The sequence below is a fragment of the Oncorhynchus keta genome, chromosome 1 (genome assembly GCF_023373465.1).
Source record: "Oncorhynchus keta strain PuntledgeMale-10-30-2019 chromosome 1, Oket_V2, whole genome shotgun sequence".
Taxonomy (NCBI): domain Eukaryota; kingdom Metazoa; phylum Chordata; class Actinopteri; order Salmoniformes; family Salmonidae; genus Oncorhynchus; species Oncorhynchus keta.
In genome coordinates, this window is record NC_068421.1 from 8731742 (window position 1) to 8874186 (window position 142445).

At 44.8% G+C, this 142445-nt stretch overlaps 5 protein-coding genes and 2 long non-coding RNA genes across 10 annotated transcripts in view; 4 read left to right on the plus strand and 3 right to left on the minus strand.

The window, feature by feature from the left end:
- The window catches only part of LOC127906145 (homeobox protein cut-like 1), a 133372-nt gene extending 131978 nt beyond the window's left edge, over nucleotides 1-1394 (minus strand). Inside the window, 1 exon segment of the mRNA XM_052519889.1 lies at nucleotides 1124-1394. Coding sequence (XP_052375849.1) covers nucleotides 1124-1186 — 63 coding nt within the window. The 5' untranslated portion in view covers nucleotides 1187-1394.
- Nucleotides 1395-9971: 8577 nt separating this feature from the next.
- LOC118382060 (alpha-(1,3)-fucosyltransferase 4-like) lies at nucleotides 9972-11757 on the plus strand. 3 transcript variants are annotated; one of them, XM_052521780.1, is made up of 3 exons: nucleotides 9972-10276; nucleotides 10320-10362; nucleotides 10406-11757. In XM_052521780.1, the coding sequence occupies exon 3, from the start codon at nucleotides 10616-10618 to the stop codon at nucleotides 11753-11755; it is 1140 nt and encodes a 379-aa protein (XP_052377740.1). In that variant the 5' UTR covers nucleotides 9972-10276; nucleotides 10320-10362; nucleotides 10406-10615; the 3' UTR covers nucleotides 11756-11757. The 3 variants fall into 3 exon arrangements, with proteins under 3 accessions (XP_052377740.1, XP_052378018.1, XP_052378485.1); XM_052522058.1 differs by having other exon boundaries at nucleotides 10449-11757; XM_052522525.1 differs by lacking the exon at nucleotides 10320-10362 and having other exon boundaries at nucleotides 10449-11757.
- A 25108-nt stretch (nucleotides 11758-36865) lies between these two features.
- Nucleotides 36866-37309, plus strand: LOC127931183 (uncharacterized). Its single transcript, XR_008140537.1, has 3 exons — nucleotides 36866-36926; nucleotides 37010-37090; nucleotides 37143-37309. It is a non-coding gene; the product is annotated as an uncharacterized LOC127931183 (long non-coding RNA).
- A 7671-nt stretch (nucleotides 37310-44980) lies between these two features.
- On the minus strand, nucleotides 44981-115476 carry LOC118394768 (collagen alpha-1(XXVI) chain-like). 2 transcript variants are annotated; one of them, XM_052493484.1, is made up of 14 exons: nucleotides 115045-115476; nucleotides 114600-114722; nucleotides 114389-114486; nucleotides 80396-80457; nucleotides 80119-80242; nucleotides 76779-76868; nucleotides 76448-76576; nucleotides 73650-73727; nucleotides 73042-73094; nucleotides 59028-59090; nucleotides 50792-50827; nucleotides 49394-49439; nucleotides 45990-46079; nucleotides 44981-45367 (listed from the first exon to the last, which is right to left on the minus strand). In XM_052493484.1, the coding sequence occupies exons 1-14, from the start codon at nucleotides 115215-115217 to the stop codon at nucleotides 45183-45185; spliced, it is 1350 nt and encodes a 449-aa protein (XP_052349444.1). In that variant the 5' UTR covers nucleotides 115218-115476; the 3' UTR covers nucleotides 44981-45182. The 2 variants fall into 2 exon arrangements, with proteins under 2 accessions (XP_052349444.1, XP_052349400.1); XM_052493440.1 differs by having other exon boundaries at nucleotides 114389-114492; nucleotides 115045-115475.
- Nucleotides 115477-124343: 8867 nt separating this feature from the next.
- Nucleotides 124344-129199, plus strand: LOC118387637 (signal recognition particle receptor subunit beta-like). The gene is made up of 7 exons (XM_035776248.2): nucleotides 124344-124579; nucleotides 124961-125055; nucleotides 125150-125227; nucleotides 125372-125454; nucleotides 127037-127173; nucleotides 127296-127350; nucleotides 128309-129199. Exons 1-7 carry the CDS (start codon nucleotides 124420-124422, stop codon nucleotides 128517-128519), a joined length of 819 nt encoding a protein of 272 aa, XP_035632141.1. The 5' UTR covers nucleotides 124344-124419; the 3' UTR covers nucleotides 128520-129199.
- A 2142-nt stretch (nucleotides 129200-131341) lies between these two features.
- LOC127915092 (uncharacterized) lies at nucleotides 131342-132067 on the plus strand. Its single transcript, XR_008090174.1, has 4 exons — nucleotides 131342-131421; nucleotides 131640-131711; nucleotides 131752-131862; nucleotides 131901-132067. It is a non-coding gene; the product is annotated as an uncharacterized LOC127915092 (long non-coding RNA).
- On the minus strand, nucleotides 131735-134215 carry wdr53 (WD repeat domain 53). Its single transcript, XM_035776379.2, has 3 exons — nucleotides 134129-134215; nucleotides 132714-133221; nucleotides 131735-132616 (listed from the first exon to the last, which is right to left on the minus strand). Exons 2-3 carry the CDS (start codon nucleotides 133203-133205, stop codon nucleotides 131945-131947), a joined length of 1164 nt encoding a protein of 387 aa, XP_035632272.1. The 5' UTR covers nucleotides 133206-133221; nucleotides 134129-134215; the 3' UTR covers nucleotides 131735-131944.
- Nucleotides 134216-142445: the final 8230 nt, after the last annotated feature.

Below are 142445 nucleotides of genomic sequence, written 5' to 3' on the forward strand. Positions count from 1 at the left end.
TCGTGTTGGTTAAAAGTGTAATATAATACAAGATGAGAAGAGGGGTTAAAGGGGTTAGCCAGCTGCTGTGCTGTTGCCACTCATGCTTCCACTTCTGGGATTCGACAACAACACAGGCGATCTTTAGCTGTTAACTAACCTAACTAACTCGTTGTGTTTGCTATCAAATCAAATCGTTCACATACACGTGGTTAGCAGATGTTATTGCGAGTGTAGTGAAATGCTTGTGCTTCTAGTTCCCGACAGTGCAGTAATATCTTACAATTCCACAACAACTACCTAATAGACACACAACTCTAAAGGGATGGAATAAGAATATATAAATATATGAATGAGCGATGACCGAGCGGCATAGGCGAGATGCAATAGATGGTATAAAATACAGTATATACATATGAGATGAGTAATGTAAACATGATTAAAGTGGCATTATTAAAGTGACTAGTGATCCATTTATTAAAGTGGCCAATGATTTAAAGTCTGTATGTAGGCAGCAGTCTCTCTGTGTGTTAGTAGTGATGACTGTTTTAACACGTTCAGCACTAAAAATGCACCGAATGTGTTCAAATCCATTGGGCTCGAAAGTTACTGTCAAACTCAAACGTGTCTGATCTGACAGCCGGGGAGGTCATCACTGATCTCATCACTGATCTCAGCGTTATCGCATCATAGACGCACTTCGTGGGGTTTTATTTCTCTCTCCAAAGACCAACAAACGCAAGCTACAGACCAAGTAAACAAGCAGTTAGCTGGCTGGCTACTTCATGCAACAACAACAACACAAAAAAAAAGTTGACATGGAGACATGTGTGTGTATTTGTGGGGGATATTATGGTCTGTTCCGGAACTCAGCATTGTGGTTTTATGCGGTAACGACGTGACCCCCACGCCGTCACCAGGGCGCCAGCCGATCGATGGGAATTGAACAAAGAGGATCAATTTCCGATCAGCGAGAAAACCACTTTGATCAATACGAGAAGAGGTCTGTCTCACTACGAGCGGATCGAAATACCGACAGAAAAGCAATTTCGAAACTAAAACATATCCAATGCAGCGATCTTAGCAAAATAAATATTGAAATGTTACAAAGCAACTCAAATGAGGGAAGAAAAAAAAAACTGACCTGCAGTCGTTGTAAATCAAAGCGCTTCCAATATTGAAACATTGATCCCGCATTGGCCGCCATCTTGAGGCATATTGAGACGGAATGAGAAGCTGACAGAGAGAGCCAGGGTTGGAGTTCAGGGGATACCGAGAAAACACGGAGCGGAGTTTTCAAACAGTCCCTTCGCTTAATGTGGTGAGGAATGGACTTTATTGAACGGGAACTTACTGTTTTGAATACTGCCAAAGAGTAGAGTGGGTGCTGACAATTTTCGAGATGGTAAAATATGGACTGGAGTTCTATATGGTATATATATATATATATATATATATATATATATATATATATATATATTGTTTGGTTTTTACTCAGAAAACACACGCTTCCATGTCTTACTTACATACATCATTGTTTTTTATATATTTTAATGACAACTTTTAACCATTTATCCAAAGATTTTTACGTTTGTCGTCGTAATCATTCACACTTGAAGCATTGCATTGTTAACTTAAAAGTCCAGTCCCCCCTCTCCTATGTTTTGTATTATATTGTACAACAGCTGATGAAACTAACACTGTAAAAGTGTGAGAATAAAAATGGATCAGTCTTATTTCCTGATAGTTGCTGCTTGAACACACAATCTACACAGGACCTTCTATTCGGCAACTTTTGCATGGGTGGAGTTGGTGACATCACCAGGCGGTAAATTAGTTAATAGACCAATTACAAAGGGAAATAAACCTCTCTGCCAATAACAGCTAGTTTTCAGTTGCCCACACGGACCACTCCCAGACAGTCCGAACAAAATTATTGCAGTGAGAAATATGTTGCTTTCAATTACAACTGCAAACTCGGGGGGGACTAGGTCAAATTATAATGCCAGTGATCCTCTAGTCGGAAAGTCTGAAATCTAGAGAGATTCCAGAGTTTCCGATTTGGAATGTCGATTTAGCTAAAAATAGAAACAACAAAACTATTTTTGTTTCTTTTTGACCATTTTAATGTACAACTATTACAGTAAGGTACTTAATTGTTTTTTATTTATTTTTTATTTAACCTTTATTTAACCAGGTAGGCTAGTTGAGAACACCTTTATTTAACCAGGTAGGCTAGTTGAGAACACCTTTATTTAACCAGGTAGGCTAGTTGAGAACACCTTTATTTAACCAGGTAGGCTAGTTGAGAACACCTTTATTTAACCAGGTAGGAACACCTTTATTTAACCAGGTAGGTTGAGAACACCTTTATTTAACCAGGTAGGCTTTATTTAGTTGAGAACACCTTTATTTAACCAGGTAGGCTAGTTGAGAACACCTTTATTTAACCAGGTAGGCTATTTAACCAGGTTGAGAACACCTTTATTTAACCAGGTAGGCTAGTTGAGAACACCTTTATTTAACCAGGCTAGGAACACCTTTATTTAACCAGGTAGGCTAGTTGAGAACACCTTTATTTAACCAGGTAGGCTAGTTGAGAACACCTTTATTTAACCAGGGAGTAGTTGAGAACACCTAACCAGGTAGGCTAGTTGAGAACACCTTTATTTAACCAGGTAGGCTAGTTGAGAACACCTTTATTTAACCAGGTAGGCTAGTTGAGAACACCTTTATTTAACCAGGTAGGCTAGTTGAGAACACCTTTATTTAACCAGGTAGGCTAGTTGAGAACACCTTTATTTAACCAGGTAGGCTAGTTGAGAACAAGTTCTCATTTACAACTGCGACATGGCCAAGATAAAGCATAGCAGTGTGAACAGACAACAACACAGAGTTACACATGGAGTAAACAATAAACAAGTCAATAACACAGTAGAAAAAAGAAAAAGAGTCTATATACATTGTGTGCAAAAGGCATGAGGAGGTAGGCGAATAATTACAATTTAGCAGATTAACACTGGAGTGATAAATGATCAGATGGTCATGTACAGGTAGAGATATTGGTGTGCAAAAGAGCAGGAAAGTAAATAAATAAAAACAGTTTAGGGATGAGGTAGGTAAATTGGGTGGGGTATTTACCGATGGACTATGTACAGCTGCAGCTGCTCAGATAGCAGATGTTGTTATCAAATCAAATTTTATTTGTCACATACACATGGTTAGCAGATGTTAATGCGAGTGTAGCGAAATGCTTGTACGTACTGATGGTGAGTTGACGCTGATCTTATATTCAGTAGTTCTTCTCGACTGTATGTAATGAAACCTAAGATGACCTGGGGTACTAATGTAAGAAATAACACGTAAAAAAACAAAAAACTGCATAGTTTCCTAGGAACGCGAAGCGAGGCGGCCATCTCTGTCGGCGCCGGAAGTAATGATTTGATATTGAGATAAAAACAGCTGCATTGGGCCTTTAAAGTGTTGCATTGTTTTGAATTTATTTAACTTTTTATCAACCAGAGCCCTGATTGCATTTTCCAATGGAGTTATTTGTGTTTAATCCACCCGACTGACTGCCCTTTAGGTTAATGACACTTTTAATGGCCTCTTAGCTTTTAGGCTGTCAAATTACATTTCATAGCTTTTTTTGTATTCTAATCATAGACATTTTATTATTTCACAGCCAAGATATAGTGCCCCTTCAATTACATTTGGAGCTGATTAAAAAAAAAAGTAATAATTACTTCACTTCATCATTGATTACACGGTTAAAGCTATTTTGAATATAGTTTGTGTTATATTCTAAGTGAGGGCTGATATGTAATTTCATACTTGACTTAATTCAGGGAGAAGAGCTCTTCCTTCATGTGGTGTTGTTCTGTCTGTCGACTTAGACTTGTCCTAGTTAGGGTATGAAGCTCCCCAATCCAACCAGAAAGACCGGTTTGAGAGAACACCTTGTGAATTTCTGTTGTTATTCTTGACTTCCCATCAACAGAGTCACAGGAATGGGGAACTCTGGTGGTTTGTCTAGCGAGGTCAGATGATACGAAGAATATGGTATTTTTTTTTTTTCGTTTTAGCTTTTGGATTACGCGTGATCTGATGATGTGTCATTTAGAATTGTACTTTTAACAAGCAGTTTATGTACATCTGATCTGAACTCCGAGGCTGAAAGGGGCCATCAGACATATCTCTCTTCATATCTCTCTTTTAACAAGCAGTTTATGTACATCTGATCTGAACTCCGAGGCTGAAAGGGGCCATCAGACATATCTCTCTTCATATCTCTCTTTTAACAAGCAGTTTATGTACATCTGATCTGAACTCCGAGGCTGAAAGGGGCCATCAGACATATCTCCTTTCCAGAGTGTGCTGTTGAAACAAACAGATATTCTGGCTCTCACCCACAACCTCTCGCCGCTGTGTCTCACTTTCTCTCCTCATTAACTAAGCCTGTGAGGGCGGATGCTCTTAGCGGCCCGGGCCATGGATGTGGGGGAGAGGCAGACATGGATGTGTGGCCCTGGGTGGGTCTGAGGTTGAGATCCCCACGGCCGTTGCATTTTTAGTCATTTAGCAGACAGGAGCGACTTACAGGAGCAATTCTGGTTAAGTGCCTAGTCGGCGCAGGGATTCGAACCAGCAACCTTTCAGTTACTGGCCCAACGCTCTTAACTTGCTGGGCTATCTGCCGCCCCACTAATCACGTCAGACATGTAGGGAAGGCTGGCCAAGATCATCATCACCTGGCGGGGTCGAGGTGATTCGCCGGAAACGGCACTTTCACATGACCTTTGACCCCAGGGGGTCACCTCTAATGTCAAGATTAAGGTCAGTGGTCAGCGAGGGCCTCAGTGACCAGCGCACTCTCAGAGTCCCCCCCTTTGCATTATCTCTCTCTCTCTCTCTCTGGGGCCTCAGTAACCAGCGCACTCTCAGAGCCCCCCCCTTTGCATTATCTCTCTCTCGCTCTCTCTGGGGCCTCAGTGACCAGCGCACTCTCAGAGCCCCCCCTTTGCATTATCTCTCTCTGGGGCCTCAGTGACCAGCGCACTCTCAGAGCCCCCCCTTTGCATTATCTCTCTCTCTCTCTCTCTGGGGCCTCAGTGACCAGCGCACTCTCAGAGCCCCCCCTTTGCATTATCTCTCTCTGGGGCCTCAGTGACCAGTCTCTCTGCATTATCTCTCTCTCTGGGGCCTCTGACCAGCGCACTCTCTGGGGCCTCAGTGACCAGCGCACTCTCAGAGCCCCCCCTTGCATTATCTCTCTCTCGCTCTCTCTGGGGCCTCAGTGACCAGTGCACTCTCAGAGCCCCCCCCTTTGCATTATCTCTCTCTCGCATCTCTCTCTGGGGCCTCAGTTGACCAGCGCACTCTCAGAGCCCCCCTACCTCTTGCATTATCTCTAACATACTCATCTCTACCTCTGGGGCCTCAGTGACCAGTCTCCTGTAACACTCTCAGAGCCCCCTTTGCATTATCTCTAACATACTGCTCTCTCTGGGGCCTCAGTGACCAGCGCAGTCTCTAACAGAGCCCCCCTTTGCATTAGTCTCCTCATACTCTCTGGGGCCTCAGTGACCATACTGCACTCTCAGAGTAACATACTGCCCCCTGTTGCATTATCATACTGCATCTCTCTCTCTGGGGGCCTCAGTTGACCAGCGCACTCTCAGAGCCCCCCTGTTGCATTAGTCTCCTCTCTCTCATCTCTCTGGGGCCTCAGTGACCAGCGCACTCTGTAACAGAGCCCCCTCTTGCATTATCTCCTGTAACTCTCTGCAACCTGTAGGGCCTCCCTGGAAACTGCAACCTTGAGACATCCCATCTCCTGGGAGAGAAAAAAAAGAGAACAGAATAGAAAAGAGGAAATCGATAAAGATGAGTTAAAGAGCCTGGGGCACATCCTGAGGAGTGTGTGTTATCACAGGGAGAAATAGGCCTAAACACACACGAACTGACAGACAGACACATTGACATGACATGTCTTCTTATCTTCATCTGTAGGACAGGCAGACGAGCAAAAATAAACAAGGGCACAGCAGAGTCACTGTAACATACTGCATCGCTACCTGTAGTGTCTAGTTGGTTAGTCTCCTGTAACATACTGCATCTCTACCTGTAGTGTCTAGTTGGTTAGTCTCCTGTAACATACTGCATCTCTACCTGTAGTGTCTAGTTGGTTAGTCTCCTGTAACATACTGCATCTCTACCTGTAGTGTCTAGTTGGTTAGTCTCCTGTAACATACTGCATCTCTACCTGTAGTGTCTAGTTGGTTAGTCTCCTGTAACATACTGCATCTCTACCTGTAGTGTCTAGTTGGTTAGTCTCCTGTAACATACTGCATCTCTACCTGTAGTGTCTAGTTGGTTAGTCTCCTGTAACATACTGCATACTGCATCTAGTTGGTTACCTGTAACATACTGTGTCTAGTTGGTCTTAGTCTCCTGTAACATACTGCATCTCTACCTGTAGTGTCTAGTTGGTTAGTCTCCTGTAACATACTACCTGTAGTGTCATCTCCTAACATACTGTAGTGTCTAGTTGGTTAGTCTCCTGTAACATACTGCATCTCTACCTCTAGTGTCTAGTTGGTTAGTCTCCTGTAACATACTGCATCTCTACCTGTAGTGTCTAGTTGGTTAGTCTCCTGTAACATACTGCATCTCTACCTCTAGTGTCTAGTTGGTTAGTCTCCTGTAACATACTGCATCTCTACCTGTAGTGTCTAGTTGGTTAGTCTCCTGTAACATACTGCATCTCTACCTGTAGTGTCTAGTTGGTTAGTCTCCTGTAACATACTGCATCTCTACCTGTAGTGTCTAGTTGGTTAGTCTCCTGTAACATACTGCATCGCAACCTGTAGTGTCTAGTTGGTTAGTCTCCTGTAACATACTGCATCTCTACCTGTAGTGTCTAGTTGGTTAGTCTCCTGTAACATACTGCATCTCTACCTGTAGTGTCTAGTTGGTTAGTCTCCTGTAACATACTGCATCTCTACCTGTAGTGTCTAGTTGGTTAGTCTCCTGTAACATACTGCATCTCTACCTGTAGTGTCTAGTTGGTTAGTCTCCTGTAACATACTGCATCTCTACTCTACCTAGTGTCTAGTTGGTTAGTCTCCTGTAACATACTGCATCTCTACCTGTAGTGTCTAGTTGGTTAGTCTCCTGTAACATACTGCATCTCTACCTGTAGTGTCTAGTTGGTTAGTCTCCTGTAACATACTGCATCGCTACCTGTAGTGTCTAGTTGGTTAGTCTCCTGTAACATACTGCATCGCTACCTGTAGTGTCTAGTTGGTTAGTCTCCTGTAACATACTGCATCGCAACCTGTAGTGTCTAGTTGGTTAGTCTCCTGTAACATACTGCATCTCTACCTGTAGTGTCTAGTTGGTTAGTCTCCTGTAACATTCTGCATCTCTACCTGTAGTGTCTAGTTGGTTAGTCTCCTGTAACATACTGCATCTCTACCTGTAGTGTCTAGTTGGTTAGTCTCCTGTCACTGCATACTTTAAAAAATAATTGTCTAGTTGGTTAGTCTCCTGTAACATACTGCATCTCTACCTGTAGTGTCTAGTTGGTTTTCTGTAACATACTGCATCTCTAAGTGAGTTGGTTAGTCTCCTTAAATAATTTAGAAGAGGAAGTACAAGGCTCGTTCTGGGACATGAAAGAATAGTTAAATAATGCAGAGAGGAAGTAGCATCTCGTTCTGGGACATGGGACGTACCACAGACTGGGCTTGCTAGCTGTCTCTCTCAGAGGGGGAGGAACGTAGGGACTAGATGTCGGGAATAGATTGGGGAGTCCACTGGAGACATTCTGCATCTGGCTTCCTCCTCTCATTGTGTGTGTGTGTGTGTGTGTGTGTGTGTGTGTGTGTGTGTGTGTGTGTGTGTGTGTGTGTGTGTGTGTGTGTGTGTGTGTGTGTGTGTGTGTGTGTGTGTCTTCTCACACAACGGGACAGAACAGTGAGACTGTCTGTACACCCTGACAGGTCTATGGAGAGAGTTAGTCTCGCTGGTAGCTTGTTTTTCTAGCACAGACCTCTACGAGAACACAAGGCTCACATCTCAAATCTCACACCGTTTTCAATCTCTCTCTCTCTCTCTCTCTCTCTCTCTCTCTCTCTCTCTCTCTCTCTCTCTCTTTTAATTTATTCATTCATTTAAATGAAACATGGCTTCTCTGTAGGCCAGACAATTTTAAGAAGACTGAAGTGCATTATGAGTGTGCCTGTGTCTTATTAAACAAGGACCCGGATAAAAGCCTTGAGACATTTGATTGGTTTTAATAACACGTTATTCACCTTGATGTGTGTTAATATGTGTTCTGTTTGAGTGTATATTCATTCTCCTGTTCACAAATACCTCGGAAATACCAAAAGCAATCGATGAGGCCGAGAAGTAAACGACAGCAATACTGGGCGAATAGAGCCCCCTGGTGGACTGTATGGAAAATCAGCATCTCAAGAGGAAAGTGGCCTGCCCTACTCTTGCCATACAGAACATGCAAACTTCAGGCCATCGTGCGCATGTTGATTTCTCCCCACGCTGCAAACTGCTGTATCAGTCCGCTAATACAGGAGTAGTAAAGGCTTAATGCACTACTTTTGTGAGAGAAAAACAATGTTTTCCGTGCTGCAGAGGGCTATATCGATCAGCTAATACAGGTAAAGCTCGGCTGCTCATTCGGCAGCCGCCAATGGCGCAAATTGAAGAGGGTGGCATTTTCTGAGCTAAACTGACCAAGACAGCACATAAAACCTCACAATTCTGCCCTTAAAACAATGACAATTTCTCTCAACCAGTGTGCATGTGGGTTTTTTAAGCTGTGCCTACTTTGTCAAAGGCAGGGACGAAAACTACCTGCCCTCCAGGACACCTACACCATCGTCTGTAGGACACCTACACCACCGTCTCTGTAGGTTGATTTGGCCCAAACATAGACATCTATAAATGACTTATTTTCAACTTTCATTCAGAACCGAAAATTAACCTGATTTCAACTTCCGGAAAATACCGTAACGACCGTTCGAGAATGCTTTTGCGGCACAGTCGATAGCGCGCTGGACTTCGGGCTAGAAGGTCGATGGTTCGCGACCTGCTCCCTGCTGTTTTCATTACTATAACGTCCAGAAAAGACGCCTTTTCAACGTCCTGAAAAAGATGTATTTTAAACTTACAGAAAATAACTTTAGGTTCTGAATGAAAGATTTAACTTCAACGTCTGGAAAATAAGTATTTTAGACGTATTTTCAACTTAATTTAGCTTACTGAGACGTCTAGTTTTGTTTCTCCTTGGGCAGCATAATGGCTGGGACCAGCCCTGAATACAGCACTAGTAAAGGTCCAGTGCACTGCTTTTGTGAAGATTATTTAATAAAAAAATAAAAAAACGTATTTAGATTTTTCAGGGGGTGCTGCAGCACCCTACAGCACCCCTACTTCCACAGCTATGCTTGGGTTTGTGTTAAACCAAATCTTGTGCCCTATACTTGTCTGTCCAATGCATGTAAACAACTAGCTACTATCCATAGCATGCCCATGCCATAGCAACCATCGATCTCAGAGGTTTCAAAAGAACAGAAAGGAACGATATAAACCATAGATTTTTTTGTCGTTGTACCGAACCAGTTCAGAACTTTATTTTGTTAGTCGGAAACAGTGGAAAGGAACGGGGAAATAAATTATGTTTATTTTCAGAACGAAGCGACTGGAAAATAACCCCTGGTCCAAGCACAGTATAGGCCATTTTCTTCTCCTAAATTATGTCTATCTATGTTGTTCACTCTGAAACGTACAGTTTCACTGAGCCTGAGCCTGTGCCTCCCTGTTCTATAGATTCTATCAAGAGGTCTGGCTTGTAACCATGGTTGTTGATCCAAGAAGGACCTTTGGGCTACATAGCAGCCCTCACCCTGCAGGACAGCATGTTTACCCTCTCAGGGCTACAAAGACCCCATTCACAGGTAACAGGAAGTAACACGCTGCCTGCCACGTCAAGTATTCTGCGCAGAACGGTGTATCCATTTGCTCATGCATTCAAAACGAGTCTACACATTACCCAGTGGCAGAGATCCTTATCTCTCCTGACAGAGCAGAGACAAAGGAACTTGATGTTTACCTGAGAACGGGCAGACTGGTTTTTCTCACAGCCAAGGGACAAAGGAGGAGGACCGTAACTTTTCTCCTTGGAATCCCAGGTGAAAGACATCCGTTATTCTGAGTTCTAGACTACACCAGGTGAATGGAGAGATCAGTTATTCTGAGTTCTAGACTACACCAGGTGAATGGAGAGATCAGTTATTCTTAGTTCTAGACTACACCAGGTGAATGGAGAGATCAGTTATTCTGAGTTCTAGACTACACCAGGTGAATGGAGAGATCAGTTATCCTGAGTTCTAGACTACACCAGGTGAATGGAGAGATCAGTTATCCTGAGTTCTAGACTACACCAGGTGAATGGAGAGATCAGTTATTCTGAGTTCTAGACTACACCAGGTGAATGGAGAGGAGAATGTGACAGGGAAGTGGACGTTACGTTTCTAGAACGTTTCTGGAGTTAATGTAAGAGGGGTGCTGGATAACTTAATGGAAATAAGGACTGGAAGTCTGACTGGATTTCATGGAGATAACTCAGTGGCTCACCCAGTGGGTAACAGGGGGTCGTTCTACCTCTCCCAGAGCTGCTGAGCGCCCCGGACTGCGCCGAAGCAAAACGCGTAGAGTGACTGTTCTGAGAACGTCATGTTTCGCTGCTCTCGGCGGTGCGCTCTTTTTCCTCCTTGGAGTGTGTTTGCTCAATCTCCCGGACCCGCGTCAGCAACCCTTCCCTCTGACTGAAGGTGAACCCAGAGATGTCACCCTTCTGCTGTGGACGCACCCCTTCGGCCGTTACCGTAGACTGCCGGACTGTGAGGTGCGCTTTGGAATCCGTGGGTGTGTACTGACCGACGACCGGCGCATGTACCCTGGGGCTGACGCCATCATCATGCACCACCGTGAGATAACGACCAACGCCACGGCGCTCCCGTCTGACCCACGACCCCGTGGCCAGAAGTGGATCTGGATGAATTTTGAGTCCCCGTCTCACACTCGTGGCCTGCGGCGGTTCGAGGGCGTGTTCAATCTCACCATGACCTACCGTGCAGATTCAGACATATTCCTTCCTTACGGCTACCTGGTGCCCCGCCTTCGCCCTCACGCCAACGCCCCTACACACACACGACCCAGACGGCCCCACCTACTGGCCTGGGTCATCAGTAACTGGTCGGAGTCGCAGGCCCGCGTGGCGTATTACCGTCGGCTGGTTAACTACGTTGACGTGGATGTGTTCGGGCGCGCAGGCATGCCACTGCCAGAGGACAGCACTGTGGTGCGCACGGTGAGGCGTTACCTGTTTTATCTGGCGTTGGAGAACTCCCAGCACCCCGACTACATCACCGAGAAGCTCTGGAACTCCTTACTGGCCGGGGCCGTTCCTGTAGTTTTCGGGCCGCCGCGGGAAAACTATGAACGCTTCCTCCCACCTGAGGCCTTTATCCATGTGGACGACTTCCCCTCTCCCCGCCTGCTCGCCCAATACCTGTTGCTGCTACGCCGGAGCCCTGCCCTCCTGCAGAGACACCTGGTCTGGAGGAGGAGCTACAGCGTACACCTGACTGCCTTTTGGGCGGAGCATTACTGCACAGCGTGTCGCGTCGTGCGGAACCACAGACTCCGGACGAACACCATCACCAACCTTCAGCGCTGGTTTGAGTCCTGACCTCAGTGCGGAACCACAGACTCCGGACGAACACCATCACCAACCTTCAGCGCTGGTTTGAGTCCTGACCTCAGTGCGGAACCACAGACTCCGGAACGAACACCATCATTGAACCTTCAGCGCTGGTTTGAGTTATTTGACCTTTGACTGGTTTCTGACCTGCCTGATATGTGAACTGTAGCAGGGACCCCATAGACATTTTGTCTTTGTGTGTGTGAGATGTTTTGACCGTTTGACGGGAATGCTTTTGTAACATCATTAAAACCGTGATTCACTGGGTGGGTTAGTTATTTGGATTAGACAGGGTTCAGTGGTGCCATAACTGACGGGGCAGTGGGAAGTCAGTTGTGTCAGACTGTATAAGGGCAGTGGGATGGGTTAGACATTTTGCCTTGGCAGTGGGATGTTGTTTTGACGTTTGACAGCTGCTTTTGGAAGCATTCCTAAAACTAACGGAGGGGGCAGTGGGATGGGTTAACGGAGGGGGCAGTGGGATGGGTTAACGGACGGGGCAGTGGGATGGGTTAACGGAGGGGGCAGTGGGATGGGTTACGGAGGGGGCAGTGGGATGGGACGGGGGCAGTGGGATGGGTTAACGGAGGGGGCAGTGGGATGGGTTAACGGAGGGGGCAGTGGGATGGGTTAACGGAGGGGGCAGTGGGATGGGTTAACGGACGGGGCAGTGGGATGGGTTAACGGAGGGGGCAGTGGGATGGGTTAACGGATGGGGCAGTGGGATGGGTTAACAGTGGGATGGGACGGGGCAGTGGGATGGGTTAACGGACGGGGCAGTGGGATGGGTTAACGGAGGGGGCAGTGGGATGGGTTAACGGACGGGGCAGTGGGATGGGTTAACGGACGGGGCAGTGGGATGGGTTAACGGACGGGGCAGTGGGATGGGTTAACGGACGGGGCAGTGGGATGGGTTAACGGACGGGGCAGTGGGATGGGTTAACGGACGGGGCAGTGGGATGGGTTAACGGACGGGGCAGTGGGATGGGTTAAGCTCCCCCAGCTAACTCTCATGGCCATGCTAACCCCAGTAGCCTTGATACTGCCCTGACATGATCAGCTGACCAGCTGCTACTTCTCCCGTCCCACTAGACATGGGCCAATAAAATTAGATTCCTGACACAAACACACCAGCAGCTACTTCCAGCACAATAATGTCCTCATACATATTGCCTAGGCTACTATATATTTACATGTATTTCTTTCCTTACTTGTCTGGTGTCTGATTTGATTCAGTTGTTTCAGTCCAAGATATTTCAGTTTTAAAAGTTTTAGAGTTTAAAAAAATATATATATATTTTTTTCACTACATGTGACAATACTAATGTATACAATTGTAATAAATTAAACTTGATCTTGAATTGATCTCGAAGCAAGTCGCTCTTATATAACGACAGGCATAATGGTGGTGGTACCTTGTCTTCAAACACAGGCCTGTAGTTGATTAAGGCTGGCTCCTGAACCCTGCTGTGTCCCACGGTCTGGACTGTGGAACACTGGCTCTGGCAATCCCCTCTGTGTGATGAGTCTCTTTTATCATCTGTCTTTATGTTTCCGAAGGAGGCTAGGAAGAGTCTGAAGGAGGATAGGAAGAGTCTGGAGGCTAGGAAGAGTCTGGAGGCTAGGAAGAGTCTGAAGGAGGGTAGGAAGAGTCTGAAGGAGGCTAGGAAGAGTCTGAAGGAGGCTAGGAAGAGTCTGAAGGAGGCTAGGAAGAGTCTGAAGGAGGCTAGGAAGAGTCTGGAGGATAGGAAGAGTCTGAAGGAGGCTAGGAAGAGTCTGGAGGATAGGAAGAGTCTGAAGGAGGATAGGAAGAGTCTGAAGGAGGCTAGGAAGAGTCTGGAGGATAGGAAGGGTCTGAAGGAGGCTAGGAAGAGTCTGGAGGCTAGGAAGAGTCTGAAGGAGGCTAGGAAGAGTCTGAAGGACGCTAGGAAGTGTCTGAAGGAGGCTAGGAACAGTCTAAAGGAGGATAGGAAGAGTCTGAAGGAGGCTAGGAAGAGTCTGGAGGCTAGGAAGTGTCTGGAGGCTAGGAAGAGTCTGAAGGAGGCTAGGAAGAGTCTGAAGGAGGCTAGGAAGTGTCTGAAGGAGGCTAGGAAGAGTCTGAAGGAGGCTAGGAAAAGTCTGAAGGAGGCTAGGAAGAGTCTGGAGGCTAGGAAGAGTCTGAAGGAGGCTAGGAAGAGTCTGAAGGAGGCTAGGAAGTGTCTGAAGGAGGCTAGAAAGAGTCTGAAGGAGGCTAGGAAGAGTCTGAAGGAGGCTAGGAAGAGTCTAAAGGAGGCTAGGAAGAGTCTGAAGGAGGATAGGAAGAGTCTGAAGGAGGCTAGGAAGAGTCTGAAGGAGGCTAGGAGGTGTCTGAAGGAGGCTAGGAAGAGTCTGAAGGAGGCTAGGAAGAGACTAAAGGATGCTAGGAAGAGTCTGAAGGAGGCTAGGAAGAGTCTGAAGGAGGCTAGGAAGAGTCTGAAGGAGGCTAGGAAGACTCTGAAGGAGGCTCGGAAGAGTCTGAAGGAGTTATGACAAGTTGGGATATTTTGCAAAGTCCCCATAAGAAAAAATGCTATTTTAGGTGTCGGGTTACAGTTAGGTTTAGGATTAGGTGTTAGGGTTAGGGTTACAATTAGGGTTAGGAGTTAGGTTTAGGGGTTAGGAGATAGGGCTAGGAGTTAGGTTTTAGGATTTAGGTTTAGGAGTTAGGTTTAGGGTTAGGATTTAGGTTTAGGGGTTAGGAGATAGGGCTAGGAGTTAGGTTTTAGGGGTTGGAAGTTAGAGTTAGGTTTAGATTTAGGATTTAGGTTTAGGGGTTAGGAGATAGGGTTAGGATTTAGATTTAGGTTTTAGGATTTAGGGTTTACGGTTAGGAGTTAGGTTTAGGGTTAGGATTTAGGTTTAGGGGTTAGGAGATAGGGCTAGGAGTTAGGTTTTAGGGGTTGGAAGTTAGGGTTAGGATTTAGGTTTAGGGGTTAGGAGATAGGGTTAGGATTTAGGATTTAGATTTAGAATTTAGGTTTAGGAGTTAGGGTCAGGTTTAGGATTTAGGATATAGGTTTAGGGTTAGGATTTAGGATATAGGTTTAGGGTTAGGAGTTAGGTTTAGGATTTAGGGTTAGGAGTTAGAGTTAGGTTTAGGATATAGGGTTAGGAGTTAGGTTTAGGATATAGGTTTAGGGTTAGGAGTTAGGTTTAGGATTTAGGGTTAGGAGTTAGAGTTAGGTTTAGGATTTAGGGTTAGGTTTAGGATAGCAAAACAAACGTGTATGTACATGTGTTCTCAAGTCAATTGTCTCATTCTGACCTGTGTTCCAACCCCATGCCTTCACCATTATGGACCAGAACAGAGTGACCTGAGGGAGGCTGCAGTCGTTAGAGGAGATTCCTTCTCACCGGATCCTCTAACTCAGGTATTACACCAGGGGTACGCGCAATGCCTTCGGAGGTACGCCAAATAAAAATGTGATTCCAATTTATTTTTTTAACATAAAAAGTGTATACAAATCTTAACGTTTAAGAAAAAAAGTACATTTATATTTTCCAATGGGGCTATACATTTGGGTGCGGTTTTTTTCTCGCCTGAGTAGCCTCGTTTTACTGCCAAAAATCAAATGAAACCATCTAGTGTTCAGCTAAATAACAACACAATGTCAAATACAGGTAGCCTTGTCAAATAATTAACATCCAATCACATTAAGCGTTACTCATCCAATCACATTAAGCGTTACTCATCCAATCACATTTACCATTACTCATCCAATCACATTAAGCGTTACTCTCTCGCAGGAAACCTTCACTCTTGCGCAGACATTTAGAAACAAAATGTGACAATTTGAAAAATAAGCCACAGGAGTTGTTTGAGTGAGAACTTCTGAGTAGTAAGACATGTAGTAAAAGCAACAGATACCGTTAAGAAGAAGTGGCTAGAAGCATCTTATATGGTGAGCTACCGAGTGGCTGGGACAGACAAACCCCATACTATTGTGGAGGACTTCATTCTTCCTGCTGCCGTGGATATGACTGGGACAATGTTGGGGGAAAAGGACAAAGAAACTACACAGACTGTGTCTTCATCAAACAACACTGTTTCACGACGCATCAATGACATGGCAGGAGGTGTTTTGAAACAATTACTGCTTCAAATACAAGCCAGTGAATTACATGCCTTAAAGCTGGATGAGTCAACAGATGTGGCAGGTCTGACACAGCTCCTGGTATATGTCTGTTACAGCTGGATGAGTCAACAGACGTGGCAGGTCTGACACAGCTCCTGATATATGTCTGTTACAGCTGGATGAGTCAACAGACGTGGCAGGTCTGACACAGCTCCTGATATATGTCTGTTACAGCTGGATGAGTCAACAGACGTGGCAGGTCTGACACAGCTCCTGGTATATGTCTGTTACAGCTGGATGAGTCAACAGACGTGGCAGGTCTGACACAGCTCCTGATATATGTCTGTTACAGCTGGATGAGTCAACAGACGTGGCAGGTCTGACACAGCTCCTGATATATGTCCGTTATCTTTATGGGGGGTCAATTAAGAAAGACGACTTCTTCTGCAAACCACTGGAAACCAGGACAACAGGTGGCGATATTTTTAAGCTTTGGGACATCAAATGGTCTTTGGCATCAAGATGTGTTGGTATCTGTACTGATGGGGCAAAAGCCATGACAGGAAGACATAGTGGAGTGGTAACGCGCCTGCAAGCAGTTGCTCCCGACGCCACTTGGGTCACTGCAGCATCCACCTGGAGGCTCTTGGGTACACTACAGCATCCACCTAGAGGCTCTTGGGTACACTGCAGCATCCACCTAGAGGCTCTTGGGTAGACTGCAGCATCCACCTAGAGGCTCTTGGGTAAACTGCAGCATCCACCGAGAGGCTCTTGGGTAAACTGCAGCATCCACCTAGAGGCTCTTGGGTAGACTGCAGCATCCACCTAGAGGCTCTTGGGTACACTGCAGCATCCACCGAGAGGCTCTTGGGTACACTGCAGCATCCACCGAGAGGCTCTTGGGTAAACTGCAGCATCCACCTAGAGGCTCTTGGGTAAACTGCAGCATCCACCTAGAGGCTCTTGGGTAAACTGCAGCATCCACCGAGAGGCTCTTACTGCCAAGGGAATGCCTGACAGCTTGAAATACATTCTGGACACTACAGTGAAACTGGTTGAATCATTGTTAAACCTTGTTAAAGCCTTTTTAAACCTTGTTAAAGCCTTTTTAAACCTTGTTAAAGCAAGGCCCCTGAGCTCTCGTGTATTTTCTGCGTTATGTAATGATATGGGCAGCGACCATGTAACTATTTTCAACCCAGTGTGTGTGTGTGTGTGTGTGTGTGTGTGTGTGTGTGTGTGTGTGTGTGTGTGTGTGTGTGTGTGTGTGTGTGTGTGTGTGTGTGTGTGTGTGTGTGTGTGTGTGGCAGGCTTACAATGTTTTTTTTGCAAAAACAAAACAACAATTGAATGTTTTGAAAGGGTACGGGACTATAAAATACAGGTCATGTTTGATAAAGTTTGGTCAAGTTTGCCACTGCTCTAATGGGATGGTATTCCACAGGGCCTCTTCCTCACTGCTGATTTCACTAGTGTTGTTCATGCAACAGGGCCCTTCCTCACTGCTGATTTCACTAGTGTTGTTCATGCAACAGGGCCCTTCCTCACTGCTGATTTCACTAGTGTTTTCCTTGCAACAGGGCCCTTCCTCACTGCTGATTTCACTAGTGTTTTCCTTGCAACAGGGCCCTTCCTCACTGCTGATTTCACTAGTGTTTTCCTTGCAACAGGGCCCTTCCTCGCTGCTGATTTCACTAGTGTTGTTCATGCAACAGGGCCCTTCCTCACTGCTGATTTCACTAGTGTTTTCCTTGCAACGGGGCCCTTCCTCACTGCTGATTTCACTAGTGTTGTTCATGCAACAGGGCCCTTCCTCGCTGCTGATTTCACTAGTGTTGTTCATGCAACAGGGCCCTTCCTCACTGCTGATTTCACTAGTGTTTTCCTTGCAACGGGGCCCTTCCTCACTGCTGATTTCACTAGTGTTTTCCTTGCAACAGGGCCCTTCATCACTGATGCCCCGTGGCTAAATACTGTACATAGTCACCTAATTATAGTAGCACCAGATGTTTATCTTTATCCCACAGCAGAGTGGAGGGTAAAAAAGTATTTCTACTGATCAATCAAGAGATGACAGACGTTAACACAATCACTGTGAGAACCACAAACATAAAATTAATTTACAAAGCCCTTTCTTATATCAGCCGATGTGCTGTACAGAAACCCAGCCTAAAACCCCAAACAGCAAGCAATGCAGGTGTAGAAGCACGGTGGCTAGGAAAAACTCTTCTGGCTGTGCCGGGTGGAGATTATAAACCTAGAAAGGAACCAGGCTCTGAGGGGTGGACAGTCCTCTTCTAGCTGTGCCGGGTGGAGATTATAAACTTTGAGAGGAACCAGGCTCTGAGGGGTGGCCAGTCCTCTTCTGGCTGTGTCAGGTGGAGATTATAAACCTAGAGAGGAACTAGGCTCTGAGGGGTGGCCAGTCCTCTTCTGGCTGTACCGGGTGGAGATTATAAACCTAGAGAGGAACCAGGCTCTGAGGGGTGGCCAGTCTTCTTCTGGCTGTGCCGGGTGGAGATTATAAACCTAGAAAGGAACCAGGCTCTGAGGGGTGGCCAGTCCTCTTCTGGCTGTGCCGGGTGGAGATTATAAACCTAGAAAGGAACCAGGCTCTGAGGGGTGGCCAGTCCTCTTCTGGCTGTGTCAGGTGGAGATTATAAACCTAGAGAGGAACTAGGCGCTGAGGGGTGGCCAGTCCTCTTCTGGCTGTACCGGGTGGAGATTATAAACCTAGAGAGGAACCAGGCTCTGAGGGGTGGCCAGTCCTCTTCTAGCTGTGCCGGGTGGAGATTATAAACCTTGAGAGGAACCAGGCTCTGAGGGGTGGCCAGTCCTCTTCTGGCTGTGTCAGGTGGAGATTATAAACATAGAGAGGAACCAGGCTCTGAGGGGTGGCCAGTCCTCTTCTGGCTGTGCCGGGTGGAGATTATAAACCTAGAGAGGAACCAGGCTCTGAGGGGTGGACAGTCCTCTTATGGCTGTGCCGGGTGGAGATTATAAACCTAGAGAGGAACCAGGCTCTGAGGGGTGGCCAGTCCTCTTCTGGCTGTGCCGGGTGGAGATTATAAACCTAGAAAGGAACCAGGCTCTGAGGGGTGGCCAGTCCTCTTCTAGCTGTACCGGGTGGAGATTATAAACCTAGAGAGGAACCAGGCTCTGAGGGGTGGCCAGTCCTGTTCTGGCTGTACCGGGTGGAGATTATAAACCTACTGAGGAACCAGGCTCTGAGGGTGGCCAGTCCTCTTCTGGCTGAATCGGGTGGAGATTATAAAAGAGAGGAACCAGGCTCTGAGGGGTGGCCAGTCCTCTTCTGGCTGTGCCGGGTGGAGATTATAAACCTAGAGAGGAACCAGGCTCTGAGGGGTGGCCAGCCCTCTTCTGGCTGTGTCGGGTGGAGATTATAAACCTTGAGAGGAACCAGGCTCTGAGGGGTGGCCAGTCCTCTTCTGGCTGTGTCGGGTGGAGATTATAAACCTAGAGAGGAACCAGGCTCTGAGGGGTGGCCAGTCCTCTTCTGGCTGTGTCGGGTGGAGACTATAAACCTAGAGAGGAACCAGGCTCTGAGGGGTGGCCAGTCCTCTTATGGCTGTGCCGGGTGGAGATTATAAACCTAGAGAGGAACCAGGCTCTGAGGGATGGCCAGTCCTCTTCTAGCTGTGCCAGAGTGGAGATTATAAACCTAAACAGCAGAGGAACCAGGCTCTGAGGGGTGGCCAGTCCTCTTCTGGCTGTGCCGGGTGGAGATTATAAACCTTGAGAGGAACCAGGCTCTGAGGGGTGGCCAGTCCTCTTCTGGCTGTGTCGGGTGGAGATTATAAACCTAGAGAGGAACCAGGCTCTGAGGGGTGGCCAGTCCTCTTCTGGCTGTGTCGGGTGGAGACTATAAACCTAGAGAGGAACCAGGCTCTGAGGGGTGGCCAGTCCTCTTATGGCTGTGCCGGGTGGAGATTATAAACCTAGAGAGGAACCAGGCTCTGAGGGATGGCCAGTCCTCTTCTAGCTGTGCCGAGTGGAGATTATAAACCTAGAGAGGAACCAGGCTCTGAGGGGTGGCCAGTCCTCTTCTGGCTGTGCCGGGTGGAGATTATAAACCTAGAGAGGAACCAGGCTATGAGGGGTGGCCAGTCCTCTTCTGGCTGTGCCGGGTGGAGATTATAACAGAACATGTCCAAGATGTTCAAACGTTCATAGATGACCAGTAAAGTCAAATTATTATCACATTGGTTGTAGAGTATCAGGTATCAAGGTCAGACCCAAGTGCAGACTGTGTGAAGTGACAATGTTTATTGTAACAACGGGCAGGCAAACGACAGGTCAAGGCAGGCAGGGGTCGATGGTGGAGGTGGAGCTAAGGTACAGGATGGCAGGCAGGCTCAGGGTGAGGCAGAGTGGTCAGGACAGGCAGGGTGGTCAGGACAGGCAGGGTGGTCAGGACAGGCAGGCTCAGGGTGAGGCAGGGTGGTCAGGACAGGCAGGGTGGTCAGGACAGGCAGGGTGGTCAGGACAGGCAGAGTGGTCAGGACAGGCAGGATGGTCAGGACAGGCAGGCTCAGGGACAGGCAGGGTGATCAGGATAGGCAGGGTGGTCAGGACAGGCAGGCTCAGGGACAGGCAGAGTGGTCAGGACAGGCAGGGTGGTCAGGACAGGCAGGCTCAGGGACAGGCAGGGTGATCAGGATAGGCAGGGTGGTCAGGACAGGCAGGCTCAGGGACAGGCAGAGTGGTCAGGACAGGCAGGGTGGTCAGGACAGGCAGTCTCAGGGACAGGCAGGGTGGTCAGGACAGGCAGGGTGGTCAGGACAGGCAGGGTGGTCAGGACAGGCAGGCACAGGGTGAGGCAAGGTGGTCAGAACAGGCAGGGTGGTCAGGACAGGCAGGGTGGTCAGGACAGGCAGGCTCAGGGACAGGCAGGGTGGTCAGGACAGGCAGGCTCAGGGACAGGCAGGGTGGTCAGGACAGGCAGGGTGGTCAGGACAGGCAGAGTGGTCAGGACAGGCAGGGTGGCTTTTCGTAGCCAATCATTCAGAGTTAGAGACAGCATGTGCGGTACTATATAACACTATACACAAAAATCTTCCTGTATTTTATGCTCTCTTTAGTTGTCTCCCTCTCTTATCTCCTTTAGTTATCTCCCTCTCTCCTTCTTTAGTCGTCTCCCTCTCTCCTTCTTTAGTTGTCTCCCTCTCTTCTTCTTTAGTTATCTCCCTATCTTCTTCTTTAGTTGTCTCCCTCTCTTCTTCTCTAGTTGCCTCCCTCTATCCGTCTTTAGTTATCTCCCTCTATCCTTCTCTAGTTGTCTCCCTCTTTCCTTCTTTAGTTGTCTCCCTGTCTTATCTCCTTTAGTCATCTCCCTCTCTCCTTATTTAGTCGTCTCCCTCTCTTCTTCTTTAGTTGTCTCCCTCTCTCCTTCTTTAGTCGTCTCCCTCTCTCCTTCTTTAGTCGTCTCCCTCTCTCCTTCTTTAGTTGTCTCCCTCTCTCCTTCTTTAGTTGTCTCCCTCTCTCCTTCTTTTAGTTATCTCCCTCTCTCCTTCTTTAGTTGTCTCCCTCTCTCCTTCTTTTAGTTATCTCCCTCTCTCCTTCTTTAGTCGTCTCCCTCTCTCCTTCTTTAGTTGTCTCCCTCTCTCCTTCTTTAGTCGTCTCCCTCTCTCCTTCTTTAGTTGTCTCCCTCTCTTCTTCTTTAGTTATCTTCTTCTTTAGTTGTCTCCCTCTCTTCTTCTCTAGTTGCCTCCCTCTATCCGTCTTTAGTTATCTCCCTCTATCCTTCTCTAGTTGTCTCCCTCTTTCCTTCTTTAGTTGTCTCCCTGTCTTATCTCCTTTAGTCATCTCCCTCTCTCCTTATTTAGTCGTCTCCCTCTCTTCTTCTTTAGTTGTCTCCCTCTCTCCTTCTTTAGTTGTCTCCCTCTCTTATCTCCTTTAGTTATCTCCCTCTCTCCTTTTCTAGTTATCTCCCTCTCTCCTTCTTTAGTTATCTCCCTCTCTCCTTCTTTAGTTATCTCTCTCTCTCCTTCCTTAGTTATCTCCCTCTCTCCTTCTTTAGTTCTCTCTCTCTCCTTCGTTAGTTATCTCCCTCTCTCCTTCGTTAGTTATCTCCCTCTCTCCTTCTTTAGTTATCTCCCTCTCTCCTTCTCTAGTTCTCTCCCTCTCTCCTTTTTAGTTATCTCTCTCTCTCCTTCCTTAGTTATCTCCCTCTCTCCTTCTTTAGTTATCTCTCTCTCCTTCTTTAGTTATCTCCCTCTCTCCTTCTCTAGTTGTCTCCCTCTCTCCTTTTTAGTTATCTCTCTCTCTCCTTCCTTAGTTATCTCCTTCTCTCCTTCTTTAGTTATCTCTCTCTCTCCTTCTTTAGTTATCTCTCTCTCCTTCTTTAGTTATCCCCCTCTCTCCTTCTCTAGTTGTCTCCCTCTCTCCTTCTTTAGTTGTCTCCCTCTCTCCTTCTTTTAGTTATCTCCCTCTCTCCTTCTTTAGTTGTCTCCCTCTCTCCTTCTTTTAGTTATCTCCCTCTCTCCTTCTTTAGTCGTCTCCCTCTCTCCTTCTTTAGTTGTCTCCCTCTCTCCTTCTTTAGTCGTCTCCCTCTCTCCTTCTTTAGTTGTCTCCCTCTCTTCTTCTTTAGTTATCTCCCTATCTTCTTCTTTAGTTGTCTCCCTCTCTTCTTCTCTAGTTGCCTCCCTCTATCCGTCTTTAGTTATCTCCCTCTATCCTTCTCTAGTTGTCTCCCTCTTTCCTTCTTTAGTTGTCTCCCTGTCTTATCTCCTTTAGTCATCTCCCTCTCTCCTTATTTAGTCGTCTCCCTCTCTTCTTCTTTAGTTGTCTCCCTCTCTCCTTCTTTAGTTGTCTCCCTCTCTTATCTCCTTTAGTTATCTCCCTCTCTCCTTTTCTAGTTATCTCCCTCTCTCCTTCTTTAGTTATCTCCCTCTCTCCTTCTTTAGTTATCTCTCTCTTCTTCTTAGTTATCTCCCTCTCTCCTTCTTTAGTTTCTCTCTCTCCTTCTTTAGTTATCTCCCTCTCTCTTCGTTAGTTATCTCCCTCTCTCCTTCTTTAGTTATCTCCCTCTCTCCTTCTCTAGTTGTCTCCCTCTCTCCTTTTTAGTTGTCTCTCTCTTCTCTTCCTTTAGTTATCTCCCTCTCTCCTTCTTTAGTTATCTCTCTCTCCTTCTTTAGTTATCTCCCTCTCTCCTTCTCTAGTTGTCTCCCTCTCTCCTTTTTAGTTATCTCTCTCTCTCCTTCCTTAGTTATCTCCTTCTCTCCTTCTTTAGTTATCTCTCTCTCTCCTTCTTTAGTTATCTCTCTCTCCTTCTTTAGTTATCCCCCTCTCTCCTTCTCTAGTTGTCTCCCTCTCTCCTTCTCTAGTTGTCTCCCTCTCTCCTTCTTTAGTTATCTCCCTCTCTCCTTCTTTAGTTATCTCTCTCTCCTTCTTTAGTTATCTCCCTCTCTCCTTCTTTAGTTATCTCTCTCTCCTTCCTTAGTTATCTCCCTCTCTCCTTCTTTAGTTATCTCCCTCTCTCCTTCTTTAGTTGTCTCCCTCTCTCCTTCTTTAGTTGTCTCCCTCTCTCCTTCTTTAGTTATCTCCCTCTCTCCTTCTTTAGTTATCTCTCTCTCCTTCTTTAGTTGTCTCCCTCTCTCCTTCTTTAGTTATCTCTCTCTCCTTCTTTAGTTGTCTCCCTCTCTCCTTCTTTAGTTATCTCTCTCTCCTTCTTTAGTTATCTCTCTCTCTCCTTCTTTAGTTATCTCTCTCTCCTTCTTTAGTTATCTCCCTCTCTCCTTCTCTAGTTATCTCCCTCTCTCCTTCTCTAGTTATCTCCCTCTCTCCTTCTCTAGTTATCTCCCTCTCTCCTTCATTTCCTCTGTTGAACACAATGCCTACATACATGTCTATAGGGAAACGTTCATACTCCATACACCAAAGGCATGAGAAAATATATGAAACAACAGAACCACAAGACAAAATAAACGTAGCTGGGTTGCCATGGCAGCGGGCGGGGAGAGGTAATCTGACGGCTGGTTTCTCATGGCTGTGTCCCGCTGCCCTATGGACCTCTACTCCGGACCTCTGATGGCTCCTGTGTTTGCAATAATCCGTCTTCCTGTCAGATTTGAAGAAAAAAAAAATGAAAGAAAGAGAATATCACCCACTGTCTGCCTCCCTCACTCCCATGTGTCCACCAAACAAGCTATCATGCTGTGTACTGAGCCAACACATGGACCACAGGCCCACTGTGTCTGTGTGTGGCTCTGTGTGTGTGTGTGTGTGTGTGTGTGTGTGTGTGTGTGTGTGTGTGTGTGTGTGTGTGTGTGTGTGTGTGTGTGTGTGTGTGTGTGTGTGTGTGTGTGTGTGTGTGCATGTTGTGTCACTGTGTGTGTGCAGTGCATGTTCAGTCACTGTGGTGTCGACACGTCTGATCTCATTAGTGATCAAAGGGACTGCAGCTGTTTCCCCCAGTAGCCTGCTAGTCTCTTATCAACATGCCTCAGTTCAATAGTCTCTTATCAACGTGTCTCAGTTCACTAGTCTCTTATAGACGTGCCTCAGTTCACTAGTCTCTTATAGACGTGCCTCAGTTCACTAGTCTCTTATAGACGTGTCTCAGTTCACTAGTCTCTTATCAACATGCCTCAGTTCACTAGTCTCTTATAGACGTGCCTCAGTTCACTAGTCTCAGTTCACTAGTCTCAGTTCACTAGTCTCAGTTCACTAGTCTCAGTTCACTAGTCTCAGTTCACTAGTCTCAGTTCACTAGTCTCAGTTCACTAGTCTCTTATAGACGTGCCTCAGTTCACTAGTCTCTTATCAACATGCCTCAGTTCACTAGTCTCTTATCAACGTGTCTCAGTTCACTAGTCTCTTATCAACATGCCTCAGTTCACTAGTCTCTTATAGACGTGCCTCAGTTCACTAGTCTCTTATAGACGTGCCTCAGTTCACTAGTCTCTTATCAACGTGCCTCAGTTCACTAGTCTCTTATCAACGTGCCTCAGTTCACTAGTCTCTTATAGACGTGCCTCAGTTCACTAGTCTCTTATAGACGTGCCTCAGTTCACTAGTCTCTTATAGACGTGCCTCAGTTCACTAGTCTCTTATCAACGTGTCTCAGTTCACTAGTTTCTTATCAACATGCCTCAGTTCACTAGTCTCTTATAGACGTGCCTCAGTTCACTAGTCTCTTATAGACGTGCCTCAGTTCACTAGTCTCTTATAGACGTGCCTCAGTTCACTAGTCTCTTATAGACGTGCCTCAGTTCACTAGTCTCTTATAGACGTGCCTCAGTTCACTAGTCTCTTATCAATGTGCCTCAGTTCACTAGTCTCTTATCAACATGCCTCAGTTCACTAGTCTCTTATCAACGTGCCTCAGTTCACTAGTCTCTTATCAACGTGTCTCAGTTCACTAGTCTCTTATCAACATGCCTCAGTTCACTAGTCTCTTATAGACGTGCCTCAGTTCACTAGTCTCTTATCAACGTGCCTCAGTTCACTAGTCTCTTATCAACGTGCCTCAGTTCACTAGTCTCTTATAGACGTGCCTCAGTTCACTAGTCTCTTATAGACGTGCCTCAGTTCACTAGTCTCTTATAGACGTGCCTCAGTTCACTAGTCTCTTATCAACGTGCCTCAGTTCACTAGTCTCTTATCAACGTGCCTCAGTTCACTAGTCTCTTATAGACGTGCCTCAGTTCACTAGTCTCTTATCAACGTGCCTCAGTTCACTAGTCTCTTATCAACGTGCCTCAGTTCACTAGTCTCTTATCAACATGCCTCAGTTCACTAGTCTCTTATAAACGTGCCTCAGTTCACTAGTCTCTTATAGACGTGCCTCAGTTCACTAGTCTCTTATCAACGTGCCTCAGTTCACTAGTCTCTTATCAACGTGCCTCAGTTCACTAGTCTCTTATCAACGTGCCTCAGTTCACTAGTTTCTTATCAACGTGCCTCAGTTCACTAGTCTCTTATCAACGTGCCTCAGTTCACTAGTCTCTTATAGACGTGCCTCAGTTCACTTGTCTCTTATCAACGTGCCTCAGTTCACTAGTCTCTTATAGACGTGCCTCAGTTCAGTAGTCTCTTATAGACGTGCCTCAGTTCACTAGTCTCTTATCAACGTGCCTCAGTTCACTAGTCTCTTATAGACGTGCCTCAGTTCACTTGTCTCTTATCAACGTGTCTCAGTTCACTAGTCTCATATCAACGTGCCTCAGTTCACTAGTCTCAGTTCACTAGTCTCAGTTCACTAGTCTCTTATAGACGTGCCTCAGTTCACTAGTCTCTTATCAACGTGCCTCAGTTCACTAGTCTCTTATCAACGTGCCTCAGTTCACTAGTCTCAGTTCACTAGTCTCAGTTCACTAGTCTCTTATAGACGTGCCTCAGTTCACTAGTCTCTTATAGACGTGCCTCAGTTCACTAGTCTCAGTTCACTAGTCTCATATCAACGTGCCTCAGTTCACTAGTCTCTTATAGACGTGTCTCAGTTCACTAGTCTCTTATCAACATGCCTCAGTTCACTAGTCTCTTATAGACGTGCCTCAGTTCACTAGTCTCAGTTCACTAGTCTCAGTTCACTAGTCTCAGTTCACTAGTCTCAGTTCACTAGTCTCAGTTCACTAGTCTCAGTTCACTAGTCTCAGTTCACTAGTCTCTTATAGACGTGCCTCAGTTCACTAGTCTCTTATCAACGTGCCTCAGTTCACTAGTCTCTTATAGACGTGCCTCAGTTCACTAGTCTCTTATCAACGTGCCTCAGTTCACTAGTCTCTTATAGACGTGCCTCAGTTCACTAGTCTCTTATAGACGTGCCTCAGTTCACTAGTCTCTTATCAACGTGCCTCAGTTCACTAGTCTCTTATCAACGTGCCTCAGTTCACTAGTCTCTTATAGACGTGCCTCAGTTCACTAGTCTCTTATAGACGTGCCTCAGTTCACTAGTCTCTTATAGACGTGCCTCAGTTCACTAGTCTCTTATCAACGTGTCTCAGTTCACTAGTTTCTTATCAACATGCCTCAGTTCACTAGTCTCTTATAGACGTGCCTCAGTTCACTAGTCTCTTATAGACGTGCCTCAGTTCACTAGTCTCTTATAGACGTGCCTCAGTTCACTAGTCTCTTATAGACGTGCCTCAGTTCACTAGTCTCTTATAGACGTGCCTCAGTTCACTAGTCTCTTATAGACGTGCCTCAGTTCACTAGTCTCTTATAGACGTGCCTCAGTTCACTAGTCTCTTATCAACGTGCCTCAGTTCACTAGTCTCAGTTCACTAGTCTCTTATCAACATGCCTCAGTTCACTAGTCTCTTATCAACATGCCTCAGTTCACTAGTCTCTTATAGACGTGCCTCAGTTCACTAGTCTCTTATAGACGTGCCTCAGTTCACTAGTCTCTTATCAACGTGCCTCAGTTCACTAGTCTCTTATCAACGTGCCTCAGTTCACTAGTCTCTTATAGACGTGCCTCAGTTCACTAGTCTCTTATCAACGTGCCTCAGTTCACTAGTCTCTTATCAACGTGCCTCAGTTCACTAGTCTCTTATCAACGTGCCTCAGTTCACTAGTCTCTTATCAACGTGCCTCAGTTCACTAGTCTCTTATAGACGTGCCTCAGTTCACTAGTCTCTTATCAACGTGCCTCAGTTCACTAGTCTCTTATCAACGTGCCTCAGTTCACTAGTCTCTTATCAACGTGCCTCAGTTCACTAGTTTCTTATCAACGTGCCTCAGTTCAGTAGTCTCTTATCAACGTGCCTCAGTTCACTAGTCTCTTATAGACGTGCCTCAGTTCACTTGTCTCTTATCAACGTGCCTCAGTTCACTAGTCTCTTATAGACGTGCCTCAGTTCACTAGTCTCTTATAGACGTGCCTCAGTTCACTAGTCTCTTATCAACGTGCCTCAGTTCACTAGTCTCTTATAGACGTGCCTCAGTTCACTTGTCTCTTATCAACGTGTCTCAGTTCACTAGTCTCATATCAACGTGCCTCAGTTCACTAGTCTCAGTTCACTAGTCTCAGTTCACTAGTCTCTTATAGACGTGCCTCAGTTCACTAGTCTCTTATCAACGTGCCTCAGTTCACTAGTCTCTTATCAACGTGCCTCAGTTCACTAGTCTCAGTTCACTAGTCTCTTATAGACGTGCCTCAGTTCACTAGTCTCTTATAGACGTGCCTCAGTTCACTAGTCTCTTATAGACGTGCCTCAGTTCACTAGTCTCTTATCAACGTGCCTCAGTTCACTAGTCTCTTATCAACGTGCCTCAGTTCACTAGTCTCTTATCAACGTGCCTCAGTTCACTAGTCTCTTATCAACGTGCCTCAGTTCACTAGTCTCTTATAGACGTGCCTCAGTTCACTAGTCTCTTATAGACGTGCCTCAGTTCACTAGTCTCTTATAGACGTGCCTCAGTTCACTAGTCTCAGTTCACTAGTCTCTTATAGACGTGTCTCAGTTCACTAGTCTCTTATCAACGTGCCTCAGTTCACTAGTCTCAGTTCACTAGTCTCTTATAGACGTGCCTCAGTTCACTAGTCTCTTATCAACGTGCCTCAGTTCACTAGTCTCTTATAGACGTGGCTCAGTTCACTAGTCTCTTATAAACGTGCCTCAGTTCACTAGTCTCTTATCAACGTGCCTCAGTTCACTAGTCTCTTATAGACGTGCCTCAGTTCACCAGTCTCTTATAGACGTGCCTCAGTTCACTAGTCTCTTATAGACGTGCCTCAGTTCACTAGTCTCTTATCAACGTGCCTCAGTTCACTAGTCTCTTATCAACGTGCCTCAGTTCACTAGTCTCAGTTCACTAGTCTCAGTTCACTAGTCTCTTATAGACGTGCCTCAGTTCACTAGTCTCTTATCAACGTGCCTCAGTTCACTAGTCTCTTATAGACGTGCCTCAGTTCACTAGTCTCTTATCAATGTGCCTCAGTTCACTAGTCTTTTATCAACATGCCTCAGTTCACTAGTCTCTTATAGACGTGCCTCAGTTCACTAGTCTCTTATAGACGTGCCTCAGTTCACTAGTCTCATATCAACGTGTCTCAGTTCAGTAGTCTCAGTTCACTAGTCTCTTATAGACGTGCCTCAGTTCACTAGTCTCTTATCAACGTGCCTCAGTTCACTAGTCTCTTATCAACGTGCCTCAGATCACTAGTCTCTTATAGACGTGCCTCAGTTCACTAGTCTCTTATCAACGTGCCTCAGTTCACACGTCTCTTGTTAACGTGCCTCAGATCACTAGTCTCTTATCAACGTGCCTCAGTTCACTAGTCTCTTATAGACGTGCCTCAGTTCACTAGTCTCTTATAGACGTGCCTCAGATCACTAGTCTCTTATCAACGTGTCTCAGTTCACTAGTCTCTTATCAACGTGCCTCAGTTCACACGTCTCTTGTTAACGTGCCTCAGATCACTAGTCTCTTATAGACGTGCCTCAGTTCACTAGTCTCTTATCAACGTGCCTCAGTTCACTAGTCTCTTATCAACGTGCCTCAGTTCACTAGTCTCTTATAGACGTGCCTCAGTTCACTAGTCTCTTATAGACGTGCCTCAGTTCACTAGTCTCTTATAGACCTGCCTCAGTTCACTTGTCTCTTATCAACGTGTCTCAGTTCACTAGTCTCATATCAACGTGCCTCAGTTCACTAGTCTCTTATCAACGTGCCTCAGTTCACTAGTCTCTTATAGACGTGCCTCAGTTCACTAGTCTCTTATCAATGTGCCTCAGTTCACTAGTCTCAGTTCACTAGTCTCTTATAGACGTGCCTCAGTTCACTAGTCTCAGTTCACTAGTCTCAGTTCACTAGTCTCAGTTCACTAGTCTCTTATAGACGTGCCTCAGTTCACTAGTCTCTTATCAACGTGCCTCAGTTCACTAGTCTCAGTTCACTAGTCTCTTATCAACGTGCCTCAGTTCACTAGTCTCTTATCAACGTGCCTCAGTTCACTAGTCTCAGTTCACTAGTCTCTTATCAACGTGCCTCAGTTCACTAGTCTCTTATCAACGTGCCTCAGTTCACTAGTCTCTTATAGACGTGCCTCAGTTCACTAGTCTCTTATCAACGTGCCTCGGTTCACTAGTCTCAGTTCACTAGTCTCTTATCAACGTGCCTCGGTTCACTAGTCTCAGTTCACTAGTCTCAGTTCACTAGTCTCTTATCAACGTGCCTCAGTTCACTAGTCTCTTATCAACGTGCCTCAGTTCACTAGTCTCAGTTCACTAGTCTCTTATCAACGTGCCTCAGTTCACTAGTCTCTTATCAACGTGCCTCAGTTCACTAGTCTCTTATAGACGTGCCTCAGTTCACTAGTCTCTTATCAACGTGCCTCAGTTCACTAGTCTCAGTTCACTAGTCTCTTATCAACGTGCCTCAGTTCACTAGTCTCTTATAGACGTGCCTCAGTTCACTAGTCTCTTATCAACGTGCCTCGGTTCACTAGTCTCAGTTCACTAGTCTCTTATCAACGTGCCTCAGTTCACAGTCTCTTGTTAACGTGCCCCAGATCACTAGAGAGGAACAACCAAAGTGAGAGAGAGAGGGAAAGAGAGACGGGACATGAAGGGAGATGAAGAAAACTAGGTCTTTAAGCAGTGCCTTCAGAAACTATTCACACCCCTTGACATGTTGTTGTGTTACAAAGTGTGATTCAAATGTACCCATAACATGATGCAGCCACCAACCACCATGCTTGAACATATTGAGAGTGGTACTTTTGCACCAAACTTTTGTATTTCGGACTAAAATGTCATTTCTTTGCCACATTATTTGCAGTATTACTTTAGTGTCTTGTTGCAAACAGGATGAAGGTTTTGTACGTTTTTTTAATTCTGTACAGGCTTCCTTCTTGTCAATTAGGTTAGTATTGTGGAGTTAATACAGTATTGTTTATCCATCCTCAGACTTCTCCTATCACAGCCATTAAACTCTTAACTTTTTTGAAATGACCAATGGCCTCGTAGTGAAATCCCTGAGCGGTTTCTTTCATCTCCGGCAACTGAGTTAGGAAGGACGAAATTCAAAGTGTAATTAATAACTTCACCATGCTCAAAGGCATATTCAATATCTGCTTTAAAAATAAAAATAATTATACCCATCTACCATTAAGTGCCATTAAGTGTGAGGCAGTGGTTGAATCTTTGCTTGAAATGTCCTGCTCGACTGAGGGACCTTACAGATCTGTATGTGTGGGCCACAGAGATGAGGAAGTCATTCAACACTACTACTATTGTTATCAGAGTCCATGCAACTTTCTTTGTGATTTGTAAAGCACATTTTTACTCCTGAACGTATTTTAGCTAAAATAACAAACGGACTGAATACTTATTGACTCAATACATTTTGAGCTTTTTTGGGGGTAAATTGTTTTTTTAAAAATCCACTTTGACATTATCAGCACACAGAGATGATTAATACACATAGGCCTGGTGTCGTACAGAGAGATGATCAACATAGACCTGGTGTCATACAGAGAGATGATCACACATAGACCTGGTGTCATATAGAGAGATGATCAACACATAGACCTGGTGTCATATAGAGAGATGATCAACACATAGACCTGGTGTCGTATAGAGAGATGATCAACATAGACCTGGTGTCGTACAGAGAGATGATCAACATAGACCTGGTGTCATATAGAGAGATGATCAACACATAGACCTGGTGTCATACAGAGAGATGATCAACATAGACCTAGTGTCATATAGAGAGATGATCAACACATAGACCTGGTGTCGTATAGAGAGATGATCAACATAGACCTAGTGTCATATAGAGAGATGATCAACATATAGACCTGGTGTCGTATAGAGAGATGATCAACACATAGACCTGGTGTCGTATAGAGAGATGATCAACATAGACCTGGTGTCATACAGAGAGATGATCAACATAGACCTAGTGTCATACAGAGAGATGATCAACATAGACCTGGTGTCATATAGAGAGATGATCAACATATAGACCTGGTGTCGTATAGAGAGATGATCAACACATAGACCTGGTGTCATATAGAGAGATGATCAACATAGACCTGGTGTCATACAGAGAGATGATCAACATAGACCTGGTGTCATACAGAGAGATGATCAACATAGACCTAGTGTCATATAGAGAGATGATCAACATATAGACCTGGTGTCGTATAGAGAGATGATCAACACATAGACCTGGTGTCATATAGAGAGATGATCAACACACAGACCTGGTGTCATATAGAGAGATGATCAACACATAGACCTGGTGTCGTACAGAGAGATGATCAACACATAGACCTGGTGTCATATAGAGAGATGATCAACACATAGACCTGGTGTCATAGAGAGAGATGATCAACACATAGACCTGGTGTCATATAGAGAGATGATCAACACATAGACCTGGTGTCGTATAGAGAGATGATCAACATAGACCTGGTGTCGTATAGAGAGATGATCAACACATAGACCTGGTGTCATACAGAGAGATGATCAACATAGACCTGGTGTCATATAGAGAGATGATCAACACATAGACCTGGTGTCGTACTGAGAGATGATCAACACATAGACCTGGTGTCATATAGAGAGATGATCAACACATAGACCTGGTGTCATATAGAGAGATGATCAACACATAGACCTGGTGTCATATAGAGAGATGATCAACACATAGACCTGGTGTCATATAGAGAGATGATCAACACATAGACCTGGTGTCATATAGAGAGATGATCAACATAGACCTGGTGTCATATAGAGAGAGATGATCAACACATAGACCTGGTGTCATATAGAGAGATGATCAACACATAGACCTGGTGTCATATAGAGAGATGATCAACACATAGACCTGGTGTCATATAGAGAGATGATCAACACATAGACCTGGTGTCATATAGAGAGATGATCAACACATAGACCTGGTGTCATATAGAGAGATGATCAACACATAGACCTGGTGTCATATAGAGAGATGATCAACATAGACCTGGTGTCATATAGAGAGATGATCAACACATAGACCTGGTGTCATATAGAGAGATGATCAACATAGACCTGGTGTCATATAGAGAGATGATCAACACATAGACCTGGTGTCGTACTGAGAGATGATAAACACATAGACCTGGTGTCATATAGAGAGATGATCAACACATAGACCTGGTGTCATATAGAGAGATGATCAACACATAGACCTGGTGTCATATAGAGAGATGATCAACACATAGGCCTGGTGTCATATAGAGAGATGATCAACACATAGACCTGGTGTCATACAGAGAGATGATCAACATAGACCTGGTGTCATATAGAGAGATGATCAACACATAGACCTGGTGTCGTATAGAGAGATGATCAACATAGACCTGGTGTCATATAGAGAGAGATGATCAACACATAGACCTGGTGTCATATAGAGAGATGATCAACATAGACCTGGTGTCATATAGAGAGATGATCAACACATAGACCTGGTGTCATATAGAGAGATGATCAACACATAGACCTGGTGTCATATAGAGAGATGATCAACATAGACCTGGTGTCATATAGAGAGATGATCAACACATAGACCTGGTGTCATATAGAGAGATGATCAACACATAGACCTGGTGTCATATAGAGAGATGATCAACACATAGACCTGGTGTCATATAGAGAGATGATCAACACATAGACCTGGTGTCGTATAGAGAGATGATCAACATAGACCTGGTGTCATATAGAGAGATGATCAACACATAGACCTGGTGTCGTATAGAGAGATGATCAACATAGACCTGGTGTCATATAGAGAGATGATCAACACATAGACCTGGTGTCGTATAGAGAGATGATCAACACATAGACCTGGTGTCATATAGAGAGATGATCAACACATAGACCTGGTGTCGTATAGAGAGATGATCAACACATAGACCTGGTGTCATATAGAGAGATGATCAACATAGACCTGGTGTCATATAGAGAGATGATCAACACATAGACCTGGTGTCGTATAGAGAGATGATCAACACATAGACCTGGTGTCATATAGAGAGATGATCAACACATAGACCTGGTGTCATATAGAGAGATGATCAACACATAGACCTGGTGTCATATAGAGAGATGATCAACATAGACCTGGTGTCATATAGAGAGATGATCAACACATAGACCTGGTGTCATATAGAGAGATGATCAACACATAGACCTGGTGTCATATAGAGAGATGATCAACACATAGACCTGGTGTCATATAGAGAGATGATCAACACATAGACCTGGTGTCATATAGAGAGATGATCAACATAGACCTGGTGTCATATAGAGAGATGATCAACACATAGACCTGGTGTCGTATAGAGAGATGATCAACACATAGACCTGGTGTCATATAGAGAGATGATCAACATAGACCTGGTGTCATATAGAGAGATGATCAACACATAGACCTGGTGTCATATAGAGAGAGATGATCAACACATAGACCTGGTGTCATACAGAGAGATGATCAACACATAGACCTGGTGTCATATAGAGAGATGATCAACACATAGACCTGGTGTCATATAGAGAGATGATCAACACATAGACCTGGTGTCATATAGAGAGATGATCAACACATAGACCTGGTGTCATATAGAGAGATGATCAACACATAGACCTGGTGTCATATAGAGAGAGATGATCAACATAGACCTGGTGTCGTATAGAGAGATGATCAACATAGACCTGGTGTCATATAGAGAGATGATCAACACATAGACCTGGTGTCATATAGAGAGATGATCAACATAGACCTGGTGTCATATAGAGAGATGATAAACACATAGACCTGGTGTCATACAGAGAGATGATCAACACATAGACCTGGTGTCATATAGAGAGATGATCAACATAGACCTGGTGTCATATAGAGAGATGATCAACACATAGACCTGGTGTCATATAGAGAGATGATCAACACATAGACCTGGTGTCATACAGAGAGATGATCAACACATAGACCTGGTGTCGTATAGAGAGATGATCAACACATAGACCTGGTGTCATATAGAGAGATGATCAACACATAGACCTGGTGTCATATAGAGAGATGATCAACATAGACCTGGTGTCATATAGAGAGATGATCAACACATAGACCTGGTGTCATATAGAGAGATGATCAACACATAGACCTGGTGTCATATAGAGAGATGATCAACACATAGACCTGGTGTCATATAGAGAGATGATCAACACATAGACCTGGTGTCATATAGAGAGATGATCAACACATAGACCTGGTGTCATATAGAGAGATGATCAACACATAGACCTGGTGTCATACAGAGAGATGATCAACACATAGACCTGGTGTCATATAGAGAGATGATCAACACATAGACCTGGTGTCATATAGAGAGATGATCAACACATAGACCTGGTGTCATATAGAGAGATGATCAACACATAGACCTGGTGTCATATAGAGAGATGATCAACATATAGACCTGGTGTCATATAGAGAGATGATCAACACATAGACCTGGTGTCATACAGAGAGATGATCAACATATAGACCTGGTGTCATATAGAGAGATGATCAACACATAGACCTGGTGTCATATAGAGAGATGATCAACACATAATAGACCTGGTGTCGTATAGAGAGATGATCAACACATAGACCTGGTGTCATATAGAGAGAGATGATCAACATAGACCTGGTGTCATATAGAGAGATGATCAACACATAGACCTGGTGTCATATAGAGAGATGATCAACATAGACCTGGTGTCATATAGAGAGAGATGATCAACATAGACCTGGTGTCATATAGAGAGATGATCAACACATAGACCTGGTGTCATATAGAGAGAGATGATCAACATAGACCTGGTGTCATATAGAGAGATGATCAACATAGACCTGGTGTCATATAGAGAGATGATCAACACATAGACCTGGTGTCATATAGAGAGATGATCAACACATAGACCTGGTGTCATATAGAGAGATGATCAACACACAGACCTGGTGTCATATAGAGAGATGATCAACACACAGACCTGGTGTCATACAGAGAGATGATCAACACACAGACCTGGTGTCATATAGAGAGATGATCAACACATAGACCTGGTGTCATATAGAGAGATGATCAACACATAGACCTGGTGTCATATAGAGAGATGATCAACACATAGACCTTGTATATAGAGAGATGATCAACACATAGGCCTATAACAACAGGTAGTGACTAGGGCTTTATAACAACAGGTAGTGGCTAGGGCTTTATAACAACAGGTAGTGACTAGGGCTTTTAACAACAGAGGTGGTAACTAGGGCTTTATAACAACAGGTAGTGACTAGGGCTTTATAACAACAGAGGTAGTGACTAGGGCTTTATAACAACAGGTAGTGGCTAGGGCTTTATAACAACAGGTAGTGACTAGGGCTTTATAACAACAGAGGTGGTAACTAGGGCTTTATAACAACAGGTAGTGGCTAGGGCTTTATAACAACAGGTAGTGACTAGGGGTTATAACAACAGGTAGTGACTAGGGCTTTATAACAACACAGGTAGTGACTAGGGCTTTATAACAACAGAGGTAGTGACTAGGGCTTTATAACAACAGGTAGTGACTAGGGCTTTATAACAACAGAGGTAGTGACTAGGGCTTTATAACAACAGGTAGTGGCTAGGGGTTTATAACAACAGGTAGTGGCTAGGGGTTTATAACAACAGAGGTGGTAACTAGGGCTTTATAACAACAGGTAGTGACTAGGGCTTTATAACAACAGAGGTAGTGACTAGGGCTTTATAACAACAGGTAGTGCTAGGGCTTTATAACAACAGGTAGTGACTAGGGCTTTATAACAACAGAGGTGGTAACTAGGGCTTTATAACAACAGGTAGTGGCTAGGGCTTTATAACAACAGGTAGTGACTAGGGGGTTATAACAACAGGTAGTGACTAGGGCTTTATAACAACAGGTAGTGACTAGGGCTTTATAACAACAGAGGTAGTGACTAGGGCTTTATAACAACAGGTAGTGGCTAGGGCTTTATAACAACAGGTAGTGACTAGGGCTTTATAACAACAGGTAGTGACTAGGGCTTTATAACAACAGGTAGTGACTAGGGCGTTATAACAACAGGTAGTGACTAGGGCGTTATAACAACAGGTAGTGACTAGGGGGTTATAACAACAGAGGTAGTGACTAGGGCTTTATAACAACAGGTAGTGACTAGGGCTTTATAACAACAGGTAGTGACTAGGGCTTTATAACAACAGGTAGTGACTAGGGGTTATAACAGGTAGTGACTAGGGCTTTATAACAACAGAGGTAGTGACTAGGGCTTTATAACAACAGGTAGTGACTAGGGCTTTATAACAACAGGTAGTGACTAGGGCTTTATAACAACAGGTAGTGACTAGGGCGTTATAACAACAGGTAGTGACTAGGGCTTTATAACAACAGGTAGTGACTAGGGCTTTATAACAACAGGTAGTGACTAGGGCGTTATAACAACAGGTAGTGACTAGGGCTTTATAACAACAGGTAGTGACTAGGGCTTTATAACAACAGAGGTAGTGACTAGGGCTTTATAACAACAGGTAGTGACCATGTCTCTATTTTGGTTTGGTCAAAAGCCCTAGTCACTAGTCACTACCTCTTTATAACAACAGGTAGTGACTAGGGGTTTATAACAACAGAGGTAGTGACTAGGGGTTTATAACAACAGGTAGTGACTAGGGGTTATAATAACAGGTAGTGACTAGGGCTTTATAACAACAGAGGTGGTAACTAGGGCTTTATGACAACAGGTAGTGACTGGGTTTTATCTCAACAGAGGTAGTGACTAGGGGTTTATAACAACAGGCAGTGACTAGGGGTTTATAACAACAGGTAGTGACTAGGGGTTTATAACAACAAGTAGTGACTAGGGGTTTTAACAACAGAGGTAGTGACTAGGGCTTTATAACAACAGGTAGTGACTAGGGCTTTATAACAACAGGTATTTGACTAGGGGTTTATAACAACAGGTAGTGACTAGGGCTTTATAACAACAGAGGTAGTGACTAGGGCTTTATAACAACAGGTAGTGACTAGGGCTTTATAACAACAGAGGTAGTGACTTGGGGTTTATAACCACAGGTAGTGACTAGGGGTTTATAACCACAGGTAGTGACTAGGAGTTTATAACAACAGGTAGTGACTAGGGGTTTATAACAACAGGTAGTGACTAGGGCTTTATAACAACAGGTAGTGACTAGGGGTTATAACAACAGAGGTAGTGACTAGGGCTTTATAACAACAAGTAGTGACTAGGGGTTTATAACAACAGGTAGTGAATAGGGCTTTATAACAACAGGTAGTGACTAGGGGTTATAACAACAGGTAGTGACTAGGGCTTTATAACAACAGGTAGTGACTAGGGCTTTATAACAACAGGTAGTGACTGTGGGGGTTATTGAAGAGGTGGTGACTAGGGCTTTATAACAACAGGTAGTGACTAGGGGTTTATAACAACAGGTAGTGACTGGGGTTATAACAACAGGTAGTGACTAGGGCTTTATAACAACAGGTAGTGACTAGGGCTTTATAACAACAGGTAGTGACTAGGGGTTATAACAACAGGTAGTGACTAGGGCTTAAAACAACAGAGGTAGTAACTAGGGCTTTATAACAACATGTAGTGACTTGGGGTTTATAGGAACAGGTAGTGACTAGGGCTTTATAACAACAGGTAGTGACTAGGGGTTATAACAACAGGTAGTGGCTAGGGGTTTATAACAACAGGTAGTGACTAGGGCTTTATAACAACAAGTAGTGACTAGGGGTTTATAACAACAGAGGTAGTGACTAGGGGTTTATAAAACAGGTAGTGACTAGGGCTTTATAACAACAGAGGTAGTGACTAGGGCTTTATAACAACAGGTAGTGACTAGGGCTTTATAACAATGAATATCATACAGATTAGTTTCCCTATACCCTCGGTTGTTAAACAAGGAGACACCTTATCACCGACTTTGTTTTCTTCGTTAATAAATCATTATTTTATAAAGAAATTAAACAGTTAAATATTGGAGTAAGATATGATGATGAAAGGCTTTTAAGCTAAGCTTTTATATGCTGATGATATTATTTTGATGGCAGAAACTGAACAAGACCTGCAGAACATGTTATTATGTGGAGTCACTTGGTGTCAAAGATGGAGACTCATGATCAACCAGACAAGGTTTTTATGTCTCTATTTTGGTTTGGTCAGGTGTGATTTGGGTGGGCATTCTATGTGCCTTTTTCTATGTTTTTGTATGTCAGCTGGTATGGTTCTCAATCAGGGACAGCTGTCTATCGTTGTCTCTGATTGGGACCCATATTTAGGTAGCTTTTTCCCCACAGGGTTTTTGTGGGTAGTTATTTTCTGTTTTGTGTCTCTCTGCACCTGACAGGACTGTTTCGGGTTTTCGTTTATTCTCTTTGTTATTTTTGTCATTTTTATTCTCTGTTATTTTTGTTATTTTTGTTATTTTAATTATTTGGTATTTTTGGTATTTTTGTTATTTTTATTCTCTGTTATTTTTGTTATTTTTGTTATTTTAATTCTTTGGTATTTTTGTTATTTTTATTCTCTGTTATTCTCTGTTATTTTTGTTATTTTTATTCTCTGTGTTATTTTTGTTATTTGATGTTCAGTTGAAATAAAAGCATGAACACTTACCACGCGGCGCTTTGGTCCACACCTTCTTCAACAGACGATCGTTACGATTCCTGAAGTGGACCAACGTCCAGCCTTATTCTTGTGGCGGAGTGTTTGAAGAGGAACCCTGTTCCGCTTTAGGCTCATGGGGCCCTGGGGGAGAGGGAGGGTTGGTGGATGCTGGGGTGGTAGGAGAATCTGTCTGAAGGCCATTCTCAACCGGAAGACACAGCTGTTCAGTAAACAGGAGTTCAGGGGCACATCTAAATAGTCTATAGTGGCTACACAGCTATTCATCTCCTCTCCTTCATTTCCACTCATCCAAAATTACAGGAAAAGTGAATGGAAGCCGGTTCTTTTAGATCAGTCCTAGAAGGGAGGAGAGTAAGACACAACGTTGAGATGCGTCCCAGGTCGTGTAAGAAGAAGACCCAGGGCCGTTTCTTGAATTGATCTGGTTGTGGAACCCCCCACCTCATGGGCAAAACATTTGAGTAACCCCCCATGGCAGAGGAGAGAAAAATCTGCAATTTGAAAGTTAATGTCCTGCAATTCTACACATTTTGCCTGCAGAAGATGCCGATCAGAACCAAGCACATTTTCTGCAAATCTATCCCCTTTTTTTTCATCACAGCAGAAAATGTAGACACAGCGATCTACTCATTTTATCAGGGGTGGAGATCATTTTCTTGGAGTTTTAAAGCAAATTTCAGAAACTAAACATTTTGTCATGACTCATGTCATGTTCATATGATATCTGGGTCAGAGTCACTAACGAAATCGATCAGAACCCATGCCCGGTCAGAAGTCTGCCATGATTACTACCAGATATAGATAGATGGCCAAACTAACCTTCCTAGCAATCTATAAAATGTCAGCTGACATGGCGAATGGAGTGACTGTCAAGTGAATGACAGAACAACAGAAACTGCTGATGCCCAACCATGTCTAAATGGTACCTGTGTATTATCCAACTAACAGGAAGTCAGAACCAGCCACAGCTTCCTTCAAAATATATATATTTTTTAAATTTAAAAAACCAACAACAGCAGATCAGAACCCAGACACAGCCGATCAGAACCCAGCCACAGCCGATCAGAACCCAGACACAGCCGATCAGAACCCAGCCACAGCCGATCAGAACCCAGCCACAGCCGATCAGAACCCAGACACAGCAGATCAGAACCCAGCCACAGCCGATCAGAACCCAGCCACAGCCGATCAGAACCCAGCCACAGCCGATCAGAACCCAGCCACAGCCGATCAGAACCCAGCCACAGCCGATCAGAACCCAGCCACAGCCGATCAGAACCCAGCCACAGCCGATCAGAACCCAGCCACAGCCGATCAGAACCCAGACACAGCCGATCAGAACCCAGCCACAGCCGATCAGAACCCAGCCACAGCCGATCAGAACCCAGCCACAGCCGATCAGAACCCAGCCACAGCCGATCAGAACCCAGACACAGCAGATCAGAACCCAGACACAGCCGATCAGAACCCAGACACAGCCGATCAGAACCCAGACACAGCCGATCAGAACCCAGCCACAGCCGATCAGAACCCAGCCACAGCCGATCAGAACCCAGCCACAGCCGATCGGAACCCAGCCACAGCAGATCAGAACCCAGACACAGCTGATCAGAACCCAGCCACAGCTGATCAGAACCCAGCCACAGCAGATCAGAACCCAGCCACAGCGGATCAGAACCCAGCCACAGCCGATCAGAACCCAGCCACAGCAGATCAGAACCCAGACACAGCCGATCAGAACCCAGACACAGCTGTTCAGAACCCAGCCACAGCTGATCAGAACCCAGCCACAGCAGATCAGAACCCAGACACAGCCGATCAGAACCCAGACACAGCAGATCAGAACCCAGACACAGCCGATCAGAACCCAGCCACAGCCGATCAGAACCCAGCCACAGCAGATCAGAACCCAGACACAGCCGATCAGAACCCAGCCACAGCCGATCAGAACCAGCCACAGCAGATCAGAACCCAGACACAGAGGATCAGAACCCAGACACAGCAGATCAGAACCCAGACACAGCCGATCAGAACCCAGCCACAGCCGATCAGAACCCAGCCACAGCCGATCAGAACCCAGCCACAGCCGATCAGAACCCAGCCACAGCAGATCAGAACCCAGACACAGCCGATCAGAACCCAGACACAGCCGATCAGAACCCAGCCACAGCAGATCAGAACCCAGACACAGCAGATCAGAACCCAGACACAGCCGATCAGAATCCAGCCACAGCCGATCAGAACCCAGACACAGCAGATCAGAACCCAGCCACAGCTGTTCAGAACCCAGCCACAGCTGATCAGAACCCAGCCACAGCTGATCAGAACCCAGCCACAGCTGATCAGAACCCAGCCACAGCAGATCAGAACCCAGCCACAGCCCATCAGAACCCAGCCACAGCCGATCAGAACCCAGACACAACAGATCAGAACCCAGACACAGCTGATCAGAACCCAGCCACAGCTGATCGGAACCCAGCCACAGCAGATCAGAACCCAGCCACAGCTGATCAGAACCCAGACACAGCAGATCAGAACCCAGACACAGCCGATCAGAACCCAGCCACAGCCGATCGGAACCCAGCCACAGCAGATCAGAACCCAGCCACAGCCGATCAGAACCCAGCCACAGCAGATCAGAACCCAGCCACAGCGGATCAGAACCCAGCCACAGCCGATCAGAACCCAGCCACAGCAGATCAGAACCCAGACACAGCCGATCAGAATCCAGACACAGCCGATCAGAACCCAGCCACAGCCGATCAGAACCCAGCCACAGCAGATCAGAACCCAGACACAGCCGATCAGAACCCAGCCACAGCCGATCAGAACCTAGCCACAGCAGATCAGAACCCAGACACAGACGATCAGAACCCAGACACAGCAGATCAGAACCCAGACACAGCCGATCAGAATCCAGACACAGCCGATCAAAACCCAGACACAGCAGATCAGAACCCAGCCACAGCCGATCAGAACCTAGCCACAGCCGATCAGAACCTAGCCACAGCAGATCAGAACACAGACACAGCCGATCAGAACCCAGCCACAGCAGATCAGAACCCAGCCACAGCCGATCAGAACCTAGCCACAGCAGATCAGAACCCAGACACAGCAGATCAGAACCCAGCCACAGCCGATCAGAACCCAGCCACAGCAGATCAGAACCCAGACACAGCCGATCAGAACCCAGACACAGCCGATCAGAACCCAGCCACAGCAGATCAGAACCCAGCCACAGCAGATCAGAACCCAGACACAGCCGATCAGAACCCAGCCACAGCAGATCAGAACCCAGACACAGCCGATCAGAACCTAGCCACAGCAGCAGGACATCTGACAGAGCCTCAGAGTTTGAGCCAGGTGGTTTCAGCTGAGCCAAAATAAGATTGTTCCATTTTTTACTTATTTTCTTTGTGTGCGCCAGATGCTATCCATTTCATTTCAGTTATTTTTAGCGACGCTGCTTGGCAGTCATGTTTCACCTCAGCTTTAACAGGGCCGAAGGGAGAGTAGCTCTGACAGGTCAACATGAGGTAAGAAGGAAGGTTATCCAAAAACCTGCAGAGCAGAGCAGCACAGAGCATAGTCTGGTTTCAGCTCTCAGAGAAGTCAAACCACAGCTCTGAGAGTTTTACAGAATCAAAGCAAAAAGGCAGACAGACAGACAGACAGACAGACGGGCGGGCGGGCGGGCGGGCGGACGGACAGGGAGACAGACAGGGAGACGGACAGGGAGACAGACAGGGAGACGGACAGGGAGACGGACAGGGAGACGGACAGGCAGGCAGTGTGTGTGTTTATCACAGTAGGGAAGGGAGTCCTTCATACTGACCATCAGGCTGTATGGTTCATTCATACTGACCACAACATGACATCAGGCTGTGTGGTTCATTCATACTGACCACAGCATGACATCAGGCTGTGTGGTTCATTCATACTGACCACAGCATGACATCAGGCTGTGTGGTTCATTCATACTGACCATCAGGCTGTATGGTTCATTCATACTGACCACAGCATGACATCAGGCTGTGTGGTTCATTCATACTGACCACAGCATGACATCAGGCTGTGTGGTTCATTCATACTGACCATCAGGCTGTATGGTTCATTCATACTGACCACAGCATGACATCAGGCTGTGTGGTTCATTCATACTGACCATCAGGCTGTATGGTTCATTCATACTGACCACAGCATGACATCAGGCTGTGTGGTTCATTCATACTGACCACAGCATGACATCAGGCTGTGTGGTTCATTCATACTGACCATCAGGCTGTATGGTTCATTCATACTGACCACAGCATGACATCAGGCTGTGTGGTTCATTCATACTGACCACAGCATGACATCAGGCTGTGTGGTTCATTCATACTGACCATCAGGCTGTATGGTTCATTCATACTGACCACAGCATGACATCAGGCTGTGTGGTTCATTCATACTGACCATCAGGCTGTATGGTTCATTCATACTGACCATCAGGCTGTATGGTTCATTCATACTGACCACAGCATGACATCAGGCTGTGTGGTTCATTCATACTGACCATCAGGCTGTATGATTCATTCATACTGACCATCAGGCTGTACGGTTCATAGTACGACTGGAATTTATATATAAATGTCTGTAATATTTATATTTTGGAGAATCTTTTATACAATGGCTTAAAGTTACGTATAATATCCCTAGGTGTAAAATAGTAAATCATAGCTACATCATTGAAAGTGTCAAGAGGAATAAAACAAGGTTGTCCACTGTCGGCATATCTATTTATTATTGCCATTGAAATGCTGTTAAAATCAGATCCAACAATAATATTACAGGGTTAGAAATCCTCAAAAACAAAGGTGTCATTGTACTCTGATGATTCATGTTTTCTATTAAATCCACCATTTGGATCCATTCACAGCCTCATAGAGGATCTAGATACTTTTTCTAGCCTCTCTGGATTACAACCAAATTGGTTGTACCACCAAGGTGGTATCTGATTTGAAGTACCTTGGTATCATACTTGATTCCCAAGCTCTCTTTTGCAGCAAAGCTCCCCATCCAGCCTGACAGAGCTTGAGAGGATCTTCAGAGAAGAATGGGAGAAACTCCCCAAATACAGGTGTGCCAAGCTTGTAGTGTCATACCCCAAGAAGACTGGAGGCTGTAATCGCTGCCAAAGGTGCTTCAAGAAAGTACTGAGTAAAGGGTCTGAATACTGATGTAAATGAATGAAGGATGCAGGGAATGTTATCAGTCTGGTGTAGAAGGATTGTTCTTCTCAGTTATACAGTATCACCATCACCAGCTGGGTGTTCTGTGTGCAAGGAGTTTTAATAATATTGATTTTATTTCCTGTGTGATAGCTTTTATTTGTAATACATTTGCAAACATTTTTAAAAGCCCGTTTTCGCGTTGTCATTATGAGATATTGTGTGTAGATTAATGAGGGGGAAACATTTTTTTTTTAAATCAATTTTAGAATAAGGCTGTAACGTAACAAAATGTGGACAAAGTGAGGTGGTCTGAATACTTTCCAAATGCCCTGTATATATATTTATAAAAAACAATACATGGAAGGTGCAATCTATCTGCAATATTAAAGATGATCTACCCCCTAAAAAAAAAAGAAAATCAAATTCATCGGTGTCTTAAAAAAGACCTCGTCTCAGTCTGACCACTATAGGGAGATTGTTTCCTTGAGGATTGGAGGAGAGTTGGAGAGGCTGATGTCGTCCTGTCTTGATGGTGAACTCGGCCTTCCTGGTCCTCATGGCGGGAAATGAGAAGGAATCTGGTTGGCTCTCCAGTCCAGAGCCAGACTCCACTGGACTCTCTGCATACAGAAAAGGACAATGGTAGAAACCATCAAAACAAACATTAGAGTCTCACTCTATCCTCTTGACCCAATCAATACATTTATTATGCCAATCACGTGTTCCAGAATCATAAATCCCTCCCACTTTACCGTGGATGCCAATCACGTGTTCCAGAATCATAAAGCCCTCCCACTTTACCGTGGATGCCAATCACGTGTTCCAGAATCATAAACCCATCCCACTTTACCGTGGATGCCAATCATGTGTTCCAGAATCATAAACCCCTCCCACTTTACCGTGGATGCCAATCACGTGTTCCAGAATCATAAACCCCTCCCACTTTACCGTGGATGCCAATCATGTGTTCCAGAATCATAAACCCCTCCCTCTTTACCGTGGATGCCAATCACGTGTTCCAGAATCATAAACCCCTCCCACTTTACCGTGGATGCCAATCACGTGTTCCAGAATCATAAACCCCTCCCACTTTACCGTGGATGCCAATCATGTGTTCCAGAATCATAAACCCATCCCACTTTACCGTGGATGCCAATCATGTGTTCCAGAATCATAAACCCATCCCACTTTACCGTGGATGCCAATCACGTGTTCCAGAATCAGAAACCCCTCCCACTTTACCGTGGATGCCAATCATGTGTTCCAGAATCAGAACTCTCTCTGCCAGGATCTTGAGAGCTTCCCTCAGCTGCTGCACTCCCTCAGTTCCCCCTGAGAGACACACAGAGACACTCCCTCAGTTCCCCCTGAGAGACACACAGAGACACTCCCTCAGTTCCCCCTGAGAGACACACAGAGACACTCCCTCAGTTCCCCCTGAGAGACACACAGAGACAGACACTCCCTCAGTTCCCCCTGAGAGACACACAGAGACACTCCCTCAGTTCCCCCTGAGAGACACACAGAGACACTCCCTCAGTTCCCCCTGAGAGACACACAGAGACACTCCCTCAGTTCCCCCTGAGAGACACACAGAGACAGACACTCCCTCAGTTCCCCAGTTCCCCTGAGGAACTGAGAGACACTGACACACAGAGACACACAGAGACAGACACTCCCTCAGTTCCCCTGAGAGACACACAGAGACTCCCTCACAGACACTCCCTCAGTTCCCCCAGAGACACACAGACACTCTCCCTCAGTTCCCCCTGAGAGACAGACAGAGACATTCCCTCAGTTCCCCCTGAGAGACAGACAGAGACAGACACTCCCTCAGTTCCCCCCTGAGAGACAGACAGAGACACTCCCTCAGTTCCCCCCTGAGAGACAGACAGAGACACACTCAGTTCCCCTCAGTCCCCCTGAGAGACACACAGAGACACTCCCTCAGTTCCCCCTGAGAGACACACAGAGACAGACACTCCCTCAGTTCCCCCTGAGAGACAGACAGAGACAGACACTCCCTCAGTTCCCCCTGAGAGACACACAGAGACACTCCCTCAGTTCCCCCCTGAGAGACACACAGAGACAGACACTCCCTCAGTTCCCCCTGAGAGACAGACAGAGACACTCCCTCAGTTCCCCCTGAGAAACAGACAGAGACACACAGAGACAGACACTCCCTCAGTTCCTCTCCTGAGAGACACACAGAGACAGACACTCCCTCAGTTCCCCTCCCTCAGAGACAGACAGAGACAGACAGAGACAGACACTCCCTCAGTTCCCCCCCCTGAGAAACAGACAGAGACACACTCCCTCAGTTCCCCCTGAGAGACACACAGAGACAGACACTCCCTCAGTTCCCCCTGAGAGACACACAGAGACAGACACTCCCTCAGTTCCCCCTGAGAGACACACAGAGACAGACAGAGACAGACACTCCCTCAGTTCCCCCTGAGAGACACACAGAGACAGACACTCCCTCAGTTCCCTCTCTGAGAAACAGACAGAGACAGACAGAGACAGACACTCCCTCAGTTCCCCCCTGAGAGACAGACAGAGACACTCCCTCAGTTCCCCCTGAGAGACAGACAGAGACAGACACTCCCTCAGTTCCCCCTGAGAGACACACAGAGACACTCCCTCAGTTCCCCCTGAGAGACACACAGAGACACTCCCTCAGTTCCCCCCTGAGAGACACACAGAGACAGACACTCCCTCAGTTCCCCTGAGAGACACACAGAGACAGACAGAGACAGACACTCCCTCAGTTCCCCCTGAGAGACACACAGAGACAGACAGAGACAGACACTCCCTCAGTTCCCCTGAGAGAAACAGAGACAGACACTCCCTCAGTTCCCTCTCTGAGAAACAGACAGAGACAGACAGAGACAGACACTCCCTCAGTTCCCCCTGAGAGACTGAGAGACACTCCCTCACAGAGACAGACACTCCCTCAGTTCCCTCTGAGAAACAGACAGAGACAGACAGAGACAGACACTCCCCCTCAGTTCCTCAGTTCCCCCTGAGAGACACACAGAGACAGACACTCCCTCAGTTCCCCTGAGAGACACACAGAGACAGACACTCCCTCAGTTCCCCCTGAGAGACACACAGAGACAGACACTCCCTCAGTTCCCCCTGAGAGACACACAGAGACAGACACTCCCTCAGTTCCCTCCCCCTGAGAAACAGACAGAGACACACAGAGACAGACACTCCCTCAGTTCCTCTCTGAGAGACACACAGAGACAGACACTCCCTCAGTTCCCCCTCTCAGAGACAGAGACAGACAGAGACAGACACTCCCTCAGTTCCCCCTGAGAGACACACAGAGACAGACAGAGACAGACACTCCCTCAGTTCCCCCCTGAGAGACACACAGAGACAGACACTCCCTCAGTTCCCCCCTGAGAGACACACAGAGACAGACACTCCCTCAGTTCCCCCTGAGAGACACACAGAGACAGACACTCCCTCAGTTCCCCCTGAGAGACACACAGAGACAGACACTCCCTCAGTTCCCCCTGAGAGACAGACAGAGACACACAGAGACAGACAGAGACAGACACTCCCTCAGTTCCCCCTGAGAGACACACAGAGACAGACACTCCCTCAGTTCCCCCCTGAGAGACAGACAGAGACACTCCCTCAGAGACAGACAGAGACAGACCCTCCCTCAGTTCCCCCCCAGAGAGACACACAGAGACAGACACTCCCTCAGTTCCCCCTGAGAGAGACACACAGAGACAGACACTCCCTCAGTTCCCCCTGAGAGACACACAGAGACAGACACTCCCTCAGTTCCCCTCTGATAAACAGACAGAGACAGACAGAGACAGACACTCCCTCAGTTCCCCTCTGAGAGACAGACAGAGACAGACACTCCCTCAGTTCCCCTCTGAGAGACAGACAGAGACAGACACTCCCTCAGTTCCCCTCTGAGAGACAGACAGAGACAGACACTCCCTCAGTTCCCCTCTGAGAGACAGACAGAGACAGACACTCCCTCAGTTCCCCCCTCTGAGACACAGACAGAGACAGACACTCCCTCAGTTCCCCCCTCTGAGACACAGACAGAGACAGACACTCCCTCAGTTCCCCCCTCTGAGACACAGACAGAGACAGACACTCCCTCAGTTCCCCCTCTGAGACACAGACAGAGACAGACACTCCCTCAGTTCCCCCTCTGAGACACAGACAGAGACAGACACTCCCTCAGTTCCCCCCTCTGAGAGACAGACAGAGACAGACACTCCCTCAGTTCCCCCTGAGAGACAGACAGAGACAGACACTCCCTCAGTTCCCCCTCTGAGACACAGACAGAGACAGACACTCCCTCAGTTCCCCCTCTGAGAGACAGACAGAGACAGACACTCCCTCAGTTCCCCCTGAGAGACAGACAGAGACAGACACTCCCTCAGTTCCCCTCTGAGAGACAGACAGAGACAGACACTCCCTCAGTTCCCCCTCTGAGAGACACACAGAGACAGACACTCCCTCAGTTCCCCTCTGAGAGACAGACAGAGACAGACACTCCCTCAGTTCCCCCCTCTGAGACACACACAGAGACAGACACTCCCTCAGTTCCCCCCTCTGAGAGACAGACAGAGACAAATAACCATAAATACACAATGCAGTGCATACCTCAGGTAAACCCTGTCCTGGCTCCCCCTTCTGCCCAGACTGCCCCTGTAAACACATTGACACATTCCTTATCATTACAAAACCAATTGCAAAAATCACTGCACATCAGCTGTCTGAGCAGCTTACCGATCGCTGCAGCTGTACACAGCCCCATCTGTAAATAGCCCATCCAACCAACTACCAACCTCATCCCCTTATTTGTTTTGTTTTTCTGCTCTTTTGCACACCAGTATTTCTACTTTAAACATCCTCATCTGCACGTCCTGTATCCCAACCAGAAGCCATGGATTACAGGCAACATCCTCACCGAGCTAAAGGGTAGAGCTGCCGCTCTCAGGGAGCAGGACACTAATCCGGACGCTTATAAGCAATCCCGCTATGCCCTCAGACGAACCATCAAACAGGAAAACTGTCAATACAGGACGAAGATTGAATCCTGCTACGCCGGCTTTACGGGAGGCCGTTATCTTCGGCTTCCATGTCTCATGTATTGAAATGCAACTTTTCCACGAAAATGCGCATATGAAAATCACAACGAGCACGCAGAATGGTAGAAATGATAGGATAAATTGTTTCCCCAAACTTGAAACTCACCCGTTGCCTTTTGGATTCTTAGTAACATAATTGCCTCCACGTTTTCCATGGTTGGGTTTTGCCTATAGGCTACTGTGAAGCAAGGTAAGACGTGCCTCATATTATGACATAAAACATTCACGTTTCAAACAATTAAGTATGTTTTCAAAATGCATACGGCCTCCAGCTCGCACTGTAAAGTGGTGGGATGACTGGCTGATAGCCTGTTGCCTGAACGTGAAAGGTGAACGGGAGGACTGCTTCAATTACCAGTTGAGAGAAAAAAAATAATAGCAGCTTTTTTTTTAATCGTGCACCAAAACTGTTTTTTTTAACACCCGATTTGCATTTAGAATTGTTACACAATGAATGGGGTTCTAAAAGAATGGGGTTCTAAAAGAATGGGGTTCTAAAAGAATGGGGTTCTAAAAGACCATTGTTTTCCTCCAGCAGCAACCTGCCCGTGGAGCAGCATGAGAAACCCCTCTCAGAACAGGCTCTGGGTGCTGTGCTAGTTGTGTTGGAATAAATAAGATATATGATGACTACACACAGGCCAATTTAATTCCACTAAATTATACGAATTAACCTATAGACTGATGAGGCATGATGGGAAAATGTCTTTCCATAGACTGGTATTCCCATCAATGACTAAAAAGCATTATTTTGCAATGGGATTTTTTAAATCCCGGTCATTTTGGCCGGCAACAGTTTTATTTATCAACTTTTCATTATTAGACTTTTTTTTTAATCAGCCAAAAGCTAACATAAAAACCCTGGCGTTTTGATTTGCGTGCCTGTGTGAACAGCCTATCCATACTCACAGGCTGACCATGCTCCCCTGTTAATCCTGGAGGTCCCTGGTGAGAGAGAGAGAGAGAGAGAGAGAGAGAGAGAGAGAGAGAGAGAGAGAGAGAGAGAGAGAGAGAGGAGAACACAGATTAGAGGACCTACTCCCCCCCCACCCCCCCACCCCCCAAAAAAAACATCTTTAGATTCATAACATCCCGGTCTAATCGCTCATCACATATTCGCAGTGCAAGCAGAAACTGGAGGGCGGTGTCACAGGAAGTATCAGCACACCACTGAGGCTGGCCGCAATGACTGGTCTGTTTGATGTTCTCACCGACGGGTCTACCTGGTCATGTACGGGTTAACCCTTCTGTTCTTTAATAACAGCAGATGAAGGGGATTAGGTTTAACATCATGGCCGAATTGGAACTTTACTGTTGCGATCAGTGAGGTCTGACCAGGGCCACGGGCTGATTAATTATGGCTGAATGAGAACTTTACTGTTGTGATTTGTGAGGTCGGACCAGGGCCACGGGCTGATTAATTATGGCTGAATGAGAACTTTACTGTTGTGATTTGTGAGGTCGGACCAGGGCCACGGGCTGATTAATTATGGCTGAATGAGAACTTTACTGTTGTGATTTGTGAGGTCGGACCAGGGCCACGGGCTGATTAATTATGGCTGAATGAGAACTTTACTGTTGTGATTTGTGAGGTCGGACCAGGGCCACGGGCTGATTAATTATGGCTGAATGAGAACTTTACTGTTGTGATTTGTGAGGTCGGACCAGGGCCACGGGCTGATTAATTATGGCTGAATGAGAACTTTACTGTTGTGATTTGTGAGGTCGGACCAGGGCCACGGGCTGATTAATTATGGCTGAATGAGAACTTTACTGTTGTGATTTGTGAGGTCGGACCAGGGCCACGGGCTGATTAATTATGGCTGAATGAGAACTTTACTGTTGTGATTTGTGAGGTCGGACCAGGGCCACGGGCTGATTAATTATGGCTGAATGAGAACTTTACTGTTGTGATTTGTGAGGTCGGACCAGGGCCACGGGCTGATTAATTATGGCTGAATGAGAACTTTACTGTTGTGATTTGTGAGGTCGGACCAGGGCCACGGGCTGATTAATTATGGCTGAATGAGAACTTTACTGTTGTGATTTGTGAGGTCGGACCAGGGCCACGGGCTGATTAATTATGGCTGAATGAGAACTTTACTGTTGTGATTTGTGAGGTCGGACCAGGGCCACGGGCTGATTAATTATGGCTGAATGAGAACTTTACTGTTGTGATTTGTGAGGTCGGACCAGGGCCACGGGCTGATTAATTATGGCTGAATGAGAACTTTACTGTTGTGATTTGTGAGGTCGGACCAGGGCCACGGGCTGATTAATTATGGCTGAATGAGAACTTTACTGTTGTGATTTGTGAGGTCGGACCAGGGCCACGGGCTGATTAATTATGGCTGAATGAGAACTTTACTGTTGTGATTTGTGAGGTCGGACCAGGGCCACGGGCTGATTAATTATGGCTGAATGAGAACTTTACTGTTGTGATTTGTGAGGTCGGACCAGGGCCACGGGCTGATTAATTATGGCTGAATGAGAACTTTACTGTTGTGATTTGTGAGGTCGGACCAGGGCCACGGGCTGATTAATTATGGCTGAATGAGAACTTTACTGTTGTGATTTGTGAGGTCGGACCAGGGCCACGGGCTGATTAATTATGGCTGAATGAGAACTTTACTGTTGTGATTTGTGAGGTCGGACCAGGGCCACGGGCTGATTAATTATGGCTGAATGAGAACTTTACTGTTGTGATTTGTGAGGTCGGACCAGGGCCACGGGCTGATTAATTATGGCTGAATGAGAACTTTACTGTTGTGATTTGTGAGGTCGGACCAGGGCCACGGGCTGATTAATTATGGCTGAATGAGAACTTTACTGTTGTGATTTGTGAGGTCGGACCAGGGCCACGGGCTGATTAATTATGGCTGAATGAGAACTTTACTGTTGTGATTTGTGAGGTCGGACCAGGGCCACGGGCTGATTAATTATGGCTGAATGAGAACTTTACTGTTGTGATTTGTGAGGTCGGACCAGGGCCACGGGCTGATTAATTATGGCTGAATGAGAACTTTACTGTTGTGATTTGTGAGGTCGGACCAGGGCCACGGGCTGATTAATTATGGCTGAATGAGAACTTTACTGTTGTGATTTGTGAGGTCGGACCAGGGCCACGGGCTGATTAATTATGGCTGAATGAGAACTTTACTGTTGTGATTTGTGAGGTCGGACCAGGGCCACGGGCTGATTAATTATGGCTGAATGAGAACTTTACTGTTGTGATTTGTGAGGTCGGACCAGGGCCACGGGCTGATTAATTATGGCTGAATGAGAACTTTACTGTTGTGATTTGTGAGGTCGGACCAGGGCCACGGGCTGATTAATTATGGCTGAATGAGAACTTTACTGTTGTGATTTGTGAGGTCGGACCAGGGCCACGGGCTGATTAATTATGGCTGAATGAGAACTTTACTGTTGTGATTTGTGAGGTCGGACCAGGGCCACGGGCTGATTAATTATGGCTGAATGAGAACTTTACTGTTGTGATTTGTGAGGTCGGACCAGGGCCACGGGCTGATTAACCGTTGACCTATAATTTCTGAACTTTACTGTTGTGATTTGTGACGGACCAGGGCCACGGGCTGATTAATTCTAATTCATCAAAACTGTTCTGTTTAAGCTAGAGGTATCTGCTGATTTTTTCCCCCTCCGTGGGCTCCATCTCAATCCACCACGTCCTCTGAATGGCTGAAGGAGCTAGTGATATTGTTGACCAGGGTTTTCCCCCTCCGTGGGCTTCATCTCATTCCACCACGTCCTCTGAATGGTGAAGGAGCTAGAGATATCTGTTGATTTTTTCGGACCCTCCGTGGGCTTCATCTCAATCCACCACGTCCTCTGAATGGTGAAGGAGCTATGGCTGAAGATATCTGTTGTGATTTTTTCCCCCACGTGGGCTTCATCTCAATGAGAACTTTACTGTCCTCTGAATGGTGAAGGAGCTAGAGATTTACTGTTGTTTTTTCCCTACGTGGGCTTCATCTCAATCCACCACGTCCTCTGAATGGTGAAGGAGCTAGAGATATCTGTTGAACTTTTTTGTGATTTGTGAGGTCGGACCAGGGGGCTTGATTCAATATGGCTGAATGAGAACTTTACCTCTGAATGGTGAAGGAGCTAGAGATATCTGTTGGGAACTTTTCCCCTGACGTGGGCTCCATCTCAATCCACCACGACCCTCTGAATGGTGAAGGAGCTAGAGATATCTGTTGTTTTTTCCCCCTACGTGGGCTTCATCTCAATCCACCACGTCCTCTGAATGGTGAAGGAGCTAGAGATATCTGTTGGGTTTTCCCCCTCCGTGGGCTCCATCTCAATCCACCACGTCCTCTGAATGGTGAAGGAGCTAGAGATATCTGTTGGGTTTTTCCCCCTCCGTGGGCTCCATCTCAATCCACCACGTCCTCTGAATGGTGAAGGAGCTAGAGATATCTGTTGGGTTTTTCCCCCTCCGTGGGCTCCATCTCAATCCACCACGTCCTCTGAATGGTGAAGGAGCTAGATCGGTGTTTGTCAGACCGTGAGACACAAAATGATATGAATTTTTTTTTGTCTTCTCACGAAAACATCTGCATTGTCCGGTCGGATTGGCCTAAAAACTATTATGACCAATCTATTGAAAGATGAGAGTCTCACGAACACCATGGTATTCTCTATTTTGCTAGAATGCCTACAATACTCACAAAAATAATCTTAAAGGGACCTTAAGTACCAGTTTTAAAAAAAGAAAGGAAGTATACAATATATTTATATCCAATATAGGACAGACACTTCAGAAAAAAACTTCCTTTTGATTTTATTTTTGACTATATTTTGTTCCATTTGTTCCAATCTGTTATTCAATGTGTTTCTATTGGCTAATAGCAGTAAGGCCTGTTATTCAATGTGTTTCTATTGGCTAATAGCAGTAAGGCCTGTTATTCAATGTGTTTCTATTGGCTAATAGCAGTAAGGCCTGTTATTCAATGTGTTTCTATTGGCTAATAGCAGTAAGGACTGTTATTCAATGTGTTTCTATTGGCTAATAGCAGTAAGGACTGTCTGTTATTCAATGTGTTTCTATGGGCTAATAGCAGGCCTGTTATTAATGGACTGTAAGGCCTGTTATTCAATGTGTTTCTATTGGCTAATAGCAGTAAGGACTATCTGTTATTCAATGTGTTTCTATTGGCTAATAGCAGTAAGGACTGTCTGTTATTCAATGTGTTTCTATTGGCTAATAGCAGTAAGGACTGTCTGTTATTCAATGTGTTTCTATTGGCTAATAGCAGTAAGGCCTGTTATTCAATGTGTTTCTATTGGCTAATAGCAGTAAGGACTATCTGTTATTCAATGTGTTTCTATTGGCTAATAGCAGTAAGGACTATCTGTTATTCAATGTGTTTCTATTGGCTAATAGCAGTAAGGACTATCTGTTATTCAATGTGTTTCTATTGGCTAATAGCAGTAAGGACTGTTATTCAATGTGTTTCTATTGGCTAATAGCAGTAAGGACTGTTATTCAATGTGTTTCTATTGGCTAATAGCAGTAGGTCCTGTTATTCAATGTGTTTCTATTGGCTAATAGCAGTAAGGCCTGTTATTCAATGTGTTTCTATTGGCTAATAGCAGTAGGTCCTGTTATTCAATGTGTTTCTATTGGCTAATAGCAGTAAGGCCTGTTATTCAATGTGTTTCTATTGGCTAATAGCAGTAGGTCCTGTTATTCAATGTGTTTCTATTGGCTAATAGCAGTAAGGACTATCTGTTATTCAATGTGTTTCTATTGGCTAATAGCAGTAAGGACTATCTGTTATTCAATGTGTTTCTATTGGCTAATAGCAGTAAGGACTATCTGTTATTCAATGTGTTTCTATTGGCTAATAGCAGTAAGGACTATCTGTTATTCAATGTGTTTCTATTGGCTAATAGCAGTAAGGACTATCTGTTATTCAATGTGTTTCTATTGGCTAATAGCAGTAAGGCCTGTTATTCAATGTGTTTCTATTGGCTAATAGCAGTAGGTCCTGTTATTCAATGTGTTTCTATTGGCTAATAGCAGTAAGGCCTGTTATTCAATGTGTTTCTATTGGCTAATAGCAGTAAGGCCTGTTATTCAATGTGTTTCTATTGGCTAATAGCAGTAAGGCCTGTTATTCAATGTGTTTCTATTGGCTAATAGCAGTAAGGACTGTCTGTTATTCAATGTGTTTCTATTGGCTAATAGCAGTAAGGCCTGTTATTCAATGTGTTTCTATTGGCTAATAGCAGTAAGGACTGTCTGTTATTCAATGTGTTTCTATTGGCTAATAGCAGTAAGGACTATCTGTTATTCAATGTGTTTCTATTGGCTAATAGCAGTAAGGACTGTCTGTTATTCAATGTGTTTCTATTGGCTAATAGCAGTAAGGACTGTCTGTTATTCAATGTGTTTCTATTGGCTAATAGCAGTAAGTCCTGTTATTCAATGTGTTTCTATTGGCTAATAGCAGTAAGGACTGTCTGTTATTCAATGTGTTTCTATTGGCTAATAGCAGTAAGTCCTGTTATTCAATGTGTTTCTATTGGCTAATAGCAGTAAGTCCTGTTATTCAATGTGTTTCTATTGGCTAATAGCAGTAAGGACTGTCTGTTATTCAATGTGTTTCTATTGGCTAATAGCAGTAAGGCCTGTTATTCAATGTGTTTCTATTGGCTAATAGCAGTAAGGACTGTCTGTTATTCAATGTGTTTCTATTGGCTAATAGCAGTAAGGCCTGTTATTCAATGTGTTTCTATTGGCTAATAGCAGTAAGGCCTGTTATTCAATGTGTTTCTATTGGCTAATAGCAGTAAGGTCTGTTATTCAATGTGTTTCTATTGGCTAATAGCAGTAAGTCCTGTTATTCAATGTGTTTCTATTGGCTAATAGCAGTAAGGCCTGTTATTCAATGTGTTTCTATTGGCTAATAGCAGTAAGGCCTGTTATTCAATGTGTTTCTATTGGCTAATAGCAGTAAGGGCCTGTTATTCAATGTGTTTCTATTGGCTAATAGCAGTAAGGCTAGCAGTCTGTTATTCAATGTGTTTCTATTGGCTAATAGCAGTAAGGCCTGTTATTCAATGTGTTTCTATTGGCTAATAGCAGTAAGGTCCTGTTATTCAATGTGTTTCTATTGGCTAATAGCAGTAAGGCCTGTTATTCAATGTGTTTCTATTGGCTAATAGCAGTAAGGCCTGTTATTCAATGTGTTTCTATTGGCTAATAGCAGTAAGGCCTGTTATTCAATGTGTTTCTATTGGCTAATAGCAGTAAGGCCTGTTATTCAATGTGTTTCTATTGGCTAATAGCAGTAAGGCCTGTTATTCAATGTGTTTCTATTGGCTAATAGCAGTAAGGCCTGTTATTCAATGTGTTTCTATTGGCTAATAGCAGTAAGGCCTGTTATTCAATGTGTTTCTATTGGCTAATAGCAGTAAGGCCTGTTATTCAATGTGTTTCTATTGGCTAATAGCAGTAGGTCCTGTTATTCAATGTGTTTCTATTGGCTAATAGCAGTAAGGCCTGTTATTCAATGTGTTTCTATTGGCTAATAGCAGTAAGGCCTGTTATTCAATGTGTTTCTATTGGCTAATAGCAGTAAGGCCTGTTATTCAATGTGTTTCTATTGGCTAATAGCAGTAAGGCCTGTTATTCAATGTGTTTCTATTGGCTAATAGCAGTAAGGCCTGTTATTCAATGTGTTTCTATTGGCTAATAGCAGTAAGTCCTGTTATTCAATGTGTTTCTATTGGCTAATAGCAGTAAGGCCTGTTATTCAATGTGTTTCTATTGGCTAATAGCAGTAAGGCCTGTTATTCAATGTGTTTCTATTGGCTAATAGCAGTAGGTCCTGTTATTCAATGTGTTTCTATTGGCTAATAGCAGTAAGGTCTGTTATTCAATGTGTTTCTATTGGCTAATAGCAGTAAGGCCTGTTATTCAATGTGTTTCTATTGGCTAATAGCAGTAAGGACTGTCTGTTATTCAATGTGTTTCTATTGGCTAATAGCAGTAAGGCCTGTTATTCAATGTGTTTCTATTGGCTAATAGCATTAACAAATTCAAATGTTTCATCCAATAATTTTTTTGTTGTTGTTGTTGACACCTTAAGGGGTTTAAAAAAATTCTAAATAAAATAGATAAATGATTCTTGGTATGAACATCTTAAAACAATATCCCTATGTTATCATAGAACCCTCCCCCTTTGTTGTGATCAGTGAGGTCTAACCAGGGCCACACGTTGATTAATTATGGCTGAATGAGAAGTTTACTGTTGTGATCAGTGAGGTCTAACCAGGGTCACACACTGATTAATTATGGCTGAATGAGAAGTTTACTGTTGTGATCAGTGAGGTCTAACCAGGGTCACACACTGATTAATCATGGCTGAATGAGAAGTTTACTGTTGTGATCAGTGAGGTCTAACCAGGGTCACACACTGATTAATTATGGCTGAATGAGAAGTTTACTGTTGTGATCAGTGAGGTCTAACCAGGGTCACACACTGATTAATTATGGCTGAATGAGAAGTTTACTGTTGTGATCAGTGAGGTCTAACCAGGGCCACACGTTGATTAATCATGGCTGAATGAGAAGTTTACTGTTGTGATCAGTGAGGTCTAACCAGGGCCACACGTTGATTAATCATGGCTGAATGAGAAGTTTACTGTTGTGATCAGGTCTAACCAGGGCCACACGTTGATTAATTATGGCTGAATGAGAAGTTTACTGTTGTGATCAGTGAGGTCTAACCAGGGCCACACACTGATTAATTATGGCTGAATGAGAAGTTTACTGTTGTGATCAGTGAGGTCTAACGTATGGATGCGTCGCAAATGTCTCCCTGGTTAAAATTAGTGTACTCCGTTTGGGAGGCAGACTTAGTATTTGAACACAATGTCTTTAAAAGAGATCCTGTCTCCCTGGTTAAAATTAGTGTACTCCGTTTGGGAGGCAGACTTAGTATTTGAACACAAGGTCTATAAAATAGATCCTGTCTCCCTCCTGATCAAAACAGATGTCTTGTTCACAATGGAAAAAAGACATTGTTGGAATACACTTTCATAACAAATTCCTTCTAAAGCAGTCCAGTGTTTTCTAATGAGAACATTAGGGGGAAAATTTTTGCCTCACCCTCTCCCCTGTGTCTCCTTTAGACCCTGGGTCCCCAGCCGTGCCTTGGAGGCCTCCCTCTGCCTGAAACACACACACAGAAAGAGGTATCAGACATCTCCCTCACACTGCCCTGACCTTGACCATAGTAACATCTCTGCTATGTAATGTTGACCTGACCGTAACCATAGTAACATCTCTGCTATGTAATGTTGACCTGACTGTGACCATAGTAACATCTCTGCTATGTAATGTTGACCTGACCGTGACCATAGTAACATCTCTGCTATGTAATGTTGTCCTGACCGTAACCATAGTAACATCTCTGCTATGTAATGTTGACCTGACTGTGACCATAGTAACATCTCTGCTATGTAATGTTGACCTTGACCATAATAACATCTCTGCTATGTAATGTTGACCTGACCGTGACCATAGTAACATCTCTGCTATGTAATGTTGACCTGACCGTAACCATAGTAACATCTCTGCTATGTAATGTTGACCTTGACCATAATAACATCTCTGCTATGTAATGTTGACCTGACCGTGACCATAGTAACATCTCTGCTATGTAATGTTGACCTGACTGTGACCATAGTAACATCTCTGCTATGTAATGTTGACCTGACCGTGACCATAGTAACATCTCTGCTATGTAATGTTGACCTGACTGTGACCATAGTAACATCTCTGCTATGTAATGTTGACCTGACCGTGACCATAGTAACATCTCTGCTATGTAATGTTGACCTGACTGTGACCATAGTAACATCTCTGCTATGTAATGTTGACCTGACCGTGACCATAGTAACATCTCTGCTATGTAATGTTGTCCTGACCGTAACCATAGTAACATCTCTGCTATGTAATGTTGTCCTGACCGTAACCATAGTAACATCTCTGCTATGTAATGTTGACCTGACCTTGACCATAGTAACATCTCTGCTATGTAATGTTGACCTGACCGTGACCATAGTAACATCTCTGCTATGTAATGTTGACCGTGACCATAGTAACATCTCTGCTATGTAATGTTCACCTTGACCATAGTAACATCTCTGCTATGTAATGTTGACCTTGACCATAGTAACATCTCTGCTATGTAATGTTGACCTTGACCATAGTAACATCTCTGCTATGTAATGTTGACCTTGACCATAGTAACATCTCTGCTATGTAATGTTGACCTTGACCATAGTAACATCTCTGCTATGTAATGTTGACCTTGACCATAGTAACATCTGCTATGTAATGTTGACCGTGACCATAGTAACATCTCTGCTATGTAATGTTGACCTTGACCATAGTAACATCTCTGCTATGTAATGTTGACCGTGACCATAGTAACATCTCTGCTATGTAATGTTGACCTTGACCATAGTAACATATCTGCTATGTAATGTTGACCTTGACCATAGTAACATCTGCTATGTAATGTTGACCGTGACCATAGTAACATCTCTGCTATGTAATGTTGACCTTGACCATAGTAACATCTCTGCTATGTAATGTTGACCGTGACCATAGTAACATCTGCTATGTAATGTTGTCCTGACCGTGACCATAGTAACATCTCTGCTATGTAATGTTGACCTTGACCATAGTAACATCTCTGCTATGTAATGTTGACCGTGACCATAGTAACATCTGCTATGTAATGTTGACCGTGACCATAGTAACATCTCTGCTATGTAATGTTGACCTTGACCATAGTAACATCTGCTATGTAATGTTGACCGTGACCATAGTAACATCTCTGCTATGTAATGTTGACCTTGACCATAGTAACATCTCTGCTATGTAATGTTGACCGTGACCATAGTAACATCTCTGCTATGTAATGTTGACCGTGACCATAGTAACATCTCTGCTATGTAATGTTGACCGTGACCATAGTAACATCTCTGCTATGTAATGTTGACTGTGACCATAGTAACATCTCTGCTATGTAATGTTGACCGTGACCATAGTAACATCTCTGCTATGTAATGTTGACTGTGACCATAGTAACATCTCTGCTATGTAATGTTGACCGTGACCATAGTAACATCTCTGCTATGTAATGTTGACCTGACCATAGTAACATCTCTGCTATGTAATGTTGACCTGACCGTGACCATAGTAACATCTCTGCTATGTAATGTTGACCTTGACCATAGTAACATCTCTGCTATGTAATGTTGACCTGACCGTGACCATAGTAACATCTCTGCTATGTAATGTTGACCTGACCGTGACCATAGTAACATCTCTGCTATGTAATGTTGACCTTGACCATAGTAACATCTCTGCTATGTAATGTTGACCTGACTTTGACCATAGTAACATCTCTGCTATGTAATGTTGACCTGACTGTGACCATAGTAACATCTCTGCTATGTAATGTTGACCTGACTTTGACCATAGTAACATCTCTGCTATGTAATGTTTACCTGACTTTGACCATAGTAACATCTCTGCTATGTAATGTTGACCTTGACCATAGTAACATCTCTGCTATGTAATGTTGACCTGACCGTGACCATAGTAACATCTCTGCTATGTAATGTTGACCGTGACCATAGTAACATCTCTGCTATGTAATGTTGACCTTGACCATAGTAACATCTCTGCTATGTAATGTTGACCGTGACCATAGTAACATCTCTGCTATGTAATGTTGACCTTGACCATAGTAACATCTCTGCTATGTAATGTTGACCTTGACCATAGTAACATCTCTGCTATGTAATGTTGACCGTGACCATAGTAACATCTCTGCTATGTAATGTTGACCTGACCATGACCATAGTAACATCTCTGCTATGTAATGTTGACCTTGACCATAGTAACATCTCTGCTATGTAATGTTGACCTGACCGTGACCATAGTAACATCTCTGCTATGTAATGTTGACCTTGACCATAGTAACATCTCTGCTATGTAATGTTGACCTGACCGTAACCATAGTAACATCTCTGCTATGTAATGTTGACCTGACTGTGACCATAGTAACATCTCTGCTATGTAATGTTGACCTGACTTTGACCATAGTAACATCTCTGCTATGTAATGTTTACCTGACTTTGACCATAGTAACATCTCTGCTATGTAATGTTGACCTTGACCATAGTAACATCTCTGCTATGTAATGTTGACCTGACCGTGACCATAGTAACATCTCTGCTATGTAATGTTGACCGTGACCATAGTAACATCTCTGCTATGTAATGTTGACCTTGACCATAGTAACATCTCTGCTATGTAATGTTGACCGTGACCATAGTAACATCTCTGCTATGTAATGTTGACCGTGACCATAGTAACATCTCTGCTATGTAATGTTGACCTGACCGTGAGCATGGTAACATCTCTGCTATGTAATGTTGACTGATCAGGTTGACCATAGTAACATCTCTGCTATGTAATGTTGACCTGACCGTGACCATAGTAACATCTCTGCTATGTAATGTTGACCTTGACCATAGTAACATCTCTGCTATGTAATGTTGACCTGACCGTAACCATAGTAACATCTCTGCTATGTAATGTTGACCTGACTGTGACCATAGTAACATCTCTGCTATGTAATGTTGACCTGACCGTAACCATAGTAACATCTCTACTATGTAATGTTGACCGTGACCATAGTAACATCTCTGCTATGTAATGTTGACCTGACTGTGACCATAGTAACATCTCTGCTATGTAATGTTGACCTTGACCATAGTAACATCTCTGCTATGTAATGTTGACCTGACCGTGACCATAGTAACATCTCTGCTATGTAATGTTGACCGTGACCGTGACCATAGTAACATCTCTGCTATGTAATGTTGACCTTGACCATAGTAACATCTCTGCTATGTAATGTTGACCTGACTGTGACCATAGTAACATCTCTGCTATGTAATGTTGACCTTGACCATAGTAACATCTCTGCTATGTAATGTTGACTTTGACCATAGTAACATCTCTGCTATGTAATGTTGACCTTGACCATAATAACATCTCTGCTATGTAATGTTGACCGTGACCATAGTAACATCTCTGCTATGTAATGTTGACCTTGACCATAGTAACATCTCTGCTATGTAATGTTGACTGTGACCATAGTAACATCTCTGCTATGTAATGTTGACCTTGACCATAATAACATCTCTGCTATGTAATGTTGACCTGACTTTGACCATAGTAACATCTCTGCTATGTAATGTTGACCATGACCATAGTAACATCTCTGCTATGTAATGTTGACCTGACCGTAACCATAGTAACATCTCTGCTATGTAATGTTGACCTGACCGTAACCATAATAACATCTCTGCTATGTAATGTTGACCTGACTTTGACCATAGTAACATCTCTGCTATGTAATGTTGACCTGACTTTGACCATAGTAACATCTCTGCTATGTAATGTTGACCTGACTTTGACCATAGTAACATCTCTGCTGTGTAATGTTGAACTGACTTTGACCATAATAACATCTCTGCTATGTAATGTTGACCTGACCTTGACCATAGTAACATCTCTGCTATGTAATGTTGACCTGACTTTGACCATAATAACATCTCTGCTATGTAATGTTGACCTGACTGTGACCATAGTAACATCTCTGCTATGTAATGTTGACTGTGACCATAGTAACACCTCTGCTATGTAATGTTGACCTGACTGTAACCATAGTAACATCTCTGCTATGTAATGTTGACCGTGACCATAGTAACATCTCTGCTATGTAATGTTGACCGTGACCATAGTAACATCTCTGCTATGTAATGTTGACCGTGACCATAGTAACATCTCTGCTATGTAATGTTGACCGTGACCATAGTAACATCTCTGCTATGTAATGTTGACTTTGACCATAGTAACATCTCTGCTATGTAATGTTGACCGTGACCATAGTAACATCTCTGCTATGTAATGTTGACCTTGACCATAGTAACATCTCTGCTATGTAATGTTGACTGTGACCATAGTAACATCTCTGCTATGTAATGTTGACCTTGACCATAGTAACATCTCTGCTATGTAATGTTGACCGTGACCATAGTAACATCTCTGCTATGTAATGTTGACCTTGACCATAGTAACATCTCTGCTATGTAATGTTGACCTGACCGTGACCATAGTAACATCTCTACTATGTAATGTTGACCTGACCGTGACCATAGTAACATCTCTGCTATGTAATGTTGACCTGACCGTGCCCATAGTAACATCTCTGCTATGTAATGTTGACCATGACCATAGTAACATCTCTGCTATGTAATGTTGACCGTGACCATAGTAACATCTCTGCTATGTAATGTTGACCGTGACCATAGTAACATCTCTGCTATGTAATGTTGACCGTGACCATAGTAACATCTCTGCTATGTAATGTTGACTGTGACCATAGTAACATCTCTGCTATGTAATGTTGACCTTGACCATAGTAACATCTCTGCTATGTAATGTTGACCGTGACCATAGTAACATCTCTGCTATGTAATGTTGACCTTGACCATAATAACATCTCTGCTATGTAATGTTGATCGTGACCATAGTAACATCTCTGCTATGTAATGTTGACCGTGACCATAGTAACATCTCTGCTATGTAATGTTGACCTTGACCATAGTAACATCTCTGCTATGTAATGTTGACCGTGACCATAGTAACATCTCTGCTATGTAATGTTGACCTTGACCATAATAACATCTCTGCTATGTAATGTTGACCATAGTAACATCTCTGCTATGTAATGTTGACCGTGACCATAGTAACATCTCTGCTATGTAATGTTGACCGTGACCATAGTAACATCTCTGCTATGTAATGTTGACCGTGACCATAGTAACATCTCTGCTATGTAATGTTGACCTTGACCATAGTAACATCTCTGCTATGTAATGTTGACCGTGACCATAGTAACATCTCTGCTATGTAATGTTGACCGTGACCATAGTAACATCTCTGCTATGTAATGTTGACCTTGACCATAGTAACATCTCTGCTATGTAATGTTGACCGTGACCATAGTAACATCTCTGCTATGTAATGTTGACCTGACCGTGACCATAGTAACATCTCTGCTATGTAATGTTGACCGTGACCATAGTAACATCTCTGCTATGTAATGTTGACCTGACCGTGACCATAGTAACATCTCTGCTATGTAATGTTGACCTGACCGTGACCATAGTAACATCTCTGCTATGTAATGTTGACCTGACCGTGACCAAAGTAACATCTCTGCTATGTAATGTTGACCGTGACCATAGTAACATCTCTGCTATGTAATGTTGACCTGACCGTGACCATAGTAACATCTCTGCTATGTAATGTTGACCTGACCGTGACCATAGTAACATCTCTGCTATGTAATGTTGACCTGACCGTAACCATAGTAACATCTCTGCTGTGTAATGTTGACCGTGACCATAGTAACATCTCTGCTATGTAATGTTGACCTGACCGTGACCATAGTAACATCTCTGCTATGTAATGTCGACCGTGACCATAGTAACATCTCTGCTATGTAATGTTGACCGTGACCATAGTAACATCTCTGCTATGTAATGTTGACCTGACCGTGACCATAGTAACATCTCTGCTGTGTAATGTTGACCGTGACCATAGTAACATCTCTGCTATGTAATGTTGACCTGACCGTGACCATAGTAACATCTCTGCTATGTAATGTTGACCTGACCGTGACCATAGTAACATCTCTGCTATGTAATGTTGACCTGACCGTGACCAAAGTAACATCTCTGCTATGTAATGTTGACCGTGACCATAGTAACATCTCTGCTATGTAATGTTGACCTGACCGTGACCATAGTAACATCTCTGCTATGTAATGTTGACCTGACCGTGACCATAGTAACATCTCTGCTATGTAATGTTGACCTGACCGTAACCATAGTAACATCTCTGCTGTGTAATGTTGACCGTGACCATAGTAACATCTCTGCTATGTAATGTTGACCTGACCGTGACCATAGTAACATCTCTGCTATGTAATGTCGACCGTGACCATAGTAACATCTCTGCTATGTAATGTTGACCGTGACCATAGTAACATCTGCTATGTAATGTTGTCCTGACCGTGACCATAGTAACATCTCTGCTATGTAATGTTGACCTGACCGTAACCATAGTAACATCTCTGCTATGTAATGTTGACCTGACCGTAACCATAGTAACATCTCTGTTATGTAATGTTGACCTTGACCATAGTAACATCTCTGCTATGTAATGTTGACCTGACCGTGACCATAGTAACATCTCTGCTATGTAATGTTGACCGTGACCATAGTAACATCTCTGCTATGTAATGTTGACCTGACCGTAACCATAGTAACATCTCTGCTATGTAATGTTGACCTTGACCATAGTAACATCTCTACTATGTAATGTTGACCTGACCGTGACCATAGTAACATATCTGCTATGTAATGTTGACCTGACCGTGACCATAGTAACATCTCTGCTATGTAATGTTGACCTTGACCATAGTAACATCTCTGCTATGTAATGTTGACCTGACCATAGTAACATCTCTGTTATGTAATGTTGACCTTGACCATAGTAACATCTCTGCTATGTAATGTTGACCTGACCGTGACCATAGTAACATCTCTGCTATGTAATGTTGACCGTGACCATAGTAACATCTCTGTTATGTAATGTTGACCTGACCGTGACCATAGTAACATCTCTGCTATGTAATGTTGACCTTGACCATAGTAACATCTCTGCTATGTAATGTTGACCTGACCGTGACCATAGTAACATCTCTGCTATGTAATGTTGACCTGACCGTGACCATAGTAACATCTCTGCTATGTAATGTTGACCTTGACCATAGTAACATCTCTGCTATGTAATGTTGACCTGACCGTGACCATAGTAACATCTCTGCTATGTAATGTTGACCTGACCGTGACCATAGTAACATCTCTGCTATGTAATGTTGACCTTGACCATAGTAACATCTCTGCTATGTAATGTTGACCTGACCGTAACCATAGTAACATCTCTGCTATGTAATGTTGACCTGACTGTGACCATAGTAACATCTCTGCTATGTAATGTTGACCTGACTTTGACCATAGTAACATCTCTGCTATGTAATGTTTACCTGACTTTGACCATAGTAACATCTCTGCTATGTAATGTTGACCTTGACCATAGTAACATCTCTGCTATGTAATGTTGACCTGATGACCATAGTAACATCTCTGCTATGTAATGTTGACCGTGACCATAGTAACATCTCTGCTATGTAATGTTGACCTGACCTGTGACCATAGTAACATCTCTGCTATGTAATGTTGACCGTGACCATAGTAACATCTCTGCTATGTAATGTTGACCTTGACCATAGTAACATCTCTGCTATGTAATGTTGACCTTGACCATAGTAACATCTCTGCTATGTAATGTTGACCGTGACCATAGTAACATCTCTGCTATGTAATGTTGACCTGACCGTGACCATAGTAACATCTCTGCTATGTAATGTTGACCTTGACCATAGTAACATCTCTGCTATGTAATGTTGACCTGACCGTGACCATAGTAACATCTCTGCTATGTAATGTTGACCTTGACCATAGTAACATCTCTGCTATGTAATGTTGACCTGACCGTGACCATAGTAACATCTCTGCTATGTAATGTTGACCTGACCGTGACCATAGTAACATCTCTGCTATGTAATGTTGACTTTGACCATAGTAACATCTCTGCTATGTAATGTTGACCTGACTTTGACCATAGTAACATCTCTGCTATGTAATGTTGACCTTGACCATAGTAACTGTAATGTTGACCATAGTAACATCTCTGCTATGTAATGTTGACCGTGACCATAGTAACATCTCTGCTATGTAATGTTGACCTTGACCATAGTAACATCTCTGCTATGTAATGACCTTGACCATGACTGCTATGTAATGTTGACCGTGACCATAGTAACATCTCTGCTATGTAATGTTGACCTGACCATGACCATAGTAACATCTCTGCTATGTAATCTGACCATAGCTATGTAATGTTGACCTGACCGTGACCATAGTAACATCTCTGCTATGTAATGTTGACCGTGACCATAGTAACATCTCTGCTATGTAATGTTGACCTGACCGTGACCATAGTAACATCTCTGCTATGTAATGTTGACCCTGTGACCATAGTAACATCTCTGACCTATGTAAATGTTGTAATGTTGACCGTGACCATAGTAACATCTCTGCTATGTAATGTTGACCTGACTGTGACCATAGTGACTGCTATGTAATGTTGACCTTGACCATAGTAACATCTCTGCTATGTAATGTTGACCTGACCGTGACCATAGTAACATCTCTGCTATGTAATGTTGACCTGACCGTGACCATAGTAACATCTCTGCTATGTAATGTTGACCTTGACCATAGTAACATCTCTGCTATGTAATGTTGACCTGACTGTGACCATAGTAACATCTCTGCTATGTAATGTTGACCTTGACCATAGTAACATCTCTGCTATGTAATGTTGACTTTGACCATAGTAACATCTCTGCTATGTAATGTTGACCTTGACCATAATAACATCTCTGCTATGTAATGTTGACCGTGACCATAGTAACATCTCTGCTATGTAATGTTGACCTTGACCATAGTAACATCTCTGCTATGTAATGTTGACTGTGACCATAGTAACATCTCTGCTATGTAATGTTGACCTTGACCATAATAACATCTCTGCTATGTAATGTTGACCTGACTTTGACCATAGTAACATCTCTGCTATGTAATGTTGACCATGACCATAGTAACATCTCTGCTATGTAATGTTGACCTGACCGTAACCATAGTAACATCTCTGCTATGTAATGTTGACCTGACCGTAACCATAATAACATCTCTGCTATGTAATGTTGACCTGACTTTGACCATAGTAACATCTCTGCTATGTAATGTTGACCTGACTTTGACCATAGTAACATCTCTGCTATGTAATGTTGACCTGACTTTGACCATAGTAACATCTCTGCTGTGTAATGTTGAACTGACTTTGACCATAATAACATCTCTGCTATGTAATGTTGACCTGACCTTGACCATAGTAACATCTCTGCTATGTAATGTTGACCTGACTTTGACCATAATAACATCTCTGCTATGTAATGTTGACCTGACTTTGACCATAGTAACATCTCTGCTATGTAATGTTGACCATGACCATAGTAACATCTCTGCTATGTAATGTTGACCTGACTGTAACCATAGTAACATCTCTGCTATGTAATGTTGACCGTGACCATAGTAACATCTCTGCTATGTAATGTTGACCGTGACCATAGTAACATCTCTGTTATGTAATGTTGACCGTGACCATAGTAACATCTCTGCTATGTAATGTTGACCGTGACCATAGTAACATCTCTGCTATGTAATGTTGACCTTGACCATAGTAACATCTCTGCTATGTAATGTTGACCGTGACCATAGTAACATCTCTGCTATGTAATGTTGACCGTGACCATAGTAACATCTCTGCTATGTAATGTTGACCGTGACCATAGTAACATCTCTGCTATGTAATGTTGACCGTGACCATAGTAACATCTCTGCTATGTAATGTTGACCGTGACCATAGTAACATCTCTGCTATGTAATGTTGACCTTGACCATAGTAACATCTCTGCTATGTAATGTTGACCTGACCGTGACCATAGTAACATCTCTACTATGTAATGTTGACCTGACCGTGACCATAGTAACATCTCTGCTATGTAATGTTGACCTGACCGTGCCCATAGTAACATCTCTGCTATGTAATGTTGACCATGACCATAGTAACATCTCTGCTATGTAATGTTGTTAGTAACATCTCTGCTATGTAATGTTGACCGTGACCATAGTAACATCTCTGCTATGTAATGTTGACCGTGACCATAGTAACATCTCTGCTATGTAATGTTGACTGTGACCATAGTAACATCTCTGCTATGTAATGTTGACCTTGACCATAGTAACATCTCTGCTATGTAATGTTGACCGTGACCATAGTAACATCTCTGCTATGTAATGTTGATGACCATAATAACATCTCTGCTATGTAATGTTGATGACCTATGTGTTGACCGTGACCATAGTAACATCTCTGCTATGTAATGTTGACCTTGACCATAGTAACATCTCTGCTATGTAATGTTGACCTTGACCATAATAACATCTCTGCTATGTAATGTTGATCGTGACCATAGTAACATCTCTGCTATGTAATGTTGACCGTGACCATAGTAACATCTCTGCTATGTAATGTTGACCTTGACCATAGTAACATCTCTGCTATGTAATGTTGACCGTGACCATAGTAACATCTCTGCTATGTAATGTTGACCTTGACCATAATAACATCTCTGCTATGTAATGTTGATCGTGACCATAGTAACATCTCTGCTATGTAATGTTGACCGTGACCATAGTAACATCTCTGCTATGTAATGTTGACCTTGACCATAGTAACATCTCTGCTATGTAATGTTGACCGTGACCATAGTAACATCTCTGCTATGTAATGTTGACCTGACCGTGACCATAGTAACATCTCTGCTGTGTAATGTTGACCGTGACCATAGTAACATCTCTGCTATGTAATGTTGACCTGACCGTGACCATAGTAACATCTCAGCTATGTAATGTTACCCTGACCGTGACCATAGTAACATCTCTGCTATGTAATGTTGACCTGACCGTGACCATAGTAACATCTCTGCTATGTAATGTTGACCGTGACCATAGTAACATCTCTGCTATGTAATGTTGACCTGACCGTGACCATAGTAACATCTCTGCTATGTAATGTTGACCTGACCGTGACCATAGTAACATCTCTGCTATGTAATGTTGACCTGTAACCATAGTAACACTGCTGTGTAATGACCGTGACCATAGTAACATCTCTGCTATGTAATGTTGACCATAGTAACATCTCCTATGTAATGTCGACCGTGACCATAGTAACATCTCTGCTATGTAATGTTGACCGTGACCAAAGTAACATCTCTGCTATGTAATGTTGACCTGACCGTGACCATAGTAACATCTCTGCTGTGTAATGTTGACCGTGACCATAGTAACATCTCTGCTATGTAATGTTGACCTGACCGTGACCATAGTAACATCTCTGCTATGTAATGTTGACCTGACCGTGACCATAGTAACATCTCTGCTATGTAATGTTGACCTGACCGTGACCAAAGTAACATCTCTGCTATGTAATGTTGACCGTGACCATAGTAACATCTCTGCTATGTAATGTTGACCTGACCGTGACCATAGTAACATCTCTGCTATGTAATGTTGACCTGACCGTGACCATAGTAACATCTCTGCTATGTAATGTTGACCTGACCGTAACCATAGTAACATCTCTGTTGTGTAATGTTGACCGTGACCATAGTAACATCTCTGCTATGTAATGTTGACCTGACCGTGACCATAGTAACATCTCTGCTATGTAATGTTGACCGTGACCATAGTAACATCTCTGCTATGTAATGTTGACCATAGTAACATCTGCTATGTAATGTTGTCCTACCGTGACCATAGTAACATCTCTGCTATGTAATGTTGACCTTAACCATAGTAACATCTCTGCTATGTAATGTTGACCTGACCGTAACCATAGTAACATCTCTGTTATGTAATGTTAACCAGTAACATCTCTGCTATGTAATGTTGACCTGACCGTGACCATAGTAACATCTCTGCTATGTAATGTTGACCGTGACCATAGTAACATCTCTGCTATGTAATGTTGACCTGACCGTAACCATAGTAACATCTCTGCTATGTAATGTTGACCTTGACCATAGTAACATCTCTACTATGTAATGTTGACCTGACCGTGACCATAGTAACATATCTGCTATGTAATGTTGACCTGACCGTGACCATAGTAACATCTCTGCTATGTAATGTTGACCTTGACCATAGTAACATCTCTGCTATGTAATGTTGACCTGACCGTAACCATAGTAACATCTCTGTTATGTAATGTTGACCTTGACCATAGTAACATCTCTGCTATGTAATGTTGACCTGACCGTGACCATAGTAACATCTCTGCTATGTAATGTTGACCGTGACCATAGTAACATCTCTGCTATGTAATGTTGACCTGACCGTAACCATAGTAACATCTCTGCTATGTAATGTTGACCTTGACCATAGTAACATCTCTGCTATGTAATGTTGACCTGACCGTGACCATAGTAACATATCTGCTATGTAATGTTGACCTGACCGTGACCATAGTAACATCTCTGCTATGTAATGTTGACCTTGACCATAGTAACATCTCTGCTATGTAATGTTGACCTGACCGTGACCATAGTAACATCTCTGCTATGTAATGTTGACCTGACCGTGACCATAGTAACATCTCTACTATGTAATGTTGACCTGACCGTGACCATAGTAACATCTCTACTATGTAATGTTGACCTGACCGTGACCATAGTAACATCTCTGCTATGTAATGTTGACCTGACCGTTACCATAGTAACATCTCTGCTATGTAATGTTGTCCTGACTTTAACCATAGTAACATCTCTGCTATGTAATGTTGACCTTAACCATAATAACATCTCTGCTATGTAATGTTGACCTGACCGTAACCATAGTAACATCTCTGCTATGTAATGTTGTCCTGACCGTAACCATAGTAACATCTCTGCTATGTAATGTTGACCTGACCGTAACCATAGTAACATCTCTGCTATGTAATGTTGTCCTGACCGTAACCATAGTAACATCTCTGCTATGTAATGTTGACCTGACCGTAACCATAGTAACATCTCTGCTATGTAATGTTGTCCTGACCGTAACCATAGTAACATCTCTGCTATGTAATGTTGACCTGACCGTAACCATAGTAACATCTCTGCTATGTAATGTTGACCTGACCGTAACCATAGTAGCATCTCTACCATGTAATGTTGACCTGACCTTGACCATAGTAACATCTCTGACATTATACTAGACTATTTGGTACTCACGTCTCGCCCTGGGAGACCTGGAACTCCTGCTGGCCCGATTGGTCCAGGGGGACCTGTGATGTCACAGAAACAGTTACAGAACATATTCGTGTTGATGGTACTTGTAGTTCTTAGAGAGAAAAACACTGATACAAACACACACCTGCAGGGGGACACACACCTGGAGGGACACACACTTGCAGGGACACACACTTGCAGGGACACACACGGACACACACTTGCAGGGACACACACTTGCAGGGACACACACCTGCAGGGACACATAGGGACACACACCTGGAGGGACACACACTTGCAGGGACACACCTGCAGGGACACACACCTGCAGGGACACACACTTGCACGGACACACACTTGCAGGGACACACACCTTCAGGGACACACACCTGCAGGGACACACACTTGCACGGACACACACTTGCAGGGACACACACCTGCAGGGACACACACCTGCAGGGACACACACTTGCAGGGACACACACCTGCAGGGACACACACCTGCAGGGACACACACCTGCAGGGACACACACTTGCAGGGACACACCTGCAGGGACACATACCTGCAGGGACACACAGGGACACAGATACACACAGAAATGAAGTTGTACCTGGGGGTCCAAGGGGACCAGGTGGACCGGGAGGGCCGGCTACGAACTCAGGAAGAGCTGGAGTAAGAGGTGCTTCCTCTGATTAAAACACAAACAAGAAATACAGTATTTACCGAAGTTGTACCACAGAGGCGGTCAGTGATGTTAAATTTCTATTACAGCATATTGGATGACTGTCATTCATATTCCATTCACCCAGCTCAATGTAACAGCGGTAGGTTTAGGCTACTACATGATACACTCTAATTTGAAATCAATGTACCCAGAGGAGGACGGAAGCAAGCTGTCCTCCAGCTACACCATGGTGCTACCCTAGAGGGTGCTGTTGAGTCTACTGTAGAGTTTAATTGTAAAACAGTGTGTTTTAATCAATTATTATTTGGTGACGTGAATATATTTTGTATAGTTTTATCTAAAAAGGAATGTCTAGTATGTGTTGTCCTGTCTAGTATGTGTTGTCCTGTCTAGTATGTGTTGTCCTGTCTAGTATGTGTTGTCCTGTCTAGTATGTGTTGTCCTGTCTAGTATGTGTTGTCCTGTCTAGTATGTGTTGTCCTGAGTGTATGCAAGTGTGTATATATATATATGTTTGTGTTAGTCTAAACCCGAATCACTTCCTCTTCACCCCAACCATGAGCACTAACCCAAACATCCCCAACCCCAGCCAGCACACTTAACTAAAACTAAGGTAAGGTGCACTGGTGGAATCATCCATCCGTCTGGAACTAATTCCAGCTGCTGCTGCAGTTTCCCTCTAGCCACATCAGGAGGGCCTATGAGTGGCAGAGCCTCGCCTCCATCCCCTCTCTATACGGGCCTGGGATTTGGCTCCTGGCTGGTTCTGAGTTTCCACACTGCTGTGCTGACAGTTTACAAATGAGCTGTGATTTACAGCCAGCTGGCTCCAGCAGCTAACACAGCCAACAGCCCTCTCTCCTCTCCTCTCCTCTCCTCTCCTCTCCTCTCCTCTCCTCTCCTCTCCTCTCCACAGACCCAGATCTAGACCAAGACCCACACTAAACTTAAACCCCAATCTTAAACCCTAATCTTAACCCTAATCTAAACCCTAATCTTAACCCTAATCTAAACCCTAATCTTAACCCTAATCTCAACCCCAATCTAAACCATAATCTAAACCCTAATCTAAACCCTAATCTTAACCCTAATCTAAACCCTAATCTTAACCCTAATCTTAACCCTAATCTAAACCCTAATCTTAACCCTAATCTTAACCCTAATCTTAACCCTAATCTTAACCACACTGCTAACCTTATGCCTAACCCTAAAATTAACCTTTTGATTTTGCCGTTTGGCCAAATACTGGTAACCCCAGTCAGCCTGCACTGCCCCCCGGTGTTGAACTAGGGCACATTAACCTGTGTTTGCCTTGTCTGACCCATTCTAGTCACCATCACAAACTCATCCATGGAAAACAGTTTGTATTTAGATACCGGTCCTGGTATGAATTAATCACATAATATTTCAGTTTAAAGTCTAGAATAGGTATTTTCTGTGAAATAGAGATACCTGTTAGCAGCTGTGTGGACATAGAGACCCATGGTAGCTGTTAGCAGCTGCGTGGCCATAGAGACACATGGTAGCTGTTAGCAGCTGTGTGGCCATAGAGACACATGGTAGCGGTTAGCAGCTGCGTGGCCATAGAGACACATGGTAGCGGTTAGCAGCTGCGTGGCCATAGAGACACATGGTAGCGGTTAGCAGCTGTGTGGCCATAGAGACCCATGGTAGCTATTAGCAGCTGCATGGCCATAGAGACCCATGGTAGCTGTTAGCAGCTGTGTGGCCATAGAGACCCTTGGTAGCTGTTAGCAGCTGTGTGGCCATAGAGACCCTTGGTAGCTGTTAGCAGCTGCGTGGCCATAGAGACACATGGTAGCGGTTAGCAGCTGCGTGGCCATAGAGACACATGGTAGCGGTTAGCAGCTGCGTGGCCATAGAGACACATGGTAGCTGTTAGCAGCTGCGTGGCCATAGAGACACATGGTAGCGGTTAGCAGCTGCGTGGCCATAGAGACCCATGGTAGCTGTTAGCAGCTGCGTGGCCATAGAGACACAAGGTAGCGGTTAGCAGCTGTGTGGCAATAGAGACCTATGGTAGCTGTTAGCAGCTGCGTGGCCATAGAGACACATGGTAGCGGTTAGCAGCTGCGTGGCCATAGAGACACATGTTAGCTGTTAGCAGCTGCGTGGCCATAGAGACACAAGGTAGCTGTTAGCAGCTGCGTGGCCATAGAGACACAAGGTAGCTGTTAGCAGCTGCGTGGCCATAGAGACCCATGGTAGCTGTTAGCAGCTGCGTGGACATAGACCCATGGTAGCTGTTAGCAGCTGCGTGGCCATAGAGACACATGGTAGCTGTTAGCAGCTGCAGTATGAATGTGGACACACAAGGAAACAATCAACTTCATTCAACCCAGTATTTCCTGTTGCAGTAAGTCTGTGTATGAGACATTTTGACCCTGGTAAATGACAACCTGATGCATTTGAACCACTAATGTAATGTCTTTGTCACAGACTGAAGCAAACACGGCTATTTTGAGGAGGACAGATACTCGGAGGCCCTCTCAGTGGTTCTAATTAGTTGCTTCTCCTTCATGGATATGAACATATATTCAGTTACACCGTATGTATTTGTAGCTCTGCCCTTGTTCTGCATTCATTGGTCCTTGGCCAGTGTTCCAATCGTAGTTGACAGGAAGAGCTCATAGAAAACAATACCATCTACTGAGGCTGAGATGGTGATGATGCTGGTTGTGTGTGGGGGGGGGTCCACTCACCCTGCTCGCCGAACCCGAACATGTCACCCCTCGGCTGGGTAGAGGAGTGACGTGGCCTTGGAGGGCCTGGAGGTCCGGGGAGGCCTGGAAAACCGATCTCTCCTGGTCTTCCTCGCTCTCCCATTGGCCCTGGGAATCAGAGGGGACATATCATCTCACGACAATAGGCATTCAGATATTGAAGATAAATGACCTGAACATGCATTGTCTTACGTCAGGCGCCGTCATTCCTACGCAACGCTCGCAGCCGGAATCTTCTGACGCAAGACAATGTTGAAAAACCAGAACGAATGTCATGCATTCCCATCTGAGGAATATTAGGATGGATCACCTGTCGGTCCGGTCTGTCCTGGAACCCCTGCCTCGCCAGCTGGGCCTGGAATACCTGGTGATCCGATTGGCCCTGGTGGTCCTCTTCCTCCTATGGACCAGAACCAGAACAATGTGTTTACCATGTTGAGAAGTAACCTCCCCAGAGGTGATGTATGGCTGTGTGATACAGCTATGACTGCAGGTAGGATGGAGGGCCTATGGGGGTGGGGTTAGGGGTGTTACCTGGCTGCAGGTAGGATGGAGGGCCTATGGGGGAGGGGTTAGGGGTGTTACCTGGCTCCAGGTAGGATGGAGGGGCTATGGGGGTGGGGTTAGGGGTGTTACCTGGCTGCAGGTAGGATGGAGGGGCTATGGGGGAGGGGTTAGGGGTGTTACCTGGCTGCAGGTAGGATGGAGGGGCTATGGGGGAGGGGTTAGGGGTGTTACCTGGCTGCAGGTAGGATGGAGGGCCTATGGGGGAGGGGTTAGGGGTGTTACCTGGCTCCAGGTAGGATGGAGGGCCTATGGGGGAGGGGTTAGGGGTGTTACCTGGCTGCAGGTAGGATGGAGGGCCTATGGGGGAGGGGTTAGGGGTGTTACCTGGCTGCAGGTAGGATGGAGGGCCTATGGGGGAGGGGTTAGGGGTGTTACCTGGCTGCAGGTAGGATGGAGGGCCTATGGGGGAGGGGTTAGGGGTGTTACCTGGCTGCAGGTAGGATGGAGGGCCTATGGGGGAGGGGTTAGGGGTGGGTGTTACCTGGCTACCAGGTAGGATGGAGGGCCTATGGGGGAGGGGTTAGGGGTGTTACCTGGCTGCAGGTAGGATGGAGGTTACCCAGGTAGGATGGGGGGAGGGGTTAGGGGTGTTACCTGGCTGCAGGTAGGATGGAGGGGCTATGGGGGAGGGGTTAGGGGTGTTACCTGGCTCCAGGTAGGATGGAGGGCCTGGGGGATGGGGGAGGGGTTAGGGGTGTTACCTGGCTGCAGGTGGAGGATGGAGGTGCTGGCTATGGGGAGGGGTTAGGGGGTGTTACCTGGCTGCAGGTAGGATGGAGGGCCAGGTAGGATGGAGGGCCTATGGGGGAGGGGTTAGGGGTGTTACCTGGCTCCAGGTAGGATGGAGGGGCAGGTAGGATGGGGGTGGGGGGGGTTAGGGGTGTTACCTGGCTCCAGGTAGGATGGAGGGCCTATGGGGGAGGGGTTAGGGGTGTTACCTGGCCAGGTAGGATGGAGGGGCTATGGCTCCAGGGGATGGGGTTGGGGTTAGGGGTGTTACCTGGCTGCAGGTAGGATGGAGGGCTATGGGGGAGGGGTTAGGGGTGTTACCTGGCTCCAGGTAGGATGGAGGGGCTATGGGGGTGGGGTTAGGGGTGTTACCTGGCTCCAGGTAGGATGGAAGGCCTATGGGGGTGGGGGTTAGGGGTGTTACCTGGCTCCAGGTAGGATGGAGGGCCTATGGGGGTGGGGTTAGGGTGTTACCTGGCTCCAGGTAGGATGGAGGGCCTATGGGGGAGGGGTTAGGGTGTTACCTGGCTCCAGGTAGGATGGAGGGGCTATGGGGGTGGGGTTAGGGGTGTTACCTGGCTCCAGGTAGGATGGAGGGGCTATGGGGGTGGGGTTAGGGGTGTTACCTGGCTCCAGGTAGGATGGAAGGCCTATGGAGGTGGGGTTAGGGGTGTTACCTGGCTCCAGGTAGGATGGAGGGCCTATGGGGGTGGGGTTAGGGGTGTTACCTGGCTCCAGGTAGGATGGAGGGCCTATGGGGGAGGGGTTAGGGGTGTTACCTGGCTCCAGGTAGGATGGAGGGCCTATGGGGTGGGGATAGGGGTGTTACCTGGCTCCAGGTAGGATGGAGGGCCTATGGGGGAGGGTTTAGGGGTGTTACCTGGCTCCAGGTAGGATGGAGGGCCTATGGGGGTGGGGTTAGGGGTGTTACCTGGCTCCAGGTAGGATGGAGGGCCTATGGGGGTGGGGTTAGGGGTGTTACCTGGCTCCAGGTAGGATGGAGGGGCTATGGGGGTGGGGTTAGGGGTGTTACCTGGCTCCAGGTAGGAAGGAAGGCCTATGGGGGTGGGGTTAGGGGTGTTACCTGGCTCCAGGTAGGATGGAGGGCCTATGGGGGTGGGGTTAGGGGTGTTACCTGGCTCCAGGTAGGATGGAGGGCCTATGGGGGTGGGGTTAGGGGTGTTACCTGGCTCCAGGTAGGATGGAGGGGCTATGGGGGTGGGGTTAGGGGTGTTACCTGGCTCCAGGTAGGATGGAGGGCCTATGGGGGTGGGGTTAGGGGTGTTACCTGGCTCCAGGTAGGATGGAGGGCCTATGGGGGTGGGGTTAGGGGTGTTACCTGGCTCCAGGTAGGATGGAGGGCCTATGGGGGTGGGGTTTAGGGGTGTTACCTGGCTCCAGGTAGGATGGAGGGCCTATGGGGGTGGGGTTAGGGTGTTACCTGTCTCCAGGTAGGATGGAGGGCCTATGGGGGTGGGGTTAGGGTGTTACCTGGCTCCAGGTAGGATGGAGGGTTATGGGGGTGGGGTTAGGGGTGTTACCTGGCTCCAGGTAGGATGGAGGGCCTATGGGGGTGGGGTTAGGGGTGTTACCTGGCTCCAGGTAGGATGGAGGGCCTATGGGGGTGGGGTTAGGGGTGTTACCTGGCTGCAGGTAGGATGGAGGGCCTATGGGGGTGGGGTTAGGGTGTTACCTGGCTGCAGGTAGGATGGAGGGCCTATGGGGGTGGGGTTAGGGGTGTTACCTGGCTGCAGGTAGGATGGAGGGCCTATGGGGTGGGGTTAGGGTGTTACCTGGCTCCAGGTAGGATGGAGGGCCTATGGGGGTAGGGGTTAGGGGTGTTACCTGGCTCCAGGTAGGATGGAGGGCCTATGGGGGTGGGGTTAGGGGTGTTACCTGGCTCCAGGTAGGATGGAGGGCCTATGGGGGTGGGGTTAGGGGTGTTACCTGGCTGCAGGTAGGATGGAGGGCCTATGGGGGTGGGGTTAGGGGTGTTACCTGGCTCCAGGTAGGATGGAGGGCCTATGGGGGTGGGGTTAGGGGTGTTACCTGGCTGCAGGTAGGATGGAGGGCCTATGGGGGTGGGGTTAGGGGGGTTACCTGGCTGCAGGTAGGATGGAGGGCCTATGGGGGTGGGGTTAGGGTGTTACCTGGCTGCAGGTAGGATGGAGGGCCTATGGGGGTGGGGTTAGGGGTGTTACCTGGCTGCAGGTAGGATGGAGGGCCTATGGGGGTGGGGTTAGGGGTGTTACCTGGCTGCAGGTAGGATGGAGGGCCTATGGGGGTGGGGTTAGGGGTGTTACCTGGCTGCAGGTAGGATGGAGGGCCTATGGGGGTGGGGTTAGGGGTGTTACCTGGCTGCAGGTAGGATGGAGGGCCTATGGGGGTGGGGTTAGGGGTGTACACCTCGTTATCACTGGAAACCTCTGTGTTGTTGAAGGATGGTGATGGTGAACCTGCCCCTTCTAGCAGTTTAATCTGGAATAACAAAAGAGCCAGGTTCAGATTAAATATACTGATGTAATCTTCCGTCCATCATAATCATCATTTTCTTAATCGCTGTCATCATCTTCAACCAGCCATCTTTCTTCCATGTCCTCTGTTCTCTTTTCCCCTGTCATGCCTTCTTACCTTGGACTCGATGTAGTTCAGTCTGCTGTTCATGTCAGTGAAGCCGGTGCAGTTCATACACTCTGCAACGAGAGAGAGAGGAGAGAGATGACAGACACACACACACACAAACACACACACACCCTCTCCTGGCAGTGGGTTAATACCACCACTACTGGGAAGCCAAAAGACACACAAAAGAACAATAGCCGTAAAACAATATCCAGGAATGTATTAGCTATTCTTAAATATTTTCTTCATTAAATCACACTCAGGCAGACTAAACATCATCTTTCCCTCTTTCTCTCCAACACACACACACACACACACACACACACACACACACACACACACACACACACACACACACACACACACACACACACACACACACACACACACACACACACACACACACACACACACACACACACACACACACACACACACACACACACACACACACTTTCAACGGCAACATTCTGAGGGGTATGAGTGAATCCAATAGGTTTTATTGGCATTTAATTGTTTTGAGAGAAAGTCAAGATCATATCTACTAATCTACTGGTTCCCACAATGGGGTATTTGAGACACCATTTGTATAATAATCTGGTCAATGGGGTACTCAGGACACCATTTGTATAATAATCTGGTCAATGGGGTGCTCAGGACACCATTTATATAATAATCTGGTCAATGGGGTACTCAGGACACCATTTATATAATAATCTGGTCAATGGGGTACTCAGGACACCATTTGTATAATAATCTGGTCAATGGGGTACTCAGGACACCATTTATATAATAATCTGGTCACCTCTGTGTAAACTACATGACATGCACAGAGGAACGTTAGTCTTTGAGTATAGCCTGTAAATAAAATGTTCTGTTATAGAATGTCAAGAACAGAAGTGTTCCGGAATGTTCCCCATTCCACAGACACATCTGGCCACACAATCCTAATGATGTAGAATGCCATTGCCATGGACAACTAGCAGTCATAAATAACTAGTCATTGCAACAACATAAAAGGAGCTGAAACGGTTCTGGTTTAACCACTGTACACAGGGTTCCACTGGCAGCCGTTGAGGTTTATGGTCTGAAATAGGACAGGCAGGGCGGGGGGGGGGGGTTACCATTGGTATAAGCATCTACAAACAGAAGCACCAATCAAGGGCTCAACCAAACACGTTCCTCTGTAATTAATCTGCCCACATACTCAGTACTGTTTATCTAGCCACTTCAGTGAGACCAAAATGAACCCAATTAGCTCCTTGTGATAAGAGCAATTGCCCTGAGTATCGGTACATTAGGGTGTATGGGGGTGATATATGTACAGACCGATATGGAATGTTCAGTTCAGGGGGGGTTGGTTAAGGCACAGACGTGCCTCCCTCTCTGTTCTCACCCAGGGTTATATCAGCTCTTACCCATCACCTGGGGGCAGGATGGGTGCACCCTTAACCACCCCCCCTTGGGATCTGGAGTCATTACTGTGTCATAAACACGCGCCACAGAGACGAGTCTTCGTGTCATGAACGTGAGCCAGAGGTCATCTATACCAACATGTGGAGGAGGGAGTGTAAGCATCACAGCAGAGAAAGGTAAAGTTCTGTTGTGTGAAAGCTAATGCAGCACTTATAGTGGAACCACAACCTACAGAGGAAGTATGTTGGGATCTGTAATGACACCATGGCAACGTAATGACACCACGGCAACGTAATGACACCATGGCAACGTAATGACACCACGTCAACGTAATGACACCACGTCAACGTAATGACACCATGGCAACGTAATGTCACCATGGCAACGTAATGACACCACGGCAACGTAATGACACCATGGCAACGTAATGTCACCACGTCAACGTAATGACACCATGGCAACGTAATGACACCATGGCAACGTAATGACACCACGGCAACGTAATGACACCATGGCAACGTAATGTCACCACGTCAACGTAATGACACCAGGGCAATGTAATGACACCACGGCAACATAATGACACCACGGCAACACAAAGACACCATGGCAACATAAAGACACCACGGCAACGTAATGACACCACGGCAACACAAAGACACCATGGCAACGTAATGACACCACGGCAACGTAATGACACCATGGCAACGTAATGTCACCACGTCAACGTAAAGACACCATGGCAATGTAATGACACCACGGCAACATAATGACACCACGGCAACACAAAGACACCATGGCAACATAAAGACACCACGGCAACACAATGACACCATGGCAACACCATGACACCATGGCAACACAAAGATATGGAGTCTCGTTCTATTTATTTTTCTTGGAATGATCTGAGGTTTTGGGATAGGATTTAATTACGTAGTCCTTTATACTGTAGTTATTACAGTAACAATGTGTTTTTGGGATAGGATTTAATTACATAGTCCTTTATACTGTAGTTATTACAGTAACAATGTGTGTTTGGGATAGGATTTAATTACGTAGTCCTTTATACTGTAGTTATTACAGTAACAATGTGTTTTTGGGATAGGATTTAATTACATAGTCCTTTATACTGTAGTTATTACAGTAACAATGTGTTTTTGGGATAGGATTTAATTACGTAGTCCTTTATACTGTAGTTATTACAGTAACAAGGTATTGCTCTCAATAAACAAACAAATGACATTTTCCTGTTTAAATTCTCAGAGGAGTCTGATCACATTCATGTTTTTGTCTAGCTCTGCAAACAGATACACTTTTGGCAACTTTACTGACAAAACAAGAACAACTGCCCACTGAACACAGCACGTCATTTCAACGGGGGTCATTCGGTCATATTTGGTTGAGACGTTGATCAATGAGATTACAACCTATATACACTCACTCCAAAAGACAGCCAAAAGGTTAGCTGAATATACAATGAGTTATCACTATGAGTTATCACTATGTTATCACTATGAGTTATCATTATGTTATCACAATGAGTTATCACTATGTTATCACTATGAGTTATCACTATGTTATCACTATGTTATCACTATGTGTTATCATTATGTTATCACTATGAGTTATCATTATGTTATCACAATGAGTTATCACTATGAGTTATCACTAAGTTATCACTATGTTATCACTATGTGTTATCATTATGTTATCACTATGAGTTATCATTATGTTATCACAATGAGTTATCACTATGTTATCACTATGAGTTATCATTATGAGTTATCACTATGTTATCACTATGTTATCACTATGAGTTATCATTATGAGTTATCACTAAGTTATCACTATGTTATCACTATGTGTTATCACTATGTGTTATCACTAAGTTATCACTATGTTATCACTATGTGTTATCACTATGTGTTATCACTATGAGTTATCACTATGTATTATCACTATGAGTTATCACTATGTTATCACTATGTGTTATCACTATGAGTTATCACTATGTTATCACTATGTTATCACTATGAGTTATCATTATGAGTTATCACTAAGTTATCACTATGTTATCACTATGTGTTATCACTATGTGTTATCACTATGAGTTATCACTATGTATTATCACTATGAGTTATCACTATGTTATCACTATGTGTTATCACTATGAGTTATCACTATGAGTTATCACTATGGGTTATCACTATGTTATCACTATGAGTTATCACTATGAGTTATCACTATGTTATCACTATGAGTTATCACTATGTTATCACTATGAGTTATCACTATGTTATCACTATGTTATCACTATGAGTTATCACTATGTTATCACTATGTTATCACTATGAGTTATCATTATGAGTTATCACTATGTTATCACTATGTTATCACTATGTGTTATCACTATGAGTTATCACTATGAGTTATCACTATGTATTATCACTATGAGTTATCACTATGTTATCACTATGAGTTATCACTATGAGTTATCACTATGGGTTATCACTATGTTATCACTATGAGTTATCACTATGAGTTATCACTATGTTATCACTATGAGTTATCACTATGTTATCACTATGAGTTATCACTATGTTATCACTATGAGTTATCACTATGTTATCACTATGAGTTATCACTATGTTATCACTATGAGTTATCACTATGTTATCACTATGAGTTATCACTATGAGTTATCACTATGGGTTATCACTATGTTATCACTATGTGTTATCACTATGTGTTATCACTATGAGTTATCACTATGGGTTATCACTATGAGTTATCACTATGTGTTATCACTATGTGTTATCACTATGAGTTATCACTATGAGTTATCACTATGTGTTATCACTATGAGTTATCACTATGTTATCACTATGTGTTATCACTATGAGTTATCACTATGAGTTATCACTATGTGATATCACTATGAGTTATCACTATGTGTTATCACTATGAGTTATCACTATGAGTTATCACTATGAGTTATCACTATGTTGTCAACCATCTGAAAGCACAGCCAGATTCCAATGGAAAAACCATGTCTGATTTTTTGGGGGGGTTTAGTTCTCATCTAAATTAGTTATCACTGCGCTTTCAACCATTTGAAAGCACAAGAAAGTTCAAATGGGAATAAAAATGTCAGATTTAATTTAGTTGTAGGATTTACTGTATGAATGCATTATCACTGTGCTTCATTCAATAGCAGAACCAAATCACCTGGATTGCAGCTGGTTGAGATTACATTAAAAGTACATAGAGAAAGTGATCAATGCTGTTGGAGATTCTGCGCAGATTGTGAACATCTCCCACTGACCTACGACCTTTGCATGTTATCTTGAACATATACTACTACATAAGTAGACATTTATAGTTACAGTAACCTTAAAATGAATAACAGTTACATGGCCATATTTTAAGGTTGAATGTGACATTAGTTTAATATTAAGAGCCTTAACTTTAGGCTCTTTACTGTGTTTAAAGTCATATTGAAATGTGTTTAGTTGACACCACAACCAGATATCAACATTTAAAGGACATGTATTTCTACTGCTTGGATAGTTCCATCTGAGCCACTGGCTAAATCCCATTCTTTAACTTTTAGTTTTGGATGAGTTGGAGACGTGAATCCCAACAAATAATTTGTCAACAAGTTAATGGGTCATTTACTGTATTTCAAAAGGGATGTTGAATTGTGTTTGGTTGTCAACGCAACCAGATATCAACATTTGAAGGAGATGGATTCACCTCTCCATCTCAACCAAGAATCTAAGTAAAAAAAATAATAATTGGGTTATGGTCAAACCCTACACCCTAGCCTGAGGTCAAACCCTTTAGAATGACCTTGACAGCAACAGTAAATCTATTTAAAAAACCTTTTTTTTAACCTTCATTTAACTAGGCAAGTCAGTTAAGAACACATTCTTATTTTCAATGACGGCCGAGGAACAGTGGGTTAACTGGTCTAGGAAAGGTGGGTTAACTGCCTGTTCAGGGGCAGAACGACAGATTTGTACCTTGTCAGCTCGGTATATGAACTTGCAACCTTTTGGTTACTAGCCCAACGCTCTAACCGGATTCCCTCCGCAAACTGAACATTTTTCAGCTGGATCTTCACAACTAGCTATCGAGCTAAACCGCAACCCTGGTTGATTACTCCTGGCTAGCGTTTCCACCCACGTAGCTTGACGCTAGCCCGGCCAGAGCTCCTGTGCTCCTAGCATACTCCTGGGCTACTATACCCGGACCCACGACCGGTCTATCGATGTCACTGCATGAAGAGGAATAAACAGACTCACCCCATCGTGACGTCCTCCAAAGGCTAACTCTCTAGCCCTCGCTATCTCCTTGCTTGCTAATTCGGCATGCTAACTACTAGCTTGTTTAGCCCAGGTCCGCTAACTACTACCTTGTTTACCCCGGCCTGCTAATCTGTTAGCTTGTTAGCATAGGCCTGCTAACCGTCTGCATCGCAGTGGCCCATATGTACTTTCTATCTCTTCCCGATTTTTAAAAATGTGTTTATACCTTCCGGAAACCTGCCTCACCCTATGTGATACGGAATCGCTATTATTTTAAATTTTTAGAACACACTCAAGAACCTCCAGAAGCTAACCAGCTAACTAGCTACAAGCCATTTCGTCATTGTTAGTTTTTTTTAACCTGGATAACACTCGCCAGGCCAGCCCCCCTGCCCCATCCACCGCTGCCCCTGGACTCTGATCACTTGGCTACATAGCTGATGCACGCTGGACTGTCCATTAATCACGGTACTCCATTCTGCTTGTTTGTTTTATCTGTCGGCCCCGTTGCCTAGTCAATGCCATTTTACCTGCTGTTGTTATGCTAGCTGACTAGCTGTTGTCTCACCCACTGTTTTAGCTAGCTTTCCCAATTCAACACCTGTGATTACTGTATGCCTCGCTGTATGTCTCTCTCAAATGTCAATATGCCTTGTATACTGTTGCTCAGGTTAGTTATCATTGTTTTAGTTCACAATGGAGCCCCAAGTCCCACTCCTCATACCCCTGATACCTCCTTTGTCCCACCTCCCACATATGCGGTGACCTCACCCATTACAACCAGCATGTCCAGAGATAAAACCTCTCTCATCATTACCCAGTGCCTGGGCTTACCTCCGCCGTACCCCACCATACCCCTGTCTGCCATTATGCCCTGAATATACTCTACCATGCCCAGAAACCTGCTCCTCTTATTCTCTGTCCCCAACGCTCTAGGCGACCAGTTTTGACAGCCTTTAGCTGCACCCTCATACTACTCCTTCTCTGTTCCGCGGGTGATGTGGAGGTAAACCCAGGCCCTGCATGTCCCCAGGCACCCTCATTTGTTGACTTCTGTGATCGAAAAAGCCTTGGTTTCATGCATGTCAACATCAGAAGCCTCCTCCCTAAGTTTGTTTTACTCACTGCTTTAGCACACTCTGCTAACCCTGATGTCCTTGCCGTGTCTGAATCCTGGCTCAGGAAGGCCACCAAAAATTCAGAGATTTCCATACCCAACTATAACATCTTCCGTCAAGATAGAACTGCCAAAGGGGGAGGAGTTGCAGTCTACTGCAGAGATAGCCTGCAAAGTAATGTCATACTTTCCAGGTCCATACCCAAACAGTTCGAACTACTAATTCTGAAAATTACTCTCTCCAGAAATAAGTCTCTCACTGTTGCCGCCTGCTACCGACCACCCTCAGCTCCCAGCTGTGTCCTGGACACCATTTGTGAATTGATTGCCCCCCATCTAGCTTCAGAGTTTGTTCTGTTAGGTGACCTAAACTGGGATATGCTTAACACCCCGGCAGTCCTACAATCTAAGCTAGAAGCCCTCAATCTCACACAAATCATCAAGGAACCCACCAGGTACAACCCTAACTCTGTAAGCAAGGGCACCCTCATAGACGTCATCCTGACCAACTGGCCCTCCAAATACACCTCCGCTGTCTTCAACCAGGATCTCAGCGACCACTGCCTCATTGCCTGTATCCGCTACGGTGCCGCAGTCAAACGACCACCCCACATCACTGTCAAACGCTCCCTAAAACACTTCTGTGAGCAGGCCTTTCTAATCGACCTGGCCCGGGTATCCTGGAAGGACATTGACCTCATCCCGTCAGTTGAGGATGCCTAGTCATTCTTTAAGAGTAACTTCCTCACCATTTATATAAGCATGTGTAACGGATGTGAAACGGCTAGCTTAGTTAGCGGTGTGCGCTAAATAGCGTTTCAATCGGTTACGTCACTTGCTCTGAGACCTTGAAGTAGTATTTCCCCTTGCTCTGCAAGGGCCGCGGCTTTTGTGGAGCGATGGATAACGATGCTTCGAGGGTGACTGTTGCTGATGTGTGCAGAAGGTCCCTGGTTCGCGCCCGGGTATGGGCAAGGGGACGGACGTAAAAGTATACTGTTACATTGATGCTGTTGACCTGGATTACTGGTTGCTGCGGAAAAAAGGAGGAAGGTCAAAAGGGGGGTGAGTGTAACGGATGTGAAACGGCTAGCTTAATTAGCGGTGTGCGACACTAAATAGCACCTCCTCCCAGCTGCCCACTGCACTGAGGCTAGGGAACACGGTCACCACCGACAAATCCATGATTATCGAAAACTTCAACAAGCATTTCTCAACGGCTGGCCATGCCTTCCGCCTGGCTACTCCTACCTCGGCCAACAGCTCCGCCCCCCCCGCAGCTCCTCGCCCAAGCCTCTCCAGGTTCTCCTTTACCCCAAATCCAGATAGCAGATGTTCTGAAAGAGCTGCAAAACCTGGACCCGTATAAATCAGCTGGGCTTGACAATCTGGACCCTCTATTTCTGAAACTATCCGCCGCCATTGTCGCAACCCCTATTACCAGCCTGTTCAACCTCTCTTTCATATAGTCTGAGATCCCCAAGGATTGGAAAGCTGCTGCAGTCATCCCCCTCTTCAAAGGGGGAGACACCCTGGACCCAAACTGTTACAGACCTATATCCATTCTGCCCTGCCTATCTAAGGTCTTCGAAAGCCAAGTCAACAAACAGGTCACTGACCATCTCGAATCCCACCGTACCTTCTCCGCTATGCAATCTGGTTTCCGAGCCGGTCACGGGTGCACCTCAGCCACACTCAAGGTACTAAACGACATCATAACCGCCATCGATAAAAGACAGTACTGTGCAGCCGTCTTCATCGACCTTACATTTACATTTACATTTAAGTCATTTAGCAGACGCTCTTATCCAGAGCGACTTACAAATTGACCTTGCCAAGGCTTTCGACTCTGTCAATCACCATATTCTTATCGGCAGACTCAGTAGCCTCGGTTTTTCGGATGACTGCCTTGCCTGGTTCACCAATTACTTTGCAGACAGAGTTCAGTGTGTCAAATCGGAGGGCATGCTGTCCGGTCCTCTGGCAGTCTCTATGGGGGTGCCACAGGGTTCAATTCTCGGGCCGACTCTTTTCTCTGTATATATCAATGATGTTGGTCTTGCTGTGGGCGATTCCCTGATCCACCTCTACGCAGACGACACCATTCTATATACTTTCGGCCCATCATTGGACACTGTGCTATCTAACCTCCAAACGAGCTTCAATGCCATACAACACTCCTTCCGTGGCCTCCAACTGCTCTTAAACGCTAGTAAAACCAAATGCATGCTTTTCAACCGATCGCTGCCTGCACCCGCATGCCCGACTAGCATCACCACACTAGATGGTTCCAACCTTGAATATGTGGACACCTATAAGTACCTAGGTGTCTGGCTAGACTGCAAACTCTCCTTCCAGACCCATATCAAACATCTCCAATCGAAAATCAAATCAAGAGTCGGCTTTCTATTCCGCAACAAAGCCTCCTTCACTCACGCTGCCAAGCTTACCCTAGTAAAACTGACTATCCTACCGATCCTCGACTTCGGCGATGTCATCTACAAAATCGCTTCCAACACTCTACTCAGCAAACTGGATGCAGTTTATCACAGTGCCATCCGTTTTGTCACTAAAGCACCTTATACCACCCACCACTGCGACTTGTATGCTCCAGTCGGCTGGCCCTCGCTACATATTCGTCGCCAGACCCACTGGCTCCAGGTCATCTACAAGGCCATGCTAGGTAAAGCTCCGCCTTATCTCAGTTCACTGGTCACGATGGCAACACCCATCCGTAGCACGCGCTCCAGCAGGTGTATCTCACTGATCATCCCTAAAGCCAACACCTCATTCGACCAGCCTTTCGTTCCAGTACTCTGCTGCCTGTGACTGGAACGGATTGCAAAAATCGCTGAAGTTGGAGACTTTTATCTCCCTCACCAACTTCAAACATCAGCTATCTGAGCAGCTAACCGATCGCTGCAGCTGTACATAATCTATTGGTAAATAGCCCACCCATTTTCACCTACCTCATCCCCACAGTTTTTATTTATTTACTTTTCTGCTCTTTTGCACACCAATATCTCTACCTGTACATGATCATCTGATCATTTATCACTCCAGTGTTAATCTGCAATATTGTAATTATTCGCCTACCTCCTCATGCCTTTTGCACACATTGTATATTGACTCCCCTTTTTTTCTACTGTGTTATTGACTTGTTAATTGTTTACTCCGTGTGTAACTCTGTGTTGTCTGTTCACACTGCTATGCTTTATCTTGGCCAGGTCGCAGTTGCAAATGAGAACTTGTTCTCAACTAGCCTACCTGGTTAAATAAAGGTGTTCTCAACTAGCCTACCTGGTTAAATAAAGGTGTTCTCAACTAGCCTACCTGGTTAAATAAAGGTGTTCTCAACTAGCCTACCTGGTTAAATAAAGGTGTTCTCAACTAGCCTACCTGGTTAAATAAAGGTGTTCTCAACTAGCCTACCTGGTTAAATAAAGGTGTTCTCAACTAGCCTACCTGGTTAAATAAAGGTGTTCTCAACTAGCCTACCTGGTTAAATAAAGGTGTTCTCAACTAGCCTACCTGGTTAAATAAAGGTGTTCTCAACTAGCCTACCTGGTTAAATAAAGGTGTTCTCAACTAGCCTTCCTGGTTAAATAAAGGTGTTCTCAACTAGCCTACCTGGTTAAATAAAGGTGTTCTCAACTAGCCTACCTGGTTAAATAAAGGTGTTCTCAACTAGCCTACCTGGTTAAATAAAGGTGTTCTCAACTAGCCTACCTGGTTAAATAAAGGTGTTCTCAACTAGCCTACCTGGTTAAATAAAGGTGTTCTCAACTAGCCTACCTGGTTAAATAAAGGTGTTCTCAACTAGCCTTCCTGGTTAAATAAAGGTGTTCTCAACTAGCCTACCTGGTTAAATAAAGGTGTTCTCAACTAGCCTACCTGGTTAAATAAAGGTGAAATAAATGTTTAAATATATTTTAAAAAAACACTGGGTTACCCTGCCGCCCCAGATCTCTCAACAATCATTCTCACAATAGTACATTTGAAGTCGTCAGTGACAAATATCATCGCTAAGGAGGGCAGGACAAGGGCTTGGTTAAATCACTTGATGGGAGACCAAAGAGTGTCTAGTATCTGTAGATAGATACAGTCTCCAGTAGGAGGTGCTGCCCAGCCTGTTGTTTTTCTTCTTCTGATAGTGGCTATAATGTTGAAGATCTGACGTTGTTTTATTAAAAAGGTACACATTTTTAAGGTTTGTATGTTGAACATCAAGAGAATGAGCGTTAATATGGTACCATGTTTTAGCATGTGAAGATCACTACAGTGTAGTTCTACAGCCATCTCTTGACTAAATATACATCACTATAGTGTAGTTCTACAGCCATCTCTTGACTAAATATACATCACTATAGTGTAGTTCTACAGCCATCTCTTGACTAAATATACATCACTACAGTGTAGTTTTACAGCCATCTCTTGACTAAATATATATCACTACAGTGTAGTTGTACAGCCATCTCTTGACTAAATATATATCACTACAGTGTAGTTGTACAGCCATCTCTTGACTAAATATACATCACTACAGTGTAGTTCTACAGCCATCTCTTGACTAAATATAAATCACTATAGTGTAGTTCTACGGCCATCTCTGGACTAAATATAAATCACTATAGTGTAGTTCTACGGCCATCTCTGGACTAAATATAAATCACTATAGTGTAGTTCTACAGCCATCTCTTAACGAAATATAAATCACTATAGTGTAGTTCTACAGCCATCTCTGGACTAAATATAAATCACTATAGTGTAGTTCTACGGCCATCTCTGGACTAAATATAAATCACTATAGTGTAGTTCTACAGCCATCTCTTGACTAAATATAAATCACTATAGTGTAGTTCTACAGCCATCTCTGGACTAAATATAAATCACTATAGTGTAGTTCTACGGCCATCTCTGGACTAAATATAAATCACTATAGTGTAGTTCTACAGCCATCTCTGGACTAAATATAAATCACTATAGTGTAGTTCTACGGCCATCTCTGGACTAAATATACATCACTATAGTGTAGTTATACAGCCATCTCTGGACTAAATATAAATCACTATAGTGTAGTTCTACAGCCATCTCTGGACTAAATATAAATCACTACAGTGTAGTTCTACAGCCATCTCTGGACTAAATATAAATCAGATATTTGATTGTTTATTGAATTTCCCATCCTCTCTTCCAAGATAAACCCCTGTGTGTTATAGTACAACATTTCCATGTGTTATACAAGGCAGAGTTAGCTGCCACCGAGCTCTATATGCATTAATACTATTGGATAAAGCAGCCACCGAGCTCTATATTCATTAATACTATTGGATAAAGCTGCCACCGAGCTCTATATTCATTAATACTATTGGATAAACAGCCATCTCTTGAGCTCTATATTATACATACTATTGGATAAAGCAGCCACCAGGTCTATATTCATTAATACTATTCATAAAGCAGCCACAGCCATCTCTATATTCATCAATACTATTGATAAAGCAACCACCAGCTCTATATTCATTAATACTTTTGGATAAAGCAGCCACCTGAGCTCTATATTCATTAATACTATTGTAGTTAAAGCAGCCACCTTGACTAAATATTCATTAATACTATTGGATAAAGCAGCCACCTGGAGCTCTATATTCACCAATACTATAGTGGTTAAACAGCCATCTCTGGACTAATTCATCAATACTATTGTAGTTAAAGCAGCCACCGACTATATTCATTAATACTATTGTAGTTAAAGCAGCCATCTCTTGACTAATTCATAAATACTATTGGATAAAGCAGCCATCTCTTGAGCTCTAAATATAAATCACTATTGAGTTAAAGCAGCCACCGAGCTCTATATGCATTAATACTATTGTGATAAAGCAGCCACCAGCTCTATATTCATTAATACTATTGGATAAAGCAGCCATACTTGAGCTCTATATTCATTCAATACTATTAGTTAAAGCAGCCATCTCTTGACTAAATATTCATTAATACTATTGGATAAAGCAGCCATCTCTTGAGCTCTATATTCATTACTACTATTAGTTAAAGCAGCCATCTCTTGAGCTCTATATGCATTAATACTATTAGTTAAAGCAGCCATCCTTGAGCTAAATATTCATTAATACTATTGGATAAAGCAGCCACCGAGCTCTATATTCATTAATACTATTGGATAAAGCAGCCACCGAGCTCTATATTCATGAATACTATTGGATAAAGCAGCCAGCCAGCTCTATATTCATTAATACTATTGGATAAAGCAGCCACCTTAGCTCTATATGCATTAATACTATTAGATAAAGCAGCCACCTTGAGCTCTATATTCATCAATACTATTGGATAAAGCAGCCACCGAGCTCTATATGCATTAATACTATTGGATAAAGCAGCCACCGAGCTCTATATTCATTAATACTATTGGATAAAGCAGCCAACGAGCTCTATATTCATTAATACTATTGTGATAAAGCAGCCACCGAGCTCTATATTCATTAATACTATTGGATAAAAGCAGCCACCGAGCTCTATATGCATTAATACTATTGGATAAAGCAGCCACCGAGCTCTATATTCATTAATACTATTGGATAAAGCAGCCACCTTGAGCTCTATATTCATTAATACTATTGGATAAAGCAGCCACCGATCTCTATATTCATGAATACTATTGGATAAAGTTCTACAGAGCTCTATATTCATTAATACTATTGTGATAAAGCAGCCACCGAGCTCTATATGCATTAATACTATTGGATAAAGTTTATTGAGCTCTATATTCATCAATACTATTGGATAAAGCAGCCACCGAGCTCTATATGCATTAATACTATTGGATAAAGCAGCCACCGAGCTCTATATTCATTAATACTAGATAAAGCAGCCCCTGTGTTTTATATTCATTCAATACTATTGGATAAAGCAGCCAACGAGCTCTATATTCATTCAATACTATTGGATAAAGCAGCCACTGAGCTCTATATTCATCAATACTATTGGATAAAGCAGCCACCGAGCTCTATATGCATTAATACTATTGGATAAAGCAGCCACCTGAGCTCTATATTCATTAATACTATTGTTATAAAGTAGCCAGAGTCTATATTCATTAATACTATTGGATAAAGATAAGCCACCTGTGTTTTTCATTAATACTATTGGATAAAGCAGCCACCAAGCTCTATATTCATTAATACTATTGGATAAAGATAAGCCCCTGTGCTCTATATTCATTAATACTATTCCTGATAAAGCAGCCAGTAGCTCTATATTCACCAATACTATTGGATAAAGCAGCCATGTTTTAGCTCTAATTTTCAATACTATTGGATAAATCATGCATTGAGCTCTATATTCATCAATACTATTGGATAAAGCAGCCACCGAGCTCTATATTAATTAATACTATTGGATAAAGCAGCCACCAAGCTCTATATTCATTAATACTATTGGATAAAGCAGCCACCGAGCTCTATATTCATTAATACTATTGGATAAAGCAGCCACCGAGCTCTATATTCATTAATACTATTGGATAAAGTAGCCACCGAGCTCTATATTCATTAATACTATTGGATAAAGCAGCCACTGAGCTCTATATTCACCAATACTATTGGATAAAGCAGCCACCGAGCTCTATATTCATCAATACTATTGGATAAAGCAGCCACCGAGCTCTATATTCATTAATACTATTGGATAAAGCAGCCACCGAGCTCTATATTCATTAATACTATTGGATAAAGCAGCCACCGAGCTCTATATTCATTAATACTATTGGATAAAGCAGCCACCGAGCTCTATATGCATTAATACTATTGGATAAAGCAGCCACCGAGCTCTATATGCATTAATACTATTGGATAAAGCAGCCACCGAGCTCTATATTCATTAATACTATTGGATAAAGCAGCCACCGAGCTCTATATTCATTAATACTATTGATAAAGCAGCCACCGAGCTCTATATTCATTAATACTATTGGATAAAGCAGCCACCGAGCTCTGTATTCATTAATACTATTGGATAAAGCAGCCAACGAGCTCTATATTCATCAATACTATTGGATAAAGCAGCCAACGAGCTCTATATTCATTAATACTATTGGATAAAGCAGCCAACGAGCTCTATATTCATTAATACTATTGGATAAAGCAGCCACCGAGCTCTATATTCATTCATACTATTGGATAAAGCAGCCAACGAGCTCTATATTCATCAATACTATTGGATAAAGCAGCCAACGAGCTCTATATTCATTAATACTATTGGATAAAGCAGCCAACGAGCTCTATATTCATTCAATACTATTGGATAAAGCAGCCGCTGAGCTCTATTGAAGATGCTTGAGGTTCATGGAGCAAGTGCAGTGTGCGGTCGTGTGTGTGTGTGAATGTGCGGTTGTGTGTGTGTGTGTGTGTGTGTGTGTGTGTGTGTGTGTGTGTGTGTGCGTGTGTGTGTGTGCGTGTGTGCGTGTGCGTGTGTGTGTGTGTGTGTGTGTGTGTGTGTGTGTGTGTGTGCGTGTGTGTGTGTGCGTGCATTGGATCATCCTCATTGCTAAGGCACGCAGCCCACAAGAGAGACAGACACAGGAAAGAGAATGCTGTCACTTCCCCAAGATACACAGAGGGGTGGGCAGTGTCAGCGAGTGTACAGTATGCGTGTCTATCTGGTAGGGTGTCATGTCATAGACAGCCTCCCAGGGCTGGCCGTATCCCAGCAGTCTGTGCTGTGTCTGCCCAGGACCAGCATGTGGTCGGCAATCGCTGGCAACAGGAGCGGGAGGCGCTGAACGCTCTGTGCCCAAACCAGGATGCCCAGCTCTCCACAGCGAGACCATACGGAATTTCTCATCCGGATGCCAGCCTACTGACCGCTCACAACCAAACCTAGACTCCAAAACAGTGTTCTGCAATTCTAGTCCTGATGTCTCACAATATGTGCAGGCTTTTGTTACAGCCCAATACTAACAAAGATAATTCAATGAATCCGTTGGTCTCCATGCGCTTGATTGGTTTTCCAAGTGTGCTAGTAGTACGGTAATCTCTCGCGGGCAGAAATTCGGCACCATAGATCAGGACTATGGTTATAATATAGCGGCAAGAAGAAGAATGTGAACCCTTTGGAATTAACTGGATTTCTGCATAAATTGGGGAGGCAGGTAGCCTAGTGGTTAGAGTGTAGAGGTGGCAGGTAGCCTAGTGGTTAGAGTGTAGAGGAGGTAGGTAGCCTAGTGGTTAGAGTGTAGAGGTGGCAGGTAGCCTAGTGGTTAGAGTGTAGAGGAGGTAGGTAGTCTAGTGGTTAGAGTGTAGAGGAGGCAGGTAGCCTAGTGGTTAGAGTTTCGAGGAGGCAGGTAGCCTAGTGGTTAGAGTGTAGAGGAGGCAGGTAGCCTAGTGGTTAGAGTGTAGAGGAGGCACGTAGCCTAGTGGTTAGAGTGTAGAGGAGGCAGGTAGCCTAGTGGTTAGAGTGTAGAGGAGGCAGGTAGCCTAGTGGTTAGAGTGTAGAGGAGGCAGGTAGCCTAGTGGTTAGAGTGTAGAGGAGGCAGGTAGCCTAGTGGTTAGAGTGTAGAGGAGGCAGGTAGCCTAGTGGTTAGAGTGTAGAGGAGGCAGGTAGCCTAGTGGTTAGAGTGTAGAGGAGGCAGGTAGCCTAATGGTTAGAGTGTAGAGGAGGCAGGTAGCCTAGTGGTTAGAGTGTAGAGGAGGTAGGTAGCCTAGTGGTTAGAGTGTAGAGGAGGCACGTAGCCTAGTGGTTAGAGTGTAGAGGAGGCAGGTAGCCTAGTGGTTAGAGTGTAGAGGAGGCACGTAGCCTAGTGGTTAGAGTGTAGAGGAGGCACGTAGCCTAGTGGTTAGAGTGTAGAGGAGGCAGGTAGCCTAGTGGTTAGAGTGTAGAGGAGGCAGGTAGCCTAGTGGTTAGAGTGTAGAGGAGGCACGTAGCCTAGTGGTTAGAGTGTAGAGGAGGCACGTAGCCTAGTAGTTAGAGTGTAGAGGAGGCACGTAGCCTAGTGGTTAGAGCGTTGGGCCAGTAACCGAAAAGTTGCTAGATGAAATCCTTCGAGCTGACAAGGTACAAATCTGTTGTTCTGCCCCTGAACAAGGCAGTTAACCCACTGTTCCTAGGCCATAATTGTAAATAAGAATTACTTAAAAATCATACAATGTGATTTTCTGGATTTTTGTTTTAGATTCCGTCTCTCACAGTTGAAGTGTACCTATGATAAAAATTACAGACCTCTACATGCTTTGTAAGTAGGAAAACCTGCAAAATCGGCAGTGTATCGAATACTTGTTCTCCCCACTGTATATCTGTACTGTGGTTATATAGATCTACACTATGGTTATATAGATCTACACTATGGTTATATAGATCTATACTATGGTTATATAGATCTACACTATGGTTATATAGATCTATACTATGGTTATATAGATCTACACTATGGTTATATAGATCTACACTATGGTTATATAGATCTATACTATGGTTTATATAGATCTACACTATGGTTATATAGATCTACACTATGGTTATATAGATCTATACTATGGTTATATAGATCTACACTATGGTTATATAGATCTATACTATGGTTATATAGATCTACACTATGGTTATATAGATCTACACTATGGTTATATAGATCTATACTATGGTTTATATAGATCTACACTATGGTTTATATTGATCTACACTATGGTTATATAGATCTACACTATGGTTATATAGATCTACACTATGGTTATATAGATCTACACTATGGTTATATAGATCTACACTATGGTTATATAGATCTATACTATGGTTATATAGATCTATACTATGGTTATATAGATCTACACTATGGTTATATAGATCTACACTATGGTTATATAGATCTATACTATGGTTATATAGATCTACACTATGGTTATATAGATCTATACTATGGTTATATAGATCTATACTATGGTTATATAGATCTACACTATGGTTATATAGATCTATACTATGGTTATATAGATCTATACTATGGTTATATCGATCTATACTATGGTTATATAGATCTATACTATGGTTATATAGATCTATACAATGGTTATATAGATCTACACTATGGTTATATAGATCTATACAATGGTTATATAGATCTACACTATGGTTATATATATCTACACTATGGTTATATAGATCTACACTATGGTTATATAGATCTATACTATGGTTATATAGATCTACACTATGGTTATATAGATCTACACTATGGTTATATAGATCTACACTATGGTTATATAGATCTATACTATGGTTATATAGATCTATACTATGGTTATATAGATCTACACTATGGTTATATAGATCTACACTATGGTTATATAGATCTATACTATGGTTATATAGATCTAGACTATGGTTATATAGATCTACACTATGGTTATATAGATCTATACTATGGTTATATAGATCTACACTATGGTTATATAGATCTACACTATGGTTATATAGATCTATACTATGGTTATATAGATCTATACTATGGTTATATAGATCTATACTATGGTTATATAGATCTACACTATGGTTATATAGATCTACACTATGGTTATATAGATCTATACTATGGTTATATAGATCTATACTATGGTTATATAGATCTACACTATGGTTATATAGATCTATACTATGGTTATATAGATCTATACTATGGTTATATAGATCTACACTATGGTTATATAGATCTATACTATGGTTATATAGATCTATACTATGGTTATATAGATCTATACTATGGTTATATAGATCTACACTATGGTTATATAGATCTATTGCACACTATGGTTATATAGATCTATACTATGGTTATATAGATCTATACTATGGTTATATAGATCTACACTATGGTTATATAGATCTATACTATGGTTATATAGATCTATACTATGGTTATATAGATCTATACTATGGTTATATAGATCTATACTATGGTTATATAGATCTACACTCTCCTTCCAGACATCAACTATGGTTATATAGATCTATACTATGGTTATATAGATCTATACTATGGTTATATAGATCTACACTATGGTTATATAGATCTATACTATGGTTATATTGATCTACACTATGGTTATATAGATCTATACTATGGTTATATAGATCTATACTATGGTTATATAGATCTACACAATGGTTATATAGATCTACACTATGGTTATATAGATCTATACTATGGTTATATATATTTAGACTATGGTTATATAGATCTACACTATGGTTATATAGATCTATACTATGGTTATATAGATCTACACTATGGTTATATAGATCTATACTATGGTTATATAGATCTATTCAATGGTTATATAGATCTACACTATGGTTATATAGATCTATACTATGGTTATATAGATCTACACTATGGTTATATCGATCTATACTATGGTTATATAGATCTATTCAATGGTTATATAGATCTACACTATGGTTATATAGATCTACACTATGGTTATATAGATCTACACTATGGTTATATAGATCTATACTATGGTTTATATTGATCTACACTATGGTTATATAGATCTACACTATGGTATATACAGTGCCTTGCAAAGGTATTCATATGTTTTTCCTATTTTGTTGCATTACAACCTGTAATTTAAATGGATATTTATTTGGATTTCATGTAATTGACACAAAATAGTCCAAATTGGTGAAGTGAAATGAAAAAAAAATAAAAAATGGAAAAGTGGTGTGTGAATAATGTGTTCACCCCCTTTGCTATGAAGCCCCTAAATCAGATCTGGTGCAACAAATTACCTTCAGAAGTCACATAATTAGTTAAATAAAGTCCACCTGTGTGCAATCTGTGTCCACCTGTGTGCAAAAAGTGTCACATGATCTCAGTACATGTACACCTGCTCTGAAAGGCCCCAGAGTCTGCAACACTACTAAGCAAGGGGCACCACCAAACAAGTGGCACTATGAAGACCAAGGAGCTCTCCAAACAGGTCAGGGACAAAGTTGTGGAGAAGTACAGATCAGGGTTGGGTTATAGAAAATATCAGAAACATTGAACATCCCACGGAGCACCATTAAATCCATTATTAAAAAATGGAAAGAATATGGCACCACAACAAATCTGCCAAGAGAGGGCCGCCCACCAAAACTCACAGACCAGGCAAGGAGGTCATTAATCAGAGAGGCAACAAAGAGACCAAAGATAACCCTGAAGGAGCTGCATGCTCCACAGCGGAGATTGGAGTATCTGTCCATAGGACCACTTTAAGCTGTACACTCCACAGAGCTGGGCTTTACAGAAGACCGCCCAGAAAAAAATAAGCAAACTCGTTTGGTGTTTGTCAAAAGGCATGTGGGAGACTCCCTAAACATATGGAAGAAGGTACTCTGGACAGAGGAGACTAAAATTGAGCTTTTTGGCCATAAAGAAAAACACTTTGTCTGGCACAAACCCAACACCTCGCAGCACCCCAAGAACACCATCCCTACGGTGAAGCACGGTGGTGGCAGCATCATGCTGTGGGGATGTTTTTCCATCGGCAGGGACTGGGAAACTGGTCATGTGACACTCATCTCTTCATCTTAACACTTATGAACCCAGAACTTAATAGAGGTTAGTTGTACGACAATATATTATAGAGGATGCCAGTGGGCAGGCTCTGTAGTGACTGACTGGATGACTGACTTCATCATAACATCTATGGAGTCATTAGAAGGGACCCATCCAGTCACATGACATTACCAGCTCAGCAAGCCAGGGGCTGTCATAACAGGGCCAATGAGACTTGGACGTTCCTTCTCTCATGCTCTCTCTCTCTCTCACACAAGCAAGCACACACACGCACACACGCACATACACACACTCTGTCATTCTCTCATACTCTGAGAATGCAACAGTTGATCAGTTTACAATCCAGACTGCTTCACAGCCAAAACATCCACATCATCTGGCCCAGGACACGACAACTACAGACTGTTGATCTACACATCATCAGGACACGACAACTACAGGCTGTTGATCTACACATCATCAGGACACGACAACTACAGGCTGTTGATCTACACATCATCAGGACACGACAACTACAGACTGTTGATCTACACATCATCAGGACACGACAACTACAGACTGTTGATCTACACATCATCAGGACACGACAACTACAGACTGTTGATCTACACATCATCAGGACACGACAACTACAGACTGTTGATCTACACATCATCAGGACTGTTCAGATAGATGCCCTTAGGAGACAGACAAACTGACAGGTCCAGGATCAGATCTCCCGAACCGCCTAGGGGTCAATGATGACTGTCTGGCTTCCGTCTGCTCTCAGAACAGCCATAGGCAGTCACATTACTCATCGTGCCCTCTCACTGTAAGAGTCAAACATTACACCACATGGGGGATATGGTGCTGTTTTATCACTTTAACTGAGAAGAGAGGAAATACAGATTGGAGGAGAGAGGTAGAGAGGGTTGGTAGAGAGGGTTGGTAGAGAGGGTTGGTAGAGAGGGTTGGTAGAGAGGGACAGAGAGAAATGGAAAGGAGAACCCAGGGAAGGAGAGGAAGGGAGAGCTGAGGGAGGAGAGAGGAGGAGAGGAAGGGAGAGCTGGGAGAGGAGGAGGGGAAGGGAGAGCTGAGATGGGAAGAGAGGGAGAGCTGAGTTAGGAAGAGAGGAAGGGAGAGCTGAGATAGGAAGAGAGGAAGGGAGAGCTGAGTTAGGAAGAGAGGAAGGGAGAGCTGAGTTAGGAAGAGAGGAAGGGAGAGCTGAGATAGGAAGAGAGGAAGGGAGAGCTGAGGGAGGAGGAGAGGAAGGAGAACTGAGGTAGGAGGAGAGGAAGGGAGAGCTGAGGGAGGAGGAGAGGAAGGAGAGCTGAGGGAGGAGGAGAGGAAGGGAGAGCTGAGGGAGGAGAGAGGAGGAGAGGAAGGGAGAGCTGGGGGAGGAGGAGGGAAGGGAGAGCTGAGATGGGAAGAGAGGGAGAGCTGAGTTAGGAAGAGAGGAAGGGAGAGCTGAGATAGGAAGAGAGGAAGGGAGAGCTGAGGTAGGAAGAGGAAGGAGAGCTGAGGGAGAGCTGAGATAGGGAGAGGAAGGGAGAGCTGAGATAGGAAGAGAGGAAGGGAGAGCTGAGATAGGAAGAGAGGAAGGGAGAGCTGAGTTAGGAAGAGAGGAAGGGAGAGCTGAGTTAGGAAGAGAGGAAGGGAGAGCTGAGATAGGAAGAGAGGAAGGAGAGCTGAGATAGGAAGAGAGGAAGGAGAGCTGAGTTAGGAAGAGAGGAAGGAGAGCTGAGATAGGAAGAGAGGAAGGAGAGCTGAGATAGGAAGAGAGGAAGGGAGAGCTGAGGGAGGAGGAGAGGAAGGAGAGCTGAGGGAGGAGGAGAGGAAGGGAGAGCTGAGGTAGGAAGAGAGGAAGGGAGAGCTGAGGGAGGAGGAGAGGAAGGGAGAGCTGAGTTAGGAAGAGAGGAAGGGAGAGCTGAGGTAGGAAGAGAGGAAGGGAGAGCTGAGGGAGGAGGAGAGGAAGGGAGAGCTGAGTTAGGAAGAAAGGGAGGGAGAGCTGAGGGAGGAGGAGAGGAAGGGAGAGCTGAGTTAGGAAGAGAGGAAGGGAGAGTTGAGGTTGGAAGAGAGGAAGGGAGAGCTGAGGTAGGAAGAGAGGAAGGGAGCGCTGAGTTAGGAAGAGAGGAAGGGAGAGCTGAGGGAGGTGGAGAGCAAGGGAGAGCTGAGGGAGGAGGAGAGGAAGGGAGAGCTGAGGGAGGAGGAGAGTAAGGGAGAGCTGAGGGAGGAGGAGAGCAAGGGAGATCTGAGGTAGGAAGGGAGAGATCAGGGAGGAAGGGAGAGGAAGAGAGAGCTGAGGGGGCAGGAGAGGCGATGAGAGCTTGATAGGAGAGGTGTTGAATAATGGAACTGTTGATATTAAACCCTACAAAACTCTTAGCAAGGATCACCTATAACGTAATAAGTAATACATGATTGACAGCTGAATAATTCCTCCTAAATGGATGTTAATATTCTTAAACTCCTCCCTCATTTTCACGAAGCTCCTCCTGGGCGTTCAACTGTTAAAAGGATTCAGGTTAACCTGCAGGTTAGCACATGGGAATATATTAACTAATCGCATTGGGAGTAGAAAGATCTACTCAGTAAGGTTGTTAAAGTTGTGGTAATGTACGCAGGATGTTGAGAGCTTGTCTATTCAGTAAGCGTTGGTGAACTGCACTGTGTGGAAGTTGTCTTGTCTTGCCAGTAAAGCGACGTCAGGGTAGGTCCTGGCATTGCCTCTAAAGAGCTTCCTCCTCACACAGCCCCATTACCTTGTTAATGTGTGGAGATAGGCATCAAGGTGCTGCTAAGAAAGAGTGGAGAGGTGCCAGGGGCCAACGGCAGCTAAATTACTTCCACATTTCTCCCAAATGTTTCCCATGCCATAATATTTCTACACTACACACACACGTACGCACAAGCAGGAAGCACACAGAGGCAGGAAGCACACAGAGGCAGGAAGCACACACATACATACACATTTTTCCCGCCTCAGCAAGAATCCATTATGGAAACATTGATTGAGAACAAAACGATCAATGTGGGGTATTTTATAGAGGGGAAGATGAGAGTAGAGAAAATAAGGCTAAAATAAGAGAAGAAGAGAGGAAGGAGAGAAGAGAGAGAGGAGGAGAGAGGAGGAGAGAAGAGGAGAGAGGAGGAGAGAAGAGGAGAGAGGAGGAGAGAAGAGGAGAGAGGAGGAGAGAAGAGGAGAGAGGAGGAGAGAAGGGGAGAGAGGAGGAGAGAAGGGGAGAGACAGGGGAGAGAAGAGGAGAGAAGAGGAGAGGAGAAGAGGAGAAGAGGAGAGGAGAAGAGAAGAGAGGAGGAGAGGATGAGTGAAGAGGAGAAGAGGAGAGAAGAGGAGAAGAGGAGAGGAGAGAGGAGAGAGAGAGGAGAGAGAGAGGGGGAGAGGATAGGAGAGGAGAGAAGAGGAGAAGAGAGAGAGGAGGAGAGAGGAGAAGAGAGGAGGAGAGAAGAGGAGAAGAGAAGAGAAGAGGAGAAGAGGAGAGGAGAGGAGAGGAGGAGAGAGGAGAAGAGAGGAGAGGAGGAGTGAAGAGGAGAAGAGGAGAGAAGAGGAGAAGAGGAGAGGAGAGAGGAGGAGAGAAGAGAAGAGAGGAGGAGAGGAGAAGAGGAGAGAAGAGGAGAGGAGGAGAGAAGTGGAGAAGAGAGGAGAGGGGAGGAGAGAAGAGGAGAAGAGGAGAGAAGAGGAGAGAGGAGGAGAGGAGGAGTGAAGAGGAGAAGAGGAGAGAAGAGGAGAAGAGGAGAGAAGAGGAGAGAGGAGGAGAGGAGGAGTGAAGAGGAGAGGAGGAGTGAAGAGGAGAAGAGGAGAGAAGAGGAGAAGAGGAGAGAAGAGGAGAGAAGAGGAGAGAAGAGGAGAAGAGGAGAGAGGAGGAGAGGAGGAGTGAAGAGGAGAGAAGAGGAGAGAGGAGGAGAGGAGTGAAGAGGAGAAGAGGAGAAGAGGAGAAGAGGAGAGAGGACAACAAGCGGGCAGTTTGATTGATGTATCAGCCAGTCTTTTGAAATATCCAACATGAACCAGCTGCCAGAGGACACACAGACAAGGCTGAGAAAACAATGAATTTTTAAAAAACTTTTTTTTTTTAATTGAACCTTTATTTACCTAGGCAAGTCAGTTAAGAACAAATTCTTATTTACAATGACGGCCTACACCTGCCAAACCCCGGACGACATTGGGCCGATTGTGAGCCGCCCTATGGGACTTTGGCCTTCAAAGTTGATTAGTGGGGATAAACAGAAGGTGTCTCACCGATGGCAGGGATCTAGGATCACCTTCCCAAAACCTTCCCATGACCATTAGAGGGGAGATATGGAAGATTGACTCTAATTTTGGATCTAGGATCACCTTACCTTCCCAAAACCTTCCCATGACCATTAGAGGGGTGATATGGAAGATTGACTCTACTTTTGGACGTATAAATTCATGATATGTACTATGTATATGTATTCATTCTTGAAGAATAGACACTATGAGCACACACTGGTTGAATCAACATTGTTTCCTAGTCATTTCAATGAAAAATTGCCATCTGTGCCCAGTGGGAAGCTTGTTTTAAGCCAATGTTTGTAAACAAGTAAATGTAAAAACATGGTTAAAACTATCATGTTGATATCATGGATAGTCAGTCCTCAAAACTATCATGTTGATATCATGGAGTCAGTCCTCTAAACTATCATGTTGATATCATGGATAGTCGGTCCTCAAAACTATCATGTTGATATCACGGATAGTCGGTCCTCAAAACTATCATGTTGATATCACGGAGTCAGTCCTCTAAACTATCATGTTGATATCATGGATAGTCGGTCCTCTAAACTATCATGTTGATATCATGGATAGTCAGTCCTCTAAACTATCATGTTGATATCATGGATAGTCAGTCCTCTAAACTATCATGTTGATATCATGGATAGTCGGTCCTCTAAACTATCATGTTGATATCATGGATAGTCAGTCCTCTAAACTATCATGTTGATATCATGGATAGTCAGTCCTCTAAACTATCATGTTGATATCATGGATAGTCGGTCCTCTAAACTATCATGTTGATATCATGAATAGTCAGTCCTCAAAACTATCATGTTGATATCACGGATAGTCAGTCCTCTAAACTATCATGTTGATATCATGAATAGTCAGTCCTCAAAACTATCATGTTGATATCACAGATAGTCAGTCCTCAAAACTATCATGTTGATATCACGGATAGTCAGTCCTCAAAACTATCATGTTGATATCATGTAGTCAGTCCTCAAAACTATCATGTTGATATCACAGATAGTCAGTCCTCAAAACTATCATGTTGATATCACGGATAGTCAGTCCTCAAAACTATCATGTTGATATCATGTAGTCAGTCCTCAAAACTATCATGTTGATAGGAATTCTTTGTGGATCTGTGTAATCTGAGGGAAATATGTGTCTCTCATATGGTCATATATTTGGCAGGAGGTTAGGAAGTGCAGCTCAGTTTCCACCTCATTTTGTGGGCAGTGTGCACATTTTTTAATTTAACCTTTATTTAACCAGGCAAGTCAGTTAAGAACATATTCTTATTTTCAATGACGGCCTAGGAACAGTGGGTTAACTGCCATAGTGTGCACATAGTCTTCTCTTGAGAGCCATGTCTGCCTACGGCGGCCTTTCTCAATAGCAAGGCTATGCTCACTGAGTCTGTACATAGTCAAAGCTTTCCTTAAGTTTGGGTCAGTCACAGTGGTCAGGTATTGGCACTGGGGCACTGTGTACTCTCTGTTTAGGGCCAAATAGCATTCTAGTTTGCTATGTTTTTTTGTTAATTCTTTCCAATGTGTCAACTAATTATCTACGGCGGCCTTTCTTTTTGTTTTCTCGTGATTTGGTTGGGTTAATTCTTTCCAATGTGTCAAGTAATTATCTCGTGATTTGGTTGGGTCTAATTGTGCTGCTGTCCTGGGGCTCTGTGGGGTCTGTTTGTGTTTGTGAACAGAGCCCCAGGACCAGCTTGCTTAGGGGACTCTCCTCCAGGTTCATCTCTCTGTAGATGATGGCTTTGTTATGGAAGGTTCGGGAATCTCTTCTTTTTAGATGGTTGTAGAATTTAACGGCTCTTTCCTGGATTTTGTTACCTAGCGGGTAGCGGCCTAATTCTGCTCTGCATGCATTATTTTGTGTTTTTCATTGTACACGGAGGATATTTTTGCAGTATTCTGCATGCAGTCTCAATTTGATGTTCGTCCCATTTTGTGAATTCTTGGTTGGTGAGCGGACCCCAGACCTCACAACCATAAAGGGCAATGGGTTCTAGAACTGATTCAAGTATTTTTTTGCCAGATCCTAATTGGTATGTCAAATGTTATGTTCCTTTTGATGGCATAGAAGGACCTTCTTACCCTCTCTCTCTCTCTCTACCTCTCTCTACCTCTCTCTCTCTCTCTACCTCTCTCTACTCTCTCTCTCTCTCTCTCTCTCTCTCTCTACCTCTCTCTCTCTCTCTCTCTCTCTCTCTCTCTCTCTCTCTCTCTCTCTCTCTGTGTTTCTCTCTCTGTCTCTCTGTTTCTCTCTCTGTCTCTCTGTTTCTCTCTCTCTGTCTGACACCGTTGTCTTTCTCTATAAACCCTCTCCTCAAACTCTCTCTTTAATCAGTCTCCCTCCATCTCTCCATCACACCACACACTCCTGAAAGTGGAGCAGACTGTTAGTGACATCACTCCCTCAGTATGGCAGGTCTACACCTCATCTCACAAAGATTATTGGCCTGTTCCCCCCAGTCCAACTTCTCTCTTTACTAGGCTGGGAGTGTAGTGGTCCCCCCCCCCCAGTCTAACCTCTCTCTTTACTAGGCTGGGAGTCTAGTGGTCCCCCCCCCCCCCCAGGTCTAACCTCTCTCTTTACTAGGCTGGGAGTGTAGTGGTCCCCCCAGTCTAACCTCTCTCTTTACTAGGCTGGGAGTGTAGTGGTCCCCCCCCCAGTCTAACCTCTCTCTTTTCTAGGCTGGGAGTGTAGTGGCCCCCCAGTCTAACCTCTCTCTTTACTAGGCTGGGAGTGTAGTGGTCCCCCCAGTCTAACCTCTCTCTTTACTAGGCTGGGAGTGTAGTGGTCCCCCCCCAGTCTAACCTCTCTCTTTACTAGGCTGGGAGTCTAGTGGCCCCCCCAGTCTAACCTCTCTCTTTACTAGGCTGGGAGTGTAGTGGTCCCCCAGTCTAACCTCTCTCTTTACTAGGCTAGTCTAACCTCTCTCTTTACTAGGCTGGGAGTGTAGTCTAACCCTCTCTTTACTAGGCTGGGAGTGTAGTGGTCCCCCCCAGTCTAACCTCTCTTTACTAGGCTGGGAGTGTAGTGGTCCCCCCCCAGTCTAACCTCTCTCTTTACTAGGCTGGGAGTGTAGTGGTCCCCCCCAGTCTAACCTCTCTCTTTACTAGGCTGGGAGTCTAGTGGTCCCCCCCAGTCTAACCTCTCTTTACTAGGCTGGGAGTGTAGTCCCCCCCAGTCTAACCTCTCTCTTTACTAGGCTGGGAGTGTAGTGTCCCCCAGTCTAACCTCTCTCTTTACTAGGCTGGGAGTGTAGTGGTCCCCCCCCAGTCTAACCTCTCTTTACTAGGCTGGGAGTGTAGTGGTCCCCCCAGTCTAACTCTCTCTTTACTAGGCTGGGAGTGTAGTGGTCCCCCCCAGTCTAACCTCTCTCTTTACTAGGCTGGGAGTGTAGTGGTCCCCCCAGTCTAACCTCTCTCTTTACTAGGCTGGGAGTGTAGTGGTCCCCCAGTCTAACCTCTCTCTTTACTAGGCTGGGAGTGTAGTGGTCCCCCCCAGTCTAACCTCTCTCTTTACTAGGCTGGGAGTGTAGTGGTCCCCCAGTCTAACCTCTCTCTTTACTGGGCTGGGAGTCTAGTGGTCCCCCCCAGTCTAACCCTCTCTTTACTAGGCTGGGAGTGTAGTGGTCCCCCCCCCAGTCTAACCTCTCTCTTTACTAGGCTGGGAGTGTAGTGGTCCCCCCAGTCTAACCTCTCTCTTTACTAGGCTGGGAGTGTAGTGGTCCCCCCCAGTCTAACCTCTCTTTACTAGGCTGGGAGTCTAGTCCCTCCCCCCAGTCTAACTCTCTCTTTACTAGGCTGGGAGTGTAGTGCCCCCCCCAGTCTAACCTCTCTCTTTACTAGGCTGGGAGTGTAGTGGTGCCCCCAGTCTAACCTCTCTCTTTACTAGGCTGGGAGTCTAGTCCCTCCCCCAGTCTAACCTCTCTCTTTACTAGGCTGGGAGTCTAGTCCCTCCCCCAGTCTAACCTCTCTCTTTACTAGGCTGGGAGTCTAGTCCCTCCCCCAGTCCCTCCCTAGGCTGGGAGTCTAGTCCCTCCCCCAGTCTAACCTCTCTCTTTACTAGGCTGGGAGAGTCCTCCCCCAGTCTAACCTCTCCTTTACTAGGCTGGGAGTGTAGTGCCCCCCCAGTCTAACCTCTCTCTTTACTAGGCTGCCTCCCTACCGCTTTACAAGAATCTCTACCCTGCTGTTATTTGTTTCATAGAATTGATTAAAGGGCTGATGAGCAGGTACACAACCATTTAACCACAGCATCCCTTTCAACTTACTTTTACTGTGGAACATGTTCCTAAATGTAATTTAAAAAAAGGCTCCCATGTCCCAAACTAAAATAGCTACAGTACTGTGGCAGTATACCAACCAGCAGTATATCACAGCTACAGTACTGTAGCAGTAAACCAACTAGCAGTATATCATAACTACAGTACTGTAGCAGTATACCAACCAGCAGTATATCACAGCTACAGTACTGCAGCAGTATAGCAACCAGCAGTATATCACAGCTACAGTACTGTAGCAGTATACCAACCAGCAGTATATCACAGCTACAGTACTGCAGCAGTATACCAACCAGCAGTATATCACAGCTACAGTACTGCAGCAGTATACCAACCAGCAGTATATCACAGCTACAGTACTGTAGCAGTATACCAACCAGCAGTATATCACAGCTACAGTACTGTAGCAGTATACCAACCAGCAGTATATCACAGCTACAGTACTGTAGCAGTATACCAACCAGCAGTATATCACAGCTACAGTACTGTAGCAGTATACCAACCAGCAGTATATCACAGCTACAGTACTGTAGCAGTATACCAACCAGCAGTATATCACAGCTACAGTACTGTAGCAGTATACCAACCAGCAGTATATCACAGCTGCAGTACTGTAGCAGTATACCAACCAGCAATATATCACAGCTACAGTACTGCAGCAGTATACCAACCAGCAGTATATCACAGCTACAGTACTGTAGCAGTATACCAACCAGCAATATATCACAGCTACAGTACTGCAGCAGTATACCAACCAGCAGTATATCACAGCTACAGTACTGCAGCAGTATACCAACCAGCAGTATATCACAGCTACAGTACTGTAGCAGTATACCAACCAGCAGTATATCACAGCTACAGTACTGTAGCAGTATACCAACCAGCAGTATATCACAGCTACAGTACTGTAGCAGTATACCAACCAGCAGTATATCACAGCTACAGTACTGTAGCACCAACCAGCAGTATATCACAGCTACAGTACTGTAGCAGTATACCAACCAGCAGTATATCACAGCTACAGTACAGCAGTATACCAACCAGCAGTATATCACAGCTACAGTACTGTAGCAGTATACCAACCAGCAGTATATCACAGCTACAGTACTGTAGCAGTATACCAACCAGCAGTATATCACAGCTACAGTACTGTAGCAGTATACCAACCAGCAGTATATCACAGCTGCAGTACTGTAGCAGTATACCAACCAGCAATATATCACAGCTACAGTACTGCAGCAGTATACCAACCAGCAGTATATCACAGCTACAGTACTGTAGCAGTATACCAACCAGCAATATATCACAGCTACAGTACTGCAGCAGTATACCAACATTATACCACATCTTTACCACTACATCACGGATCACATTATACCACATCTTTCTATTCACCACTACATCACTGATCACATTATACCACATCATTCTATTTACCACTACATCACTGATCACATTATACAACATCATTCTATTTACCACTACATCACTGATCACATTATACCACATCTTTCTTTTTTACCACTACATCACTGATCACATTATACCACATCTTTCTTTTTTACCACTACATCACTGATCACATTATACCACATCTTTCTATTTACCACTACATCACTGATCACATTATACCACATCTTTACCACTACATCACGGATCACATTATACCACATCTTTCTTTTACCACTACATCACGGATCACATTATACCACATCTTTACCACTACATCACGGATCACATTATACCACATCTTTCTTTTTACCACTACATCACGGATCACATTATACCACATCTTTCTATTTACCACTACATCACTGATCACATTATACCACATCTTTACCACTACTCACGGATCACATTATACCACATACCACACATCACGGATCACATTATACCACATCTTTCTATTTACCACTACATCACTGATCACATTATACCACATCTTTCTTTTTACCACTACATCACTGATCACATTATACCACATCATTCTATTTACCACTACATCACTGATCACATTATACCACATCTTTCTATTTACCACTACATCACTGATCACATTATACCACATCACTGATCACATTATACCACATCTTTCTTTTTACCACTACATCACTGATCACATTATACCACATCTTTCTATTTACCACTACATCACTGATCACATTATACCACATCTTTCTATTTACCACTACATCACTGATCACATTATACCACATCTTTCTATTTACCACTACATCACTGATCACATTATACCACATCTTTCTATTTACCACTACATCACTGATCACATTATACCACATCTTTCTATTTACCACTACATCACTGATCACATTATACCACATCTTTCTATTTACCACTACATCACTGATCACATTATACCACATCTTTCTATTTACCACTACATCACTGATCACATTATACCACATCTTTCTTTTTACCACTACATCACTGATCACATTATACCACATCTTTCTTTTTTACCACTACATCACTGATCACATTATACCACATCTTTCTATTTACCACTACATCACTGATCACATTATACCACATCTTTACCACTACATCACTGATCACATTATACCACATCTTTCTATTTACCACTACATCACTGATCACATTATACCACATCTTTCTTTTTACCACTACATCACTGATCACATTATACCACATCTTTCTATTTACCACTACATCACTGATCACATTATACCACATCTTTCTATTTACCACTACATCACTGATCACATTATACCACATCTTTACCACTACATCACTGATCACATTATACCACATCTTTACCACTACATCACTGATCACATTATACCACATCTTTCTTTTTACCACTACATCACTGATCACATTATACCACATCTTTCTATTTACCACTACATCACTGATCACATTATACCACATCTTTACCACTACATCACTGATCACATTATACCACATCTTTCTTTTTACCACTACATCACATTATACCACATCTTTCTATTTACCACTACATCACTGATCACATTATACCCATCTTTCTATTCACCACTACATCACTGATCACATTATTCCACATCTTTATTCTTACCACTACATCACTGATCACATATACCACATCTTTCTATTTACCACATCACTGATCACATTATACCACATCTTTCTTTTTACCACTACATCACTGATCACATTATACCACATCTTTCTTTTTACCACTACATCACTGATCACATTATACCACATCTTTCTATTTACCACTACATCACTGATCACATTATACCCATTTTTCTATTTACCACTACATCACGGATCACATTATACCACATCTTTATTTTTACCACTACATCACGGATCACATTATACCACATCTTTACCACTACATCACAGATCATTATACCACCTCTTTCTTTTTACCACCACATCACTGATCACATTATACCGCATCTTTCTATTTAACACTACATCACGGATCACATTATACCACATCTTTCTTTTACCACTACATCACGGATCACATTATACCACATCTTTCTATTTACCACTACATCACTGATCACATTATACCACATCTTTACCACTACATCACTGATCACATTATACCACATCTTTCTATTTACCACTACATCACGGATCACATTATACCACATCTTTCTTTTTACCACTACATCCCGGATTCCACAGGTTTACATTAGGGTGAGGATACAGGGTTATATGGGTTTACATTAGGGTGAGGATACAGGGTTATACAGGTTTATATTAGGGTGAGGATACAGGGTTATATAGGTTTACATTAGTGTGAGGATACAGGGTTATATAGGTTTACATTAGTGTGAGGATACAGGGTTATATCGGTTTACATTAATGTGAGGATACAGGGTTATATAGGTTTGCATTAGGGTGAGATAAGATACAGGGTTATATGGGTTTACATTAGGTGAGGATACAGGGTTATATAGGTTTACATTAGGGCGAGGATACAGGGTTATACAGGTTTACATTAGGGTGAGGATACAGGGTTATATAGGTTTACATTAGGGTGAGGATACAGGGTTATATCGGTTTACATTAGTGTGAGGATACAGGGTTATATAGGTTTACATTAGGGTTAGGATACAGGGTTATATGGGTTTACATTAGGGTGAGGATACAGGGTTATACAGGTTTACATTAGGGTGAGGATACAGGGTTATACAGGTTTACATTAGGGTGAGGATACAGGGTTATATCGGTTTACATTAGTGTGAGGATACAGGGTTATATAGGTTTACATAGGGTGAGGATACAGGGTTATGAGGGTGAAGATACAGGGTTATATTAGGGTGAAGATACAGGGTCATATTGGTTTACATTAGTGTGAGGATACAGGGTTATATCGGTTTACATTAGTGTGAGGATACAGGGTTATACAGGTTTACATTTGGGTGAGGATACAGGGTTATATAGGTTTACATTAGTGTGAGGATACAGGGTTATATAGGTCTACATTAGTGTGAGGATACAGGGTAATATCAGTTTACATTAGTGTGAGGATACAGGGTTATATAGGTTTACATTAGGGTGAGGATACAGGGTTATATGGGTTTACATTAGGGTGAGGATACAGGGTTATATAGGTTTACATTAGGGTGAGGATACAGGGTTATATAGGTTTACATTAGGGTGAGGATACAGGGTTATATAGGTTTACATTAGTGTGAGGATACAGGGTTATATAGGTTTACATTAGTGTGAGGATACAGGGTTATATAGGTTTACATTAGGGTGAGGATACAGGGTTATATAGGTTTACATTAGGGTGAGGATACAGGGTTATATAGGTTTACATTAGTGTGAGGATACAGGGTTATATAGGTTTACATTAGTGTGAGGATACAGGGTTATATAGGTTTACATTAGGGTGAGGATACAGGGTTATATCGGTTTACATTAGGGTGAGGATACAGGGTTATATAGGTTTACATTAGGGTGAGGTAAGATACAGGGTTATATGGGTTTTCCTTAGGGCGAGGTAAGATAGAGAGCATGATTATACGTGTGGATGCTCACCTACTTGACATTGATCTCCTGCAAACCCAGGACAGCACCTCCACTCCAGAGCAGTGACCTGCCGATAGGCCACTTTGTAAGACGGCCTGACCACGGTCCTGTAGCTGACAGGAACGTCATCATTTGGACGAGTACTACTATATACTACTACAAAAGACAGTATTTATATCAAAAACAGGACTCTGGGATCGTCTGGTCCATCCAGTCCTACCTGATGAGTTTGGAGCAGAGTCCTGGCCAGCGGCAGCCTTGGAACACTCTCTGCACTGTGGTCTCTGTCCCATTGCGCACCTGGCACGTCACCGTCCTCGACACTGTGAACTGGCACCAGTTCCTGTAATTACAGACAGATCATATGGGACTTGTTATCTTAAACATCTATCAGAGGTCACACTGACTACTACCCTTTTAGTAAGGTTCTCAAACACTCCAACACCTTCTCCCTTATCCCATTGATCTGTATTTTTACCCACTATAGATGTCGATGATACGATAATAGAAAGCGTCACCTCTTGCCCGTTTCCGCATCGGGCTGATTATCAATAGTCAAACATTTTGACATCACTCTTCCTATGGTGACATTGTAAATAAATGATGTTACTTGGCTAACCCTGACCATCCCCGCAAAAGATCCTCTCCGTCCGTAATGCGCTCACCTGGGCTGGGTGTTTGATCCGCTGAGAGGTGAACCGGTACTCGCGCTCCGCTCCGAGCTGACACGTTGAACAGTTACGCCGGGAAGCTGGTAAATATATCTAGTTCCCGTCGAATGACAGATCAGAAATATCCATATTATGCAGAGAGCGCACGGGAGCGATGCCATTGCCATCTCGACAGAGTTCAAAAGTGCTACTTGTTGAAGGGCTTTCGTTGAGTTTTGAAAATGTGCGTTTGAAACCTTTCTTTTCCAGATGGGGGGAGACTGCTTTCCGAAAAATCCACTGTACACTAAGCGCTCATGAGTTCGTCATGGTGCAGAGTGACTTCAAGACAGAGTTCTTTAACCCAACAACTCAAGTGAAATGAATCACAACATCATGCACATGAAAGATATCTGCGTTTTAAACGTTACTCTGACGTTTGGCCCCCTGCGAGGATGAAGGAGTCAGATATCCACTTTAATTAGCTTCCCACCGTGCGCGTAAAAAGCGTGCAGAAGTGAGGTAGAACACCACAGCTTGGGAAGCAAAGCCGCTGCTTCTCATGTTTAGGTTAAATCGCAAGGATTTTTCAACAATTCCACTTAATCCTATGGATTATAAGGGCATGCAGAGCCTGTCACATCCACATGGGCCATTTTTAATAGGTTTATGCGCTCTTTTTTAGCTTAAATTGGCAGAACATTATCATATTTGGTAGCAAAAACTCTCTAATCCCGTTTAAAACATAAAACAATTATAATTGTATGAATATCTATCTTAAAATCACAATATCAATGTGTTTAATCAGAATTAATTCCAGTGAATTTTGGAATTAATGTCAGCCTAAACATTTTGGAGGTATCTTTGCTAATATCTCGATGACATAGACACGGATACATTGCTATCATGACACAAGGCGAGACCCAGATGCAGACGCAGGAGGCAGATGGTTGGAGTTTAAGATGTTTAATAAATCCAAAGGGAGAAGGCAAGAGAATGGTCGTGGACAGGCAAAAGGTCACAACCCGTTCAGAGTTCAGGAGGTACCAAAGGGCAGTCAGGCTCGAGGTCAGGACAGGCAGAATGGTCAGGCAGGCGGGCATAGAGTCCAGAAAACAAGAGAGGGTCAGAACCAATTCAGGAGGTACCTAAGGGCAGGCAGGCGTACTCGAGGTCAGGACAGGCAGAATGGTCAGGCAGGCGGGCATGGAGTCCAGAAAACAAGAGAGGGTCAGAACCAGTTCAGGAGGTACCAAAGGGCAGTCAGGCTCGAGGTCAGGACAGGCAGAATGGTCAGGCAGGCGGGCATAGAGTCCAGAAAACAAGAGAGGGTCAGAACTGGGAGGACTTGCAAAAGGAGAAACGGCAAAGCAGGAAACCGGGGAAACTGCTGGTAGGCTTGGACATACAAGACAATCTGGCACAGAGCGACAGGATACATACACTGGCACAGAGAGACAGGATACATACACTGGCACAGAGAGACAGGATACATACACTGGCACAGAGCGACAGGATACATACACTGGCACAGAGCGACAGGATACATACACTGGCACAGAGCGACAGGATACATACACTGGCACAGAGAGACAGGATACATACACTGGCACAGAGAGACAGGATACATACACTGGCACAGAGCGACAGGATACATACACTGACACAGAGAGACAGGATACATACACTGGCACAGAGAGACAGGATACATACACTGGCACAGAGCGACAGGATACATACACTGGCACAGAGAGACAGGATACATACACTGGCACAGGCACAGGATACATACACTGGCACAGAGAGACAGGATACATACACTGGCACAGAGAGACAGGATACATACACTGGCACAGAGCGACAGGATACATACACTGGCACAGAGGACAGGATACATACACTGGCACAGAGAGACAGGATACATACACTGGCACAGAGAGACAGGATACATACACTGGCACAGAGAGACAGGATACATACACTGGCACAGAGCGACAGGATACATACACTGACACAGAGAGACAGGATACATACACTGGCACAGAGCGACAGGATACATACACTGGCACAGAGACAGGATACATACACTGGCACAGAGACAGGATACATACACTGGCACAGAGAGACAGGATACATACACTGGCACAGAGACAGGATACATACACTGGCACAGAGCGACAGGATACATACACTGGCACAGAGCGACAGGATACATACACTGGCACAGAGACAGGATACATACACTGGCACAGAGAGACAGGATACATACACTGGCACAGAGAGACAGGATACATACACTGGCACAGAGCGACAGGATACATACACTGACACAGAGAGACAGGATACATACACTGGCACAGAGAGACAGGATACATACACTGGCACAGAGAGACAGGATACATACACTGGCACAGAGCGACAGGATACATACACTGGCACAGAGCGACAGGATACATACACTGGCACAGAGCGACAGGATACATACACTGGCACAGAGAGACAGGATACATACACTGGCACAGAGCGACAGGATACATACACTGGGGAACAAAACAAGCGACACCTGGAGGGGGTGGAGACAATAACGAAGACAGGTGAAACAGATCAGGGTGTGACACAGTGTTCTGGTTAGATCGCCCCCTACTGACATAATCTAAAAATCAGTTACTACTGAGCGTGTCTGTCACGCCCTGACCTTCATTATCTATGTTTTATGTGTTATTTTGGTCAGGTCAGGGTGTGACGAGGGTGGGAATGTGTGTTTTTATCACTGTCTAGGGTTTTTGTATATCTATGGGTTTTTTGTATGTCGAGGTAATGTGGTGGCCTGAATTGGTTCCCAATCAGAGGCAGCTGTTTATCGTTGTCTCTGATTGAGGATCCTATTTAGGTTGCCATTTGCCATTTTGGTTTTGTGGGTTATTGTCTATGTGTAGTTGCATGTCAGCACTTGGTCTATATAGCGGCACTTTTTTTTTAAGTGGTCTCGCTTTATTAAAAGAAGAATGTATTTATATCACGCTGTGCCTTGGTCTCCTCTATACAGTGTCTGTTGTATCTAAAGTACACAGGTCCCATCCTGCAGGATTGCCTCCCCCCGTCCTCCCAGGAATATCTCCCCCCGTCCTCCCAGGAATGCCTCCCCCCGTCCTCCCAGAAATACCTCCCTCCCAGGAATGCCTCTCCCCGTCCTCCCAGAAATGCCTCCCCCCGTCCTCCCAGAAATGCCTCCCTCCCAGAAATGCCTCTCCCCGTCCTCCCAGAAATGCCTCCCCCTGTCCTCCCAGAAATGGCTCCCCCCGTCCTCCCAGGAATGCCTCCCCCGTCCTCCTAGGAATAATCCACCTCCCTGGCCTCCCAGGAATGCCTCATCCCAGGAATACCCCCCCCTGTCCTCCCAGGAATGCCTCCCCATCCTCCCAGAAATGCCTCTCCCCGTCCTCCCAGGAATAACCCCCCTGGCCTCCCAGGAATGCCTCCCCCATCCTCCCAGGAACGCCTCTCCCGTCCTCCCAGGAATAACCCCCCCTGGCCTCCCAGGAATGCCTACCCCCATCCTCCCAGGAACGCCTCCCCCCGTCCTCCCAGGAATAACCCCCTGTCCTCCCAGGAATGCTTCCCCCGTCCTCCCAGGAATGCCTCCCCCGTCCTCCTAGGCCTCCCCCTGTCCTCCCAGAAATGCCCCCCATCCTCCCAGAAATGCCTCTCCCTGTCCTCCCAGGAATGCCTCCCCCCGTCCTCCCAGAAATATCTCCTCCCAGGAATGCCTCCCCGTCCTCCCAGAAATGCCTCTCCCCGTCCTCCCAGAAATGCCTCTCCCCGTCCTCCCAGAAATGCCTCCCCCTGTCCTCGCAGGAATGCCTCCCTGTCCTCGCAGGAATGCCTCCCCCTGTCCTCCCAGGAATGCCTCCCCCTATCCTCCCAGGAATGCCTCCCCCTGTCCTCCCAGGAATGCCTCCCCTGTCCTCCCAGGAATGCCTCCCCCCCGTCCTCCCAGGAATACCTCCCCCTGTCCTCCCAGGAATGCCTCCTCCTGTCCTCCCAGGAATGCCTCCCCCGTTCTCCCAGGAATGCCTCCCCCGCCTCCCAGGAATGCCTCCCCCCCGTTCTCCCAGGAATGACTCCCCCGTCCTCCCACTCCCCAGTCCTCCCAGGAATGCCTCCCCCGTCCTCCCAGGAATGCCTCCCCAGTCCTCCCAGGAATGCCTCCCCTGTCCCCCAGGAATGCCTCCCCCGTCCTCCCAGGAATTGACCAATAGTCCTCCCAGGAATGCCTCCCCCGTCCTCCCAGGAATGCCTCCCCTGTCCTCCCAGGAATGCCTCCCCCCGTCCTCCCAGGAATGCCTCCCCCTGTCCCCCAGGAATGCCTCCCCCGTCCTCCCAGGAATTGCCCCCTGTCCCCCAGAATGCCTCCCCCTGTCCTCCCAGGAATGCCTCCCCTGTCCTCCCAGGAATGCCTCCCACCGTCCTCCCAGGAATAACTCTCCAATAGTGTGCAACTGCAGTCATTCGTCATTCCTCACCACCCCCCACACCCCTCCAGCATCCCATTGGTTCCTTAAGAACACCACCTCTCCAGCATGACATCATCAGGTGAAATGGGTCAAAAAGGGAAAAAAATTATTATCAGTTGTTTTCCTTTTATGACGGAGTCCTCAATTAGTTAGCATGTGCCAGTTAGACAATGTCCAGAACTGAGGGAAAACAGTGAAAAACAGTGCCTGACAGGCGGGGGCAGGCGGGTTAGTTCTAAATCTTTTCTACCGGTGTGTACTAGCTATAGTTAACACCGTTGTACCCCCGCTTCTTCATCTGTGGTTAATTGGGGGTTGGCATCCAACTTCACAGTGCATTGCTGTCACCTACCGTTCAGCGGCCCCGCCTCCCACCTGTTCCGGAAACCCCGCCTCCCACCTGTTCCGGAGCGACCCCGCCTCCCACCTGTTCCGGAGCGACCCCGCCTCCCACCTGTTAAACTCCCGCCTCCCACCTGTTCCGGGAGCGGCCCCGCCTCCCACCTGTTCCGGGCGACCCCGCCTCCCACCTGTCCGGATACCCCGCCTCCCACCTGTTTGACCCCGCCTCCCACCTGACTTGACCCCGCCTCCCAATCCGGAAAACCCCGCCTCCCACCTATATACCCCGCCTTATCCGGAGGACCCCGCCTCCCACCTGTTGAGCGGCCCCGCCTCCCACCTGTTCCGGAGCGGCCCCGCCTCCCACATGATTTCCTCCCACCTGTTGAGGAAAGCAGACCCCGCCTCCCACCTGTTCCGGAGCGACCCCGCCTCCCACCTGTTCCGGAGCGACCCCGCCTCCCACCTGTTCCGGAGCGGCCCCGCCTCCCACCTGTTCCAGAGCGACCCCGCCTCCCACATGTCCCGGAGCGATCCCGCCTCCCACATGTCCCGGAGCGACCCCGCCTCCCACCTGTTCCGGAGCGGCCCCGCCTCCCACCTGTTCCGGAGCGGCCCCGCCTCCCACCTGTTCCGGAGCGGCCCCGCCTCCCACCAGTTCTGGAGAGGCCCCGCCCTTACCTGTCCTAGCTTAATAATTGACCAATAGAAGTATAAAGAGGGGTTCCTGCAGATGCAGGAATGCCCACATGCAGGAACGCCCTGAATTGCGGGCTGCAGTTGCACTCTTCTCTCCCAGGCTGCTGGCCTCTCGGGGCCAGCTCCAGCCATAGACAGTTATTTTTGGAACTCAGTCAGGATCTCAATTTAATATTGAGAGTAAGAATAATAGAATACACCAGGTGAAATTTCAAGAAAATAATTGGGCATCAGCAGTTTTTCCTTTTTATGTCGGTCACTCAATTAGCCATGTCAGCTAGAAATGTTTTGATAGTTAGTTCATCTAGCCAGCTATCTAAACTTGTAGAACACCATAGGTGGCAGGTAGCCTAGTGGTTAGAGTGTTGGACCAGTAACCTAAAAGGTTGCTAGATCAAATCCCCAAGCTGACAAGGTAAAAATCTGTTGTTCTGTTCCTGAACAAGGCAGTTAAACTCACTGTTCCCCAGTAGGTCATCATTGTCAATAAGAATTTGTTCTTAACTGACTTGACTAATAAAATTAAAAAATATATATTATGGGTGATATCTTTTGAATGGTTAGGGATAAAATCAAGATTTTTTCTCTGAGGAAAACAGGAAGACTTGGCTACTACGTTGGCCACTACGTTGGCCACTACGTTGGCCACTACGTTGGCCACTACGTTAGCCACTACGTTGGCCACTACGTTGGCCACTGCGTTGGCCACTGCGTTGGCCACTACGTTGGCCACTACGTTGGCCACTACGTTGGCCACTACGTTGGCTACTACGTTGGCCACTACGTTGGCTACTACGTTGGCCACTACGTTGGCCACTACGTTGGCCACTACGTTGGCTACTACGTTGGCCACTACGTTGGCCACTACGTTGGCCACTACGTTGGCCACTACGTTGGCTACTACGTTGGCCACTACGTTGGCCACTACGTTGGCCACTACGTTGGCCACTACGTTGGCCACTACGTTGGCCACTACGTTGGCCACTACGTTGGCCACTACGTTGGCCACTACGTTGGCTACTACGTTGGCCACTACGTTGGCCACTACGTTGGCCACTACGTTGGCCACTACGTTGGCCACTACGTTGGCTACTACGTTGGCCACTACGTTGGCCACTACGTTGGCCACTACGTTGGCTACTACGTTGGCTACTACGTTGGCCACCACGTTGGCTACCACGTTGGCCACCACGCTGGCCACCACGTTGGCTACCACGCTGGCCACACGTTGGCCACCACGCTGGCCACCACGTTGGCTACCACGCTGGCCACCACGTTGGCCACCACGTTGGCCACCACGCTGGCCACCACGTTGGCCACCACGCTGGCTACCACGTTGGCTACAACGCTGGCTACCACGCTGGCTACTACGTTGGCCACTACGTTGGCCACCACGCTGGCCACCACGTTGGCTACCACGTTGGCCACCACGTTGGCCACCACGTTGGCCAGAACCTGGCTAACGTTAAAAACGTGAGCCAAACGTTGGCCACTACGTTTACTGAGCGGGATACAAATTCAACAGCGTTTTAATACTCAAGGGTGTAAAAAAAAAACATCGCTAGACCGTTGTTTTACGATTGAAACTTAATGTTGCTCTTGTTTTTAGTTTGGTAAAACCGCGTGCGTTTCCGAGGTGTATCCCAGCTGAGCACAAATGGTGAAATGGTGGCGGTGAACATGCACGTGAATTTCTGAAGTGTCCTGTTAGGCTGAAGGAGACCGAGGTGGTTAGAATAAGGACTGTCCATCATGTCTCCTCTCTGGGGGTGGTTAGAATAAGGACTGTCCATCATGTCTCCTCTCTGGAGGTGGTTAGAATAAGGACTGTCCATCATGTCTCCTCTCTGGAGGTGGTTAGAATAAGGACTGTCCATCATGTCTCCTCTCTGGAGGTGGTTAGAATAATGACTGTCCATCATGTCTCCTCTCTGGAGGTGGTTAGAATAAGGACTGTCCATCATGTCTCCTCTCTGGAGGTGGTTAGAATAATGACTGTCCATCATGTCTCCTCTCTGGAGGTGGTTAGAATAAGGACTGTCCATCATGTCTCCTCTCTGGAGGTGGTTAGAATAAGGACTGTCCATCATGTCTCCTCTCTGGAGGTGGTTAGAATAAGGACTGTCCATCATGTCTCCTCTCTGGAGGTGGTTAGAATAAGGACTGTCCATCATGTCTCCTCTCTGGAGGTGGTTAGAATAAGGACTGTCCATCATGTCTCCTCTCTGGAGGTGGTTAGAATAATGACTGTCCAACATGTCTCCTCTCTGGAGGTGGTTAGAATAATGACTGTCCAACATGTCTCCTCTCTGGAGGTGGATAGAATAATGACTGTCCAGCATGTCTCCTCTCTAGAGACAGTGAGAAGAGTAGAGGAAAGTGGTGTCTAGGGCTCTAGAGGGTTAGAGAGGCTGGACGGGGTTTGGGTGGTGTCGTGGTTGGAGGAATGTGGTGTCTAGGGCTCTAGGTACAGGGTTTGGGTGGTGTCGTGGTTGGAGGAATGTGGTGTCTAGGGCTCTAGGTTACGGGGTTTGGGTGGTGTAGTGGTTGGAGGAAAGTGGTGTCTAGGGCTCTAGAGGGTGAGAGAGGCTGGACAGGGTTTGGGTGGTGTCGTGGTTGGAGGAATGTGGTGTCTAGGGCTCTAGGTACAGGGTTTGGGTGGTGTCGTGGTTGGAGGAATGTGGTGTTTAGGGCTCTAGGTACAGGGTTTGGGTGGTGTCGTGGTTGGAGGAATGTGGTGTCTAGGGCTCTAGGTACAGGGTTTGGGTGGTGTCGTGGTTGGAGGAATGTGGTGTCTAGGGCTCTAGGTACAGGGTTTGGGTGGTGTTGTGGTTGGAGGAATGTGGTGTTTAGGGCTCTAGGTACAGGGTTTGGGTGGTGTCGTGGTTGGAGGAATGTGGTGTCTAGGGCTCTAGGTACAGGGTTTGGGTGGTGTCGTGGTTGGAGGAATGTGGTGTTTAGGGCTCTAGGTACAGGGTTTGGGTGGTGTCGTGGTTGGAGGAATGTGGTGTCTAGGGCTCTAGGTACAGGGTTTGGGTGGTGTCGTGGTTGGAGGAATGTGGTGTTTAGGGCTCTAGGTACAGGGTTTGGGTGGTGTTGTGGTTGGAGGAATGTGGTGTTTAGGGCTCTAGGTACAGGGTTTGGGTGGTGTCGTGGTTGGAGGAATGTGGTGTCTAGGGCTCTAGGTACAGGGTTTGGGTGGTGTCGTGGTTGGAGGAATGTGGTGTCTAGGGCTCTAGGTACAGGGTTTGGGTGGTGTCGTGGTTGGAGGAATGTGGTGTCTAGGGCTCTAGGTACAGGGTTTGGGTGGTGTCGTGGTTGGAGGAATGTGGTGTTTAGGGCTCTAGGTTACAGGGTTTGGGTGGTGTCGTGGTTGGAGGAATGTTGTGTCAAGGGCTCTAGGTACAGGGTTTGGGTGATGTCGTGGTTGGAGGAATGTGGTGTTAAGGGCTCTAGGTACAGGGTTTGGGTGATGTCGTGGTTGGAGGAATGTGGTGTCTAGGGCTCTAGGTACAGGGTTTGGGTGGTGTCGTGGTGGGAGGAATGTGGTGTCTAGGGCTCTAGGTACAGGGTTTGGGTGGTGTCGTGGTTGGAGGAATGTGGTGTTTAGGGCTCTATTTCAATTTCTTAAAGTAACAGGAATAATGGAGATCATTTACTTTAGGTATGCTGCGACTGGCCTCACACTCCAGTCCAGTAGGTGGCAGTGTATACACCTTAGACGTTGGACGCAATTCGCCAACCTAATCCCGAAGAAGAAGAAGAAGAAGAAGAAGACGAAGACGAGAAAGAAGAAGAATGTAGACGTGTCCTGAGTGAAGTGACAGTAGCAGATATGGCTACAGAGCCCGGCATCAATATGGAGGCGAAAATAGACGCGAGAGAAAATCCTTTTGAACCTTATTTAGACGCTTTAAAGAAGGTGTTAGAAGACCAAGACCCCATATTTATGATCGGAATTGTTGTTTCTTTGGCTGTTGTTGTCATCACTGTTGGTAAGTTTAGGTTATCCCCAAAAGCACCCCGTTTTGTTCTCGGCCCCGGACAAACAGACCTCATTCAACTCATTGGGGGCCTGACGATTAGTTGACAAGTTGAATCCGGTGTGCTTTTCCGGGGCTACAATAAACACGTGTACTGTGGAGGAACTCGAGGACCGGAGTTTGGAACCACTGTGTTATCTAGTTAGCCTAGCATCAGCCTGTTGGCTTTCTATGCTATAAGATTTTCAAAAACTGTTTTGTTGTTGTCTTTTATCAAGTCTACTATCAAAGGTTCGCTAGTTAACTTGCTAGTTAGTAGTGGTCACTAGCGATCTGTCTAGTTATGCTCTTTTGTCAGGCGCTCGTCTGCTATGATTTTGGTTTACATTTCAGTGTTGTTGAAGTACTTGCTAAGCAGAAAAACTGTCCAAAGTGCTGTGCTGCTGGTTGGTCTCTGCGATTCTGGAAAGACCCTCCTCTTTAGTCGAGTGAGTATATCCGTGCAACATATGAGCATGTCCAATCCAACTATTTACAGACGGCAGAAGTTCTATGACACTGACGGATGGTCGTTGTTTGCAGTTGTTGTCAGGAAAGTTCAAGAAAACCCAGACCTCCACCACGGACAGCAGTGCCCCTTACAAAGCCAAGAACGAGAGGGTAAGGAGGAAACAGGCTGTGGTGAGGAGAGTGAGTTGGAAGGTTCAGGAATGGATCTAGAACTTTACATGATAAAGATGAGAATGCATTTGTCAAGATGTGTCACACACTGGCGTGACCGTTCCCTGTACTACGGTGTGGCAGGGCAGCAGCTGGATCCTGATCGACCTACCTGGACATGACAGCCTTCGGCCTCAGTATGTGGAGAAATTCAAGTCAGCTGCCAGGTCAGTGAAGATGAAAGGTGTTTCTATTCAGGGGAGGTTTATAACTTGGTGCTTGTATTTCAGGTGTCAGGTACCCATGGGAGATTTATAACTTATCTAAGACTTGCCACTAGAGGTCTCTTTACAGTCTCCAAGTCCAGAACATATTATGGGAGGTGTGCAGTACTACATAGAACCATGACTACATGGAATTCTATTCCACAGTACTACATAGAACCATGACTACATGGAACTCTATTCCACAGTACTACATAGAACCATGACTACATGGAACTCTATTCCACAGTACTACATAGAACCATGACTACATGGAATTCTATTCCACAGTAGCATAGAACCATGACTACATGGAATTCTATTCCACAGTACTACATAGAACCATGACTACATGGAACTCTATTCCACAGTACTACATAGAACCATGACTACATGGTTCTATTCCACAGTACTACATAGAGCCATGACTACATGGAACTCTATTCCACAGTACCACATAGAGCCATGACTACATGGAACTCTATTCCACAGTACTACATAGAACCATGACTACATGGAACTCTATTCCACAGTACTACATAGAGCCATGACTACATGGAACTCTATTCCACAGTACCACATAGAGCCATGACTACATGGAACTCTATTCCACAGTACTACATAGAACCATGACTACATGGAACTCTATTCCACAGTACTACATAGAGCCATGACTACATGGAATTCTATTCCACAGTACTACATAGAACCATGACTACATGGAACTCTATTCCACAGTACTACATAGAACCATGACTACATGGAATTCTATTCCACATCAAGTAACTCATGAAATCAGCATTTTTTTTTTTTCTAATGGATAGAAATGTTGGAACAGCAGGGACTGTGAAGAGATGCTACACACACATAACATCTCAGTGCTCGAGGTGTTACAGACATGGTTCAGGTGTTCAGCCGGACGGATTGGGAGTCCCTACAAATGACCCAGGTGTTTATTTCAGGTGTTCAGGGGGATCCATAATGAATATAAATAATACAGTGCTTGTATTTCAGGTGTTCAGGGAGGTCTATAATGTGGTGTTTTATTTCAGGTGTTCAGGGGAGGTCTATAATGTGGTGTTATTGCAGGTGTTCAGGGGAGGTCTATAATGTGGTGTTTATTTCAGGTGTTCAGGGGAGGTCTATAATGTGGTGTTTTATTTCGGGTGTTCAGGGGAGGTCTATAATGTGGTGTTTATTTCAGGTGTTCAGGGGAGGTCTATAATGTGGTGTTTATTTCAGGTGTTCAGGGGAGGTCTATAATGTGGTGTTTATTTCAGGTGTTCAGGGGAGGTCTATAATGTGGTGTTTATTTCAGGTGTTCAGGGGAGGTCTATAATGTGGTGTTTATTTCGGGTGTTCAGGGGAGGTCTATAATGTGGTGTTTTATTTGAGGTGTTCAGGGGAGGTCTATAATGTGGTGTTGTATTTGAGGTGTTCAGGGGAGGTCTATAATGTGAATAACATGCAGTACTTGACCTAAGATGAAGATCCACAGAGACGCCGTCTCACTTGGTCTTTTGTTCTCTCCTCTCGCTGACTGCAGAGCCATGGTGTTTGTGGTGGACAGTGCCATCTTCCAGAAGGAAGTGAGAGACGTGGCTGAGTTCCTGTACTTCCTGTTGACTGACAGTGTAGTGTCCAGGAATGCCCCCTCTCTGATAGTGGCCTGCAACAAGCAAGGTGACACGTCACATGTCAACCCCTCCACCCTTTACAAAAAAAAACCTCCCCAGGATGACATTGTGTGTGTGTGTTAATGATTTTGAAAGGAGTGTTACTTCATATATTTTCCGTCTCTCTAGATATCACCATGGCAAAATCTGCTAAGCTGATTCGTCAGCAGCTGGAGAAAGAGATGTAAGGAATCATGTTACGAGTCCCTTGTCTACTCCGTGTTTGTTGTGGAAAAGGAAACACTTCCTAGTTTCAAGCTAACGTTCGGGAACAGAAGACGGACGTTCAGTGGGCTCTAAAGTAACAACAGTTCACTCGCATTTTACCCGTGAAAGAAATTAAATTGCAAATAACAAAAATGAACTGGTCACATTTTTGTGCGAGTTATTTGTTCAACATTTAATTCCGCATCCCATTAGTTGTGTTTTTCACGTAACATTACGAGGACCACGCAACCTGAGACTGGAACTGTGATCCACGTCAAAAAACAAACATTACAAAAGTATAATAAAAAATAAATATAAACATCTTGGCATTAAATGGAGTCGGAAGTATAGAAGACTGCCCGATGAAGAATGAATGAGTGTCTGGTATCATCAAGAGAGGCAATGCTTCTAAAATGCCTTTGGCACTAGATTTGCGATTTTTAAATCTCAGGGTTCAAGTTTTCACCAGGCGGGGTGATACCAGTGTTCTGCCAACACCAGGACCTGGGGGGTACTCTTGCCAAAAAGTTGGACAGGGTTCACAGTGTTCTGCCTGGGGGTGAACATCAACACCAGGACCTGGGGGTGATACCAGTGTTCTGACAACACCAGGACCTGGGGGTGATACCAGTATCACGACACTCGTCAGTACCATGGCAAGGAAACACAAAGCGAAGCGGATTTAACTTCTTTAGGAGAGCCGTCCTAATGTTGGAAACAAACATTACTGTTGTCCTCCAGAGTGACATGTATTTATGTTCCAAGATGTAGCACTGTTTTACACACAGCTTGTTTAAGGGCCGAATCGTTCTGTTTTTTTTTTTGCCATAAAAAACAATGTTTTCTTACTGTTAAAAGTCACAGACATAATTTTTTTAAATGGAAGTGTGATTCTATAGAATTAACTGATCCTAACCTTTCCCGTTTCCCCTCAGGAACACACTGAGAGTGACACGGTCTGCGGCTCTGAGCGCCCAGGACGGGTCAGCGGTGGCCAGCGTGCACCTGGGGAAGAAAGGCAAGGACTTTGAGTTCAGCCAGCTGCCCATGAAGGTGGAGTTCCTGGAGTGCAGCGCCCGAGGCAGCAAGGGGGAGGACGCGGAGGCGGACATCGCCAGCCTCGAGAAGAGCCTGGCCCTGCTGTGAGATGACTTAGTCACTACTTTGGCCAAGAGCCATTTAGTTCCCATAGGTCACTACTTTGGCCAAGAGCTCTTGAGTGGGGTGCATTATGGGGAATTAGTCTAAGGTCTCTCAGCATATCAGGTATCTTCGTCGGTCCTCAGAACTCCAGACTCGACACAACTACACTATGGAAGTGAGTTGTTGTGTTGACATCACAAGGTCAGCAGTGGTACTTGTTGTAGTGAATGCTAATAGCAGGTGTTACTTAAGTGTCTAGGAAACGACCCGTCCTTTTCATAGTGGATAGTCTCACCCACTGCTTTTTAACAATGTCAACATCAATTTCTACTATTTGTTTTTTTTCCCCCCCTGAGCATTTGAATAATCCATCAATCATGATATCCTGTGAATGTGATGAGATATTTCACTAAACCCACATCAGACGACCTATCGGATTTCTCCATTTAGATTCTGGCAGTTTGTTTTTCAAAATCAGATTTGGGTTCCTTTTTGGAATGGGTTAGCTGAATGTTCCATCAGTTTGTATTGTGGTCCAGTGCATTCTGTAGTTCCAACACCTTTATTTTTTTTTGAGGGGGAAGTTGACCATGAATCTGTATCATTGTTAGCCAAATAGGAATGTTTATTATTATTTTTTTTTTGTCTTATTCAGCTTGTAAATAAATTGTTTTTGTGGTTTATTGGTGAGTGCAACATCACTGTAGCCATTGTGACAAAGCTGTGAAAAAAAGCCAACTGACAAGGTTGAGTCATACACACTGCAAATGTATTGATTTTTTTATTGGAAAAGAAATCAAGCCACAGTTTTTATTTTGGACCTGTTATAACTCACTCATACATCCTTACCTAGCGGCTGACATCTTGACTGATATTGACTTGATTGTATGAAAAATACACTGAGATTCAATCTGATTGTAGGTCATGGGTATTGTGGCTCATTTTAATGGGTATTGTGGCTCATTTTAATGGGCATTGTGGCTCTTTTTTAATGGGTATGTACCGGCAATTACTGATATCCCATTCACAGGTAAACGTTACATATGTCGGCTCAATCAGAAATTGCCTTAAAAATCTGCATAGCGATACATTGAGTAAACCAAACATGACCACTTTCCTAGTACCCTCCCTCTGTTTGCACTCAGAACAGCCTCAGTTGGTTGGGGGTGGACTCTACAAGGTGATGAAAGCGTTTCCCAGGGTTGCTGGCCACCATGATGACTCCAATGCTCCCCACAGTTGTGTCAAATTGTCTGGATGTCCTTTGGGTGGTAGGATATTCTTGACACACACAGGAAACTGTTGTGTGAAAAACCCAGCAGTGTTGTAACTCTTGACACTAACCGGTAAGCCTGTCACATATTACCATACCCCATTCAAAGGCACTTATATTTTGTCTTGCCCATTCATCTACACTGGTTGAAGTTGATTTAACAGGTGACATCAATAAGGGATCATATCTTTCACCTGGTCAGTCTATGTCATGGAAAGAGCAGGTGTTCTTAATGTTTTGTACACTCAGTGTATGTACAGTACATGAAAGTATGGACACCTGCTTGTCAAACATCTCATTCCAAAATCATTGGCATTAATATAGAGTTGGTCCCCCCTTTGCTGCTATAATAGCCTCCACTCTTCTGGGAAGGCTTTCCACTAGATGTTGGAACATTGCTGCTATAATAGCCTCCACTCTTCTGGGAAGGTTTTCCACTAGATGTTGGAACATTGCTGCTGTAACAGCCTCCACTCTTCTGGGAAGGTTTTCCACTAGATGTTGGAACATTGCTGCTATAACAGCCTCCACTCTTCTGGGAAGGTTTTCCACTAGATGTTGTAACATTACTGCAGGGACTTGCTTCCATTCGGCCACAAGAGCATTAGTGAGGTCGGGCTCTGATGTTGGGCGATTAGGCCTTCAGGCTCACAGTCAACGTTCCAAATCATCCCAAAGGTGTTCGATGGTATGTGGTTGTTGGTGTCATGTTCTTCCACACCGATCTCGACAAACCATTTCTGTATAGACCTCGCTTTGTGCATGGGGGTATTGTCATGCTGAAACAGGAAAGGGCCTTCCCCCAACTGTTGCCACGAAGTTGAAAGCACAGAATAGTCTGGAAAGTCATTGTGTGCTGTAGCGTTAAGATTTCCCTTCACTTAAACTAAAGGGTCTAGCCCGAACCATGAAAAACAGCCCCAGGCTTGATGATTAGTTGACAAGAGGTGTCAGGTGTGCTTGTCCTGGGGGTAATTGACAACTGGAGTTGGGAAACATTAGCGTTAAGTCTAGTCAGAGGCAAGTTGAGGGAGGAAGTTGCTGAACTAGCACAGTGACACCAGTCACATCTGCCTGATCCTGACACGGCACAGTCTTTTCATTGTTGAGCTGATCAAATGTCTGCGTCGATCTTCACCCCCCTGGTTTGTCATGGTGCAGTCCTATCAGATGGTCTGTCTTCACCCCCCTGGTTTGTCATGGTGCAGTCCTATCAGATGGTCTGTCTTCACCCCCCTGGTTTGTCATGGTGCAGTCCTATCAGATGGTCTGTCTTCACCCCCCTGGTTTGTCATGGTGCAGTCCTATCAGATGGTCTGTCTTATCAGATGGTCTGTCTTCCCCTGGTTTGTCATGGTGCAGTCCTATCAGATGGACCAGTCTTCTGTCTTCCCCCTGGTTTGTCATGGTGCAGTCCTCAGATGGTCTGTCTTCACCCCTGGTTTGATGGTCTGTCTTCACCCCCTGGTTTGTCATGGTGCCCCAGATGGTTTGTTTGTGGTGCAGTCTATCAGATGGACCAGTCTTCACCCCCTGGTTTGTCCTATCAAACTACTATCAGTCCTATCAAATACTAAGTAATATAAGGTAAGGCAGTTTGTATATTGCTACAGCCAAAGAGTAGACAGACAGGTTAGGTCTATAGACCAGCCAGAGAGTAGACAGACAGGTTAGGTCTATAGACCGGCCAGACAGTAGACAGACAGGTTAGGTCTATAGACCGGCCAGACAGTAGACAGACAGGTTAGGTCAATAGACCACCCAGACAGTAGACAGACAGGTTAGGTCAATAGACCAGCCAGAGAGTAGACACAGGTTAGGTCTATAGACCAGCCAGAGAGTAGACACAGGTTAGGTCTATAGACCAGCCAGAGAGTAGACACAGGTTAGGTCTATAGACCGGCCAGACAGTAGACAGACAGGTTAGGTCAATAGCCAGCCAGACAGTAGACAGACAGACAGGTTAGGTCTATAGACCGGCCAGAGAGTAGACAGACAGGTTAGGTCTATAGACCGGCCAGACAGTAGACAGACAGGTTAGGTCAATAGACCAGCCAGACAGTAGACAGACAGGTTAGGTCAATAGACCAGCCAGACAGTAGACAAGACAGGTTAGGTCAATAGACCAGCCAGACAGTAGACAGACAGGTTAGGTCTATAGACCAGCCAGAGAGTAGACAGACAGGTTCGGGCTCTGATCAGCCACCACCAGGCTGGGCTCCCCTCTCAGCAGAGTGGGACACACCCAGTTCACCTTGTCCCCATGGCTGAAGCTGAGTTTAGGTCCTGATTTCAGGGCCTCCTCTGTGCCTGGTGACTGATCTACACTGCTGCCCTCCACCTCCTCCCTCTCCTTAGTCTCCTCTTTGGCCTGCTGGGGCTGGGCCTGGAGTTTGGCTTTAGCCCTGGCATTGGGTCTCCTGCGGTGGACTGGCGCTGCCTGTGGCTTGCCCTTATCCTCAACAGTAACTACCGGGTTCTGACTGAGATCCCAGAGGGCCACCATGCCGTCGTTGCCCCCAGTAGCCAGCCAGTATGGGTGGGGTAAGAAGCTGAGGAAGTGGGCCTGCGAGGCTCCCTGGCTGTGGGCCTTGATGGCCCCCTGTCGGTCCAGTTTGGAGCCACTGCCGACCCGCATCAGGTGCACACGTCCGTCCTCGGCGGCGCAGGCCAAAACATTCCCGCAGGTTGCTACAGAGACGCAGTGGGCCAGAGGTGGGTTGAAGAGCTGACCGGCTTTGTGCTGATGGGCCTCCTCTTCCTCAGCCACTTCCTGCAGGTTGAGGGTCCAGACGGGGCGTGTCTTCTGGAGGCTCCACAACATCACCTGCAAGAGATTGAGGACAGAAGGGGGTCAAGACATGCTTACTCAGTCAAACAGGGTACTCTCAAGCATGCCCTTTCTCCATCTCCAGACATCTCACCTGCATGTCGAGCCCGGCTGAGACCAAGTTGTTGGGCCTGAGAGGGCGGAAAGCCACAGATGAGACGATGTTGGTGTGTCTGCGGAGCGTCCTGTTTACTTGACCCCCCGGCAGCCCTAGCACCCTCACCACCCCCGAGTCATCAGCCACGGCCAGAGCTGAGCCTGTCTCATTCAGAGCCAGAGAGTTGATCTCCTCCTCTCCCGCACCCTGTAGCTCCTCTACCGCCCCCTTTAGGCTCCTAGGGTCCAATACGCTCACCGTCTCCCCGTGGGACACATACAACAGGCCTGGAGCCGCCGGCGAGAACACAGCGCTGGTCACATCATCCCCGCTGGGCAGACGGAGACGAGCTAACACCGTTCCCTCCTGGTTCCACACTGTTACCTCACCCTCCTCTGAGCCAGAGGCTAGGAGACCCTCCGGACCCCCAGAGGCCCCCACACACAGCACTGGGGTGGAGTGACCCTCACACCACTGCCTGCTGGCCATGATCACATTGGCATACCTGGGGTGAAGCAGAATATATACTACATATAAATAAATACTACATAAACTGGTATATTTTGCTAACAGTGACATGACCCTGTACATATCTAGCTGTAAAAAAAAATTATACACTGCAGAACGTTTTGATACAATAAAAGTAACTATTGCACCAGATAATGTAATTTAACCAAAGATTGTTGGTATCTCTGACTGGAGTTTGGGGACAGTAGGGTAAATTGAAACCAGATACATCACCTGAGACATGCGCAGACGAATGTAAACACGTGCACGAGCTCGGCAAGTATATGCATGCGTCTCGTGCTTATGCTTCAATTGATATTAATCTGAACGCACTACTGATACCAACGCTTTCAAACATTTAATGTAATTACACTTTCCTGTGGATATATTGTCTCACATTCCTACCCCAAGAGGACCAACCAGCACTGCCAACAAGTACGTTCAAATATCATTTTATTCAACATTCTGGCTTGAAGTTTAAGAGTTAACTTTCCTGATTCAAATGCTAATTTCTATCTGACAGAATTCAACGTCGGGTCTCCAGGCGACCTAATTAACCTTAACTCCCAGTAATGGATAACATCTTTGTTAAATCCCATCTGGTGTTAATAAGTAGCTACAGTAACTGGTAGCCATATAAATAGTCATTATATTAATAATAAACGTTTCCATTTGGATGTCTTTATTTATTTAATAGTACAGAAGTCAAATCTAGCCACGGACTAACCATGTGTTTACCAGAACGCTGAAGCTATGCTAGTTAAGTTAGCATGTCAACACAACTATCGAAACACTTTAGCTCGATGTCATTGGCGAAATCTTTGCTAATAACCACAACTGTCATGACATAACACAGCACCACTAAATTAAATAAACGTTCAGCATATGTGATGTTTCCACTTTACCTTTCACACGAATGTTAGCTTCCCCTGTTCGAAAACTACTTGTAAAGTCGCACATTGATGACATCAGAGGGTAGGTAACGACCCAATCATCTGCATTAAAAAAGACGTAAAGCCTATTTCACAATGGGAAAACAATAATTTCTACCACAGTATTATTTATTTTATTTATGTTTGATCTACAGTACCCCGAGTGGCGCAGCAGTCTAAGGCACTGCATCTCAGTTCAAGAGGCGTCACTATAGTACCTGGTTCGAATCCAGGCAGTATCACATCCGGACGTAATTGGGAGTCCCATAGGGCGAACAATACGTTGGCCCAGTGTCGTCCGTGTTTTGGCCGAGTAGGCCATCATTGTAAATAAGAATTTGTTCTTAACTGACTTGCCTAGTTAAATAAAGTCAATAAATAAATTACAATCCTCAAACTGATTTACATGAAATTAGGTTTCATGGGTATTATGCCTATAGCAGTATTGACTGTAAATCTTTCTATGCTTGCTGACAGGTTGTGTTAGGTTTATACAACTGAAATGTGACATAGTGAACTCCTGCCTCTTTTTGTTAAATGTACATAGAAAGCAATGTTTTTCATTGTTTTTCATGATCAACTGACATGCTTTGTGTCCAGGTCTACTGTAAGAGGACTGTGTTGGTTGGTGCTACTGGGTTCTGTCATTCTTCTGAGATAACTAAACAGTAATGCACTTCTACAGACGAAATACAAGCATATTGGGCAGAAATAATTCAGTTAGGTTCAAATGTCAGATTAAGGACACAGTGGAGATACTCGGGCATTCAAACTCTATAACCTGTTGTGCCAAGGGGTGGACTTGAGAGAGCACACTTGAGCTAAAATAGGTCTCTCTGTCACTCTTTCTCTCTCTTTCTCACTCTCTGTCTCTCTGTCTCTTTCTCACTCTCTCTGTCTCTTTCTCACTCTCTTTCTCTGTCACTTTCTCACTCTCTGTCACTCACTCCCTGTCTCTCTCTTTCTCACTCTCTGTCTCTCTTTCTCACTCTCTGTCTCTCTTTCTCACTCTCTGTCTCTGTCTCTTTCTCACTCTCTGTCTCTTTCTCACTCTCTGTCTCTTTCTCACTCTCTGTCACTCTTTCTCTCTCTTTTTCACTCTCTGTCACTCTTTGTCTCTCTTTCTCACTCTCTCTTTCTCTGTCACTTTCTCACTCTCTGTCACTTTCTCACTCTCTGTCTCTCTTTCTCACTCTCTGTCTCTTTCTCACTCTCTGTCTCTCTTTCTCACTCTCTGTCTCTTTCTCACTCTCTGTCTCTTTCTCACTCTCTGTCACTCTTTCTCACTCTCTGTCACTCTCTCTTTCTCACTCCCTGTCACTCTCTCTTTCTCACTCTCTGTCACTCTCTCTTTCTCACTCTGTCACTCTCTCTTTCTCTCTCTCTCTCTTTGTCACTCTGTCTCTTTCTCACTCTCTGTCTCTCTGTCTCTTTCTCACTCTCTGTCTCTTTCTCACTCTGTCTCTCTGTCTCTTTCTCACTCTCTGTCTCTCTGTCTCTTTGTAGAGCGGTAAGGCTGAAAATGAGGAACACAATGGTTGCTGCCTGCTGATTCATCCAAAACTGCACTTCTGATGAGTGTGGCCCATTTCTGGGTCGGTGAACGTAACACCATCCTGTCAGACTGAATGAAGAACAGACTGAGGACACCAGGGCTATAACACACGAACACACACACACACACACGAACACACACACACACACACACACACACACACACACACACACACACACACACACACACACACACACACACACACACATGTGCATCCATATGCTGACGCATAGATTTTCTCAAAGCTCATCTCACAAAATATTTCACCGTAAGTATAGTTCCTTCTAGTTTTCAGGTTAATCTCTCTATGCATCTATAGTTTAGAAACAATATCAGACAGCTGAAGTTGTGAAGAGCTGACCAGTGTGAAATATCTAACGGTCACAGTTGTGCTGTCTTCAGATGGTAGCTTAAGGCCACTACACACTTTACGCAAACGCAGCGACCGACCTTACGTTTCTATGTAGTTCTATATACACTACCGGTCAAAAGTTTGGACACACCTTCTCATTCAAGAGTTCTTTTTCTTAATTTTGACTATTTTCTACATTGTAGGATAATAGTGAAGACATCAAACTATGAAATAACACACATGGAATCATGTAGTAACCAAAAGGTGTTAAACAAATATTTAATTTGAGATTCTTCAAATAGCCACCCTTTGCCTTGATGACAGCTTTGCAAATGCTTGACATTCTCTCAACCAGCTTCACCTGGAATGCTTTTCCAATAGTCTTGAAGGACATATGCTGAGCACTTGTCGGCTGCTTCTCCTTCACTCTGCAGTCTAACTAATCCCAAACCATCTAAATTTGGTTGAGGTCGGGGGATTGTGGAGGCCAGGTCACCTGATGCATCACTCCATCACTCTCCTTCTTGGTCAGATAGACCTTACACAGGTCTATCCTGTTGAAAAACAAATGATAATCCCACTAAGCCCAAACCAGATGGGATGGCGTATCGCTGCAGAATGCTGTGGTAGCTATGCTGGTTAAGTGTGTCTTGAATTCTAAATAAATCACAGACAGTGTTGCCAGCAAAGCACCCCCACACCATCACACCTCCTCCTCCATGCTTTACGGTGGGAATTACACATCTTTTATTTTTTTATTTTACCCTTATTTAACCAGGCAAGTCAGTTAAGAACCTATTCTTATTTTCAATGACGGCCTGGGAACAGCCTGTTCAGGGGCAGAACGACAGATTTGTACCTTGTCAGCTCGGGGGTTTGAACTCGCAACCTTCCGGTTATTAGTCCAACGCTCTAACCACTAGGCTACGCTGCCGCCCCAGAGACATGCAGAGATCATCGTTTCATCCACACTGCGTCTCACAAAGACACAGCGGTTGGAACCAAAAGTCTCCAAATCAAACCAAAGGACACATTTCTACCGGTCTGATGTCCATTGCTCGTGTTTCTTGGCCCAAGCAAGTCTCTTCTTCTTATTGTTCTGATTTATTATTGTTCTTTAGTAGTGGTTTCTTTCCAGTTTCATCATAGTGCTTGATGGGTTTTGCGACTGCACTTAAAGTTCTTGAAATGTTCCTCATTGACTGACCTTCATGTTTTAAAGTAATGATGAAATGTCGTTTCTCTTTGCTTATTTGAGCTGTTGTTTGCCATAATATGGACTTGGTCTTTTACCAAATAGGGCTATATTCTGTATACCATCCCTACCTTGTCACAACACAACTGATTGGCTCAAATGCATTAAGAAGGAAATAAATTCCACAAATTAACTTTTAAGAAGGCGCACCTGTTAATTGAAATGCATTCCAGTTGACTACCCCATGAAGCTGGTTGAGAGAATGCCAAGTGTGTGCAAAGCTGTCATCAAGGCAAAGGGTGGCTATTTAAAGAATCTCAAATATATTTGTATTTATTTACTACATGATTCCATATGTTTTATTTCATAGTTTTAATAGTCTTCACTATTATTCTACAATGTAGAAAATAGTCAAAATAAAGAAACCCTTGACTGAGTAGGTGTTCTAAAACTTTTGACCGGTAGTGTACTTGTTTTGCTGAACAACTTTTGGAACGGACCGTATTGGACACTCCATCGCTCTGTTTGCATAAGGTGGTAGGGCCCTATGGCCACACCGTGTGTTTTTCTACTGTTATATTCAGTCTATTGTTATATTCTGTTCTACTAAGAACATGTGTCCGTTTTATCATTCAGCTGAAATACTAAGGTTATATGGAGAATCCAATACATTTCCACTTTGCTTCAGATGGCGATGGGTGAGACGGTGTGAGAGAGAGAGATGAGAATCAATGAAACAAGTGAGACAACAAACGAGTGGAAGAGAACAATATAGGGGGGGAAATGCACGTCATAGGTCAGACCACAATGGTGCTTAAAGCCTGTGGCCTTTCTAAAGAATGCTGACAGTGATGGGGAGGTGTTCTACTTCGGAAGCCCGTGTCTCTGCTACTAGCTACTGTCATGTGATCAGTTGTCTCTGCTACTAGCTACTGTCATGTTATCACAGTTGTCTCTGCTACTGTCATGTGATCAGTTGTCTCTGCTACTAGCTACTGTCATGTGATCAGCTGTCTCTGCTACTGTCATGTGATCAGTTGTCTCTGCTACTGTCATGTGATCACAGTTGTCTCTGCTACTGTCATGTGATCAGTTGTCTCTGCTACTGTCATGTGATCACAGCTGTCTCTGCTACTAGCTACTGTCATGTGATCAGTCGTCTCTGCTACTGTCATGTGATCACAGCTGTCTCTGCTACTGTCATGTGATCAGTTGTCTCTGCTACTAGCTACTGTCATGTGATCACAGCTGTCTCTGCTACTGTCATGTGATCAGTTGTCTCTGCTACTAGCTACTGTCATGTGATCACAGCTGTCTCTGCTACTGTCATGTGATCAGTTGTCTCACTGTGATCACAGTTGTCTCTGCTACTGTCATGTGATCACAGCTGTCTCTGCTACTAGCTACTGTGATCAGTTGTCTCTGCTACTGTCATGTGATCAGTTGTCTCTGCTACTGTCATGTGATCAGTTGTCTCTGCTACTAGCTACTGTCATGTGATCAGTTGTCTCTGCTACTGTCATGTGATCACAGTTGTCTCTGCTACTGTCATGTGATCAGTTGTCTCTGGTACTAGCTACTGTCATGTGATCAGTTGTCTCTGGTACTAGCTACTGTCATGTGATCAGTTGTCTCTGGTACTAGCTACTGTCATGTGATCAGTTGTCTCTGCTACTGTCATGTGATCACAGTTGTCTCTGCTACTGTCATGTGATCACAGCCGTCTCTGCTACTGTCATGTGATCACAGCCATCTCTGCTACTGTCATGTGATCACAGCCGTCTCTGCTACTCTCATGTGATCACAGCGGTCTCTGCTACTCTCATGTGATCACAGCCGTCTCTGCTACTGTCATGTGATCACAGCGGTCTCTGCTACTGTCATGTGATTACAGTTGTCTCTGGTACTAGCTACTGTCATGTGATCACAGTTGTCTCTGGTACTAGCTACTGTCATGTGATCACAGCTGTCTCTGCTACTGTCATGTGATCACAGCTGTCTCTCACTGTCATGTGATCACAGCTGTCTCTGCTACTGTCATGTGATCACAGCCGTCTGCTACTGTCATGTGATCACAGCCGTCTCTGCTACTGTCATGTGATCACAGCCGTCTCTCTACTGTCATGTGATCACAGCCGTCTCTGCTACTGTCATGTGATCACAGCCGTCTCTGCTACTGTCATGTGATTACAGTTGTCTCTGGTAGCACTGTCATGTGATCACAGCCGTCTCTGCTACTGTCATGTGATCACAGCTGTCTCTGCTACTGTCATGTGATCACAGCTGTCTCTGCTACTGTCATGTGATCACAGCCGTCTCTGCTACTGTCATGTGATCACAGCCGTCTCTGCTACTGTCATGTGATCACAGCCGTCTCTGCTACTCTCATGTGATCACAGCCGTCTCTGCTACTCTCATGTGATCACAGCCGTCTCTGCTACTGTCATGTGATCACAGCCGTCTCTGCTACTCTCATGTGATCACAGCCGTCTCTGCTACTGTCATGTGATCACAGCTGTCTCTGCTACTGTCATGTGATCACAGCCGTCTCTGCTACTCTCATGTGATCACAGCCGTCTCTGCTACTCTCATGTGATCACAGCGGTCTCTGCTACTGTCATGTGATCACAGCCGTCTCTGCTACTCTCATGTGATCACAGCCGTCTCTGCTACTCTCATGTGATCACAGTTGTCTCTGCTACTGTCATGTGATCACAGCTGTCTCTGCTACTGTCATGTGATCACAGCTGTCTCTGCTACTAACTACTGTCATGTGATCAGCTGTCTCTGCTACTAACTACTGTCATGTCTTAAGCTGTGTCTGCTACTAACTACTGTCATGTGTTAAGCTGTGTCTGCTACTAGGTACTATCTGTGAACATTTACACCATCTCTTCCTAAACCTACTCTGGCTAAAGGCGGAGGCAACACATTCTAGAGGCAACACATTCTAGAGGCAACACATTCTAGAGGCAACACATTCTAGAGGCAACACATTCTAGAGGCAACACATTCTAGAGGCAACACATTCTAGAGGCAACACATTCTAGAGGCAACACATTCTAGAGGCAACACATTCTAGAGGCAACACATTCTAAAGGCAACACATTCTAAAGGCAACACATTCTAAAGGCAACACATTCTAGAGGCAACACATTCTAAAGGCAACACATTCTAAAAGGCAGCACATTCTAAAGGCAACACATTCTAAAGGCAACACATTCTAAAGGCAACACATTCTAAAGGCAACACATTCTAAAATTCTAAAGGCAGCACATTCTAAAGGCAACACATTCTAAAGGCAACACATTCTAAAGGCAACACATTCTAAAGGCAACACATTCTAAAGGCAACACATTCTAAAGGCAACACATTCTAAAGGCAGCACATTCTAAAGGCAACACATTCTAAAGGCAGCGGCAGCACATTCTAAAGGCAGCACATTCTAAAGGCAACACATTCTAAAGGCAACACATTCTAAAGGCAACACATTCTAAAGGCAACACATTCTAAAGGCAACACATTCTAAAGGCAGCACATTCTAAAGGCAACACATTCTAAAGGCAGCACATTCTAAAGGCAGCACATTCTAAAGGCAACACATTCTAAAGGCAACACATTCTAAAGGCAGCGGCAACACATTCTAAAGGCAACACATTCTAAAGGCAACACATTCTAAAGGCAACACATTCTAAAGGCAACACATTCTAAAGGCAACACATTCTAAAGGCAACATTCTAAAAGCAGCAGCAGCACATTCTTTCATTGTCTAAATTGGTGCGGTGTGCTTTCTTGTAACCACATTGGATAATAGTTTTTTAACAAGACTTCTGGATGAGACTTCTGGACCCTGAACTCATGGAGATGGAGAGGTCCCATATAGGAATGGCACTTTCTTCCCCAATGGACGGTCCAGATCTATAGTGGTGAAACTGCTCAGGTTCAAAGACCAGGAGGACATTCTCAGGGGAGCCAAGTGCCTGAAGGGAGCCGACATCTTCATCAATGAACACTTCTCTAAAAAAGGTACTCCTGAAACAGAAAGGAACTGCTTTCACGACTGAAGAACGAAAGGCAACGTCACATACCTGAAGTATGATCAGTTTGGTCGTTCACACCCCTCTCGTAGGCCTATGGCAAGTGACTCTGTTATAGTCCACTGATTTGACACACACACACACACACACATATTTACTCTACTTTGTTCGCATGTTTCACCGAAACTCATGACTAAAAACATACAGAACCCTCTGAAGTCTTCAGTGGACTGTCAATGTGGACGGTGTCAATGTGGACGGTGTCAATGTGGACGGTGTCAATGTGGACGGTGTCAATGTGGACGGTGTCAATGTGGACGGTGCCAATGTGGACGGTGCCAATGTGGACGGTGTCAATGTGGACGGTGTCAATGTGGACGGTGTCAATGTGGACGGTGCCAATGTGGACGGTGTCAATGTGGACGGTGTCAATGTGGACGGTGTCAATGTGGACGGTGTCAATGTGGACGGTGCCAATGTGGACGGTGTCAATGTGGACGGTGTCAATGTGGACGGTGCCAATGTGGACGGTGTCAATGTGGACGGTGCCAATGTGGACGGTGTTATGTGGATTCCATAGGAAGTGCATCTCTATTGATGAAACTAACACTCATGTATGGTTGTCTTGGACATGTGAGGTGTACACTATGTTTCTGTTCCACTCTGGATGTTTCTGACTGTGTATCTCTCTTCGTTGGGCAGGAACCCGAATCTTTAACCCGTTAGATATTAATGAAACCAAGGATATCAACTCTGATAACATGGTCTTATTAATGAAACCAAGGAGATCAACCCTGATAACATGGTCTTATTAATGAAACCAAGGATATCAACCCTGATAACATGGTCTTATTAATGAAACCAAGGATATCAACCCTGATAACATGGTCTTTAACCTGTTAGATATTAATGAAACCAAGGACATCAACCCTGATAACATGGTCTTATTAATGAAACCAAGGACATCAGCTCTGATAACATGGTCTTTAACCTGTTAGATATTAATGAAACCAAGGACATCAACCCTGATAACATGGTCTTATTAATGAAACCAAGGACATCAACCCTGATAACATGGTCTTATTAATGAAACCAAGGACATCAGCTCTGATAACATGGTCTTTAACCCGTTAGATATTAATGAAACCAAG

Coding starts and splice junctions, on each gene's coding strand:
- LOC118387637 (XM_035776248.2), top strand. CDS start 124,420: ATGGCTACAGAGCCCGGCATCAATATGGAGGCGAAAATAGACGCGAGA. Junction 125,228..125,371: donor ACAAAGCCAAGAACGAGAGG/GTAAGGAGGAAA, acceptor ACGGTGTGGCAG/GGCAGCAGCTGGATCCTGAT. Junction 127,174..127,295: donor AGTGGCCTGCAACAAGCAAG/GTGACACGTCAC, acceptor CCGTCTCTCTAG/ATATCACCATGGCAAAATCT.
- wdr53 (XM_035776379.2), bottom strand. CDS start 133,205: ATGGCCAGCAGGCAGTGGTGTGAGGGTCACTCCACCCCAGTGCTGTGT. Junction 132,617..132,713: donor CAGCCGGGCTCGACATGCAG/GTGAGATGTCTG, acceptor AATCTCTTGCAG/GTGATGTTGTGGAGCCTCCA.
- LOC118382060 (XM_052521780.1), top strand. CDS start 10,616: ATGGAGATAACTCAGTGGCTCACCCAGTGGGTAACAGGGGGTCGTTCT.
- LOC118394768 (XM_052493440.1), bottom strand. CDS start 115,217: ATGGCAATGGCATCGCTCCCGTGCGCTCTCTGCATAATATGGATATTT. Junction 80,458..114,388: donor AGGAGATCAATGTCAAGTAG/GTGAGCATCCAC, acceptor CTCTCGTTGCAG/AGTGTATGAACTGCACCGGC. Junction 76,869..80,118: donor TCCATCCTACCTGCAGCCAG/GTAACACCCCTA, acceptor TCTGGTCCATAG/GAGGAAGAGGACCACCAGGG.